A 138,601-nucleotide genomic window follows, 5' to 3' on the forward strand; every position below is an offset into this window, starting at 1 on the left:
GATGGAGAAATGTCCCTGGGTTTGTGATGGATCCCCCAGGATCAGCAGCTCCAGCTCATGGCCAGGATCTTCTCCGGAGCTTCTGAGCACCAGGGACCCTGACTGGGATGGACTGGGATGGACTGGGATGGACTGGGATGGAGAAATGCCCCTGGACCCCTCAGGATCAGCAGCTCTGGTGCATGGCCAGGATCTTCTCAGGAGCTCCTGAGCACCAGGGACCCTGACTGGGACAAACTGGGAGTGACTGGGATGGAGAAATGCCCCTGGATCCCCCAGGATCAGCAGCTCCAGCTCATGGCCAGGATCTTCTCGGGAGCTCCTGAGCACCAGGGACCGTGACTGGGATGGACTGGGACGGACTGGGAGTGACTGGGATGGAGAAATGTCCCTGGGTTTGTGATGGATCCCTCAGGATCAGCAGCTCTGGTGCATGGCCAGGATCTTCTCGGGAGCTCCTGAGCACCAGGGACCCTGACTGGGACAAACTGGGATGGACTGGGATGGACTGGGATGGAGAAATGCCCCTGGGTTTGTGATGGATCCCCCAGGATCAGCAGCTCCAGCTCATGGCCAGGATCTTCTCGGGAGCTTCTGAGCACCAGGGACCGTGACTGGGACAAACTGGGAGTGACTGGGATGGAGAAATGCCCCTGGATCCCTCAGGATCAGCAGCTCTGGAGCTTCTCCAGGATCTTCTCAGGAGTTCCTGAGCACCAGGAGCCTGGTGGACTGACTGGGACAAACTGGGATGGACTGGGATGGACTGGGACGGACTGGGAGTGACTGGGATCCAGAATTTTCCTCCTGGGATGGAGAAACGGGATCTGAGAGCTCTCCTGAAGATCCAGAAGGTTCCAGAAGGGTCCAAGACCTTCCTGATGGGACCGGGAGCTCCAGAGGGACCCAGAACATCCCATGGAGTTCCGGAAGCTTCCATATGGGACCAAGACCTTCATGATGGGACCAAGAACCTTCCATGGAGTTCCAGAAGCTTCCAGAACCTTCTAAGGAGGACCAAGACTCCTCCTGTGGATCCAGAACATTCCAGAAGATCCCAGAACCTTCCATTAGGAACCAAGACCTTCATGATGGCACCGAGAACCTTCCATGGAGTTCCAGAAGCTTCTGGAGAGGAGCAAGGCCACTCCTGAGGGACCCAGAGCCTTCCATGAAGTTCCAGAACCTTCCAGAAGGACCAAAAACCTCCCAAAGGGGACCAAGAACCTTCCATGGAGTTCCAGAACCTTCCAGAAGGACCCAGAACTTTCCAGAAGGATCCAGAACCTTCTAAAGAGGACCAAGACCTTTCCTGGGGATCCCGAACATTCCAGAAGGATCCAAGACCCTCCTGATGAGAACCCAGAAGGTTCCAGAAGCTTCCATCTGGTACCAAATCCCTTCCAGAACGTTCCACAGGGACCCAGAACTTTCCAGAAGGATCAAAGAAGCTTCCATGGAGTTCCAGAACCTTCCATGGAATTCCAGAACCTTCCACAGAGTTCCAGAACTTTCCAAAGGGGACCAAAACCCCTCCTGGTGGCTCCAGAACATTCCATGGAACTCCAGAAGCTTCCAGAAGAACCGAGAACCTCCCAGCCGGGACCAAGAACCTTCCAGAAGGGACCCAGAAGGTCCCAGATGGAAGTGAGACCATCCCAACGGATCCAGAACATTCCATGGGATTCCAGAACCTTCCGCAAGGATCCCGAATGTTCCAAAGAGGTCCAAGGCCATCCCTGTGGATCCAGAACCTTCCATGGGATTCCAGAAGGCCCCAGAACCTTCCATGGACTCCCAGAACCTTCTAGAAGGCACCAAGGGCATTTCTGAGGGACTCAGAAACTTCCATGGGATTCCAGAAGGCCCCAGAACCTTCCATGGGATTCCAGAACCTTCTAGAAGGCACCAAGGACATTTCTGAAGGCCCCAGAACCTTCCATGGACTCCCAGAACCTTCTAGAAGGCACCAAGGGCATTTCTGAGGGACCCAGAACCTTCCATGGGATTCCAGAAGGTCCCAGAACCTTCCATGGAGTCCCAGAACTCTCCAGGTGCTTCCAGAGGGATCCAGAACTTTCCATGGAATTCCAGAACTTTCCATGGAGATTCTGAACTTTGCACGGGGATCCAAAAATTCCAGAATTTTCTATGGAATTCCAGAATTTTCGATGAGATTCCAGAACTTTCCATGAGGGTCCGGAATTTTCTATGGAATTCCAGAACTTTCCATGGAGATCCTGAACTTCCAGAACTTTCCACAGGGATCCAAAATTTCCAGAATTTTCCATGAGATTCCAGAACTTTCCATGAGATTCCAGAACTTTCCATGAGGGTCCAGAACTTTCCAGGTGCTTCTACTGGGATCCAGAAATTCCAGAACTTTCCATGGAATTCCAGAACTTCCAGAATGTTCCAGAATTTTCCGTGGGATTCCAGAATTTTCCAGGTGCTTCCACAGGGATCCAGAAATTCCAGAACTTTCTATGGAATCCCAAAACTTCCAGAACTTTCCACGGAGATCCTGAACTTCCAGAACTTTCCACAGGGATCCAAAAATTCCAGAATTTTCTATGGAATTCCAGAATTTTCCATGAGATTCCAGAACTTTCCATGAGGGTCCATAACTTTCCAGGTGCTTCCACTGGGATCCAAAAAATCCAGAACTTTCTATGGAATCCCAAAAATTCCAGGACTTTCCATGGAGATCCTGAACTTCCAGAACTTTCCGTGGAATTCCAGAACCTCCAGAATTTTTCACGGAGATCCAAAAATTCCGGAATTTTCAATGGAATTCCAGAACTTTCCACGGAGATCCTGAACTTCCAGAACTTTCCACAGGGATCCAAAAATTCTGGAATTTTTGATGGAATTCCAGAACTTTCCATGAGGGTCCAGAACTTTCTAGGTGCTTCCACTGGGATCCAAAAATTCCAGAACTTTCCATGGAATTCCAGAACCTCCAGAATTTTTCACGGAGATCCAAAAATTCCAGAATTTTTGATGGACTTCCAAAAACTCCAGAACTTTCCATGGAGATCCTGAACTTCCAGAACTTTCCGTGGAATTCCAGAACCTCCAGAATTTTTCACGGAGATCCAAAAATTCCAGAATTTTCGATGGAATTCCAGAACTTTCCATGGGATTCCAGAACTTTCCAGATGTTTCCAGGTGCTTCCACTGGGATCCAGAACTTCCAGAACTTTCCATGGAGTTCCAGAAGCTTCCAGGCCCCTCCCCCCCCCAGAGTTCCCAGAATTCCCTGGGCAAGGGGGGAGGGGCCCCCCAAGGCAATAAGAGCCCCTCCCCCCTCATTAGGGGAGGGCTCCAATCTTTAATTAATAATAATTAATTATTAATGAGGAATAATTAATAATAATTAAGGCGCTTCCAGGCACTTTGATCCCAAAAAATTTCCTTTAAAATTCCCTAAAAATTCCCCCCCCAAAATTCTGAAAATTCCCCCCAAAAATTCCCTTTAAAATTCCGAAATTAAAAAAAAAAATCCCCTAAAAATTTTTTACAAAATTCGTAAAATTTCCCAAAAATTCCCTAAAGATTTCCTTAAAATTTCCAAAAAATTTCTCACAAAAATTCTGCAAAATCACCTAAAAAATTCCTAAAATATCCTTAAAATTTTGCTTAAAAATTCCAAAAAAATTTGGTTAAAATTCCTAAAAATCCCTTTAAAAATTCCTTTTAAATTCCCCAAATATTCTGAAAATTTGCTGAAAAATTCGTAAAATTCCCTTTAAAAATTGGTTAAAAATTCCTAAAAGTTTCCTTTAAATTCACTAAAAATTCCTAAAAAAATCCCCCCAAATTAATTTAAAATTCTCAAACATTCCATAAAAATTCCTTTAAAATTTCCTAAAAATTTCCAAAAAAATCTAGAGTATTCTCTTAAAATTTGACTAAAAATTCCCTAAAAATTCCTTTTAAAATTCCCTAAAAATTCCTTTTAAATTCTATAAAAATTCTTTAAAAATCCCTTAAAATTCCCTAAAAAAATACTAAAAAATTTTTTACAATCCCAAAATTTTCTAAAAAATTCCCTAAAAAAATCACTAGAAAATTGTAAAAAATTCCCTTAAAATCCCTTAAAAATTCCTTTTAAATTATGTAAAAATTCCCTAAAAATTCCCTTCACAAATCCCTAAAATTCCCTAAAAAATTCCCTTAAAAATCCTAAACAATTCCCTAGAAAACTGTAAAAAATCCCTAAAAATTCCCTTAAAATTCCTTTAAAATTTTATAAAAATTTCTAAAAAATTCCTAAAAATTCCCTAGAAAATCCCTTAAAAATTCCTTTAAAATTCCCTTAAAAATCCTAAAAAAAATCCCTAAAATTTCCTTTAAAATTCCTTTAAAATTCCCTAAAAATTCCTAAAAAAATCCTAAAAATTCCCATAAAATTCCCTAAATTATTTCCTGGAGCGGCTCAGGGTTCGAACCCCTCCCCCCTCATTCCCAAAAACCCCAAAATTCCCAAAAATTCCCCAAAATTCCCGTTTATAAAACACTATATTTGTATAAATGGCACCGCTTTTATCCCAAATCCCGATTTTTTTTCCCGTTTTTTTTGCTGATTTTGGGACGAGGAGAAAATTCCCAAAAATTCCCAAAATTCCCGCGAAAATTCCCCCAAAACTTTGGGATTTTTCCTCTTTTTTTCCTCCTTTTTTGTCTTATTTAATCCCCTCCCGTTGCCCGGTCCCGGATTTTGGTGGATTGGAATAAAAATTCCCGAAACGTTTTTGGGGTTCGGTTTGGATTTGGGGGATTTTGGGGGAAAAGGGGAAATTTGGGGTGCGGGGTCACTCCTGGGGCCACTTTTGGGGTCACTTTTGGGGTGCTGGGCCACTTTGGGGGGCAAATTTGGGGTCCTGGGGTCACTTTTGGGGTCCTGGGGTCACTTTTGGGGTCACTTTTGGGGGCATTTTTGGGGTGCTGGGGTCATTTTTGGGGTCATTTTTGGGGTCATTTTTGGGGTCATTTTTGGGGTCCTGGAGTCCCTTTTGGGGTCATTTTTGGGGTGCTGGGGCCACTTTGGGGGTCCTGAGGTCCCTTTTGGGGTCCCTTTCAGTCATTTTTGGGTCCTGGGATCCCTTTTAGGGCCACTTCCGGGGTCATTTTTGGGGTCCTGGGGTCACTTTTGGGGTCCTTTCTGAGGTCACTCCTGGGGTCATTTTTGGGGTCCTGGAGTCCCTTTCGGGGTCACTTTTGGGGTCATTTTTGGCATCCTGGGGTCACTTTTGGGGTCCTGGGGCCACTTTTGGGGTCCCTTCTGAGGTCACTCCTGGGGTCACTTTTGGGGTCACTTTTGGCATCCTGGGGCCACTTTGGGGGTCCTGGACCCCCTTTCGGGGTCACTTTCGGGGTCATTTTTGGGTCCTGGGGTCACTTTTGGGGTCCTGGAGTCCCTTTTGGGGTCACTTTTGGGGTCACTTTTGGGGTCCTTTCTGAGGTCACTCCTGGGGTCATTTCTGGGGTCCTGGGGTCACTTTTGGGGTCATTTTTGGGGTGCTGGGGCCACTTTGGGGGTCCTGGACCCTTTTGGGGTCCTGGGGTCACTTTTGGGGTCCCTTTCAGTCATTTTTGGGTCCTGGGGTCACTTTTGGGGTGCTGGGTCACTTTTGGGGTCACTTTTGGGGTCCCTTCTGAGGTCACTCCTGGGGTCACTTTTGGGGTCCTGGAGTCACTTTTGGGGTCACTTTCGGGGTCATTTTTGGGGTCCTGGGGTAACTTTTGGGGTCCCTTTTGAGGTCACTCCTGGGGTCACTTTTGGCGTCCTGGGGTCATTTTTGGGGTCCTGGGGTCACTCCTGGGGTCATTTTTGGCGTCCTGGGGTCATTTTGGGGTCCTGGAGTCCCTTTTGGGGTCATTTTTGGGGTGCTGGGGCCACTTTGGGGATCCTGGACCCTTTTGGGGTCCTGGGGTCCCTTTTGGGGTCCCTTTCAGTCATTTTTGGGTCCTGGGGTCACTTTTGGCGTCCTGGGGTCACTTTTGGGGTCATTTTTGGGGTGCTGGGGTCTCTTTTGGGGTCATTTTTGGGGTCTTGGGATCCCTTTTGGGGTCACTTTTGGGGCCACTTTCGGGGTAATTTTTGGGGTCCTGGGGTCACTTTTGGGGTCCTGGAGTCACTTTTGGGGTCATTTTTGGGGTGCTGGAGCCACTTTCGGGGTCCCTTTCAGTCATTTTTGGGTCCTGGGGTCATTTTTGGGGTCTTGGGGTCACTTTTGGGGTCCCTTTTGAGGTCAATCCTGGGGTCACTTTTGGGGTCCTGAGTCCCTTTTGGGGTCACTTTTGGGGTAATTTTTGGGGTGCTGGGGTCCCTTTTGGGGTCCCCTTTTGAGGTCACTCCTGGAGTCATTTTTGGGGTGCTTGGGTCACTTTTGAGGCCACTTTTGGGGTCGTTTTTGGGGTCCAAGGTCACTTTTGGGGTCACTTTTGGGGTCCTGGGGTCACTCCTGGGGTCATTTTTGGGGTCACTTTTAGGGTCCTGGGTGAGTTTTGGGCTCCTGCGTCACTTTTGGGGTCCAGGGTCAGTTTTGGGGTCACTCCTGGAGCCATTTTTGGGGTCATTTTAGGCCATTCCTGGGGTCACTCCTGGGGTCACTTTCACTTTAGGGGACGTTTCTGGGGTCACTCTTGGGGTCCCTTTCAGAGTCACTTTTGGGGTGCTGGGGTCACTTTTGGGGTCCAAGATCACTTTGGGGTCCCCTTGGGGTCACTTTTAGGGTCCAGGGGTCACTCCTGGGGTCACAGAGTTGGGGGATACTTCTGGGATCATTTTCGGGGTCACTGCTGGGGTCACTTTGAGGTCCAGGGTCACTTTTGGGGTCATTTTTGGGATCCTTTTGGGGTCACTTGTGAGGTCGTTCCTGGGGTCACTTATGGGGTCCAGAATCACTTTTGGGGTGTTGGGGTCATTTTGGGGGTCTCAGGGATCCACCCAGGGTCACTTTTGGGGTCACTCCTTGGGTCACTTTTGGGGTCCCTTTCAGGGTCACTTTTGGGGTCCTGGGGTCACTCCTGGGGTCCCTTTTGGGGTCACTTTTGGGGTCCCTGTGGGGTCACTTTCGGGGTGCTGGGGTCACTCCTGGAGCCAATTTTGGAGTCACTCCTTGGATCACTCTGGGGTCACTTTTGGGGTCTGTTTAGGGTCACTTTTGGGGTCCTGGGTCACTCTGGGGTCATTTTGGGGGTCACTCAGCCCTGGGGTCATTTTTGGGGTCACTTTTGGGGTGCTGGAACCACTCCTGGGGACACTTTTGGGGTCACTTTTAGGATCACTCTCAAGGCCACTTTTGGGGTCACTCCTGGGGACATTTTTGGGGTCATTTTTGGGGACGTTTTTGGGGTCATTTCTGGGGACATTTTCAGAGTCACTTTCGAGGTCGTTCCTGGGGTCACTCCAGGCTCCAGGGTCAGTTTTGGGGTCACTGTGGGGTCACTCCAGGGTCACTTTTGGGGTCCCTCTGGGGTCCCTCTGGGGTCACTCCCGGGGTCCAGGGTCACTTTTAGGATCACTCCCAAGGCCATTTTTGGGGTCACTCCTGGGGATATTTTTGAGGACATTTTTGGGGTCATTTTTGGGGTCTCTTTGGGGACATTTTCAGAGTCACTTTTGAGGTCGTTCCTGGGGTCACTCCAGGGTCCAGGGTCAGTTTTGGGGTCCCTCTGGAGTCACTTTTAGGGTCACTCCTGGGGACACTTTTGGGGTCACTTTTAGGGTCACTCCCAAGGCCACTTTTGGGGTCATTTTTGGGGTCACTCCTGGGGACATTTTTGGGGTCATTTTTGGGGACATTTTTGGGGTCATTTTCAGAGTCACTTTCGAAGTCGTTCCTGGGGTCACTCCAGGGTCCAGGGTCACTTTTGGGGTCCCTCTGGGGTCACTTTTGGGGTCCCCGTGGCTCACTCGGTCCAGCGGTGGCCGCAGTGCGGGGCCGTGCACACGTAGTACAGCCGCATGGCGTCCTGGAAAATGGGGAAAATTTGGGGCAAATTCCTGCAGAAATCCCCCCAAAAAACCTCCTGGGATCCTCCTCCCACCCCAAAATCTCCTCCCAAAGCAGCCCCAGATGTTCCCCAAAACCCATCCCAAAAATGCCCAAATCTTAGGGAAGATTTTGGGGTTTTTTTAGGGAGGATTTTGGTGTTTTTTGAGGAGAATTTTGGGTTTTTTTAGGGAGGATTCTGGGGAGGTCCTGGGGGGGCGTTTGGGAAGGGATTTTTGGGGTTTATTTCTGGTTTATTTGGGGTTTTTTTGGGGGTTTTTTTGGGGTTTATTTGGGGATTTTGGGATTTATTTGGGGTTTATTTGGTTTTTTTGAGGTTTATTTGGGGTTTTTTAGGGAAGATTTTGGAGTGTTTTAGGGAAAATTTTGGGGATTTTTGGGAAGGATTTCAGTTTTTTTAGGGAGGATTTTGGGGCTTTTTAGGGAGGTCCCAGGGGGGTTTTGGGAAGGGATTTTTGGGGTTTCTTTGGGATTTTTGGGGTTTCTTTGGGGTTTTTAGGATTTATTTGGGTTTTTTGGGTTTTGCTGTTTCTGCTCTCACCTCAGCCCGGGCGCTGTGGGACTGGAAGAACACGGCCTCCTTGTGCCCGCACCTGCACAGCGTCCCCAGGTGTCCCCAAAGTGTCCCCAAGGCTCCCTGATGTCCCCAAAGTGTCCCCAAAGTCCCCAAGGCTTCCTGATGTCCCCAATGCCCCCAAGTGTCCCCAATGCCCCCAATCTCCCCAATCCCCCCAATGCCCCCAGTGTCCCCTCAGTGTCCCCAATCCCCCCAAATGTCCCCAATGTCCCCAATGTCCCCTCAGTGTCCCAAATGTCCCCAGGTCCCCAATCCCCCCAATGTCCCCAATGTCCCAAATCCCCCCAATCCTCCCAATGTCCCCTCAGTGTCCCAAATGTCCCCAATCCCCCCAATGTCCCCTCAATGTCCCCAATCCCCCCAGTGTCCCCAGTGTCCCCAATGTCCCCCTCAGTGTCCCCATGTCCCCAATCCCCCCAATGTCCCCTCAGTGTCCCAAATGTCCCCAATCCCCCCCAGTGTCCCCAATGTCCCCCCAGTGTCCCCCTGTCCCCCTCTCACTTCTGGCAGGGGTGATCCTCGGTGCGGGGCAGGGTGGGGTCCTGGGACACGTCGGCGATGATCTGGGTGAGCTCGCTGCGAAGGGAGAGCCCGACATGGACCCCAAACCGACCCCAAACTGACCCTAAAACTGACCCCAAACCGACCCCAAACCGACCCCAAACTGACCCCAAACTGACCCCAAACCGACCCCAAACTGACCCCAAACTGACCCCAAACCTGACCCCAAACTGACCCCAAACTGACCCCAAACCTGACCCCAAACTGACCCCAAACTGACCCCAAACTGACCCCAAACCTGACCCCAAACTGACCCCAAACTGACCCCAAAACTGACCCTAAAACTGACCCCAACATGGACCCAAACTGACCCCAAACTGACCCCAATGACCCCAAACCGACCCCAATGACCCCAAACTGACCCCAACATGGACCCCAACATGGACCCCAAACCTGACCCCAATGACCCCAAACCTGACCCCAAAACCGACCCCAAACTGACCCCAAAACCGACCCCAAAACTGACCCCCAAACTGACCCCAAACCTGACCCCAAAACTGACCGCAAACTGACCCCAAACCTGACCCCAAACCTGACCCCAAACTGACCCCAAACTGACCCCAAATCCGACCCCAAACTGACCCCAAAACTGACCCCAAACTGACCCCAAACTGACCCCAAAACCGACCCCAAACTGACCCCAAACTGACCCCAAACTGACCCCAAACTGACCCCAATGACCCCAAACTGACCCCAAAACCGACCCCAAACTGACCCCAAACTGACCCCAAAACTGACCCCAAACTGACCCCAAAACCGACCCCAAACCTGACCCCAAAACTGACCCCAAACTGACCCCAAACTGACCCCAAACTGACCCCAAACTGACCCCAAACTGACCCCAAACCCGACCCCAAACCCGACCCCAAACCCGACCCCAAACCTGACCCCAAACTGACCCCAAAACTTCAGGGAATATTTAGGGATATTTTAGGGATATTTTAGGGAATATTTAGGGATATTTCAGGGATACTTCAGGGAATATTTAAGGATATTTCAGGGATACTTTGGGAATATTTTAGGGATATTTCAAGGATACTTTGGGAATATTTAGGGATATTTTGGGAATATTTAGGGATATTTTAGGGATATTTCAAGGAATATTTAGGGATATTTTAGGGAATATTTAGGGATATTTCAGGGATACTTTAGAGAGTATTTTAGGAATAGTTTAAGGCTATTTTAGGAATACTTTATTTTAGGGAATATTTAGGGATATTTTAGGGATACTTCAGGGAATATTTAGGGATATTTTAGAAATACTTTAAGGATATTTTAGGGATACTTTAGGGATATTTCAGGAATATGTGGGAGTATTCAGGAATATCTGAGGACATTTGGGCACTCACTCCACTTCGTGCGTGATCTTGTTGACGTAGATGCAGCTGTTGTCGGCCTCCTGCTGGTAATCACAGTTCCTGCACTGGGATAAACTGGGGTCAACTGGGAGGGACTGGGACAGACTGGGGGGGACTGGGATGGACTGGGAGGGACTGGGACAAACTGGGAGGGACTGGGAGAGACTGGGAGGGACTGGGAGGGACTGGGACAAACTGGGAGGGACTGGGATGGACTGGGAGGGGATTGGGGCAATCACAGTTCCTGCACTGGGACACACTGTGCTCAACTGGGAGGGACTGGGACAGACTGGGACAAACTGGGAGGGACTGGGATGGACTGGGAGGGACTGGGACAAACTGGGATGGACTGGGGCAATCACAGCTGCTGCACTGGGACAGACTGGGATGAACTGGGACGGACTGGGATGGACTGGGATGGACTGGGAGGGACTGGGATGCACTGGGATGGACTGGGATGGACTGGGAGGGAACTGGGACAAACTGGGACGGACTGGGAGGGACTGGGATAAACTGGGAGAGACTGGGATGGACTGGGATGAACTGGGAGGGACTGGGAGGGACTGGGAGGGAACTGGGACAAACTGGGATGGACTGGGATGAACTGGGAGGGACTGGGATGAACTGGGATGGACTAGGATGGACTGGGAGGGAACTGGGATGGACTGGGACAAACTGGAACAAACTGGGATGGACTGGGATGGACTGGGATGAACTGGGATGGACTGGGACAGACTGGGATGGACTGGGATGGACTGGGAGGGGATTGGGGCAATCACAGTTCCTGCACTGGGACAGACTGGGATGGACTGGGATGGACTGGGATGAACCGGGAGGGCCCAGTCCCAGTCCCAGTCCCAGTGCCAGTCCCAAACTGGTCCCAGTTTGAGCACTCACGGCGTAGAGCAGGATCCGGTTCTCCTTGTCCTCCTTGGGGTACAGCATGTTGTTACTGGGCAAACTGGGATTTACTGGGAGGCTCCGGGGGGAAATTCCCGCCCTTTTCCCCCACAAAATTCCCAATTTTCCCCCTCACAATTCCCAATTTTCCCCCTCAAAACTCCCGATACTTTTCCCTCACAATTTCTGATGTTTCCCCCCCCTCACAATTCCCAGTTTCTCCTTCGCAATTCCCGATATTTTACCCCTCACAATTCCCTCTATTTTTCCCTCAAAATTCCCAAATTTTCCCCTTCACAACTCCCGATGTTTCCCCCTCACCATTCCCGCCGTTTTCCCCCCAAAACCCCCAAGTTTCTCCCTCACAACTCCCGATATGTTTCCCCCTCACAATTCCCAATTTTCTCTTCGCGATTTCCGATATTTCCCCCTCACAATTCTCCGTTTTCCCCTCACGGCTCCCGGCGCTCCCCTCACGATTCCCGCCATTCCCCGCTGCACCCCGCCTGTCCCCCCCACCTCTCCCGGGGCATCCCCGGCGCATTCCCGCTGTTTTCCCCCGGCATTCCCGGTCTTTTCCCTCCCCCATTCCCGCTGTTTTCCCCCCGGCATTCCCGCTGTTTTCCCCCCGGCATTCCCGGTCTTTTCCCTCCCCCATTCCCGCTCTTTCCCCCCGGCATTCCCGGTCTTTTCCCTCCCCCATTCCCGCTGTTTTCCCGGTGTCCTCCCGCTGTTTTCCCTCACCATTCCTGGCAGAAGCGGATCCCCACGAAGCCCGGCTCGTACGCGCCGTCCCCGTCCATGGCTGCGCGGACACGCCCCTTTCCACTTCCTCCCTCATACCATTGGTCAAACCACCTGTCAATCACTCACTTTCCAGTTTCTCATTGGTCATCACTCCCTTAGACCCTCATATGCCTTATTTCTATTGGCCAATCCTGTGTGCCCCCCATTCTTTATTTTATTGGTCCTTCCACTGTTAGACACGCCCTACCCACCTTCTTATTGGCTAAGCTTCTATTTCCCGCACCCTTTCTCTCTTCCTACTGGTCAGCCCTCATTTATCCCGCCCTTTATGCGTATATTGGGTAATTTTCTATTAGTCCCTCCTTTTCTCGATCGCTATTGGTCGGCTTCTATCACGTGATCGCACCCGCAAGCTCTGATTGGCCGCTCCCTCACCGGTCCCGGCCGTGGCGGCCCGTGAAGGTTCCAGAAGCGGCTCCGGTTCGGGCGGGCCCGGAACCTTTCGGGGCTCCCGGTCCGGGAGAACCGGAGGCTCCCGGAGGCTCCCGGAGGGGCTCGGGGAGCTGCCGGAGGAGCCTGGGCGTGTCCGGGGCTCCCGGTTCGGTTCCGGTGGGGCGGTACCGGCAGGGCCCGGTCGGTACCGGAGCCATGAACGGCGGCGGGACCGCGCCGGGCCCGGTGTGGCTGGCGGTGAGCAGCTCCCTGAACGCGTTCCGTGCCTGTAAACGCTTCTCGCCTACGCTCACCATCGCCGAGCTGAAGGTACCGGAGCGGGATAAGGGAGAATGGGACCGGGAGAATGGGAACTGGACCGGGATAACGGGACCGGGATAACGGGAACGGGACCGCGATAATGGGAATGGGATTGGGAGAACGGGGATGGGATCGGGATAATGGGAATGGGACTGAGAGAATGGGAACCAGATCGGGATAATGGGAACGGGACAGTGGGAATGGGACAGGGGCTGGGATAACGGGAGTGGGACCGGGTTAATGGGAATTGGGCCGGGATAACGGGAACGGGACTGGGATAACGGGAACGAGACTGGGATAATGGGAATGGGACCGGGAGAATGGGGATGGGACCGGGATAATGAGAATTGGACCGGGATAACGGGAGCAGGACCAGGATAACGGGAGTGGGACCGGGTTAATGGGAACGGGATAATGGGAATTGGACCGGGATAATGGGAATGGGACCGGGATAACGGGAATGGGATTGGGATAATGGGAACGGGGAGAACGGGAGCAGGACTGGGATAATGGAACCAGACCGGGATAACGGGAACTGGGCTGGGATGACGGGAATGGGATCAGGGTAACGGGAATGGGATCATGGGAACGGTTTGAGGACGATGGGAGTGGGGTAACGGGAATGGGATTGGGATAACGGGAGCGGGAGAATGGGAGAACGGGAACTGGGACCAGGAGGGTGGGAGTGGGACCGGGGTAATGGGGATGGGGCTGGGATAAAGGAACTCGGCCGGGATAACGGGAACTGGGCCAGGATAACGGGAACTGGGAGAACGGGAACCAGGGCAGTGGGAACGGGACTGGGATAATGGGAATGGGACTGGGATAACGGGAACTGGGCAGGGATGATGGGACTGGGAGAGTGGGAATGGGACTGGGATACGGAGATAACGGGAACGGGGCCAGGAGAGCGGGAACGGGACAATGGGAGCAGAAGCGGGGAATGGGAACCAGGAGGGAGGGAATGGGAGGCAGGAACCCCCAAAGCAGGACTGGAAACCCCAAACCCCAAACTGGGACCCAGCCCCAAACTGGGAACCACAAACCCCAAACAGAGACCCAAACCCCAAACCGGAAACCCCCAAATCCCAAACCGGGACCCCAGCCCCAAACTGGGAACCCCAAACCCCAAACCAGAAACCCCCAAATCCCAAACTGGGAACCCCAAACTCCAAACTGGGAACCCCAAACCCCAAACGAGAAACCCCCAAATCCCAAACCGGGACCACTGGGATTCCGCTGTGTCCCCTCCGGTGCAAACCGGGAGTTACTGGGGCACTCCCGATGCCACTCCCAGTGTCCCCAGTGCCACCCTCAGTGTCCCCAGTGCCACCCTCAGTGTCCCCAGTGTCCCCAATGTCCCCAGTGTCCCCAATGTCCCCGGCAGTGCAAGCTGGAGCTGGTGGTGGTGTCCCCATGTCCTGCCTGGAGCTGGAGCCAGTGACAAACCCTTGGGGACACCAAACTGTGACACTCCCAGTGCCACCCCCAGTGTCCCCAGTGTCCCCAGTGCCATCTCCAGTGTCCCCAATGTCCCCAGTGCCACTCCCAGTGTACCCAGTGTCCCCAGTGCCACTCCCAGTGTACCCAGTGTCCCCAGTGCCATCTCCAGTGTCCCCAATGTCCCCAGCGCCATCTCCAGTGTCCCCAGTGTCCCCAGTGCCACCCCCAGTGTCCCCAGTGTCCCCAGTGCCACTCTCAGTGTCCCCACTGTCCCCGGCAGTGCAAGCTGGAGCTGGTGGTGGTGTCCCCATGTCCTGCATGGAGCTGGACCCAGTGACAAACCCTTGGGGACACCAAACTGTGACACTCCCAGTGCCACCCCCAGTGTCCCCAGTGCCATCTCCAGTATCCCCAGTGTCCCCAGTGCCACCCTCAGTGTCCCCAGTGTCCCCAATGCCATCTCCAGTGTCCCCAATGTCCCCAGTGCCACCCTCAGTGTCCCTTTTGTCCCCGCAGTGCAAGCTGGAGCTGGTGGTGGGCTCCCCGGCGTCGTGCATGGAGCTGGAGCTCTTTGGGGCCGAGGACGAGCCCTTGGGGACCCTGGACAGCGACGAGGCCCTGCTGGGCTCCTACCCCGTCACCGACGGCTGCCGCGTGCACGTGCGTGTCACCGGGTCACCTCTGTGTCACCTCTGTGTCACCGTGTCCCCTCTGTGTACCCTCTGTCCCCTCACGGTGTCACCGACGGCTGCCGCGTGCACGTGCGTGTCACCGGGTCACCTCTGTGTCACCGGGTCACCTCCCTGTCCCCTCCCGGTGTCACCGTGTCACCTCTGTGTCCCCTCTGTCCTCTCACGGTGTCACCGACGGCTGCCGCATGCACGTGCGTGTCACCGGGTCACCTCCCTGTCCCCTCCCGGTGTCACCGTGTCACCTCTGTGTCACCGGGTCACCTCCCTGTCTCCTCCCAGTGTCACCGTGTCACTGTGTCACCGTGTCCTCTCCCTGTCCCCTCCCAGTGTCACTGTGTCCCCTCCCTGTCTCCTCCCGGTGTCACCATGTCACTGTGTCACCGTGTCCCTTCCCTGTCCTCTCATGGTGTCACCGACGGCTGCCGCGTGCACGTGTGTGTCACCGTGTCACCTCCCAGTGTCACCATGTCCCATCCCTGTTCCCCCTCATGGTGCCACCGACGGTGCTGCGTGCACGTGCGTGTCACCGGGTCACCTCTGTGTCCCCTCCCGGTGTCACCGTGTCACCTCTGTGTCGCCTCCCGGTGTCCCCGGGGTGGGGGCGGCACCGTTGAGTGACAGTGCCACCCACCGCAGTTGACAGTGCCACCCCCTAAGTGACAATGCCACCCCCGCAGGTGACAGTGCCACCCCCTAAGTGACAATGCCACCCCCTAAGTGACAATGCCACGCCTGCAGGTGACAGTGCCACCCCCTAAGTGACAATGCCACCCCCTAAGTGACAATGCCACCCCCGCAGGTGACAGTGCCACCCCCTAAGTGACAGTGCCACCCCCTAAGTGACAATGCCACCCCCTAAGTGACAATGCCACCCCGCAGGTGACAGTGCCACCCCCTAAGTGACAATGCCACCCCGCAGGTGACAGTGCCACCCCCTAAGTGACAATGCCACCCCGCAGGTGACAGACCGCAGCGGGGCCCGGGCCGGGCAGTTCGAGGACGTGTCCCAGGTGGCCAAGTACGAGATGGCCGAGAGCGACTACGACAAGAGGACAGGTGGCACTGGGGACAGCGGGGACACTGGGGGCGTTGGGGACGTTGGGGGACACTGGGGGCGTTGGGGACATTGGGGACAGTGGGGACTTTGGGGACAATGGGGAAGTTGGGGACAGTGGGGACTTTGGAGGTATTGGGGACATTGGGGACATTGGGGACATTGGAGATGTTTGGGGACATTGAGAGGATGGTGGGGATGTTGGGGACATTGGAGGGGTTGGGGGTGTCGAGGACATTGGTGGCATTTGAGGCGTTGGGGACATTGGGGATGTCGAGGACATTGAGGAGGATGTTGGGGACAATGGAGCCGTTGGGGACAACGGAGCTGTTGGGGACAATGGAGCCGTTGGGGACAATGGAGCTGTTGGGGACATTGGAGCCGTTGGGGACACGATCCAAGTCACCAAGTACGAGACGGCCGAGAGCGACTGTGACAAGAGGATCCCTGTCCCCAAAGTGCCACCCCCAGTGTCCCCTGGGTGTCCCCTGGGTGTCTCCACAGGGTCCCTGTCCCCAAAGTGCCACCCCCGGTGTCCCCTGGGTGTCCCCTGGGTGTCTCCACAGGGTCCCTGTCCCCAGAGTGCCACCCCCGGTGTCCCCTGGGTGTCCCCTGGGTGTCTCCACAGGGTCCCTGTCCCCAGAGTGCCACCCCCGGTGTCCCCTGGGTGTCCCCTGGATTGGGCATGGGAACAGGAAAAAGGTCAGGAACCAAAATGGGAATGGGAACAGGAATGGGAGCTGGAACGGGATCAGTTGTGGCACCAGCGCGTCCCTGTCCCCAAAGTGCCACCCCTGATGTCCCCTGGGTGTCCCCTCAGGGTTCTTGGGGCTGCCGGGACCGGGAACGGGATCAGGATTGGGAATGGGAATGGGATCAGGAACGGGAATGGGAGTGGAATCAGGAGGGACACCGGGGTGTCCCTGTCCCCAAAGTGCCACCCCTGGTGTCCCCTGGGTGTCCCCACGGAGTCCCCGCGCTCCTGGGGCTGCTGGGACCGGGAATGGGGCCAGGAATAGAACCAGGAATGGGATCAGAACCTGGATCGGGATCAGGAACTGGGAATGGGAACGGGAACAAGATCAGGAACGGGAATGGGGACAGGAATGGGATTGGGACCAGCGTGTCACCAAAGTGCCACCCCTGGTGTCCCCTGGATGTCCCCATGGGGTCCTGGGGCTGCTGGGACCGGGAACAGGAACAGAACCGGGACCAGGAGCAGGAACGGGACCGGGAACGGGAACAGAACCGAGGATAGGAACGGGAACAAGACCAGGAACTGGAATTGGAGCAGGAGCGGGATTGGGGACAGGAACGAGACTGGGACCAGCGCGTCCCTGTCCCCAAAGTGCCACCCCTGATGTCCCCTGGGTGTCCCCATGGGGTCCCTGAGCTCCTGGGGCTGCTGGGACCGGGAACAGGACCGGGAATAGGAACAGAACCGGGAGTGGGAGCAGGACCGGGACTGGGTCATGAACGGGACTGGGACCAGCGCGTCCCCAAAGTGCCACCCCTGGTGTCCCCTGGGTGTCCCCACGGGGTCCTCGTGTTCCTGGGGCTGCTGGGACCGGGAACGAGACCGGGACTGGGCCAGGAACAGGACCAGGAATGGGATCAGAACCGGGATCGGGATCAGGAGCGGGACTGGGGACAGGAATGGGACTGGGACCAGCGCGTCCCTGTCCCCAGAGTGCCACCCCTGATGTCCCCTGGGTGTCCCCACGGGGTCCCTGAGATCCTGGGGCTGCTGGGATTGGGAATAGGAATGGGAATGGGACCAGAAATGGGATCAGGACCAAAAATGGGAACAGGAGCAGGTTCAGGAATAGGAACGGGACTGGGACCATGGTGTCCCCAGAGTGCCACCCCTGGTGTCCCCCCGGTGTCCCCGCAGAGTCCCTGCGCTCCTGGGGCTGCTGGGACCGGGAACGGGACCGGGAATGGGAACAGAACCGGGATCGGGATCAGGAACGGGACCGGGAACGGCATCAGGATCAGGAACAGGAACGGAAACAAGACCAGGAACGGGGACGGGACCGGGATCGGGAACAGGAACGGGATCAGGAATCGGAACGGGACCAGCGCGTCCCTGTCCCCAGAGTGCCACCCCTGATGTCCCCTGGGTGTCGCCACGGGGTCCCTGAGCTCCTGGGGCTGCTGGGACCGGGAACGGGACCGGGAATAGGAACAGAACCGGGAGTGGGAGCAGGACCGGGACTGGGACACGAACGGGACTGGGACCAGCGCGTCCCCAAAGTGCCACCGCTGATGTCCCCGCGGTGTCCCCGCAGAGTCCCTGCGCTCCTGGGGCTGCTGGGACCGGGAACGGGACCGGGAATGGGACCGAGAATGGGATCAGGACCGGGAATAGGATCAGAACCGGGAGTGGGAGCAGGACCGGGACTGGGGCACGAACGGGACTGGGACCAGCGCGTCCCCAAAGTGCCACCGCTGATGTCCCCGCGGTGTCCCCGCAGAGTCGGTGCGCTCGTTCCTGCGGCAGCGCTCGTGGGGCCGCTGGGACCGGGAGCGGGAGCAGGAGCGGCAGCGGCAGCGGGAGCAGCGCCGGGACCGGGAGGCGGCGGCGGCGGCCGCGCTCCCGCTCGGGGCGCGCTGCGAGGTGCGGGTGCCGGGCCAGCCCTGCCGCAGGGGCGCCATCGCCTTCGTGGGTGCGTGTCGCCTCTTGGTCGCCTCTTGGTCGCCTCTTTGTCGCCTCTTTGTCACCTTTTTTGTGGGTTTTTTCACGGTTTTTTCACGGTTTTTTTGGTGTTTTTTTTCTCTCTTTCCGCCCAAGGCGAGACGGATTTTAAGCCGGGGGTTTGGGTGGGGGTGCGCTACGATGAACCGCTGGGCAAGCACGATGGAAGGTGAGGGGGGTTTGGGGGGGGTCCTGGGGGGGTTTCAGGAGGATTTTGGGGGGTCCTGAAGGATTTTGCGGGGCATTTTGGGGGCTCCTGAATGGGTTTAGGGGGACGTTGGGGGCTCCTGGAGGGGTTTGGGGGGATTTTGGGGGGTCCTGGAGGGGTTTCAGGAGGATTTTGGGGGGGGGTTTGGGGGCTCCTGAATGGGTTTAGGGGGACGTTGGGGGGTCCTGGGGGGGTTTCAGGAGGATTTTGGGGTGTCCTGAAGGGTTTTGGGGGCATTTTGGGGGCACCTGGAGGGGTTTAGGGGGACGTTGGGGGCTCCTGGAGGGGTTTGGGGGCATTTTGGGGAGGTTTTGGGGGCTCCTGAATGGGTTTAGGGGGATTTTGGGGGGTCCTGGAGGGATTTCAGGAGGATTTTGGGGGGTCCTGGAGGGGTTTGGGGGCATTTTGGGGAGGTTTTGGGGGCTCCTGAATGGGTTTAGGGGGATTTTGGGGGGTCCTGGGGGGGTTTCAGGAGGATTTTGGGGGGTCCTGAAGGGTTTTGCGGGGCATTTTGGGGGCTCCTGGAGGGGTTTAGGGGGGCGTTGGGGGCTCCTGGAGGGGTTTGGGGGGATTTTGGGGGGTCCTGGAGGGGTTTCAGGAGGATTTTGGGGGCTCCTGAAGGGTTTCAGGAGGATTTTGGGGCTCCTGAATGGGTTTAGGGGGACGTTGTTGGGTCCTGGAGGGGTTTGGGGGGATTTTGGGGGTTTTGAGAGGTCCTGGAGGGGTTTCAGGGGGATTTTGGGGGGTCCTGGAGAGATTTTGGGAGTTTTGGGGGGGAGTTTTGATGGGTTCTGGGATTTGGGGGGGATTTTGGGGTGTTTTAGGGGGCTCTGAAGGGGTTTTGGGGGGATTTTAGGGGATTTTGAGAAGTTCTAGAGGAGTTTTGGGGGGATTTTGGGGTCGGTTTGGGGGGTCCTGGAGGGGTTTTGGGGGTCCTCGAGGGCTTTGGGGGGGTTTTAGGGGGTCCTGGAGAGGTTTGGAGGGGTTTTGGGGGTATCCTGGAGGGGTTTGGGGGTCCTTGAGGAGTTTTGAGGGGATTGAGGGAGTTCTGGAAGAGTTTGGGGGGATCTTGGAGGGGTTTTGTGGGGATTTTGAGGCACCTGGAGAAGTTTTGAGAGGTTCTGGAGGGGTTTTGGGGGACTCTGAAGGGATTTGGGGGGATCCTGGAGGGCTTTGGGGGGTTCTGGAGGGGTTTGGGGAGATTTGGGGGCGTTTTTGGGGATTTTAGGGGATCCTGGAGGGGTTTTTGGGGGGTTTTGAGAGGTTCTGGATGGATTTCAGGGGGATTTGGGGGATTTTGGGGGGGAATTTGGGGAGTTTTAGGGGGTCCTGGATGGGTTTTGGGGGGGTTTTGAGAGGTTCTGGATGGATTTCAGGGGGATTTTGGGGTTTTTTGGGGGGGATTTTGGGGAGTTTGGGGGGATTTAGGGCGTTCTGGAGGAGTCCTGGGGAGAATTTGGGGGGGATTTGGGGCATCCCGGAGGGGTTTTGTGGGGATTTTGAGGCTCCTGGAGAAGTTTTGAGAGGTTCTGGAGGGGTTTTGGGGGACTCTGAAGGGATTTGGGGGGATCCTGGAGGGCTTTGGGGGGTTCTGGAGGGGTTTGGGGAGATTTGGGGGCGTTTTGGGGGATTTTAGGGGATCCTGGAGGGGTTTTAAGAGGTTCTGGATGGATTTCAGGGGGATTTTGGGCGTTTTGGGGGGGGATTTTGGAGTTTTTTGGGGAGTTTTAGGGGCTCCTGGAGGGGTTTGGGGGGGATTTAGGGGGTCCTGGGGGGAATTTGGGGGGAATTTGGGGGGTCCTGGAGGGGTTTGTGGGGATTTTGAGGCTCCTGGAGAATTTTGAGAGGTTCTGGAGGGGTTTTGGGGGACTCTGAAGGGATTTGGGGGGATCCTGGAGGGCTTTGGAAGGGTTTTTTTTTTTTTCTCTTCTCTCTTATCTCTCTCCCTTATCTCCCCTTATCTCTTATCACCTCCCCGCAGCGTGGACGGCCGCCGTTATTTCGAGTGTCCCCCCAAATTCGGGGCCTTCGTGCGGCCCCAGCACGTCACGGCCGGCGACTTCCCGCCCGAGGACGACGGCCTGGATGAGCTCTGAGGGGAAATTCCCGGAAAATTCCCGAAATTCCCAAAAATTCCCAAAAATCCTGGAGCTTTTCCCGCATTTTTTGGGAAAAAACTGCAAGAAAATCGCCCAAAAATGGCCCCAAATTTGCCGTTTTCGTGTCTTTTTTGGGGGAAAATGGGAAAAAATTGTGGGGGTGACGGGCTGGACAAGCTCTGAGGGGGAATTCCCAAAAAATTCCCAAATTTCCCGAAAATTCCCAAAAATCCTGGAGCTTTTCCCGCTTTTTTTGGGAAAAAAGGGCAAGAAAATCGCCCAAAAATGGCCCCAAATTCGCCGTTTTCGTGTCTTTTTTGGGGGGGGGAGAAAGGAGAAAAATCCCAAAATTCCCTCCAGGAATTCCCACGTTTATCCCACAATTCCTAAAATTATCCCAAAATTATCCCAGAATTCCACCCAGGATCCCAAAATTCCCAAAATTATTCCAAAGTTTCTGCTGGGATTCCCAAAATTCATCCCAAAATTCACTCTAGGATTCCTAAAATGACCCTAAAATTATCCCCAAATTCCCCAAATTATTCCAAAATTATCCCCAAATTCCCCAAATTATACCAAAATTCCAAAATTATCCCCAAATTCTCACAAGATTCCTAAAATTATCCAAAAATTCCACCTGAGTTTCCCAAAATGATCCCAAAATTCCTCCTGAAATTATCCAAATTTCAAAACCTATCCCCAAATCCCCAAAATTATCCCAAAACTCCTTCCAGGATTCCAAAAATTCCCAAGATGATCCCAAAATTTCTCTCCAAATTATCCCAAAATTAAAATTATCCCCAAATTATCTGAAAATTCCTCACGGAATTCCCAAAATTCTGGCTAAAATTCCCCAAATTCTCCCAAAATTTCCCCCAAATTCTGGCTGGAATTTCCCAAAATTTCCTCCGGGATCCCAAAATTCCCCAAAATTCCCAAATTCCCCCCAGGGGGTGTGGCTTTATTGTGGGCGTGGCTTAACACTCCAGCCAATCAGAGTGCTCCTTGGGTTGGACAAGGAGGTGTGGCCTCCTCTGGCCCCTCCCACAGCCCAAAAAAGGTCAATTTGGAGTTTTGGCGCTGACCAATCAGAGCGCAGGGTTGGGGGATGACTGACAGCTGGCTCAGCCAATGGGAATCAAGAGGGTGTGGGGAAAGGGGCGGGGCCGGGAGCCGCCATTTTGGGTGGGAGGTGTTGTGACAATGGGGCGTGGTCATGAATATTAATGAGGGTTGGGGGCGTGGTCATAAGGAAAGGGGCGTGGTCTGAGTGTGGGGAGGGGGAGGCGTCCCAGAGCAATCCCAATTAAATCCCAATTAATTAAATCCCCATTAGACCCCAATTAAACCCTAATTAAATCCCAATCAAATCGCAAATTAAATCCCAATTAAACCCCAATTTTCAAACCCCAAATTCCCAATCAAATCCCAATTAAAACCTAGTCCAGTCCCAATTAAATCCCAATTAATTAAATCCCAATCAAATCCCAGTTTTTCCAACCCTAATTCCAAATTAAATCCCAATTAAATCCAAATTAATTCCCAAATAAATCCCAATTAAATCCCAAGTTTCCAACCCAGAATTCTCAATTAAAAATCTAAATTAAATCCCAATTAAATATCAGTTTAATCGAAATTAATTCCTAATTAAATCCCAATTAAATCCTAATTAAATCCCAATTAATTCCTAATTAAATCCCAATTAAATCCCAATTTCCCCATCCCAATTTCCAATTAACAATCTCAATTAATTCCCAATTAATTCCCAATTAAATCCCAATTTTCCAACCCCAAATTCCCAATTTAACCCCAATTAAATCCCAAAAAACCCAAATAAAATCCCAATTAAACCTCAATTAAATCCCAATAAAACCCGAATAACATCCCAATTAAATTGCAATTAAATCCAAATTAAACCCCAATTAAATCTAATCAAAAATCCCAATTTCCAACCCCAAAATCCCAATTAAATCCCAATTAATTCCCAATTAAAACCCCCAATTAATTAACCCCCAATTAATCCTCATTTCCCAATAAAAACTCCGCAGCCTCCTCGTTTTATTCTCAATTATTTTCATTTTTTTAATCTTTTTTTTTTCCTTTTTTTTCCTCTTTTTTCCATCTTTTTTTCTGCCATTTCCTGGGGCTTTTCCTCATGCACCAAATCCCGAAAAAATTCCGGGAAAAATCCCAAAAATTCCCAAAAAATCCCCCAAAAATTCCCCAAAAATTTCTGCAAAAATCCCCCCCCCCCCCCAAAAAAAGAAATTCTGCAAAATTTCCGAATTTTTTTAGGATTTTTCACCCCAAAAATCTCCTCAAAATTCCAAATTTTTACAGCAAAATATTCCGGGGATTTTGGGAAAAATTTTGGATATTTAAATTAATTTTTATTAATTTATAAATTTAAATTTAATGTTAATTTAAAATCTAATTTAAATTTTTTATCATTTTTAGGGATTATCCCAAAAATAAAAATGGGGAAAAAAATTGAAAAGCCAGGTTAGAAAAAAAATTGAGGTTTTTTTGGAAAAAATTTTTTTTTTTGTAGAAAATTTGATTTTTATGAGACAAAATTGACTTGTTTTAGGAAAAAACCTGAATTTTTTGGGAGATAATCTGAATTTTGGGGGGGAAAAAAGTTGATTTTTGGGGGCGAAAGAAACTGATTTTTTGGGGGAATTTTTTTTTGTAAAAAATCTGAAATTCTGCAGAAATTTTGGATTTTTGCTGAAAAAATTGAATCATGTTGGAGAAAAAACTGAATTTTTTGTGGAAAAACCCGGATTGTATTGAGAAAAAAACATTGAAATTTTGGGGAAAATTTGATTTTTTGGGGGGGAGAGGGGAAACCTGAATTTTTGGGGGAAAAAATCAAATTTTTTTTGTAAAAAATGTGATTTTTTGTGTGACCAAAATAGCGTTTTTTGGGGGAAAATGTGAATTTTTACAGGAAAAAAAACCCTGAATTTTTGGGGGGAAAATCTGATTTTTTAAAAATAAATTGATTTTTTGGGAGGGGAAAAATTTTGAATTTTTGAGAATAAAGCCTGAAGTTTTTGTGGAAAAAAATCTGATTTTTTTTTTTTTTTTTTGCATTTTCCCATATTTTTCCCTAAATCCCAAAATTTAAAATTTGAAACCAGTTTGAATTTTAAATTTTTAATTTTTTTTATTTTTGGGATTTTTCTGTCCTGGGGGCGTCTTAAAGTGCTCGGAGGAGCCGGGAGCTCCCGGTGGTACCTTTGAATTTCCGGTTCCGCCCCCAAAATCCCCAACATTCGCCCCAAAATTCCAAATTTTCCCAAAAATTCCAAAATTTTCCCCAAATTTTCCCCAAAATTCCCGCATTTTTTTGGCGGGAAAAGCCCAAATGTGGGGGCTGGGAAGGTCCAAGGCCCCTCCCCCACCCCGGAAGTGCTTTCGGGGCAGAATTTGGGGAATTTTGGGGTTTTTGGGGAATTTTTTTGGGAATTTTTTTAGGATTTTTGAGGAATTTTTGGGGTCTGGAGGGGTCTGAGGAGCTTCTGGTGGCCTCAGGTGGTTTCTGGTGGCCTCTGGAGCTCCTGGGGTGGAGCTTGGTGGCCTTGGATGGACCCGGGGCCACCTTGGAGAACCTCGGGTGGACCTTCAACCACCTTGGAGAACCTTGGGTGGACCTGGGGCCACCTTGGATCTCCTGGGATGGACCTTGGAGAACCTTGAATGGACCTTCAACCACCTTGGAGAACCTTGGGTGGACCTGGGGCTACCTTGGATCTCCTGGGATGGACCTTGGAGAACCTTGAATGGACCTTCAACCACCTTGGAGAACCTTGGGTGGACCTTCAACCACCTTGGAGAACCCTGGATGGACCCTGGGGCCACCTTGGAGAACCTTAAATGGACCTTCAACCACCTTGGAGAACCTTGGATGGACCTGGGGCCACCTTGGATCTCCTGGGATGGACCTTGGAGAACCTTGGATGGACCTTCAACCACCTTGGAGAACCTTGGGTGGACCTGGGGCCACCTTGGATCTCCTGGGATGGATCTTGGAGAACCTTGGATGGACCTGGGGCCACCTTGGAGAACCTCGGGTGGACCTGGGGCCACCTTGGAGAACCTTGGATGGACCTTGGAGAACCCTGAATGGACCTTCAACCACCTTGGAGAACCTTGGATGGACCTTCAACCACCTTGGACCATGTTGGATCACCTTGGATGGACCCTGGGCCACCTTGGATGACGTTGGCCGGACTTTCAAGCCCCTTGGATGGACCCTGGGCCACCTTGGATGAAGTTTGGGCAACCTCAGATGGACCTGGGGCCATCTTGGACAACCTTGGATGGAGCTTGGTCCATCTTGGATCTCCTGGGATGGAGCTTGGACAACACTGGATAGACCTTCAACCACCTTGGGCCACCTTGGATGGACCCTTGGCCACCTTGGATGGAGCTTGGGCCACCTTGGATGGACCTTCAACCACCTTGGACCATCTTGGATGAACCTTGGACCACCTTGAATCTCCTCGGGCCACCGTGGACAACCCTTGGAGCACCTCGGATGAACCTTGGGCTGCACTGGACAACGTTGGATGGAGCTCGGTCAGTGCTGGCCAACTCCTGGGCCACCCTGGCCCACCATGAGTGATCCTCAGGCCACCATGAACGACCTTCAGGCCACCCTGGACCACCATGAACGACCCTCAGGCCACCATGAACGACCCTCAGGCCACCATGAATGACCCTCAGGCCACCCTGGCCCACCATGAACGACCCTCAGGCCACCCTGGGCCACCATGAACGACGTTCAGGCCACCCTGGACCACCATGAATGACCTTCAGGCCACCATGAATGACCCTCAGGCCACCCTGGACCACCATGAATGACCCTCAGGCCACCCTGGACAACGCTGGGTGACCCTTGGACAACCTTGGAGCACCCTGAATGACCTTCAGGCCAGCCTGGACCACCGTGGATGACCTTTGGAGCACCCTGAATGACCTTCAGGCCACCCTGGATGACCCTTGGACCATCTCCAATGAACCTTGGACCACCCTGAATGACCTTCAGGCCACCTTGGCCCACCCCTGATGACCTTTGGACCACCTTCGACCACCATGAATGACCCTTGGACCACTCTGGGCCACCTTGGATGACCCTTGGACCACTCTGGACCACCCTGAGTGACCCTCAGACCACCTTGGACCACTCTGGGCCACCATGGATGACTCTTGGAGCACCTGGAATGACCCTCAGGCCACGTTGGACCACCTCGAATGAGCCTTGGACCATCTTGGATGACCTTTAGACCACCTTGGACCATCTTGGATGACCTTCAAGCAACCTTGGACAACTGTTGGCCCACCATGGATGACCCTTGGACCACCCGGAATGACCCTCAGGCCACCTTGGACCACTCTGGCCCACCTTGAATGACCCTTGGACCACCTTGGAGCACCTCAAATGACTCTCAGGCCACTCTTGACCACCTTGGATGACCCTTGGACCACCTTGGATGACCTTCAGGCCAAGTTGGACCACTCTGGCCCACCTTGAATGACCCTTGGACCACCCCAAATGACCCTTGGACCACTCTGGATGACCTTCAGGCCACCTTGGATGACCTTCAGGCCACCCTGGACCACCCTCGACCACCTTGGACCATCTTGAACGACCCTTGGAGCACCTTGGACCACCTTGAATGACCTTCAGGCCACCTTGGACCACCTTGGATCACCCTTGGACCACTGTGGATGACCTTCAGGCCACCTTGGATGACCTTCAGGTCACCTTGGACCACTCTGACCCACCTTGGATGACCCTTGGACCATCTTGGACCATCTTGAATGACCTTCAGGCCACCTTGGAACAGCTTGGACCACCACGGATGACCTTTAGACCACCTTGGACCACCTCAAATGACCTTCAGGCCACCTTGGACCACTCTGGACCACCTTGGATGACCATTGGACCACCTTGGACCATCTTGAATGACCTTCAGGCCACCTTGGACCACCTTGGCCCACCATGAATGACCCTCAGGCCACCTTGAATGACCTTTAGACCACCTTGGACCATCTTGAATGACCTTTAGACCACCTTGGATGACCCCGGACCACCTTGAACCACCTTGGCCCACCATGAATGACCCTCAGGCCACCTTAGGACCACCTTGGACCATCTCAAATGACTCTTGGACCACCATGAATGACCCTTGGGCCACCTTGAACCATCCTCAATGACCTTCAGGCCACCATGGACCACCTTGGCCCACCATGAATGACCCTTGGGCCACCTTGAACCATCCTGAAGGACCTTCAGGCCACCCTGGCCCACCACCAGGACCTTCAGGCCACCACCAGGCCCCCCCTCACCCTCTCGCAGCCCCTCCCAGGCCCCTCCTCGCTCTCCGTCCGTCCGTCCGGCCTGGCCAAAGTCTGGGACAACCATCCCCACCAACACCTGCTGCCCTCCCCCATCGCGTCCGTCCGTCCGTGCGTCCGGAGAGGCCCAACCCCAGCGGGCATCTCCAACGGGGTCACTCCAACGGCTCCGGCGGCGGCGACGGCGTCCGAGGAGGCGACAAGGGCGGCGGGAAGGACCCGGTCGCGGTGGTGGCCGCGCTGGTGGCCGCGGTGGCCGGAGCCGGACCGGGAGAACCCGGAGTGTCCGGCGGCGGCGGCCGGAGCGAGAAGAAGAAGGGGCACTGGTGGATGAAGAGTTCGATGATTGTCTGGTAGGTCCTGGTGGCCGTCAAGGCGTCCATGGTGCTGAAGTCCGGGCGCATCAAGGTGGGCCAGAAGCAGATGGAGAGGTTCTCGCTGGTCATCAGGTTGACGCGGTGCTGTTGGCTGACCCTGGGGTGGACGAGACCAAAACGACCGCTCGGTGGTCAGAAGATCCCAAAACACCTCAAAACTGCAAAAATTCCCATAAAATACCCCCCAAAAATGACCCACAAGTTCCCCCGGAGAAGTTCTTGGTGACCGTCAAGTTCTTGACGTGCCGCTGACTCAAACTGGAGGTGGACAATACCGGAGTGACCGTTTGGTGGGCAGAAGATCCCAAAACACCTCAAATCACCCAAAATTCCCATCAAAATTGGACCAAAAATGCCCCTGGAGAAGTTCTTGGTGAGCACCAGGTTCTCGAGGTGTTGCTGGCTCAAGTTGGAGGCGGACATTGGTGGAGTGACCCCTTGGTGGTCAGAAGATCCCAAAACACCTCAAAATTACCAAAAATTCCCATCAAAATTGGACCAAAAATGCCCCTGGAGAAGTTCTTGGTGACCACCAGGTTCCTGATGACCATCAGGGTCACCTTGGGGTGGACATTGGTGGAGTGACCACTTGGTGGTCAGAAGATTCCATAAAACCTCCAAAATTACAAGAACTCCCATCAAAATTGCCCCAGAAATGACCCAGAAGTTCCTCAGAAGTTCTTGGTGAGCACCAGGTTCCTGCTGACCACCAAGCTCACCCTGGGGTGGACATTGGTGGAGTGACCACTTGGTGGTCAGAAGATCCCAAAACACCTCCAAAATTGGCCAAAAATTAGACAAAAAATTGACCAAAATTGGCCCAAAATTCCATCAAAAATTCCTCCAAAAACGACCCCAAAATTCCTAAAAAAAAATTGCCCAAAAATCGCTAAAAAATTCTAAAAAAATTCCCCTAAAAGTTCCTCAAAATAAAAAAAAAAAAAATCTGAAAACTCTCCCAAATTTAGAAGAAAAATCCTCTCAAAATTGGCAAAAAGTAAAAAGTTTCTTCCTCCAAAAATCCCAGAAAATTTTTTAAAAATTAAAAATTGCCACAAATTCGAAAACAAAACCCCTGAAAAAGCTCTTGAAATTAAAGGAAAAATCCTGGAAAAATAAAAAAAAAATTGCCAAAAAAAGCCAAAATTTCTCAAAACTCTGCAAAAAATCCCCAAAAATTCCCTGAAATTCCTTTAAAAATTCCCCCCAAAAAATCACAAAAATTCCTAAAAAATCCTAAAAAAAAATCCCCAAAAATTCCTGAAAAATTTCCCCAAATTCAAAGAAAGTCCTAAAGAATTCCAAAAATTCTCAGGAAATTCCCCTAAAATCCCCAGAAAAAAATTCCAGAAAACTTCCAGAAAAATTCCAAATCAATTAACAAAAAACTAAAATAAAAATAATAAAAAAATTCAAATAAAAATACTGAAAAATCCACCAAAAACTCACCAAAAACTCTCAAAAAACCACCAAAAATCCACATAAAATCACCAGAAAACCCCCAAAACTCCCAGAAAAAATCCCAAATAAATTCCTCAAATTCCCAATTTCCCTAAAATTCCCCAAAAATTCCCAAATTTCCCCCAAAATTCCCAATTTCCCCGACCTGTTGAGGTGGGCGATGACGTATTTGAACACCTCGTAATTCTCGCGGGGGAATTTCCGCAGCACCTCCCGCAGCGCCAGCAGCTTCTGCTCGCGGTCGTTGATCTCTGGAAATCATCAAAAATACAATTATTTGGGGAAAAATGGGAAAAAATGGGAATTTTGGGTGAAAAAATCAAAAGTTTGGGGTGGAAAATGGGGGAGAAATGGGAATTTTAAGGGGAAAAATGAGAAAAAATCGGAATTTTGGGGAGGAAAATGGGAATTTCCTCAGCAGCTTCTGCTCACGGTCATTGATCTCTGGAAAACATCAAAAATACAATTATTTGGGGAAAAATGGGAAAAAATGGGAATTTTGGTGAAAAAATCAAAAGTTTAGGGTGGAAAATGGGGCAGAAATGAGAAAAAATCGGAATTTTGGGAGGAAAATGGGAATTTGCTCAGCAGCTTCTGCTCACGGTCGTTGATCTCTGGAATTCATAAAAAATTCAATTATTTGGGGAAAAATAGGAAAAAATGGGAATTTTGGGTGAAAAAATCAAAAATTTGGGGTGGAAAATGGGGCAGAAATGAGAAAAAATCAGAATTTTGGGAGGAAAATGGGAATTTGCTCAGCAGCTTCTGCTCACGGTCGTTGATCTCTGGAAATCAAAAAAATTCAATTATTTTGGAAAAAATGGGAATTTTGGGTGAAAAAATCAAAAATTTGGGGTGGAAAATGGGGCAGAAATGGGAATTTTAAGGGGAAAAATGAGAAAAAATCGGAATTTTGGGGAGGAAAATGGGAATTTCCTCAGCAGCTTCTGCTCACGGTCATTGATCTCTGGAATTCAGAAAAAATGAAATTATTTGGGGGAAAATGGGAAAAAATGGGAATTTTGGGGGAAAAAATCAAAAATTTGGGGTGGAAAATGGGGCAGAAATGAGAAAAAATCGGAATTTTGGGAGGAAAATGGGAATTTGCTCAGCAGCTTCTGCTCACGGTCGTTGATCTCTGGAAATCAAAAAAATTCAATTATTTGGGGAAAAAACGGGGAAAATTTTGAATTTCCGGTGGAAAAAATGGGAATTTTGGGTGAAAAAATCAAAAGTTTGGGGTGGAAAATGGGGGAGAAATGGGAATTTTGGGGGGTAAAAATAGAGGGGAAATGGGGATAAAAATGGGAATTTGAGGGGGCAAAATGGGAAAAAATTGGAATATTTTGGGGGAAAATGGGGCAAAAAAGAGAATTTTTTTTGGGGAGAAAAGGGGAAATTTCATGGGGAGGGGAATGGGAAAAAAGGGAATTTTTTGGGGGGCGAAAATGGGAATTTTGGGGTGGAAAATGGGGAAAAAAATAGGAATTTTAAGGGGAAATGGGGGAAAAATTGGAATTTTTAGGGGAAAAATAAAGGGAATTTTAGGAGGAAGGGGGGAAATGGGGGAAAAATAGAAAAAAAATGGGAATTTTGGGGGGGAACATGGGAAAAAATGGAAATTTTTGGGAAAAAAGGGGGAGAAAATGGGAATTTTGCAGGGAAAAATGGGAATTTTCAGGGGGGCGGAAATGGAGGGAAAATGGGGAAAAAAGGGAAAATCTGGAGGGAGGGGAATGGGAATAAAGGGAATTTTTTGGGGGAAAATGGGAATTTTGGGGTGGAAAAATGGGGGAAAAAATAGGAATTTTAAGGGCAGGAAAAGAAGGGGGAAATGGGGAAAAATAGGGAAAAGGTAAAAAAGGAAATTGTGGGAAAAAATGGGAATTTTGGGGGGAATAATGGGGGGAATGGGGATTTAAATGGGGGAAAAAAAGGAATTTGGAGGGGCAGGAAATGGAAAAAAAATCGGAATTTTGGGGGGAAATGGGGGGAAAATGGGGGGAAAATGGGGGGAAAATGGGGATTTTTGGGGTGGAAAGATGGAGAAAATGGGAATTTTGGGGGGAAAAAATGGGAATTTGGGGGGCAAAATGGGGAAAAAATGGGAATTTGGGGGGGAAAAATGGGGAAAAAATGGGAATTTTGGAGGGAAAAAAGGGAATTTTTTGGGTGGAAAGATGGGGGAAAAAATGGGAATTTTGGGGGCCAAAAAAAAGGGGAAAAAATGGGAATTTTGGAGGGGAAAAGGGAATTTTTTGGGGTGGAAAGATGGGGGAAAAATGGGAATTTGGGGGGGAAAAATGGAGAAAAAATGGGACTTTTAAGGGGGGAAATGGGGCAGAAATGGGAAATTTGGGGGGAAAAAGGGGAAATGTCATGGGGAGGGGAATGGGAGAAAAGGGAATTTTTTGAGGGGAAAATGGGAATTTTAAGGGGAAAAAGGGAGGAAAAACTTGGAATTTTAAGGGGAAAAAAAAGGGAATTTTTGGGGGGAAAAATGGTGAAAAAAGGGGAATTTTAGGGGGAAAAGGGGGGGATAAGGAAATGGTGATTTTGGGCTGAAAAATGGAATTTTTGGGGTTTCAGACTCACTGTGGGCCTGGAGCTGCAGGGCTGGGAACGGGCTGGGAATGGCGGGAATGACGGAACCAATTAAGCGTTAATTAAGCCCCAATTAACGAGGAATTAATCAGGATTTCATCAGGATTGAACGAGAAATTCCTGATGAAATCCATGGGGGAATCCAATGGGAATTTGGGGGGGAAATGGAGAAAAAAATTGGAATTTTTGGGGGGGAAAAATGGAAAATTTGGGGGGAATTGGGAATTTTAGGGGATAAAATTGGGGGGAAATGGGGATTTGGGGGGGAAAAATGGGGGAGTTTGGGAATTTTTAGGGGGGAATGGGGAAAAAATGGGAATTTTGGAGGGGAAAAAAGGGAATTTTTGGGGTGGAAGGATGGGGGGAAAATGGGAATTTTTGGGGGGGAAAATGGGGAAAAAATGGGAATTTTGGAGGGAAAAAAGGGAATTTTTGGGGTGGAAGGATGGGGGGAAAATAGGGAATTTTGGGGGGAAAAATGGGGAAAAAATGGGAATTTTGGGGGGAAAAATGGGAAAAAAAGGGAATTTTGGGGGGAAAAATGGGGAAAAAATGGGAATTTTGGAGGGAAAAAAATGGGAATTTTGGGGGGAAAAATGGTGAAAAAATGGGAATTTTGGAGGGAAAAAAATGGGAATTTTGGGGGGAAAAATGGTGAAAAAATGGGAATTTTGGGGGGAAAAGATGGGGGAAAAAATGGGGAAAAATGGGGAAAAAATGGGAATTTTGCTGGGAAAAAAGGGGAATTTTAGGGGAAAAGGGGGGGGCTAAGGAAATGGTGATTTTGGGATAAAAAGTGGAATTTTTGGGGGTTTCAGACTCACTGTGGGCCTCCACCAGCTCGAGCTGCATGCTGTACGGCACCAGCGGCTCCGGCAGCTCCGAGAAGAAACTTTTCATGGCGCCGGCGACGGCGTTCACCGTGAAATCCTTCTCGGCCAGGTCCAGCCCGTGGTCTGGAATGCAAAATCGGTCACAAAAATGGAAATTCCCACCCCAAAATCCCCTGGAATCCCACCCCAAAAGCCTCAGGAAATGGGCTTGGGAAATAATGGAAAAAACATCAAAAATTGGGGTGAAAAATTGGGAATTTTGTGGGTTTTGGAGGGAATTTCAGGTCAAAAATTCTGAATTTTAACCCAAAATTTGGAATTTTCACCGTGAAATCGTCTCGGCCAGGTGCAGCCCGTGGTCTGGAATGCAAAATTGGTCAGAAAAAGGAAAATCTGAGCCCAAAATCCCCTGGAATCCGACCCCAAAAGCCTCAGGAAATTGGGTTGGGAAATAATGGAAAAACCATCAAAAATTGGGGTGAAAAATTGGGAACTTTGTGGGTTTTGGAGGGAATTTTAGACCTAAAATTCTGAATTTTCGGCCTAAAATTCCTGAAATTCAGGGTCAGGAAAAGAGGAATGTGAGCCTAAAATTCCCAGAAAAATGGCAGTGGAAAATGGGAATTTTAGCCCCAAAATTTTGAATTTTAACCCAAAATTTGGAATTTTCACCGTGAAATTCTTCTGGGCCAGGTCCAGCCCGTGGTCTGAAATGCAGAAATTGGGTCAGAAAAAGGAAAATTTGAGCCCAAAAATTCCTTTGGGAATTGGGGAAAATTCCCAGAAAAAATTGGGTGAAAAAATCCGGGAATTTTGTGGGTTTTGGAAGGAATTTTGGCCTCAAAAATCCTGAATTTTTGCCCTAAAAATTCAAAATTTTTGCCCTAAAAATCCGGGGAATTTGTGGCATTTTGAAGTCAGGAAAAGAGAGAATCTGACCCCAAAATTCCCAGAAAATTTTGGGGTGAAAAAATGGGAATTTGGGGGGATTTTGGAGCTAAAATTCAGAATTTTGGCCCAAAATTTGCCTGGAATTCTCTGGGATTTGGGGCTGGGAAAAGGGGAGTCCAATCCCAAAATTCCCAGAAAAATGGGAGTGAAAAAATGGGAATTTGGGGGGATTTCCGCCCTAAAATTCTGGATTTTTTTGGCCTAAAAATCCTGGGGATTTGGGGGATTTTGAGGTCAGCAAAAGGAAATTCCAACCCCAAAATTCCAATAAAAATGGGGGTGAAAAATGGAAATTTTGGGGGATTTCGGTCTTAAAATTCAGAATTTTTGCCCTTAAAACCCCTGGAATTTGGGGATTTTTGGGGATTTTGGGGGCAGGAAAAAGGAAAATCTGAGCCCAAAATTCCCTGGGATTGAGGATGGGATTGGGGGAAATTCCCAGAAAAAAACTGGGGTGAAAAAATGGGAATTTGGGGAGATTTTGGCCCTAAAATTCGGAATTTTTGTCCTAAAAATTCTGAATTTTAGCCCTAAAATTCCCTGGAATTCTCTGGGATTTGGGGTCAGGAAAAGGAGGAATGTGAGCCTAAAATTCCCAGAAAAATGGGAGGGGAAAATGGGAATTTTAGCCCCAAAATTCTGAATTTTAACCCAAAATTTGGAATTTTCACCGTGAAATCTTCTGGGCCAGGTCCAGCCCGGAGTCTGGAAATTCAAAATTGGTCAGAAAAAGGAAAATCTGACCCAAAATTGCCGGGAATTTTTGGGAATTTTTTATTTTATTTTTTCCAGGATTTTTTCTAAATTTTTCTGACATTTTTGGGGGGATTTTTTTTTTATTTTTCCAGGATTTTTAGGGGATTTTTCGGATCTTTTTTTCAAGGATTTTTTGGGGGGATATTTTTAGATTTTTGGGGGATTTTTCTGGGACTTTTTTTGGATTTTTGGAGATTTTTTTTTTTTTCTCCTGGGAATTTTTGGGATTTTTCTTTTTCTGGGAATTTTTGGGGGATTTTTCCAGGATATTTTTTTCAGAATTTTTCTGGGATTTTTTTTTTCCTTTTTTTTTTAATTTTTGGGTTTTTTGGGGATTTTTCTGTCATCTTTTCAGAATTTTTCTGGTATTTTAAAAGAAATCTCCTGGAATTTGGCAAGGGGGATTTTTTTGGGGAAATTTGTCGGATTTTTTTTTTTAATTTCGGGGTTTTTTTTATTTTTCTGAGATTTTTTGGGGAATTTTTAAAAAGTTTTTTTCTGGAATTTTCTGCCTTTTTTCTACTTTCTGGATTTTTTTTAATTTTTAATTTTTTCTTTTCTTTTTAATGATTTTTTTCGGATTTTGGGGGATATTTTGGGGTTTTTTGGGGTTTTTGGGGTTACCCTGGTCGAACTGGCGCTGCAGACTCTCCATCTCCGATTTGTTGCCGCTGACTCGATAAATCCCCTCCGTGCTCAGCCCTGCGAAAAAACAAAAAAAATCCCAATTTTGGCTTTTTTAAACCCATTTCTGGCATTTTCTGGGGGTCCCTGATGAATCCGAAGAAGATCCCTAAAAAATCCTCAAAAAACCCCCAAAAAATCCCCCAAAAATCCCTTAAAAATTCCCAAAAATCTCCTAAAAACTGAAAAAAAAACCCCAAAAAACGCCCTAAAAATATCTTCAAAAAAATCTCAAAAAAACCCCTGAAAAATCACTAAAAAAACCACGAAAGATTCCCGAAAAAATTCCAAAAAAATCACGAAAAATTCCCCAAAAATTATCAAATTTTCTGACTGATCAACAGCCATGAGGAACCCAAAAAAAATTCCAAAAAATTGGAAAACATTCAGAAAAAAATCCCCAAAAATTCCTAAAAAATTTTAAAAATCCCAAAAATTCTCAAAAAAGTCCTAAATGTTCTGAGTGATCAACAACTTCACTTAACCCAACAAAACACCTAAAAATTCGAAAAAAAACCAGAAAAAATTTTAAAAAATTCCCAAAAAATTCCTGAATTTCCCAGAGTGATCAGTGACCTCAATGGACCCAAAGAAAAACCCAAGATCCCATTCAAAAATCCTGAAAAAAATCCCTAAAAATCGTGGAAAATTCCTCAAAAAATCCCTTAAAGTTCCCATAAAAAATCCCCCCAAAATTCCAAAAAATTCCTGAAAAAATTCCAAAAAATTCCCAAAAAATTATCAAATGTTTCGATTGACCAACAGCCACAATTAACCCATAAAACTCCGAAAAAATCCCAAAAATTCCCAAAAAAATCCCCCGCAAATTCACGAAAAATTCACGAAAAATTCAAAAAACATTGCAAAAAATTCCCAAATGTTCTGACTGACCAACAACCTCAATTAACACCAAAAAACCCCTAAAAACCCCAAATTATTTCTTAAAAGAATCTAAAAAAGTTCTAAAACATTCATAAAAAATCCAAAAAAAATCCCAAAAAATTCCTAAAAATTCCCAAATGTTCTGACTGACCAACAACCTCTATTAACCCAAAAAAACCCCTAAAAATTAAAAAAAAAAACAGAAAAAAATCTGAGAAAAACCTGAAAGAAATCCTGAGAAAATCCCCAAAATTCACTAAAAATTCGCAAAAATTTCCAAAAACATCACAAAAATTTCCAAAAAAAATTCCCAAATGTTCTGGCTCACCAGCAACCTCACTTAACCCAAAAACCCCTAAAAAATTTTTTAAAAATCGCAAAAATTCCCCGAAAATTTGCGAAAATTCGCCAAAAATTCGCGAAAATTCCCTGAAAAATTTGCGGAAATTCCCAGAAAATCACCGAAATTTTTCCAAAAATTTCCCAAATTTTTACTGACTAACAACCTCACTTAACCCAAAAAAACCATGTAAAAATTTTAAAAAATCCGAAAAAAAATCCGAAAAAAATCCGAAAAGAATCCGAAAAAAATCCGAAAAAAATCCGAAAAAAATCCGAAAAAAAATCCGAAAAAATTCTGAAAAATTCCCAAAAATTTTCCAAAAATTTTCCAAATAATTCCCCCAAAATGGGCAAGTTTTGGAGCTGACCTGTGGCCTCGCTGCCCTGGATGCAGCGCTCGATGAACACCGGGATCGGCCGCTCGGGGTGACCACGCCGGCCACAAAAATTCCCCAAAATTCCCAAATTTCCCAGACTCATCCATGGCCTTGATGAACCCAAAGAAAAAACCCCAAATCCCCGAAAAAATCCTGAAAAAATCCCCAAAATTCACTAAAAATTCCTGAAAATTCCCAAAAGCATCACAAAAATTTCCAAAAATATTCTCAAATGTTCTGACTCACCAACAACCTCACTTAACCCAAAAACACCTAAAAAAATTTTTTAAAATCGCGAAAATTCCCAGAAAAATTCGTGGAAATTCCCCAAAAATTCGCGAAAATTCCCCGAAAAATTTGCGAAAATTCGCCAAAAATTCGTGAAAATTCCCTGAAAAATTTGCGGAAATTCCCAGAAAATCACCGAAAATTTTCCAAAAAATTCTCACATTTTTAAACTGACCAACAACCTCACTTCACCCCAAAAAAAGATGTAAAAATTTTAAAAAAATTGAAAAAAAATCCGAAAAAATCCGAAAAAAATCCAAAAAAAATCCGAAAAAAATCCGAAAAAAATCCGAAAAAAATCCAAAAAAATTCTGAAAAATTCCCAAAAATTTTCCAAAAATTTTCCAAATAATTCCCCAGAAATTGCCAAGTTTTGGAGCTGACCTGTGGCCTCGATGTACTGGATGCAGCGCTCGATGAACACCGGGATCGGCCGTTCCGGGGTGACCACGCTGGCCAGGGGCACCCCGAAGTAGCTGCTCTCCCACGGCGCCTTGGACAGCGACGGGCGCGCCTTGGCCTTCGGCTTCTGCGGGAAAATGCGGAAAATTGGGGGAAAATCCGGGAAAATGACACGGAAATACGGGGAAAATATCGGGAAAATCGGGGGGAGATTATAGGGAAATACGGGGAAAATATGGGGAAAATCAGTGGGAAATTACAGGGAAATCTGGGGAAATGATGGGGAAAATCGGGGGGAAATGACAGGGAAATCTGGGGAAATTCTGGGGAAAATCAGGGGGAGATTACAGGGAAATCTGGGGAAAATTGGGGGAAAATTACAGGGAAATCTGGGGAAATTCTGGGGAAAATCTGGGGAAATTACAGGGAAATCTGGGGAAATTCTGGGGAAAATCTGGGGAAATTACAGGGAAATCTGGGGAAATTCTGGGGAAAATTGGGGGGAATTACAGGGAAATCTGGGGAAAATTGGGGGGAAATCTGGGGAAATTACAGGGAAATCTGGGGAAATTCTGGGGAAATTACAGGGAAATCTGGGGAAATTCTGGGGAAATTACAGGGAAATCTGGGGAAATTCTGGGGAAATTACAGGGAAATCTGGGGAAATTCTGGGGAAAATTGGGGGGAAATGACAGGGAAATCTGGGGAAATTCTGGGGAATTATGGGGAAAATCAGCGGGAAATCTGGGGGGATTATGGGGGAAATTATGGGGGAATTATTGAGAAATAGTGGGGAAATTATGGGGAAACAGTGGAAAATATTGGGGAAATTATGGGGAAAATCATGGGGAAATAATGGGGAAAATTGGGGGAATTCTGGGGAAATTATGGGGAAAATGAGGGGGAAATTATGGGGAAACAGTGGGGAAATATTGGGGAAATTATAAGGGAAATTATGGGGGAATTATTGGGAAATAGTGGGGAAAATTGGGGGAATTCTGGGGAAATTATGGGGAAACAGTGGGGAAATATTGGGGAAATTATGGGGGAAAATCAGGGGGAAATCATAGGAAAATGTGGGGGAAATCCGGGGAAATTATGGGGAAAATTACGGGGAAAATCATGGGAAAATCATGGGAAAATCACGGGAAAATCATGGGACAATCACAGGGAAAATAATGGGAAAATTACGGGAAAATCACGGGAAAATCATGGGAAAATCACAGGGAAAATCATGGGAAAATCACAGGGAAAATCATGGGAAAATCATGGGACAATCACAGGGAAAATGCCAAGCAAACAGCGGGAAAACCTCTGGCACCACCTTGGTTGGTTCTCCTGAGGTTCCTGAGATGTTCCTCCTGCTGAGATCCTCCAGTGACCAACGCCTGACCACTGAGATCACCACTGAGCACTGAGAAGACCACAAGGACATCCCACCACCCCATAACTCCTCCAAAACCCACCTTGGTTGCTCCTCCTGATGTTCTTGAGATGTTCCTCCTGCTGAGATCCTCCATTGACCATTGAGATGACCACAAGGACATCCCACCACCCCCAAACTCCCACCTTGGTGGTTCTCCTGAAGTTCCCGAGATGTTCCTCCTGCTGAGATCCTTCACTGACCAACATCTGGCCAAACTCTGACCACCAGCATGACCACTGATCACTGAGATGTTCCAGCCCATCTTGAGCTTGACCATCACCCCATAACCTCTCCAAACCCCACCTTGGTTGCTCCTCCTGATGTTCTTGAGATGTTCCTCCTGCTGAGATCCTCCAGTGACCAACACCTGACCACTGAGATCACCACTGAGCACTGAGACGACCACAAGGACATCCCACCACCCCATAACTCCTCCAAACCCCACCTTGGTTGCTCCTCCTGATGTTCTTGAGATGTTCCTCCTGCTGAGATCCTCCAGTGACCAACACCTGACCACACACTGAGCACCGAGATGTTCCACCGTTCCCACCGCCACCCCGTAAGAACCTCTCCAAACCCCACCTTGGTGGTCCTCCTGAGGCTCCTCAAGATGTTCCTCCTGCGCGGGTCCTCTCCGTCTCCCGCCTCGTAGGCCATCGCCGCGTTGTCCCCTTTGTAGCCGCCTTGGCCGCCCGGTTCCTCGTCCTTCTTCCTGCCGGGTCCCACCTCGTCGTCGCTGCCGGCGCCCAGCCCCGGCCGGCAGCCGGCGAAGCGGCCGAGCCGCGCGCACCGCGCCCGGTACAGCGCCGGCTTGGCGACGGCGGGCGGCCGGCGGGCGCGCTCCAAGGAGCTCGTGTCCATCTCGCTGTCGGAGCCGTTGCCGCTGCCGTTGGAGGCGGCCTTGTTGATGTTCCTCACGGTGATGATCTTGCCCTGGGTGCTGTCGTGAGGAACCGAGTAGATGTTCTCCTCGTCGCCGCGCGGCTTGGCCACGGCGTCCGCGGGCTCGGCGTAGTCGGAGGGGTCGAAGCAATCGGGCGGCGGCCACGCCGAGGAGGACGCCGAGCGCCGGCGGAGGTCGCGGTGGCTCTGCTCCGGGTAGCCCGGGTCGCCCTTGACGTCGAAGTGAACCGGCGGCTTCGGCTTCACCGGCGGCGGGACCTTGGCGGGCCTCCCGTCGTACGCCCCCAGCGCCGAGAGGAAGCTGGGACCGTCGCTGCCTTCGAGCTCCACGGACAGCTTGGAGAGGTCCTTGGGCAGGGCGGCCGCCGCGGGAGGTTCCTCGCGGAAGGGGCTGTAGCCGGGCAGAGGCTCGGGGTCCTCCTCGGAGTCGGGCGGGTTGGAGTTGCAGAGCGGCGACCCGGCGCGCGGCGAGCCGAAGACGTCCTCGCCGGCGCCGCACGCCTCGGCGGCGTTGTCGTACATGTGCGCGGCCTCCACGATGTTCTTCTTGTCCAACGCGTCCTTGAAGAAGGCTTGGAAGACCTCCAGCTTGCTCTGGGCTCCCCCCGCCCCGCACGGCCAAGCGGCGAACCTGGCCTCGATCTCCTGCGCGATCTCCTCGCCCTCGGCCAGCTGCTCGCGGCTCACGTCGTCGTCCGGGAGATCCGCGGAGCCTTCGGCCAGAGCCACCAGCTGGACGGGGACGATGTCCTGAACGTCGGCCAGGAACGCCCTCAAGGTGGCCAAGGACGCTCTGCGCTTGGCGGCGTAGAAGACGACGTAACCGTGCACCAAGCGGTTCTTCCTCGAGCCGAACGACGCGTGGTAGGACAGCAAGGACAGCTCCACCTTCCTCCGCTGGGATCCCACCGGCGTCTCCAGCAGCACCGCGGCGCCGCCGCCCGGCGCCGGCCGGCACGCTTGGCTCTGGAGGATCGGCGCCAGAACGTCGTCGGCGCTCGCCGCGTCGCCGCACATCAAGCACATCGCCACGCGCAGGTCGGCGCCGTCCGACGCCTCCTTGGAGGCCGCCGCCGGGTTGAGGTTGCGTTTGGCGTCCAGCAAGCCCTTGAGGACTTGGCCGATCTGCTTCTCGTTGATGTTGCGGCCGTAGCCGATGCCGGCCGACGCCGGGTCCAGGAAGACGCACTGGAGCTTGCCGGCGATCTGCTGGCCCTGCTGGATCAAGCTCTGCAAGGTCTCCCCGCCCGCGTCGCCGCCGCCGCGTTTGTTGACCAAGACGAGCGTCAAGGGCAGCTGGGCCGAGTGGCCGTCGCGGCGACCGACGGCGGACTCGCGGCTCTTCTCGATGCTCTCCACCACGTAGGACAAGGACTCCTTGGAGTTGTAGAGGCAGAGGCAACCGTGGGGCTGGAAGGTCGGCGTTTGGAAGGCGTTGACCGGCAGGCGCACGTTGCCCTCGATGGGCCTCAAGGCCAGCTCGTACATCTTGCCCTCGATGACGTACTTGTCGTCGTTGGTGCAGAGCGCGCGGATCTCGTTGGCCAGCTCTCGCGCCAGGCCGTCCTTGCCCAAGATGACCAAGTTGATGCGGTCGACGTTGGCGTCCGTCGCGGCGGCGGAGGGGTTGTTGCGGTGGTGGCGGAGGAAGCGCGAGCTCAGCAGCTGCTCCACGCGCGCGTCCACGCAGGCGGCGCAGCTGGGACACGTCTCCTTGGTGGGGTGGTAGACGAAGTGGATGTGCTTGAGGATGAGGGCGTCGCGTTCCGCCTGGAGCTTCTGGAGAGCCTTGAACCTCTGCTCCTCTCCCAGCACCTCCTGGATGACGCCCATCTTCTCCTTGCTGGGTTTGGCGTCCAACTCCAGCTCGTAGAAGAGCTCCGAGTACTCCAGGAGAAGCTCCTGGAAGTCCTCCTTGGCTCTGTCGATCAGCTGCTTCTGGTGCCTGCCGTAGATGTCCACGTAGACCGACTCGTCCAACCACAGGTAGAAGTCCTCGTTCATGATGAAGCTCCTGGCCTCCTCCCAAGGCTTGCCGGGCGTGACGAAGGGAGAGCTCTCCAGGTTCTCGCGGAACGCCCTCCTCATCTCGGCGCGCTTCCGCTCGTTGCGCAGCTTCTCCAGGTGGGCCTCGTAGAGCTGCTCGGCCGCCGGCGTCTCCAGAAGATCGAAGGGGATGCGCTCGTTGTCCACGTCGTCCACGTGGCTGGTGGCGTCCCAAGGCGTCTCCTCCAACACCACGAACCACTTGAGAAAATCCGGCTTGGCCTCCAGGAGCTTCTCGACCTTGGCGCGGCTCAAGCGGTCGATCTCGTCGAGGTCCGGCACGAGGGCGTCCAAGGCTTGGGGCAGCAGGGCCAGGTAGACCTTGCGGCGCCGCTCGATGTGCTCCTGCTTGAGCCGCTGGACGTGCTGCAGGAAGAGCTTCTTGGCCTTCTGGGTGCCCTCCAAGTAGACGTAGTCTTGGTACTCGGGCGCCGCCGTCATCTTGCGGCTGACGTTGGGCCACAGCTCGTGGTGGCTCTTGACGATGCGGCCGACGAGCCACTCGTACCTGTCCTTGGCGGCGGCGATCTGCTGGCTCTGCTGCTTGAGGGCCTCGAAGTAGGGGACGATCTTGGCCTTGCCTCTGCTCTTGTCCACCAGCTGCACCAAAGTGCCGAAAGCCAGCTCGACGTTGACGTTGGAACGCGCCGAGGTCTCCACCACCTGCAGGTTCTTCTTGCCCAGCGCGAAGGCGTGGGCGTCGCGGATGTAACGCTCGACGCCCTCGTCGCATTTGGTCAGCACCACCACCGCCGGCTTCTTGGTCTTGGCCAGCTGGTTGTAGAGGTTGGAGACGAACTTGAGCTGCTCGTCGAAGTTGCGGTTCATGCCGCGGCTGACGTCGACGCACAGCAGGAAGCCGTCCACCGGCAGTTTGCCGTCGGGCATCTGCTTCTGCTCGAAGTCCTGCTCCAGGCCCAGCTGGTCGGTGCAGAAGTACATGAGCTTCTCGGCCGACGCCAGCTTGGTGGCCGCCGCCCGTTTGACGTACGGCTGCAGGGCCGTGCTGCGGTGCGGCTGGAAGGTCTGGTCGTCGATGAACTCCGTCTGCTCCACCACGTGGATCCTGCACTCCACGCACTCCTCCAAGGCTCGGGCCACCTCGCCCCAGTAGAGGAAGTGGTCATTGTTGACCACGCGCCCCCCGAAGTCACTGGTGCTGAGCACCGAGGTGTGCTCCAAGTGGAAGTCGTCGGCGCCGGGCCGGACGAAGCGGTTGCACAGGCAGGATTTGCCGACGCCGCACTGGCCCTTCTCCTTCTCGGTGCCGGACAGCCCCACCACGCTGACGGTGTACGTGGGCGGGCGGCCATCTTGCTTGCGGGCCATCATCATGGCGGCAGCATGGCGACGGGCGCGGCGACGGGGTCAGCACAGGGGTGGTGGCACCATGGCGGTGGCGGCGGTGGCGGCGCTGGGGAGGATTCAGGAGCTGGAGGGCGTCGGAGCGCGGCGGCCGAGGACGGGTCCTGCAGACAAAGAGAGAGGAGATGGTGGGACTCGGTGGTGGTGGGTTGGAAGGGTGGGAAGGGGTTGTCCACCCAACTGAGGGGCACCAAGATGGACACGAGTTCTCCACCCAACCATGGTGGACACGAGTTCTCCACACCAAGATGGACACAAGTTCTCCACCCAACCATGGTGGACACGAGTTCTCCACACCAAGATGGACACGAGTTCTCCACCCAACCATGGTGGACACGAGTTCTCCACACCAAGATGGACACAAGTTCTCCACCCAACCATGGTGGACACGAGTTCTCCACACCAAGATGGACACAAGTTCTCTACTCCAAGATGGACACAAGTTCTCTACCCAACCATGATGGACACAAGTTCTCCACTATGACAGACACAAGTTCTCCACACCAAGATGGACATAACTTCTCCACCCAACCATGATGGACACAAATTTTCCACCCAACCATGATGGACACGAGTTCTCCACTATGATGGACAGAACTTCTTCACCCAACCATGATGGACACAACTCCTCTATTCAACCGTCACCATGATGGACACAACTTCCCCACCATGACGGACACAACTCTTCTGCCCAAACAAAGGTCACCATGGTGGAAATGGCTTCTCCACCCAACTGAGGGGCACCAAGACGGACACAAGTTCTCCACCCAACCAAAGACCCACCATGGTGGACACAAGCCCTACACCATGATGGACACAAGTTCTCCACCCAACCATGATGGACACAAGTTCTCCACCCAACCATGATGGACACAAGTTCTCCACCCAACTTAGGGGCACCAAGATGGACACAACTCCTCCACCCAACCAAGAGTCACCATGGTGGGCATGGCTTCTCCACCCAACCAAAGACCCACCGTGATGGACACAAGTTCTCCACCATGATGGACACAACTTCCCCACCGTGATGGACACAAGTTCTTCACCCTGATGGACAAAAGTTCTCCACCCAATCAAAGACCTCCATGATGGACACAAGTTCTCCACCATGATGGACACAAGTTCTCCATCCAACCAAAGACCTCCATGATGGACATAAGTTCTCCATCCAACCAAGGGCCTCCATGGTGGACACAAGTTCTCCACCATGGTGGACACAACATCTCCATCCAACCAAGGGCCTCCATGATGGACTCAAGTTCTCCACCCAACCATGATGGACACAAGTTCTCCACCATGATGGACACAGGTTCTCCACCCAACCATGATGGACACAAGTTCTCCATCCAACCAAAGACCTCCATGGTGGACACAGGTTCTCCACCCAACCATGATGGACACAAGTTCTCCATCCAACCAAAGACCTCCATGATGGACACAGGTTCTCCACCCAACCATGATGGACACAGGTTCTCCTCCATGGTGGACACGAGTTCATTTCCCCTGGAATTCGCTGACTCAGCACTTCCTGATTAATCCTAAAAATCCCAAAAACCCCAAAAAAATTCCCCCAAAATTCCCCAAAAATCCAAAAATCCCTTTGGAATCCTCGCCCAGATCCGTCCCAGAGCTGGAAATTCCAACTCTAAACACCCAAAAATTCCCAATTTTCCCCAGAATTCCTGAAATTTTTTTTCCCCCCCCCGGAATTCGCTGACTCAGCACTTCCTGATTAATCCCAAAAAAAATCACCAAAACCATCCCAGAAAATCCCCAAAACTTAGGTTCAACATTCCCCAGAAACGCCAAAAAATTGGGAAAAACAATCAGGAAAATCCCCCGAAAAATGCCAAAAAACTGGAAAAAATATTGAGGAAAATCCCAAAAAATCCCCAAAATCGGGAAAATACTCCAAAAACCACCAAAATTTGGGAAAAACCTCCCAGAAAATCCCAAAATTCGGGGGGAAAAAAACCCCCAAATTTCCCCTTGGAATTCCCGGAGCAGGGAAAAAAAGAAATTCCATCAAAAAAATTCCATCCAAAAAATTCCATCAGAAAAAATCCATCCAAAAAATTCCATCCAAAAAATTCCATCCAAAAAATTCCATCCAAAAAATTCCATCCAAAAAATTCCATCCAAATCCCGGCACAGCCTCGACCTCGAGGTCGTTCCCCTCCAACAAATCCAAATTTTGGGGATTTTAGGGCCAAAAAATTCCTCTTTTTTTTTGGAATTTTGGGATTTTTAGGAATTTTGGGGGGTTTTTAACTTTGATTTTTGGGCAAAAAAAAGGAAAATTCCCGATTTTTTTTTTCTGCCTTTTTTGTGGATTTTATTGGAATGAAAGGAGCGGCTCCGGCGGCCGCTTGGACTTTGGAGTTTGGCAGGAAAGTGCTGAGTCAGCGAATTCCAGGGGGAAAATCGGGAATTCTGCGGAAAATCGGGAATTTGGGGGGAATTTGCAGCTCCTGGGTGAGGATTCCACCGAAATTTTGGGATTTTTGGGGGGATTTTGGGGAATTTTTTTGGATTTTTAGAGAATTTTGGGATTAATCAGGAAGTGCTGAGTCAGCGAATTCCAGGGGAAGAAAAATCGGGAATTCTGGGGAAAATCAGGAATTTTGGGGAAAATCGAGAATTTTGGGGGAATTTGCAGCTCCTGGGCGAGGATTCCACCGAAATTTTGGGATTTTTGGGAGATTTTTGGGAATTTTTGGGGGAACTTTTTGGGATTTTTAGAGAATTTTAGGATTATTCAGGAAATGCTGAGTCAGCGAAATCCAGGGGGAAAAATCGGGAATTCTGGGGAAAATCGGGAATTTGGGGGGAATTTGAAGCTCCCGGGTGAGGATTCCACCGAAATTTTGGGATTTTTGGGGGATTTTTTGAGGAATTTTTTGGGATTTTTAGAGAATTTTGGGATTAATCAGGAAGTGCTGAGTCAGTGAATTCCAAGGGAAAAATAATCAGGAATTCTGGGGAAAATCAGGAATTTTGGGGGAATTTGCAGCTCCTGGGCGAGGATTCCACCGAAATTTTGGGAATTTTTTCTGCAATTTTTGGGTTTTTTGGGGAATTTTTGTGATTAATCAGGAAGTGCTGAGTCAGCAAATTCCGGGGGGGAATAAAAATTCCTTTTCCCAATTTTTGGGATTTTCTGGGATTTTCCTCGATGTTTTTGACACATTTGGGGCTTTTGGGAATGTTGAGCCCAAATTTGGCGGCTTTTGGGGATGTTTTTCCCAAATTTTGGGGGTTTTTGGGTATTTTTCCCAATTTTGGGGATTTTTGGGGGGATTTTCCTGAATATCTTTCCCAATTTTGGGGATTTTCTGGGACATTTTTCCCAATTTTTGAGATTTTTTTGGGATCCTTTTCCCAATTTGGGGGATTTTGGGGGGATTTTCCTCGAGGTTTTCCCAAATATTGGGTTTTTGGGGATCCTTCTCCCAATTTTGGGGATTTCTGGGAGGGTTTTCCCAATTTTGGGGGGTTTTGCCCGAATTTTGGGAATTTTTGGGATTTTTTCCCAATTTTGGGTTTTTTTGGGGGATGTTGATCCCAATTTTGGGGCGTCCTGGAGTTGCAATTCCCAAGTTTTGGGGTTTTTTGGGATTTTCTGGGAGGTTTTTCCCATTTTTGGGGTGTCCCAAACTCCAAATTCCCAAATTTTGGGATTGTTTGGGATCCTTTTCCCAAATTTGGGGGGGTTTTGGGAATGTTTATCCCCAGTTTTGGGATTTTCTGAGATGTTTTTCCCACATTCCTGGAGGAGAAAAGCCCAAATTTGGGATGGAAGAGACAAATCTGGGTGGGAAAAGTGAAATTCTGGCCCAAAAAAAAAAAAAAAAAACCCACAAAAATTCCAAGAAAATCCAAAACCAAAACTCCCCAAAAAAGTTCCCCAAAATCCGAAAAAAATCCCAAGAAAATTCCAAGAAAAATTCTCAAAAAAAATCCCCAAAAGTCCCAAGAAATCCCTAAAAAATCCCTGAAAATCCCAATATTCTCCCCCAAAATCCCAAATAAATCCCAAAAAAGTCCCCAAAATCCCAAGAAAAAGAAAAAATAGATTTTTAAAAATCCCCCCCAAAAATTAAAAATCCTAAAAAAAAACAAATTCAAAAAATATCCAAAAATCACCCCAAAAAATCCAAAAATATTCCAAAAAAATTCCCCCCAAAAAATGCCCCAAAAACCCAAGAAAAAGTAAAAAATCCCCTAAGAACAAAAAACCCCAAAAATCAAAAATTGTCCCAAAAAATCCCAAACGAAATCCCCCCAAAAAAACCCAAAACTCCCCACAAAGTCCCAAGAAAATCCCCAAAAAACAAAAAAAAAAAAAATCCCAAAATATCCCAAGAAAATCTCAAATACATCCAAAACAAACCCCAAAACCTTCCCCAAAATTCCCAAGAAAACCCTAAAAAAATCCCAAATAAATCCCAAGAAAATCCTAAAAAAAAATCCCAAAAAGTCCTAAAAAAAATCCACCAAAAATCGCAAGAAAATCCCCAAAAAAATCCCCAAATAAATCCCCAAAACTCCCTCAAAAATCCTGAAAAAAATCCCAAATAAATCCCCCCCCAAAAAAACCAAAAATCCCAAGAAAATCCTAAAAAAAATCCCAAATAAATCCCCCAAAAATGCCCCTAAAAATACCAAGAAAATTTTTTTAAAAATCCCTAAAAAACCCTCAAAAAATCCCAAATAAATCCCAAAAAAATCTCCAGAAAATCCTCCCAAAAATCCCAAGAAAATCCTAAAAAAAAGTTCCCATATAAATCCCAAAAAATGCCCCAAAAATCCCCAAAAAATCCTAAAAAAATCCTGAAAAAATCCTGAAAAAAATCCCAAATAAATCCCCAAAAACCCCAAAATTCCCAAATTTCCAGGGAATTCCGACTGCGGATAAAAAGGGGAATTTTGGGGGGGTCTTGGGGGGTCTCAAATCAGCCCCAAAATCCCAAAAGATCCAAAAAATTTGGGGAAAACTCCAAGGAAAATCGGGAATTTTGGGGAGGGGGGACCCCCAAATTTGGGGAAAGGGGAACCCCAATTTGAGGAGGGGTCTCCCCCTAAATTTGGGGGTGGTCTGCCCTTCCACCCCCACAAATTTCAGTTGGATTCGCCCCCAAATTGGGGGTGGTCTCCCCTCGGAATCCCCCCCCCCGAATTGGGGATGGTCTCTCCCTTTAATCCCCCCCAATTTTGGGGGTGGTCTCCCCTAAATCCCCCCCAAATTGGGGATGGTCTCTCCGTTGAGACTCCTCTCAATTGGGAGTGGTATCACCCCAAAACTGGGGGGGTCTCCCCTCTAAGTTCCCCCCCAAATTGGGGATGGTCTCTCCCTTTAATCCCCCCCCCCAAAATTGGGGATGGTCTCTCCTCAGAATCCCCCCCAAAACTGGGGATGGTCTCTCCCCTAAACCTCCCCGAATTGGGGATGGTCTCTCCCAAGTCCCCCCAAATTTGGGATGATCTCCCCTCAGAATCCCCCCCAAATTGGGGGTGGTCTCCCCTCACAATCCCCCCCAAATTGGGGGTGGTCTCTCCTGAGTCCCCCCAAACTGGGAGTGGTATCACCCCTAAATTGGGGGTGGTCTCCCCCTCCAAGCCCCCCAATTTTAGGGGTGGTCTCTCCTCTAAGCCCCCCTCAAATCTGCGATGGTCTCTGCTGAGTTCCCCCAAATTGGGGGTGGTATCGCCCCAAAATTGGGGGTGGTCTCCCCTCAGAATCCCCCCCAAATTGGGGGTGGTATCCCCTTTAAGCCCCTCAAATTTGGGGTGGTATCACCCCTAAATTGGGGGTGGTGTCCCCTCAGAATCCCCCCCAAATTGGGGATGGTCTCACCCCAAATTGGGGGTGGTCTCCCCTCAGAATCCCCCCCAAACTGGGAATGGTATCACCCCTAAATTGGGGGTGGTCTCCCCTCAGAATCCCCCTCAAATTGGGGGTGGTCTCCCCCAAGTCCTCACAATTTTGGGAGCAGTCTCCCCTCTATGTCCCCCGAAATTGGGGATGTCTCCCCTCAGAATCCCCTCCAAATTGGGGATGGTCTCCCCCCAGTCCTCGCAATTTTGGGGGTGGTCTCCCCTCAGAATCCCCCCCAAATTGGGGGTGGTATCGCCCCAAATAGGGGGTGGTCTCCCCTAAATCCCCCCTAAATTGGAGGTAGTTTCCCCTCAGAATCCCCCAAATTTGGGATGGTCTCTCCAAGTCCTCACAATTTTGGGGGTGGTCTCCCCTCAGAATGCCCCCCAAACTGGGGATGGTCTCGTCCCAAATTGGGGAGGCTCTGCCCTCAGAGTCCCCTCCAAATTGGGGGTGGTCTCCCCTCCAAGCCCCCCCCCCAATTTTGGGGTCCCCCCCCCCTCCCCTCCCGGTGGTCTCTCCCCTCACAGCCCCCCATGAATGGGCGGCGGAACTATTGAGAACGATCGGATGGGGGGGTCTCATCCCCCCCCCCTTCCCCCACGGGGGGTGGTCTCTCCCGGGCCCCCCTCACGGGGCCGTCCCCCCCCCCCCCCCCCCCCCCGCGGGGGCCATGGGCCGGCCCGGCGGGCGCGCGGCGGGCGGGGGTGGGGCGGCCCATTGTTCTTCTGGGGGGGGGGGAAGGTGGTGGTGGGGGGGGTTTTCCAAAGAGAAAAAAGGCGGCGATGGTGGCGCTGAGAGTGAGGGAGGAGGAAAAGATTTTCCTTCTTACCGGAGAAACAGACGCGGCGGCGGCGGCATCGGGCCGGGCCGGGGGCGGCGGGAGGCGGCGGCAGCGCCATGTCCGCGCTCTCGGGGCGGCGGCGGCGGGCGGGGCGAGGGCGGCGGGGGCCGCCGGGGCGGGCTCGGCCTGTAATGGCGGCGGCGCCTTCCTCCTCCTCTAACCCCCCCCCCCCCCACCCCTCAGCCCTCAGCCGCCTCCTCCTCCTCCTCCTCCTCCTCCTCTCTCCGCCTCCGCCTTCACGATCACGGAGCGGGGGGGGGGGAAACTGGCGGGAGCGCGTGCGCGGCGGGAGGGGAGGGGCGGCACCGTGAGGGGAGCGGCGGGAGCGGCGGGAGGGGCGGGGCTAAAGAAAGGGGCGGGGTTAAAGGGCGGGGCTTGGAGGAGAGCACCGGGAATTGGCGGGGGGGGGGAACCGGGAGTTTTTATGGGGAAAAGCGGGAATTTTATAGGAATAAATGGGAATAAATGGGAATTTCATACGAAAAAATGGGAATTTTAACGGGGAAAAATGGGAATTGTGAGGGGGAAAAACGGGAATTGTGAGGAGGGAAGGAAGTAAAGACCGAAGGGAATTTTGGGTTGGGGGATGCAATGGGAGGGGCCAAGAGAGGGTTGATTGGGGAAGTGGGCGTGGTTTGGGGCGTGGCCTGGAGGGGCGGGGGGCGCGGAATTTGGGGAGGGGGAGAAAACCGGGATGGGGGGGGGAGGGAGGGGAGAGAGAGGGAATTCGGGGAGGGGGCGTGGCTGGACCTCGGTGGAGGGGGGAATTTGGGGAGGGGGCTACAAATCTCCTTCTGATCCCTTTTCTTCATTCCGGGATAGAAATTTGGGGAAGCGGCGCTGAGAAATTTGGGGAGGGGGCGCTGGGAATTTTGGGGAGGGGGGCGGGAATTTGAGGGAGGGGCGGGAAACGTGAGGGGGAAAGGGCGGGAACGGGAGGTGCCGCGCATGCGCAGTGCGGGCGGCTCCGAGGCGCCCCCTTTTGGAAGCGGGAAGCGCCGGGGCCTGGCTCTGAGTGGGGGGGGCGGAACCGGGAACGGAACCGGGAACGGGATCGGAACCGGGATCAGAACCGGGATCGGAACCGGGGGGGGCCTCGGGCCGGTACCGACATGGTGAGAAGCCCTGAGGGCAGCGGTAACCGAGGGGGACACGGAGAGAGCGGGAATGGGAAATGGGGAAGGAACCGGGGGGGCCTCGGGCCTGGAGCGCTGTGAGGGGAGGGGGGGGGGACGGGGGTTCTGAGGGGGCGTTTAATTATCTTTGGGTTTTTATGAAGAGATTTTGGGATTTTTCACAATTTAGGGTCATTTTGAAGAGGAGTTTGAGGAGTTCTGAGGGGAATTTAAATTATATTTAGGGTTTTTATGAGAAGATTTTGGGGTGTTTTGGGTTTATTTCCAATTTGGGGTCTCTTTGAGGGGGACTTTGAGGAGTTCTGAGGGGATGGGGTTATTTTTTTTTTTTATGAGGGAATTTTGGAAAGTTTTGGGTTTTTTCCCAATTTAGGGTCATATTGAGGAGGATTTTGAGGGGGTTCTGAGGGGGAGTTTAATTATTTTTGAGATGTTATGAGGAGATTTTGGGGTGGTTTAGTTTTTTTTCCCAATTTAGGGTAATTCTGAGGGGGATTTTGAGGAGTTCTGAGGCGGAGTTTAATTATTTTTGAGATTTTATGACGAGATTTTGGGCTTTTTCCACAATTCAGGGTCATTTTGAGAGGTTCTGAGGGGAAGTTTAATTATTTTGGAATTTTATGAGGAGATTTTGGGGTGTTTGTGGTTTATTTCCAATTTAGGGTCATTTTCGAGGGGGATCTTGAGAATTTCTGTGGGGATTTTAATTATTTTTGGCATTTAATGAGGAGATTTTGGGGTGTTGTGGGATTTTTCCCAATTTAGTGACATTTTGAGGGGGATTTTGAGGAGTTCTGAGGGGAAGTTTAATTATTTTGGAATTTTATGAGGAGATTTTGGGGTTTTTCCACAATTTGGGGTCGTTTTAAGGAGGATTTTGAGGAGTTCTGAGGGGGAGTTTCCTTATTTTTGTGTTTTTATGAGGAGATTTTGGGGTTTTTCCCAATTTAGGGTCGTTTTAAGGAGGATCTTGAGAATTTCTGAGGGGAATTTAATTATTTTTGGAATTTTATGAGGAGATTTTGGGCTGTTTTGCGTTTTTTTGCAATTTAGGGTCATTTAGAGGGGGATTTTGAGGAGTTCTGAGGGTTTTTTAAATTATTTTTAGGATTTTATGAGGAGATTTGGGGTTTGTTGCAATTTGGGGCCAGTTTTTAGGAGTTCTGAGGGGAGTTTATTTATTTTTGCGACTTTATGAGGAAATTCTGGGGTGTTTTGGGTTTACTTCCAATTTAGGGTCATTTTTGAGGAGGATTTTGAGGAGTTCTGAGGGGGAATTTAATTATTTTTGTGTTTTTATGAGGAGATTTTGGGCTGTTTTGCGGTTTTTTGCAATTTAGGGTCATTTAGAGGGGGATTTTGAGGAGTTCTGAGGGGTTTTTAAAATTATTTTTGGGATTTTATGAGGAGATTTGGGGTTTTTTCCCAATTCAGGGTCATTTGGAGGGGGGGTCTGAGGGGGAGTTTTATTATCTTGGGGATTTTATGAGGAGAATTTGGGCTGTTTTGGGGTTTTCCCAATTTAGGATCATTTTAAGGAGGATTTTGAGGAATTCTGAGGGGGATTTTAATTATTTTTGGAATTTTATGAGGAGATATTGGGCTGTTTGGGGATGTTTCCCAATTTAGTGACATTTTGAGGGGGATTTTGAAGAGTTCTGAGGAGAAGTTTAATTATTTTGGGATTTTATGAGGAGATTTTGGGGTTTTTCCACAATTTGAGGGAGATTTTGAGGGGGATTTTAATTATTTTAGGAATTTTATGAGGAGAATTTGGGGTCTTTTGGGGTTTTCTGCAATTTCAAGAACAGAATTTCCCCAATTTTCCCCAAATTTTAATCCTCTAAAAATTCAATTTTCTCATGGAATTTTGGGGCAGAATTAATGAAAAAAATTGGAATTTTAATGACGAAAAATGGGAATTTTAATTACAAAAAAATTCAAATTTTGGGGAAATAATTTTCCCTATTTCCCCCAAATTTTAACCCTTTATAAATCCAATTATTTCTGGAATTTCTGTTGCCGAATTAATGAAAAAAATTGAATTTTAATGACGGAAAATTCAATTTTAAATACCAAAAAATGGAAATTTTAGGGAAATAATTTTCCCGATTTTTCCCAAACTTTAACACTTTATAAATTGAATTTTTTCTGGAATTTCTGAGGCAGATCCAGGCTGGGAACCATCCCAGAATTAATGAAAAAATCAGAATTTTGACAACGAAAAATTGGAATTTTAATTCCAAAAAAAATCAAACTTTGGAGGAAGAATTTTCCTGATTTCCCCCAAAATTTAACCCTTTATAAATTAAATTATTTATGAATTTCTGTTGCAAAATTAATGAAAAAGTTGGAATTTTAACAACGAAAAATGGGAATTTTAATTCCAAAAAAAATCAAATATTGGGGGAACAATTTTCCTGATTTCCCCCAAACTTTAACCCCCTTATAAACTGAATTTTTTTATTAATTTCTGGTGCAAAATTAATGAAAAAATTGGAATTTTAACGACGAAAAATGGGAATTTTAATTCCGAAAAAAATCAAATTTTGGGGGAATAATTTTCCTGATTTCCCCCAAACTTTAACCATTTATAAATTGAATTTTTTCTGCAATTTCTGTTGCAAAATTAATGAAAAATTTTGAATTTTGATGACAAAAATTGGAATTTTAATTCCAAAAAAAATCAAATTTAGGGAATAATTTTCCCGATTTCCCCCAAAATTTAACCCTTTATAAATTGAATTATTTATGAATTTCTGTTGCAAAGTTAATGAAAAAATTGGAATTTTAACGACGAAAAATGGGAATTTTAACTCCGAAAAAAATCGAATTTTGGGGGAATAATTTTCCCGATTTCCCCCAAATTTTAACCCTTTACAAACTGAATTTTTGGATGAATTTCTGGGGCAGATTCGCTTCATCCTGATCCAGAACCGGGCTGGCAAGACCCGCCTGGCCAAGTGGTACATGCAGTTCGACGACGACGAGAAGCAGAAACTCATCGAGGAGGTTCACGCCGTGGTCACCGTCAGGGACGCCAAGCACACCAATTTTGTCGAGGTAAAACCACCAAAATTCAGATTTTTTTACCCCAAAATCAACGTTTTTTACCTCGAAATGAAAATTTAACGCGTCAAAATTGACTTTTTTTGTCCTAAAATCAAAATTTTTTTATTGCGAAATCCCAAAGTTGCCGATTTTTAGGGAGGAAAGTGGGGGGGGGTTTGGGCTCCCTCCCAGTTCATCCCAGTCCCTCCCAGTTCCTCCCAGTTCATCCCAGTTCATCCCAGTCCCTCCCAGTCCCTCCCAGTTCATCCCAGTCCCTCCCAGTTTGTCCCAGTTCATTCCAGTCCCCTCCCAGTCCATCCCAGTTCATCCCAGTCCCTCCCAGTTCATCCCAGTCCCTCCCAGTTCATCCCAGTCCCTCCCAGTTCATCCCAGTCCCTCCCAGTCCCTCCCAGTCCCCTCCCAGTTCATTCCAGTCCATCCCACTTCATTCCAGTCCATCCCAGTCCATCCCAGTTCATCTCAGTCCCTCCCAGTCCATCCCAGTCCCTCCCAGTTCATTCCAGTCCATCCCAGTCCCTCCCAGTCCATCTCAGTCCCTCCCAGTTCATCCCAGTTCCTCCCAGTCCATCCCAGTCCATCCCAATCCCTCCCAGTTTGTCCCAGTTCCTCCCAGTCCCTCCCAGTTTGTCCCCAGTTCTTCCCAGTCCCTCCAGTCCATCCAGTCCATCCCAGTTTGTCCCAGTCCATCCCAGTTCCCCTTCATCCACTCCCAGTGGTTCCCAGTCCCTCCCAGTCCCTCCAGTGCTCCCAGTTCCGCAATTCCCAGATCATTTACCGTCGCTACACCAGACTCGGTTTCCTGCAGTCCCATTTTCCTCCATCCCAGTCCCTCCCAGTTTGAACCAGTCCCTCCCAGTTTGAACCAGTCCCTCCCAGTTACCCCCACACCCCTCCCAGTGGTTCCCAGTTTATCCCAGTCCCTCCCAGTCCCTCCCAGTTGCTCCCAGTGCTCCCAGTAACCGGCCGTGTTCCCAGTTCCACAATTTCAAGATCATTTACTGTCGCTACACCGGCCTGCAGTGCCCTCCCAGTCCTCCCAGTCCCTCCAGTCCCTCCCAGTCCACTCCAGTGGCTCCAGTCCCTCCCAGTCCCTCCAGTGCTCCCAGTAACTCCGAGTCCATTCCCAGTTCCGCAATTTCCAGATCATTTACCGTCGCTACGCCGGCCTGCAGTGCCCTCCCAGTCCCTCCCAGTCCATTCCCAGTTGCTCCCAGTTGCTCCCAGTTGCTCCCAGTCCCTCCCAGTCCCTCCCAGTGGCTCCCAGTAACTCCCAGTCCCTCCCAGTCCATTCCCAGTTGCTCCCAGTCCCTCCAGTCCCTCCCAGTGGTTCCCAGTCCCTCCCAGTGGCTCCCAGTAACTCCCAGTGTTCCCAGTTCCGCAATTTCCAGATCATTTACCGTCACTACGCCGGCCTGCAGTGCCCTCCCAGTCCCTCCCAGTCCATTCCCAGTTGCTCCCAGTCCCTCCCAGTCCCTCCCAGTCCATTCCCAGTGGCTCCCAGTTGCTCCCAGTCCCTCCCAGTGCTCCCAGTAACTCCCAGTCCGTTCCAGTTCCGCAATTTCAAGATCATTTACCGTCGCTACGCCGGCCTGCAGTGCCCTCCCAGTCCCTCCCAGTCCCTCCCAGTCCATCCCAGTCCCTCCCAGTCCCTCCCAGTCCATCCCAGTCCCTCCCAGTCCATCCCAGTCCCTCCCAGTCCCTCCCAGTGGCTCCCAGTCCATCCCAGTCCCTCCCAGTCCCTCCCAGTCCATTCCCAGTGGCTCCCAGTGCTCCCAGTAACTCCCAGTTTGTCCCAGTTCCCGCAATTTCAAGATCATTTACCGTCGCTACGCCGGCCTCTATTTCTGCATCTGCGTCGACGTCACCGACAACAACCTGGCCTACTGGAGGCCATCCACAACTTCGTGGAGGTGAATTAATGAACTCGCTAATTACCCCCTTAATTAACCCCCCCGGGCCTTAATGAGCCCCCCCGGGCCTTAATGAGCCCCCCCGAGGGCGTTAATTAATGGCGTTAATGAACGAATTCAGGTGCTCAATGAGTATTTCCACAACGTCTGCGAGCTCGACCTCGTCTTCAACTTCTACAAGGTGGGGAAGGGGTTAATTAATTGAATTAGTTAATTAATTGGGGGGGGTTGTTTAGTTTGGGGAGGGGTTTAATTAGTTTGGGGAGGGGTTTAATTAGTTTGGGGAGGGGTTCAGTTAATTTGGGAAGGGTCTTGAGTGGTTCTGGGGCAGTTTCATTAATTTGGAGAGAGGTTAATTAATTAATTTGGGGCATTAATTAGTTTGGGGAGGGGTTTAATTAATTTCAGGAAGGGTTTAGTTAATTTGGGGAAGGGTTTTAATTAATTTGGGGAGGGGTTTTGAGTAGTTTTGGGGGAGTTAATTAATTAGGGGTGGGTCAATTAATTTGGGTAGAGGTTAATTAATTTGGGGAGGGGTTTAGATAATTTGGGGAGGGGTTTTAATTAATTTGGGGGGTTTTTAATTAATTTGGGAGGGGTTTTGAGTGGTTTTGGGGGAGTTAATTAATTAGGGGTGGGTTAATTAATTAGGGGAGGGGTTTAATTCATTAGGAGAGGGGTTTAATTAATTTGGGGAGGGGTCTTGAAGGGATTAATTAATTTGGGGAGGGATTTAATTAATTTGGGGAGGGGTCTTGAAGGGATTAATTAATTTGGGGAGGGTTAATTAATTTGGGGAGGGTTAATCAATTTGGGGAGGGTTAATTAATTTGGGGAGGGATTTAATTAATTTGGGGAGGGTTAATTAATTTGGGGAGGGTTAATCAATTTGGGGAGGGTTCATTAATTTGGGGAGGGTTAATTAATTTGGGGAGGGTTCATTAATTTGGGGAGGGTTAATCAATTTGGGGAGGGTTCATTAATTTGGGGAGGGTTAATTAATTTGCGGAGGGTTAATCAATTTGGGGGGGTTAATCATTTTGGGGAGGGTTCATTAATTGGGAAGGGTTCATTAATTGGGGAGGGTTCATTAATTTGGGGAGGGTTAATCAATTTGGGGAGGGTTCATTAATTTGGGGAGGGTTAATTAATTTGCGGAGGGTTAATCAATTTGGGGGGGTTAATCAATTTGGGGAGGGTTCATTAATTTGGGGAGGGTTCATTAATTTGCGGAGGGTTAATCATTTTGGGGAGGGTTCATTAATTGGGAAGGGTTCATTAATTGGGGAGGGTTCATTAATTTGGGGAGGGTTAATCAATTTGGGGAGGGTTAATTAATTTAGGGAGGGTTAATTAATTTGGGGAGGGTTCATTAATTTGGGGAGGGTTAATCAATTTGGGGGGGTTAATCAATTTGGGGAGGGTTCATTAATTTGGGGAGGGTTCATTAATTTGGGGGTTCCTGAGTGGTTCCCGGGGTGATTTGGGGCGGTTTTGGTCCATTCTGGGATCAATTTTTGCTGATTTTTGAGTCACTTGGGATTTTGGGGCCATTTTTAGTCATTTTTGGGCCATTTTTGTCCAATTTTTTCCAGATTTTTCCCCAATTTTCCCTAAATTTCCCTTTTTTTCCCCTTTTTAGTTGTTCACAGTGCTGGGTGAGATGTTCCAGCCTGGCTTTGGGGCTGATTTGGGTCATTTTTAGTCATTTTTGGGCCAATTTTTGCCATTTTTTTCCAATTTTTGCCAATTTTTTTCCAATTTTTTGCAGATTTTTCCCCAATTTTCCCAAAATTTCCCTTTTTTCCCCATTTTCAGTTGTTCTCAGTGCTGGGTGAGATGTTCCAGCCTGGCTTTGGGTTGATTTGAGCTGATTTTGGGTTATTTTGGGGTTATTTTGGGCCATTTTTGTCCATTTTTTTCCGATTTTTTGCAGATTTTTGCAGATTTTTCCCCAATTTTCCCAAAATTTCCCTTTTCCCCCCAATTCCAGGTGCACACGGTGGTGGGTGAGATGTTCCAGCCTGGCTTTGGGGCTGATTTTGGTTCACTTTTAGTCTTTTTGGGCCAATTTTGGGTTATTTTGGGCCATTTTTGTCCATTTTTTTCCGAATTTTTTGCTGATTTTTGCAGGTTTTTCCCCAATTTTCCCAAAATTTCCCTTTTTCCCCATTTTTAGGTGCACACGGTGGTGGGTGAGATGTTCCAGCCTGGCTTTGGGGCTGATTTGAGCTCATTTTGGGTCATTTTTGGGCCATTTTTGTCCATTTTTTTCCGATTTTTTGCAGATTTTTGCAGATTTTTCCCCAATTTTCCCAAAATTTCCCTTTTTGCCCCAATTCCAGGTGTACACGGTGGTGGACGAGATGTTCCTGGCCGGGGAGATCCGCGAGACGAGCCAGACCAAGGTGCTGAAGCAGCTCCTGATGCTGCAGTCCCTGGAATGACCCAAAATCCCCAAAATTCCCCAAAAATCCCCAAAATTCCTCCCCCAGCCATCAGTGTTATCGTGCTGTGCAAAAAATGTGAATTTCTGTGCGTTAAAAGTGACCAAAAATGGGAATAAATGGGTTAAAAGTGAGGAAAAGTGGAATTTTATGGGTTAAAAATGGGTTCAAAATGACCAAAACCGGGAAAAAGTGGATTTAAAATGATCAAAAATGGGAAAAAGTGAATTAAAAGTGACCACAAATGGGAATAAGTGGGTTAAAAATTACTAAAAATGGGGAAAAGTGAATTAAAAGTGACCAAAAATGGGAATAAATGGGTTAAAAGTGAGGAAAAGTGGAACTTTATGGGTTAAAAATGGGTTCAAAATGACCAAAAACGGGAAAAAGTGGATTAAAAGTGACCAAAAATGGGAATAAATGGGGTAAAATGACAAAAAATGGGAATAAATGGGTTAAAAATGAGCAAAAATGGAATTTTATGGGTTAAAAATGACCAAAAATGGGGAAAACTGGATTTAAAATGGCCAAAAATGGGAAAAAGTCGATTAAAAGTGACCAAAAATGGGAATAAATGGGATAAAAATGAGGAAAAGTGGAATTATATGGGTTAAAAATGGGAAATAAATGGGAATAAATGAGCAAAAAGTGGAATGACGTGGGTTAAAAATGGGAATAAATGGGTTAAAAGTGACCAGAAATGGGAATAAATGAGATAAAATGGGTTCAAAATGAGCAAAAATGGGAATAAATGGGTTAAAAATGAGCAAAAATGGGAATAAATGGGTTAAAAGTGAGCAAAAATGGGAAAATTGAATTAAAAGTGACCAAAAATTGAGACAAAATTAATTAAAAGTGACCAAAACCAGAACAAAGTGGCACTGGGGGCACCCAGGGTGGCACTGGGGGCACCCAGGGTGGCACTGGGGGCACCCAGGGTGGCACTGGGGACACCCAGGGTGGCACAGGGACAACAAGGATGGCACTGGGGACACCCAGGGTGGCATTGGGGACACCAAAAGTGGCATTGGAACCACAAAGGTGACACTGGGGACACCCAGGGTGGCACTGGGGACACCCAGGGTGGCACAGGGACAAGAGTGGCACAGGGACCCAAAGGTGGTACCAGGGACCCCAGGGGTGGCACAGGGACACCAAGGGTGGCATAAGGACTCCAATGGTGGCACAGGGACCCCAAAGTGACACTGGGACACCAAGGGTGGCACAGGGACCCAAATGGGGACACTGGGGACACCCAGGGTGGCATTGGAGACATCCAGGGTGGCACAGGGACCCCAAAGGTGACAGAAGGACCCCAAGGGTGGCACAGGGACCCCAAAGTGACACTGGGGACACCCGGGGTGGCACCACGGCCAGGTACAGTGGCACAGGGACCCCAGAGGTGACACAGGGACCCCGAGGGTGGCACACAGAGTGGCACAGGTGTCACTGCTCAGTTTTATTGCCCAGGTCCTGTGCCAGCCTCCTGAGCGCGGGGTTGACGTTCTCGGTGGCACAGGGACCCCGAGGGTGGCACAGGGACCCCAGAGGTGACATTGGGACCCCTATGGTGGCACAGGGACCCCGAGGATGGCACCGTGACCCCGAGGGTGGCACAGGGACCCCGAGGGTGGCACAGGGACCCCAAAGGTGGCACAGGGACCCCGAGGGTGGCACACAGAGTGGCACAGGTGTCACTGCTCAGTTTTATTGCCCAGGTCCTGCGCCAGCCTCCTGAGCGCGGCGTTGGGGTACTCGGTGGCACAGTGACCCCAGGGGTGGCACAGGGACCTGGAGGGTGGCACAGTGACCCCAGGGGTGGCACAGGGACCCGGAGGGTGGCACAGGGACCCCAAGGGTGGCACAGGGACCCCGAGGGTGGCACAGGGCACACTGCCAGGTGTCACTGCTCGGTTTTATTGCCCAGGTCCTGCGCCAGCCTCCTGAGCGCGGGGTTGGGGTACTCGGGGTTCTCGATGGCGCCGGGCCCGAATTTGAGCTCCAGGAAGGCGCGGGGCTCGTTGGGCGCCCGTGCCAGCACGCCGGCGAAGGGCACCGTGCCCAGGGGCACCAGGAAGCGCTCGGGGAACTCCACGTCCTGCGGGTGGCCCAGCCACGCGTCCTTGGTCATGGTGCCCGTGCCGGGCCGCGCGTAGAACGGCCACAGGTCCACGTGCAGGCGGTTGGCGCGGCTGAAGTGCACCCGGAAGAATTCGCCCTCGGCCGCCTTCTCCCACACGAAGCCCTCGGGGTCCTCCACGGGCGCCCCCGAGGCCGCCACCCGCGCCAGCCAGCGGCACTTGGGCACGTCCTCGCGGTACAGCCCCACGTCCACGTCGTAGTCCCAGGGGATGAGGTCCCCGAGGCGCACGGCGCCCAGCAGCGAGCCGCCCTCCAGCCAGTGCCGCACGCCCGCCGCCTCCAGCTGCGCCAGCACGTGGCGGGCGGTGGCGCGCAGGGCCCGCAGGCAGCACGGCGGCGTCCAGCGCCCCGCCACGAGGTACTCGGGGGTCTGCCCGCGCACGGTGCCGAAGCAGCGCGGCGTGTCCTTGGCGCAGCCGTGCCAGCGCCGCGAGCCGTCGGGCAGCACCTCCAGCTTCACCCCCAGCTCCTCCAGCAGCGCCCGGCGCCGCGCGTCCGAAGCGCTGCGGGCTCGCCAGAGGGCGTGAGGGGACGGCGGCGGCCGCGGGGCCGAGGGGAAGGCGGCGGGGAGGAGGAGGAGGCGCCACCCCCGCGCGGCGGCCTGGAGGGACAGGGAGGTGACGACGGGGCGGGACAGAGGGAAGGACAGCGAGAAGAGGTCGCGGGTGCGGAGGAGGAGAACGACCGGGGCGCCGTCCAGAGCGCCGCAGAGGTCACCGTGCTGGTCACCGTGCCGGTCACCGTGCCGGTCACTCTTCTGGTCGCCCTTCTGGTCGCCCTGGCGCTCAGCGTGGCCGTAGCGCGCCGTCCACGCTTTGACGTCCACCTCCAAGCTCAAACACCGCGGCCGCCGCGTCCCCACGGCCGCCGCCACCGCCCTGACGGTGCCATCCGAGGCGGCTTCCAGGGCGTCCCTCATGCGCCTCAGCAAGCCGGGCACGGCGCGGGCGCCGTCGGGCACCAAAGCCACGTGGCGCGTCCGCACGGCCAGCTCGGGCCGCGGGGGCGGCCGGTGCGGCTGCGGCCGCAGGGACAGCACGGCCGCGCCGGCCGGGAGCGGCACCGGCGGGTACGGCGACACCTCGGCCGCCACCAGCACGGGGACGCCGGGCAGGGCGGCGAAGGAGCGGGCGGTGGCCGCCACGTCGTGGTCGGGGCCGTCGAAGTCGCGGAGGATGACGGTGACACCGGGGACGCCGTCGGGGACGGCGCCGCGCCGGGGGTGGTGGCACCGGGGGGACGCGCCGGGCGCCAGGCGGGAGCAGAGGAGCAGCAGGAGGTTGAGGGCGATGGCGGCGGCCAGGGCGGCCTGGCAGGGGGTGATTCTCATGGTGGGGGTTAACAACTCAGTGGTTAGGTTGTTAATTAGTTAATTGGGCTGTTCGTTAGTTACTTGGGTGATCGGTTTGTTAATAATTCGTTAATTTGGAGGCGTTGTTGCGGTCGGTTCTTTGGTGGCTGCAATACCAGCGGTGACCACGCGGTGGCGCTGTGAACACAGGAATGTTAATAAGGGGTTCTTAATTAATTTATTAATTAATTCTCCATAATTAAACTCCGCCCCAAAACTTCCAAAAATAGTCTCTGATCTCCTAAACACACCCCGAAAAATCCTAAACACTCCAAAATCCCTTCTAATATCCCAAAGAACCCTAAAATCCCCAAAATTCTCTGTAAATCCCCAATGACCACCCCGAAAAATGTCCTAAACTGCCCAAAATCCCCTCTAGCCTTAAAAAGACGCCTCAAATAAACCCAAAAATCCTCAATAAGCCCCCAAAATTCTCTATAGGCTCCTAAAACCCTCAGAATCCCCCAAAATCCCCTCTAACCTTTCAAAGATCCCCCAAAAAACCCAAAAATCGTCCAAAAATTCTCTATAAACCCCCAAAAAGTCTCCTATAACCCCCCCAAAGGTCCCCCCAAAAAATGCAAACCCCCCAAAAACCTCCTCTAACCCCCCAAAAACCCCCGGAAAAACCCTAAAACCCCCCAAAATCCCCTCTGACCCCACAAAAAAACCCAAAGATTCCCCAAAAAATCCCAAAATTCCCTCACAGCCACCCCGTTGCCACGGCAACAAGGCCTCCTTTGGCCACGCCCCTTCACCATGACCACGCCCCTTGCAATGGAGGCCACGCCCGTTTCCCCGCCCCCTTTCGGCTCCCTTTGTGGCAGGAAGCCGCTGCCACCCGTGGCTCCCTTTGTGGCAGCCGCCATGGCGGCCGAGCGGCCTCCGCCGGTCCGGGCCCAACCTCCGCCCCCCGGTCCCGTTCCCGGCCCCGCTCCCGGCCCCGCTCCGGGTCCCGAGCCCGCGGCACGAACCGGCCTCAGCCTGCCGGGCATCCTGCACTTCATCCAGCACGAGTGGGCGCGGTTCGAGGCGGAGAAAGGGCGCTGGGAAGCGGAGAGGGCCGAGCTGCAGGTAATGGCGGCGGCGCTGCCCTCATGAGGGGAGGGACGCGGAGGGGACACCGAGGGGACACCGGGGGATACCGGGGGATACCGGGGGTCACCGGGGTGGGGCGGCCGCTGCTGGCGCCATCTTGGGAGGAAATGGCGGCCGGGGCGGCGGGGAGGGGGTGGGGACACCGGGAGGGGGCGGGGGAGGCACCGGGAGCGGTGCTGGGGATACTGGGGGGGTACTGGGAGGGTACCGGGGGCATTGGGATGGGCACCGGGGATACTGGGGGGGTACTGGGGACACTGGGATGGGCACCGGGGATACTGGGATGGGCACCGGGGATACTGGGGGGGTACTGGGGACACTGGGATGGGCACCGGGGATACTGGGATGGGCACCGGGGATACTGGGGGGGTACTGGGGACACTGGGATGGGCACCGGGGATACTGGGATGGGCACCGGGGATACTGGGGGGGTACTGGGAACACTGGGATGGGCACCGGGGATACTGGGATGGGCACCGGGGATACTGGGGGGGTACTGGGAGGGTACCGGGGGCATTGGGATGGGTACCGGGGATACTGGGGGGGTACTGGGGACACTGGGATGGGCACTGGCGATACTGGGAGGGTACCGGGGGGATTGGGATGGGTACTGGGAATACTGGGATGGTACCGGGGATACTGGGATGGTACCGGGGATACTGGGATGGCACTGGGGACACTGGGATGGGCACCGGGGATACTGGGATGGGCACTGGGGACACTGGGATGGGCACCGAGGATACTGGGATGGGCACCGGGGATACTGGGATGGCACTGTGAGTGGGGCTGGGGACACCGGGGATACTGGGATGGGCACCGGGGATACTGGGGGGTACTGGGGATACTGGGGGGTACTGGGAGTGGGGCTGGGGACACCGGGGACACTGGGACGGGCACCGGGGATACTGGGACGGGCACCGGGGATACTGGGATGGCACTGGGGATACTGGGATGGTACTGGAAGTGGGGCTGGGGACACCGGCGATACTGGGATGGGCACCGGGGATACTGGGATGGGCACCGGGGATACTGGGATGGCACTGTGAGTGGGGCTGGGGACACCAGGGATACTGGGATGGGCACCGGCAATACTGGGATGGTACTGGGGATACTGGGATGGGCACTGGGGATACTGGGATGGCACTGGGAACACTGGGATGGGCACTGGGAACGCTGGGATGGGCACTGGGAGTGGGGCTGGGGACACCGGGGATACTGGGATGGGCACCGGGGATACTGGGATGGCACTGGGAACACTGGGATGGGCACCGGGGATACTGGGATGGCACTGGGAACACTGGGATGGGCACTGGGGACACTGGGATGGGCACTGGGGATACTGGGATGGGCACCAGGGATACTGGGATGGGTGTTGGAGATGGCGCCGGGGATACCGGGATTACACTGAGAGAGCGCTGGGGATGGGCACTGGGATGGGTACTGAGATGGCACTGGGGATATTGGGATGGTACTGGGAACACTGGGGATACTGGGATGGTACTGGGGATATTGGGATGGGCGCTGGGGATATTGGGATGGCACTGGGAACACTGGGGTGGGCACTGGGAACACTGGGCTGGCACTGGGATGGATACTGGGAGGGTACTGGGATGGGCACTGGGGACACTGGGATGGCACTGGGGACACTGGGATGGGCACTGGGGACACTGGGATGGCACTGGGGACACTGGGATGGGCACTGGGGACACTGGGATGGCACTGGGGACACTGGGATGGGCACTGGGGACACTGGGATGGCACTGGGATGGATACTGGGAGGGTACTGGGATGGGCACTGGGTGACCTCCCTGTCACCCCTTGGGTGTCCCCAATGTCCCCAATGTCCCTGTCACCCCCTGATGTCCCCAGTGTCCCCAATGTCCCCAATGTCCCCCATGTCCCTGTCACCCCCTGATGTCCCCAATGTCCCCCATGTCCCCCTGATGTCCCCAATGTCCCCAAGGCGCAGGTGCTGTTCCTGCAGGGCGAGCGCCAGGGCCAGGAGAGCCCCAGGGACCTGAGTGTCCCCAATGTCCCCAATGTCCCCAATGTCCCCAATGTCCCCCTGATGTCCCCAATGTCCCCAAGGCGCAGGTGGCGTTCCTGCAGGGCGAGCGCCAGGGCCAGGAGAGCCTCAAGCTGGACCTGGTGCGGAGGATCCGAATGTTGGAGTTCGCCCTCAAGCAGGAGAGGTGAGGCAAAAAAAACTCTAAAAAAAACCCCCAGAAATCCTAAAAAAATCTTTAAAATCACCCAGAAATCCTAAAAAACCCCAAACTCACCCAAAATCACCCCAAAACTCCCCCGAACCCCAAATCCCCCAGGTCCAAGTACCACAAGCTGAAGTTTGGGACGGAGGCGGCGCCGGGGGAGAAGCGCCCGGAGGAGCCGGGTGAGAGCCACAGTTGGGGTTTGGGGAGAATTTGAGGTTTTTTGGGGTTTTTGGGGGGAAATTTGGGGGTTGGGGATTTTTGGGGTTTTTTTAGGGGGGGTTTGGGGGATTTTGGGCTGTTCTGGGGTTTTTTTGGGAGGATTTTTGGGTTTTTTTAGGGGGGTTTTGTGGGGATCTTTGGATTTTTTGGGCATTTTTTTGGGGGCTTTTGGGGTTTTTTGGGGTTTTTTAGGGGGGGTTTGGGGGATTTTGGGCTGTTCTGGGTTTTTTTTGGGAGGATTTTTGGGTTTTTTTATGGGGGTTTTGGGGGAATCTTTGGATTTTTTTGGGTGATTTTTGGGGGTTTTGGGGTTTTGGGGGGGTTTTGGGGTTTTTTGGGGGGGAATTTTGGGCTGTTCTGGTGATTTTTGGGGAGGATTTTTGGTTTTTTTAGGGGGGTTTTGGGGGGATTTTTGGATTTTTTTCAGTGATCTTTTGGGGGGGATTTGGGGTTTTTGGGGGGTTTTGGGGTTTTTTTGGGGGGATTTTGGGCTGTTCTGGGGTTTTTTTGGGAGGATTTTTGGGTTTTTTAGGGGGGTTTTGCGGGGATTTTTGGAATTTTTGGGTGTTCTTTTGGGGGGTTTTTGGGGGTTTTTTTGGGTTTTTTGGGAGTGTTTCTGGGCTGGTTTTGGGGTGGATTTTGGGGTTTTTCTCGGCTGGTTTTTGATTAATTTAGGGTGATTTTGTGGGATATTTCTGGGGGGCTTTTCAGGAAGTTTTGGGATATTTTTGAGTCGGTTTTGGGTTATTTTTGGGCTGGTTTTGGGGGATTTTGGGGTGTATTTGGGGGATTTTGGGGTTGAATTTTTGGGGTATTTTTGGGCTGGTTCGGGGTTATTTTGGGGCGGATTTTGGGGTATTTTTGGGCTGGTTTGGGGGGATTTTGGGGGATTTTGGGGTTGAATTTTTGGGGTAATTTTGGGGTTATTTTGGGTTTTTTTGGGGTATTTTTGGGGTTTCTGGGTTGGCTTTTGGGGTGGTTTTGGGGTTGATTTGTGGGGTTTTTGGGGCTGGTTTTGGATTATTTTGGGGTTATTTTTGGGGTGGTTTTGGGATGTTTTTGGGGTTATTTTTGGGCTGGTTTTGGGGTATTTTTGGGGTTTTAGGTTATTTTTGGGGGTATTTTTCTGTTATTTCTGGGGTATCTTTGGGGTTATTTTGGGGTTATTTTTGGGGTGTTTTTGGGGTGGTTTTGGGAATTTTTTGGGGTTATTTTTGGGGTTTTTTGGGCTGGCTTTGGGTTATTTTTGGGGATGTTTTGGGGATATTTTGGGGATATTTTTAGGATGTTTTGGGGATGTTTTGGGGATATTTTGGGGCTATTTTGGGGTTTCTCTCCCCCATTTCCCCCCAGTGTCCAACGGCCCCGTGGAGCTGCAGGGAGCCTGCAAGGAGGGGCGGCAGCTCCTGCGCCAGTGAGTGACCGAAATTTGGGGATTTTTGGGCTTTTTTGGGGTTTTTGGGGATTTTTGGGGCAGATTTGGGGTCAGGGAGGGTTTGGGGTTTTTGGGGCAATTTTTGAGATTTTTGGGAGCAATTTTGGGGGATTTTTGTGAGATTTTTGCAGGATTTTTCCAGGATTTTTGTGGAAAATTTTCAGGATTTTTGGAGGGATTTTTGTGGAATTTTTGCAGGATTTTTCCAGGATTTTTGTGGGAAATTTTCAGGATTTTGGGGATTTTTGTGGGATTTTTCCAAGATTATTGGAGGGATTTTTATGCGAATGTTTGCAGGATTTTCCCAGGATTTTTGTGGAATTTTTTCCCAGGATTTTTGAAAGGATTTTCTCCAGGAATTTTGTGGGATTTTTTTCCAGGATTTTTGTGGGGATTTTTCCAGGGTTTTTCTGGGAAATTTTCCAAGATTTTTGTGGGATTTTTCCAGAATTTTAACGGCGACTTTTGTGGGAATATTTTTAGGATTTCCCCAGGATTTTTTCCGATATTTTGTAGGATTTTTATGGGATTTTTGCAGGATTTTCCAGGACTTTTTCCACGATTTTTTCCACAATTTTGTGGGAATTTTCCCAGCATTTTTGAGGGGATTTTCCCCAGGATTTTGGTGGGGATTTTTTCTGGGATTTTTCCCAGGATTTTTCCAGGGATTTTTGTGGGAACCTTTGCAGGATTTTTCCAGGATTTTTGTAGGGATTTTTCCAGGATTTTTGGTGGAATTTTTTCCCGGATGTTTGTGGGATTTTTCCAGGATTTTCAGGGATTTTTCCAGGATTTTTTCCACGATTTCTGTAGGGATTTTTGTGGAATTTTTTCCCAGGATTTTTGTGGAAATTTTCCCACATTTTCCCCTCACAAAAATCCCATTTTTTCTGGATTTCCCCCGCAGGTACCTGGAGGAGCTGGGCTACAGCGACGCCGTCCTGGCCACGAGGTCCTGGCCGCTCCCAAAATCCCAAATTTGGGGATTTTTTAGGGGATTTTTCTGGGATTTTCTGTGGGATTTTTCCAGGATTTTCCCAGCATTTTTGTGGGATTTTTCCAGAATTTTAACGGAGACTTTTGTGGGAATATTTTCAGGATTTCCCCAGGATTTTTTCCGATATTTTTGTAGGATTTTTATGGGATTTTTGCCGGATTTCCCAGGATTTTTTCCACGATTTCTGCAGGGATTTTTGTGGAATTTTTCCCAGGATTTTTGTGGATATTTCCCACATTTTCCCCTCACAAAAATCCCATTTTTTCTGGATTTTCTCCCCGCAGGTACCTGGAGGAGCTGGGCTACAGCGACGCCGTCCTGGCCATGCGCTCGCGGCGGCTGCGGGCGCTGCTGGGCCGGAGCCCCCCCGGGATTCCGGAACTTTCCGCGGGAATTCCGGGAGTTCCGGGAGCCCCCCCCAGCCCCCAGAGCCCCCCCAGCCCCTCCCCCAGCCCCGGCTCGGGGTCGCTGCTGCTGCGCCGGATCCAGGAGCAGATCCAGAGGTGGGGAGGGGGAAAATTGGGAATTTTGGGGTTTTTTAATGGGAATTTTGGGGGTTTTAATGGGAATTTTGGGGTTAATTTGTGGGAATTTTGGGGTCTTTTGGTGGGATTTTTAATGGGAATTTTGGGGTTTTTTATGGGAATTTTGGGGGTTTTTAATGGGAATTTTGGGGTTTTTTATGGGAGTTTTGGGGTCTTTTTAATGGGAATTTTGGGGATTTTTTTGGGAATTTTGGGGTTTTTTAAATGGGATTTTTGGGGTTTCTTTGTGGGATTTTTGGGGTTTTTTGTGGGAATTTTGGGGTTTATTTGGGAGTTCCGGGAGCCCCCCCCCAGCCCCCAGAGCCCCCCCCAGCCCCTCCCCCAGCCCCGGCTCGGGGTCGCTGCTGCTGCGCCGGATCCAGGAGCAGATCCAGAGGTGGGGAGGGGGAAAATTGGGAATTTTGGGGTTTTTTGTGGGAATTTTGGGGGTTTTAATGGGAATTTTGGGGATTTTTTCGGGGATTTTTGGGGTTTTTTGTGGGAATTGTGGGGTTTTTAATGGGATTTTTTGGGGTTTTTTAATGGGAATTTTGAGGTTTTTTTTAATGGGAATTTGGGGTTTTTTTAATGGGAATTTTGGGTTTTTTTGGGGGGATTTTTGGGGTCTTTTGGTGGGATTTTTAATGGGAATTTTGGGGTTAATTTGTGGGGATTTGGGGTTTTTTAATGGGATTTTTGGGGTTTTTAATGGGATTTTTGGGTTTTTAATGGGAATTTTGGGGTTTTTAATGGGAATTTTGGGGATTTTTTCGGGGATTTTTGGGGTTTTTTGTGGGAATTGTGGGGTTTTTAATGGGATTTTTTGGGGTTTTTTAATGGGAATTTTGAGGTTTTTTTTAATGGGAATTTGGGTTTTTTTTAATGGGAATTTTGGGTTTTTTTGGGGGGATTTTTGGGGTCTTTTGGTGGGATTTTTAATGGGAATTTTGGGGTTAATTTGTGGGGATTTTGGGTTTTTTAAATGGGATTTTTGGGGTTTTCAATGGGAATTTTGGGTTTTTTTTGTGGGAATTTTGTTTTTTTTTTTTCTGGGAATTTTGTGGTTGTTAATGGGAATTTTTGGGTTTTTGTGGGAATTTAGTGGGGTTTTTTTGTGGGACTTTGGGGATTTTTGTGGGAATTTTGGGGTTTATGTGTGGGAAAGTTGGGGGTTTTTAATGAGATTTTTGGTTTCTGGGGGGGAATTTTTTTTTTTTTTTTTTTTTTTTTTTTTGGTGGGGTTTTTTCCCTTTTTTTCATTTCATTTTTTCCCTTTTTTTTTCTTTTTTTTCCCTTTTTTTCCCTTTTTCGGGATTCCCCAGGAACGCGGGGCAGGAGCCGCGGGCCGGGCTCAGCCCCTCCCCCCCCGAGGATGACAGCGATGAGGAAGAGGAGCCCGAGAGCCCCTCCCCCACCCCCCGCAGGAGGGGCAAGGTCCCGCCCAAAATCCCAAATTTGGGGAAATTTGGGAATTTTGGGGGATTTGGGGAATTTTGGGGGATTTGGGAGGATTTTGAAGGAATTTTGGGGAATTTTGAAGGAATTTTGGGGGATTTTGATGGGATTTTTGGTGGGGTTTGGGAGGATTTTGAAGGAATTTTGGGGAATTTGGGGAATTTTGGGGGATTTTGGGGGATTTGGGAGGATTTTGAAGGAATTTCGGGGAATTTTGGGGGATTTTGAAGGAATTTTGGGGGATTTTGAAGGGATTTTGGGGGATTTTGATGGGATTTTTGGTGGGGTTTGGGGAGATTTTTAAGGAATTTTGGGGGAGTTGGGAGGATTTTGAAGGAATTTTGGGGAAATTGGGGAATTTTGGTGGATTTTGGGGGATTTGGGGAATTTTGGGGGATTTTGATGGGATTTTTAAGGAATTTTGGGGGATTTTGATAGGATTTTTGGTGGGTTTGGGGGGATTTTTAAGGAATTTTGGAGGATTTGGGAGGATTTTTAAGGAATTTTGGGGGATGTGGGAGGATTTTGAAGGAATTTTGGGGAATTTGGGGAATTTTGGGGGATTTTGGGGGATTTGGGAGGATTTTTAAGAAATTTTGGTGGATTTTTCGAGAATTTTGGGGAATTTGGGGGATTTTTAAGGAATTTTGGGGAATTTTGTTGAGATTTTTGGTGGGGTTTGGGAGGATTTTGAAGGAATTTTGGGGAATTTGGGGAATTTTGGGGGATTTTGGGGAATTTGGGGGATTTTGCAAGAATTTTGGGGGATTTTGATGGGATTTTTGGTGGGATTTGGGGGATTTTTAAGGATTTTTGGGGGATTTTTAAGAAATTTTGGAGGATGTGGGAGGATTTTGAAGGAATTTTGGGGAAATTGGGGAATTTTGGGGGATTTTGGGGGATTTGGGGGATTTTGATGGGATTTTTGGTGGGGTTTGGGAGGATTTTTAAGGAATTTTGGGGGATTTTTAGAGAATTTTGGGGGATTTTTTGTCCTTTTTTGTCCTGGTTTTTGTCCTTTTTTATCCCTTTTTCCCTCTTTTTTTTTGCCCCCTTTTTTCCCTTTTTTCTCCCTTTTTTCTCCACTTTTTCTCCCTTTTTTCTCCCTTTTCCCCTTTATTTATTTAATCCCTTTTTTCTCCTTTTCTCTCCGTTTTTTCCCTTTCCCCGCTGTCCCCGCTGTCCCCAGGGTGTCCCCAAGGTCCCCGAGGAGGAGGAGGAGGACGATGAAGATGAGGAGGACTCGGAGGACGCCCTGGGGGAGTTCGACTTCCTGGGGACACCTGGGGACACCTTGGGGACACCTGGGGACAGCAGCGGTGAGGACACCTGGGGACACCTGGGGACACCTGGGGACACCTTGGGGACACCTGGGGACATTTGGGGACACCTTGGGGACACCCTGGGGACACCCTGGGGACACCTTGGGGACACCTGGGGACACCCTGAGGACACCTTGGGGACACCTGGGGACACCCTGAGGACACCTTGGGGACACCCTGGGGACACCTTGGGGACACCTGGGGACACCCTGGGGACCCTGTGGGGACACCTGGGGACAGCAGCGGTGAGGACACCTGGGGACACCTGGGGACACCTTGGGGACACCCTGGGGACACCTGGGGACAGCAGCGGTGAGGACACCTGGGGACACCTTGGGGACACCTGGGGTGAGGACACCTGGGGACATTTGGGGACACCTTGGGGACATTTGAGGACATCAGAGGTGGGTCTGGGGACACCTTGGGGACACTTTAAGGACACCCTGGGGACACCTGGGTACATTTGGGGACATCAGAGGTGGGTCTGGGGACACTTTGGGGACATCAGGGGTGAGGACAGGGACACCTGGGGTGAGCTTGGGGACATCTTAGGGACACCTTGGGGACACCAGAGGCACCTTAGGGACATCTGGGGACATCAGGGGTGGGGACAGGGACACCTTGGGGACATTTGGGGACATCAGAGACACCTGGGGAACACCTGGGGACAATCAGAAGTGGGTTTGGGGACATTTGGGGACACCTGGGGACATCAGAGATGAGGACAGGGACACCTGGGGACACCTGGGGACACCTTGGGGACACCTGGGGACACCTGGGGACACCTTGGGGACACCTGGGGCACACCTTGGGGACACCTGGGGCACACCTTGGGGACATGTGCTGTCCCCATTGTCACAGAGAGCCCCCGGTGCCACCTGCGGGACGGGGACCTCGGGCCACCGCGGCCACCGCAGCCACCTGAAGGTGAGGGCACGTCTGTCACCTGTGTGTCACTGTCACCTGTGTGTCACTGTCACCTGTGTCACCTGTGTCACCTGTGTCACCTGTGTGTCACTGTCACCTGTGTCACCTGTGTCACCTGTGTCACCTGTGTGTCACTGTCACCTGTGTGTCACTGTCACCTGTGTCACTGTCACCTGTGTCACTGTCACCTGTGTCACCTGTGTCACCTGTGTGTCACTGTCACCTGTGTGTCACTGTCACCTGTGTCACCTGTGTCACTGTCACCTGTGTGTCACTGTCATCTGTGTCACCTGTGTCACCTGTGTCACCTGTGTCACTGTCACCTGTGTGTCACTGTCATCTGTGTGTCACCTCAGTGTCACCTGTGTGTCACTGTCACCTGTGTCACTGTCACCTCTGTGTCACCTGTGTGTCACTGTCACCTGTGTGTCACCTCAGTGTCACCTCAGTGTCACTTGTGTGTCACCTCAGTGTCACCTGGGGGGGTCCCTGTGTCCCCAAGGCCACCCCAGTGTCCCTGTCCCCTCTGTCCCCAAGGCCACCCTGACGTCCCCTCTGTCCCCACTGTCCCCTGGGTGTCCCCAAAGCCACTTTGATGTCATTGTCCCCATTGTCCCCTCTGTCCCCAAGGCCACCCTGATCTCCCCATTGTCCCCACTGTCCCATGGGTGTCCCCAAGGCCACCCCGGTGTCATTGTCCCCACTGTCCCCTGGGTGTCCCCAGGGTGTCACCCTGACGTCCCCTCTGTCCCCAGGGTCCCTGGGTGTCCCCAAAGCCACCCTGGTGTCATTGTCCCCACTGTCCCCACTGTCCCCACTGTCCCCACTGTCCCCAAGGCCACCCTGATGTCCCCACTGTCCCCTGGGTGTCCCCCAGGCCACCCCCGTGTCACTGTCCCCATTGTCCCCACTGTCCCCTGGGTGTCCCCAGGGTGTCACCCTGACGTCCCCTCTGTCCCCAGGGTCCCTGGGTGTCCCCAAAGCCACCCTGGTGTCATTGTCCCCACTGTCCCCACTGTCCCCACTGTCCCCACTGTCCCCAAGGCCACCCTGATGTCCCCACTGTCCCCTGGGTGTCCCCCAGGCCACCCCCGTGTCACTGTCCCCATTGTCCCCACTGTCCCCTGGGTGTCCCCAGGGTGTCACCCTGACGTCCCCTCTGTCCCCAGGGTCCCTGGGTGTCCCCCCGGCCGAGGCGCTGGCCCTGCACGGCCTCGGGGACCTGGCGGAGCTGACGGTGACAAACGACAGCGACGGCGGTGACGTGAGTGACACCCGTGCCCAGTGCCACCTGTGCCACCTGTGCCTGTCCCCAGTGCCACCTGTGCCACCTGTGCCACCTCTGAATGTCCCCAGTGCCACCTCTGAATGTCCCCAGTGTCCCCAGTGCCACCTGAGCCACCTCTGAATGTCCCCAGTGCCACTTCTGCCTGTCCTGAATGTCCCCAAGTGCCACCACAGCCCTGGTGCCCCATCCCTGTGTCCCTAGAGCGTCCCCAAGTGCCACCATATCCCAGTGTCCCCAAGTGCCACCACGTCCCAGTGTCCCCAAATGCTACCACGTCCCAATGTCCCCAAATGCCACCACGTCCCAGTGTCCCCACATGTCCCCAAGTGTCCCCATGTCCCCCAGGTGTCGTCGCTGTCCCCGCGGCGCAGCTGGAGCTGTCCCCAAGTGCCACCACGTCCCAATGTCCCCACATGTCCCCCAGGTGTCGTCGCTGTCCCCGCGGCGCAGCTGGAGCCCGCGCCTGACGCTGCGCAGCCACTACGACGCCGTGCGGGCGCTGGCCTTTGTCCCTTGTCACCCGGCGCTGGTGACGGCGTCCGAGGACGCCACGCTCAAGCTCTGGGACCTGCAGAAGCCGCTCGTCCCCAGGAAGTGCGTGACAGGCGGTGACAGGCGGTGACGGCGGGTGACAGGCGGTGACAGCGGGTGACAGGCGGTGACGGCGGGTGACGGCGGGTGACAGCGGGGGCGGCGGCGCCGATGTCGCCGTTTGTCACCCTTTGTCACCGTCGGTCACCGGCTCTGTCGCCGTTGTCCCCTCAGGAGCGCGGCGCTGGACGTGGAGCCGGTGTACGCCTTCCGCGGGCACAGGTCGGGCACGCTGGCACCGCGCTGGCACCTCATTGTCACCTCGCTGTCACCTCGGTGTATTCTCAGTGTCACCTCAGTGTCACCTCATTGTCACCTCAATGTCACCTCTGTGTATTCTCAGTGTCACCTCATTGTCACTTCATTGTCACCTCGCTGGCACCTCGCTGTCACCTCACTGTCACCTCATTGTCACCTCTGTGTATTCTCAGTGTCACCTCATTGTCACTTCATTGTCACCTCGCTGTCACCTCGCTGTCACCTCACTGTCACCCCATTGTCACCTCTGTGTATTCTCAGTGTCATCTCCTTGTCACCTTCGTTGTCACGTTGGTGGTTGTGGATTTATTCTGGTTTTTTGTCACTTTGTCACCTCAGTGTCACCTCAGTGTCACCTTCATTGTCACGTCTGTGTCACCTCAGTGTCGCCTTGTCACCTTCATTGTCACCTCAGTGTCACCTTCATTGCCACATCTGTGTGTTCTCAGTGTCACCTTCATTGTCACATCTGTGTCACCTCAGTGTCGCCTTTGTTATCACATCTGTGTCACCCCAGTATCGTCTTCATTGTCACCTCAGTGTCACCTTCATTGTCACATCTGCGTCACTTCAGTGTCGCCTTGTCACCTTCATTGTCACCTCAGTGTCACCTTCATTGTCACCTCAGTGTGTTCTCAGTGTCACCTTCATTGTCACATCGGTGGTTGTCCCTTTATTCTGGTTTTTTGTCACTTTGTCACCTCAGTGTCACCTCTGTGTCATCTCAGTGTCAGCTCTTTGTCACCTCGGTGTCACCTCTGTGTATTCTCATTGTCACCTCTGTGTCACCTCATTGTCACCTTGGTGTCACCTCGGTGTCACCTCTGTGTCACCTCATTGCCACCTCATTGTCACCTCCATTGTCACCGCAATGATTGTGGCTTTATTCCTGTGTTTTGTCACTTTGTCACGTCTTTGTCACCTCAGTGTCACACCTGTGTTACCTCATTGTCACCTCAGTGTCACCTCTGTGTCATCTCTTTGTCACTAGGTTGTCACCTCCTTGTCACCTCTGTGTCACCTTCATTGTCACATCGGTGGTTGTGTCTTTATTCCTGTGCTTTGTCACTTTTGTCACCTCATTGTCACCTCAGTGTCACCTCTGTGTATTCTCATTGTCACCTTGGTGTCACCTCGGTGTCACCTCTGTGTCACATCTGGGTCACCTCAGTGTCAGCTCTTTGTCACCTCCTTCTCACCTGGTTTGTCACCTTGTCACCTCTGTGTCACCTCGTTGTCACATCATTGTCGCCTTATTGTCACCTCAGTGTCAGCTCTGTGCCATCTCAGTGTCACCCTCGGTGTCACCTCAATGGTTGTGGCTTTATTCTGGTTCTTTGTCACCTCTTTGTCACCTTGGTGTCACCCTCATCATCACCTGCTTGTCACCCCATTGTCACCTGGCTGTGATTGTATCGGGACTTTTTGTCACTTTGTCACTGTCCCAGGGCCCCGTGCTGGCGGTGACAGTGACACCGGTGACACTGGTGACACTGGTGACCCCGGTGTGATTTCTGTCCCTCAGGGGCCCCGTGCTGGCTGTGACAGTGACACGGGAGGTGACACTGGTGACACCGGTGACACCCGTGTCATTTCTGTCCCTCAGGGGCCCCGTGCTGGCGGTGACGGTGACACAGGAGGTGACACTGGTGACACCGGTGACACTGGTGACCCCGGTGCGATTTCTGTCCCTCAGGGGCCCGGTGCTGGCGGTGGCGGTGGCGCCGGGTGACGCGGGAGGTGACACCGGTGACATCGGTGGCACCGGGCTGTGCTGCAGCGCCGGGGTGGACGCGCGGATTCGCTGCTGGCGCCTCCCGGGGCTGGACAGCGACCCCTACGATGGCTACGGTGGGTGGGGGTGGCACCTGGGGACACCGGGGACACCTGGGGACATCGGGGACACTTGGGGACATCGGGGACATTGGGGACACCTGGGGATATTGGGGTGTGCTGGCACTTGGGGACATTGGAGTGTGGTGGCACTTGGGGACATTGAGGACATTGGGGACATCAGGGACACCCGGGGACATTGGGGTGTGGTGGCACTTGGGGACAGTGGGGACATGGGGGACAGCGGGGCTGGGGTGGCACTTGGGGACATTGGGGACGTCGGGGGTGTGGTGGCACTTGGGGACACTGGGGACACCTGGGGACGTGGGGACATTTGGGGACACTGGGGACACCTGGGGATATTGGGCGTGTGGTGGCACTTGGGGACACTGGGGACGTCTGGGGTGCGGTGGCACTTGGGGACATCAGGGATGTCTGGAGATACTGGGGGGATGGTGGCACTCAGGGACGTTGGGGACACCTGGGGATATTGGGGGATGGTGGCACTCAGGGACATCAAGGACATCGGGGACACCGGGGGTGTGGTGGCACTTGGGGACATCAGGGACATTGGGGGTGTGCTGGCGCCTGGGGACACTTGGGGACATGGGGGCTGGGGTGGCACTCGGGGACATTGGGGACATCAGGGATATTGGGGATATTGGGGTATGGTGGCACTCGGGGACATGGGGACAGTGCTGTCCCCACTGTCCCCAATCCCCCAATGTCCCCTCATTGTCCCCAATGTCCCCTCATTGTCCCCAATGTCCCCAATCCCCCCAATGTCCCCAATGTCCCCTCATTGTCCCCAATGTCCCCTCATTGTCCCCAGTGTCCTCTCGCTGTCCCCAATGTCCCCAATCCCCCCAATGTTCCCGCTGTCCCCAATGTCCCCAACACCCCTGATGTCCCCAGTGTCCCCAAAGTCCCCAATGTCCCCAATGTCCCCTCACTGTCCCCAATGTCCCCAACACCCCTGATGTCCCCGCTGTCCCCTCACTGTCCCCTGGCTGTCCCCAGACCCGCGGGTGCTCCGGGGCTTCCTCGACGGTCACTCTGACGCCGTCTGGGCGCTGGCCTTCGATGTCACCGGGCGTCACCTGGCGTCGTGCTCGGCCGACGGCACCGTGCGCCTCTGGGACCCCCGCGGGGACGGCGGCGGTGACACCGACGGGGACGGCGGCGGTGGCGGTGCCACCGGGGCGGGGACCTGCCTGAGCGTGCTGGACGGGCACAAAGGTGAGCGCTGGGGACACTGGGGACACCGGGGACACACCTGGGGGGACGCACCTGCACGGGTGTCACACCTGTCTCCATTTCAGATCACGGTGTCCCCACGTCGGTGGCGTTTGTCCCCAGTGTCACACACACCTGTCCCCTCACCTGTGTCCATTTCAGATCATGGTGTCCCCACGCCGGTGGCGTTTGTGTCACACCTGTCCCTCAGTGTCACACCTGTCACACCTGTCCCTCACCTGTCCCTGTTTCAGATCACGGTGTCCCCACGCCGGTGGCCTTTGTCCCCTCCCAGCTGTGTCACACCTGTCCCCAGTGTCACACCTGTCCCTCACCTGTCCCTCTCCTGTTTCAGATCACGGTGTCCCCACCTCGGTGGCCTTTGTCCCCAGCTGTGTCACACCTGCACAGGTGTCACACCTGTCCCTCAGTGTCACACCTGTCTCTCGCCTGTTGGTTTCAGATCACGGTGTCCCCACCTCGGTGGCATTTGTCCCCTCCCAGCTGTGTCACACCTGTCCCCAGTGTCACACCTGTCACACCTGTCCCTCACCTGTCCCTGTTTCAGATCATGGTGTCCCCACCTCGGTGGCCTTTGTCCCCAGCTGTGTCACACCTGTCCCCAGTGTCACACCTGTCTCTCACCTGTTGGTTTCAGATCACGGTGTCCCCACGTCGGTGGCATTTGTCCCCTCCCAGCTGTATCACAACTGTCCCCAGTGTCACACCTGTCTCACCTGTTGGTTTCAGATCACGGTGTCCCCACCTCGGTGGCGTTTGTGTCACACCTGTCCCTCACCTGTCCCCTCACCTGTCCCTGTTTCAGATCACGGTGTCCCCACGTCGGTGGCCTTTGTCCCCAGCTGTGTCACACCTGCACAGGTGTCACACCTGTCTCACCTGTCCCTGTTTCAGATCACGGTGTCCCCACCTCGGTGGCCTTTGTCCCCTCCCAGCCCGCCCAGCTCGTGGCCGGGTTCCGCTCCGGTGCCACCGTCCTCTACGACCTCGAGGCCACCAAGGCCACGCTGGTGTCCCCAAACGGCGGTGAGTGACACCCCCCCCAATGTCCCCAAGGGCCACCTGAGATCACCTGAACCCCCCCGATGTCCCCAAGGGCCACCTGAACCCCTTGAATGTCCCCAAGGGTCACCTGAGATCACCTGGAGCCACCTGAACCCTCTCAGATGTCCCCAAGGGCCACCTGGGATCACCTGAACCCCCTGAATGTCCCCAAGGGTCACCTGGCACCACCTGAACCCCCCCCATGTCCCCAAGGGCCACCTGAGATCACCTGAACCCCCTGATGTCCCCAGGGGTCACCTGAACCCACTCAATGTCCCCGCAGGTGGCCGTGCCCAGGTGAACCAGGTGCTCACTCTGAGTGTCCCCAGGTGTCCCCAATGTCCCCAATGTCCCCAATGTCCCGGAGGTGGCCGCCCACCCTCAGGTGTCCCCAATGTCCCCCATGTCCCCGATGTCCCCAGGTGGCCGTGCCCAGGTGAACCAGGTGCTCGCCCACCCTCAGGTGTCCCCAATGTCCCCAATGTCCCCGTGTCCCCAATGTCCCCCCAAGTGGCCGTGCCCAGGTGAACCAGGTGTCCCCAGTGTCCCCAGGTGTCCCCAATGTCCCCAATGTCCCCAGGTGGCCGTGCCCAGGTGAACCAGGTGGTCACTCTGAGTGTCCCCAATGTCCCCAATGTCCCCGTGTCCCCAGGTGGCCGTGCCCAGGTGAACCAGGTGGTCACTCTGAGTGTCCCCAGGTGCCCCCAGGTGTCCCCAATGTCCCCAGTGTGTCCCCAATGATGTCCCCCCAGGTGGCCGTGCCCAGGTGAACCAGGTGGTCACTCTGAGTGTCCCCAGGTGCCCCCAGGTGTCCCCAATGTCCCCAGTGTGTCCCCAATGATGTCCCCCCAGGTGGCCGTGCCCAGGTGAACCAGGTGCTCGCGCACCCTCAGGTGTCCCCGATGTCCCCGATGTCCCCTCAGGTGGCCGTGCCCAGGTGAACCAGGTGGTCACTCTGAGTGTCCCCAGGTGTCCCCACTGTCCCCAATGTCCCCAATGTCCCCACTGTCCCCACTGTCCTCAGGTGGCCGTGCCCAGGTGAACCAGGTGTCCCCAATGTCCCCAATGTCCCCAATGTCCCCAATGATGTCCCCAATGATGTCCTCAGGTGGCCGTGCCCCGGTGAACCAGGTGGTCACTCTGAGTGTCCCCAATGTCCCCAATGTCCCCAATGTCCCCAATGTCCCCGTGTCCCCGCAGGTGGCCGTGCCCAGGTGAACCAGGTGTCCCCACTGTCCCCAATGTCCCCAATGATGTCCCCAATGATGTCCCCCGCAGGTGGCTGTGCCCAGGTGAACCAGGTGCTCGCCCACCCCTCAGGTGACCCCAATGTCCCCCCAGGTGTCCCCAATGTCCCCAATGATGTCCCCACTGATGTCCCCAGGTGGCCGTGCCCAGGTGAACCAGGTGTCCCCAATGTCCCCGATGTCCCCAATGTCCCCACTGATGTCCCCAGGTGGCCGTGCCCAGGTGAACCAGGTGTCCCCAATGTCCCCGATGTCCCCAATGTCCCCGTGTCCCCGCAGGTGGCCGTGCCCAGGTGAACCAGGTGTCCCCAATGTCCCCAATGTCCCCGTGTCCCCGCAGGTGGCCGTGCCCAGGTGAACCAGGTGTCCCCAATGTCCCCGATGTCCCCAATGATGTCCCCAATGATGTCCCCCGCAGGTGGCCGTGCCCAGGTGAACCAGGTGTCCCCAATGTCCCCAATGTCCCCGTGTCCCCGCAGGTGGCCGTGCCCAGGTGAACCAGGTGTCCCCAATGTCCCCGATGTCCCCAATGTCCCCAATGATGTCCCCAGGTGGCCGTGCCCAGGTGAACCAGGTGTCCCCAATGTCCCCACTGTCCCCAATGTCCCCGTGTCCCCGCAGGTGGCCGTGCCCAGGTGAACCAGGTGTCCCCGATGTCCCCAATGTCCCCGTGTCCCCGCAGGTGGCCGTGCCCAGGTGAACCAGGTGTCCCCAATGTCCCCGATGTCCCCAATGATGTCCCCAATGATGTCCCCCGCAGGTGGCCGTGCCCAGGTGAACCAGGTGTCCCCAATGTCCCCAATGTCCCCGTGTCCCCGCAGGTGGCCGTGCCCAGGTGAACCAGGTGCTGGCGCACCCCTGGCAGCCGCTGACCATCACGGCCGGCGACGACGGCGCCATTCGCTACCTGGACAACCGCACGGGTGAGGGGAAACGGGGCTTAATTAGGGTAATTAGCGGCCAGCCGAGGGTCGGTAGGGCACGCTCAGGGCAATTAGTGGGTAATTAGGGTAGTAATTACCCGTTAGGGGGCAGCTATGCGCTCATTAGGGGATAATTAGGGAGTAATTGGGGTAATTGGGTGCCATCGGGTGATAGATTGGAGCTGTTAGGGGTCATTAGGGTAATTAGGGGGGTAATTAGGGTGATGAGGGGAGCCATTAGGGTAATTAGGGGGTAATTTGGGGTAATTAGAGGGTCATTAGGGTAATTGGGGGGGCATAATTTGGGGGTAATTAGGGTGATGAGGGGGCCATTAGGGTAATTAGGTGTAATTGGGGGTCAGGTGGGGTCATTAGGGGGTAATTACGGTGATTAGGTGTAATTGGGGGTCAGGTGGGTCATTAGGGGTAATTAATTAGGGTAATGAGGTGTAATTGGGGTCAGGTGGTCATTAGGGTAATTAATTGGGGTGATTAGGTGTAATTGGGGTCAGGTGGGTCATTAGGGGTAATTAATTAGGGTAATGAGGTGTAATTGGGGGTCAGGTGGTCATTAGGGGTAATTAATTAGGGTAATGAGGTGTAATTGGGGTCAGGTGGTCATTAGGGTAATTGGGGTAATGAGGTGTAATTGGGGTCAGGTGGTCATTAGGGTAATTAATTGGGGTAATGAGGTGTAATTGGGGTCAGGTGGTCATTAGGGTAATTAATTAGGGTGATTGTTCTGTGTCCCCGCCCCCCAGGTGAGGTCGTGCACTCCATGGTCGCTCACCTGGACGCCGTCACCTGCCTGGCCCTGGACCCCAGCGGAGCCTTCCTGCTGTCCGGCAGTGAGTGACCCTGAGTGACCACTGAGTGACCCTGAGTGACCCTGAGTGACCAATGGGGACCGCTGAGTGACCCTGAGTGACCACTGAGTGACCCTGAGTGACCCTGAGTGACCAATGGGGACCGCTGAGTGACCCTGAGTGACCACTGAGTGACCCTGAGTGACCCTGAGTGACCCTGAGTGACCAATGGGGACCCCTGAGTGACCCTGAGTGACCCTGAGTGACCCTGAGTGACCGCTGAGTGACCCTGAGTGACCAATGGGTGACCACTGACCACCGAGTGACCAATGGGGACCGCTGAGTGACCCTGAGTGACCCTGAGTGACCACTGAGTGACCAATGAGTGACCCTGAGTGACCACTGAGTGACCAATGGGTGACCGCTGAGTGACCCTGAGTGACCACCGAGTGACCACTGAGTGACCACTGAGTGACCAATGAGTGACCACCGAGTGACCGCTGACCACTGAGTGACCACTGAGTGACTACTGAGTGACCAATGAGTGACCGCTGACCACTGAGTGACCACCGAATGACCACTGAGTGACCACTGAGTGACCAATGGGTGACCACTGAGTGACCAATGGGTGACCACTGAGTGACCACCGAGTGACCGCTGACCACCGAGTGACCACTGAGTGACCACTGAGTGACCACTGACCACTGACCACTGAGTGACCAATGAGTGACCAATGAGTGACCACCGAGTGACCACTGACCACTGAGTGACCACTGAGTGACCAATGGGGGACTACTGACCACTGAGTGACCACCGAGTGACCCATGGGTGACCACTGAGTGACCAACAAGTGACCACTGAGTGACCACTGAGTGACCAATGGGGGACCACTGAGTGACCACTGAGTGACCACTGAGTGACCAATGGGGGACCCCCGAGTGACCACTGACCAATGGGTGACCAATGGGTGACCGATGGGTGCTGAGTGACCAATGGGTGACCACTGACCAATGAGTGACTGAGTGACCAATGGGTGACCAGTGACCAATGAGTGACCAATGAGTGACCAATGGGTGACCAGTGACCAATGAGTGACCAATGGGTGACCAGTGACCAATGAGTGACCGATGGGTGACAATGAGTGACCACTGAGTGACCAATGAGTACTGAGTGACTAATGGGTGATCAATGAGTGACCAATGAGTGACCAATGGGTGACCACTGACCAATGGGTAACCAATGGGTGACCACTGACCAATGGGTGACCAATGAGTACTGAGTGACTAATGAGTGACCAATGAGTGACCAATGAGTGACCAATGAGTGACTGAGTGACCAATGAGTGACCAGTGAGTGACCAATGAGAAACTGCCGAGTGCTGAGTGACCAATGAGTGACCCTGAGTGACCACTGTCATTGTCACCTGTCCCAGTGTCCCCAGGTGTGTCCCCAGGTGTGTCCCCAGGTGTGTCCCCAGGTGTGTCACCCCTCTGTCCTCTCTGTCCCCAGGTCACGACTGCTCCCTGCGGCTGTGGCACCTGTGTGAGCACACCTGTGTGCAGGATTACCTGTGTCACCTGTGTCCCCTGTGTCACCTGTCCCTCTCTCTGTCCCCCCCAGGTCACGACTGCTCCCTGCGCCTGTGGCACCTGTCCGACCACACCTGTGTGCAGGAGTTACCTGTGTCACCTGTGTCACCTGTGTCACCTGTGTCACCTGTGTCCCCTCTCTGTCCCCAGGTCACGACTGCTCCCTGCGCCTGTGGCACCTGTGTGAGCACACCTGTGTGCAGGATTACCTGTGTCACCTGTGTCACCTGTGTCACCTGTGTCACCTGTCCCCTCTCTGTCCCCAGGTCACGACTGCTCCCTGCGCCTGTGGCACCTGTCGGACCACACCTGTGTGCAGGAGTTACCTGTGTCACCTGTGTCACCTGTGTCACCTGTGTCACCTGTGTCACCTGTGTCCCCTCTCTGTCCCCAGGTCACGACTGCTCGCTGCGCCTGTGGCACCTGTGTGAGCACACCTGTGTGCAGGATTACCTGTGTCACCTGTGTCACCTGTGTCACCTGTCCCTCTCTCTGTCCCCAGGTCACGACTGCTCCCTGCGCCTGTGGCACCTGTCGGAGCACACCTGTGTGCAGGATTACCTGTGTCACCTGTGTCACCTGTCCCTCTCTCTGTCCCCAGGTCACGACTGCTCCCTGCGCCTGTGGCACCTGTCGGAGCACACCTGTGTGCAGGAGTTACCTGTGTCACCTGTGTCACCTGTGTCACCTGTGTCACCTGTCCCTCTCTCTGTCCCCAGGTCACGACTGCTCGCTGCGCCTGTGGCACCTGTGTGAGCACACCTGTGTGCAGGATTACCTGTGTCACCTGTGTCACCTGTGTCACCTGTCCCTCTCTCTGTCCCCAGGTCACGACTGCTCGCTGCGCCTGTGGCACCTGTCCGACCACACCTGTGTGCAGGAGCTCCCCGCCCATCGCCGCAAGCACCACGAGGCCGTGCTGGCCGTGGCCTTCCACCCCCGCCGCGCCCTCAGCGCCAGCGCCGGCGCCGACGCCCTGGCCAAGGTGTTCGTCTGACACACCTGGGCACACCTGGGGGCAGCTGGGAACTCACCTGGGCACACCTAGGGACGCCTGGTGGCACCTGGGCACACCTGGGCACACCTGGAGACAGCCGGGAACTCACCTAGTGGCACCTGGGCACACCTGAGAACAGCTGGACACACCTGGTGGCACCTGGGGACAACGCCAGGACAGGACAGGAGGTTGTGGCAGTGTGTCGGTGACACCTGGTGGCATCTGGGCACACCTGGGCACACCTGGTGGCACCGGGGCACAGCGGCAGGACAAGACAGGAGGTGGCACTGTTTGCTTCTCTCTGTGTTGGTGGCACCTGGTGGCACCTGTGGTGGCACCTGTCACCTCCCCAAGATCAGGATCACACCTGGGCACACCTGGGCACACCTGAGGAACCGATCGGGAGGTGGCGCCGTTGGTTTCTCCGTGTGTTGGTGGCACCTGTGGTGGCACTGTCACCTCCCCCTGCCCACAGGCCAGGTGTGACACACCTGAGGTGACACCTGGGCACCCCTGAGGTGACACCTGGGCACACCTGGGGACCTCATCACGGACCAGGAACAGGACAGGAGGTGGCACCAGGGTGGTGTCACTCGTTCCTCTGTGTCTTGGTGGCACCAGGGACCAGGTGAGGTCACACCTGGGCACACCTGGGCACAGCACAGGAAGGGGACAGGAGGTGGCACTGAGGTGACATCGGTCATTTCTGTGTGCTGGTGGCACCTGCGCACACCTGGTGGCACCTGGGCACAACTGAGCTGGCACTTGGGCACACCTGGTGGCACCTGGACAGGTTTGGTGGCACCTGGGCACACCTGGGGTGGCACCTGCCATTGTCCCTTGTCCCCAGGGGCTGAAGGGCTCTGTCCCCTCCCCCCCCCCCCCCCCCTTAAATTTAGGACAAATTTGGGGAAATTTTTCCCCCAAATTTTTGGGATTTTTTTCCCAATTTTTAGGAATTTTCCCCCCAGTTTTTTTCATATTTTCCTCCATCACAAAAATCCCAAATTTGGGGGATTTTTTTTCCCTCCAGGTAAATCCCAAATTTTAGGGATTTCCCCCAAAAATTTAGAATTTTTTCCCTAAATCCCAAATTTTAGGGATTTTCCCCTAAAATTTTTCCCTGTCTAAATCCCAAGTTTTAGGGATTTTTCCCCCAAATTTTTACAATTTTTTCCCTAAATCCCAAATTTGAGGGATTTTCCCCTCCAATTTTTTATATTTTCCCCCATTAAATAAATCCCAAATTTTGGGGATTTTTTTTCCTTCTAGATAAATCCCAAAATTTAGGATTTTCCCCCAATTTTTAAGATTTTTTTTCCCTGGATAAATCCCAAATTTTGGGGATTCTCCCCTCCATTTCTTAGGATTTTTCCCCCCAATTTTTGAGATTTTTTTTTTTCCCAATTTTTGGGATTTCCCCCTAAATTTTGGGAATTTTTTTCCCCTCCAAATTTTGGGATTTTCCTCCCAATTTTTAGGATTTTCCCCCCATTTTTTGGGATTTTTTTCCCCCTAAATTATGTGGATTTTTTTTCCCTCCAAATTTTGGGATTTTTCCCTCCAAATTTTAGGGTTTCCCCCCACCTCAATTTTTCAGATTTTTCCACCCAATTTTGGGATCTTCTCTCCAATTTTTGGGATTTTTCTCCCCAATGTTTTGGGATTTTTCCCTCCCCAATTTTTGGGATTTTCCCCCCAAATTCTGGGATTTTTCCCCCCCAAGTTTTGGGATTTTTTTTCCCTCCCCAATTTTGGAATTTTTCCCTTCCCAATTTTTGGAATTCTTCCCTCCAAATTTTGGTATTTTCTCCCCTAATTTTTGGGATTTTCCCCCCAAATTTTGGGATCTTTCCCCCCAATTTTTGGGAATTTTTCCCTCCAAATTTTGGGATTTTCTCTCCTAATTTTTGGGATTTTTCCCTCCCCAATTTTTGGGATTTCCCATTTCCTCCCCCCCAAATTTTTGGAATTTTTCCCTCCAAATTTTGGGATCTTCTCCTAACTTTTGGGATTTACCCCTCCAAATTTTGTGATCTTTCCCCCCAATTTTTGGGATTTTTCCTTCCCCAATTTTGGGGACTTTTCCCCCAATTTTTTTTATGTTTTCCCCAATTTTTGGGATTTTTCCCCCTTTGTAAATTTTGTACAGCCGAAAACTCCCCCAAATCCCCTAAAAATTCCCCCAAATTCCTTTTGAAATTCCCCCAAATCCCCTAAAATTGCCCCAGAGCCGCCCCCCGGGGGCTGCCAGCGCTGCCTTATCACCGTGTGATAACCGGGGAGCCCCAAAATTCCCCAAATCCCCCCAAAAATCCCCGGAATCGCCCGAAATTCCCCTTTTTTCACGGAATTTTCTTGGATATTTATTTGGTGGTTTTGGGGTTTTTTGGGGGGGGATTTTGGGGGTGGGGGAGGGGCGGCAATAAAAGATTTTGGCAAAAACTGCGGCGGCCACAAGGGGGGGGAGGGGACAAAAATGGGGCAAAAATGGGAAAAAAAGGGACAAAAATGGAACTAAAAGGGACATTTCCAGTGTCACCATCCCCCCATTGTCCCCAAATCCCCCCAAATTGTCCCTAAATCCCCTCTCAGTGCCCCAAATTCCTTTGAATTGTCCCCAAATCCCCTCTCAGTGTCCCCAAATTCCTCTGAATTGTCCCCACGTTTCCTCAGTGTCCCCAAATCCCCTCGTTGTACCCAAATCCCCCCCACTGTACCCAAATTGTCCCCAAATCCCCTCTCAGTGTCCCCAAATTGTCCCCAAATCCTCTCTCAGTGTCCCCAAATTCCCCCAAATTGTCCCCAAATTCCTCAGAATTGTCCCCAAATCCCTCCTATTGTCCCCAAAGCCCCTCCGTTGTCCCCAAATTGTCCCCAAATCCCCCCCCATTGTCCCCAAATTGTCCCCAAATCCCTCCCCCATTGTCCCCAAATTGTCCCCAAATCCCTCCCCCATTGTCACTTCCTGTCACTGGTGGGATCCCCCCCCCCATCCGTGTGTTGGGGACACTGGGGACATTGGGGGGGCTGGCACTGGGGGGCATTAAAGGGACACCTGGGGACACTGGGAGGGGCACAGGGATGTGGCACTTGATGACATTGGAGGACACCAGAGACGCCACCCGGGGACACAAACCGGGACAGGGACACCGTGGGGACAGGGACTGGGTTGGGGACACCAATTGGGGACAGGGACACCAATGGGGACAAACTGGGACAGGGCCACCGTGGGGACAGGGACACTGTGGGGACAGGGACTGGGTTGGGGACACCAAAGGCGACAAACTGGGACAGGGACACCGTGGGGACAGGGCCACTGTGGGGCCACCAGGGGGACAGGAACTGGGACAGGGACACCATGGGGACACCAACTTCAATTGTGACAACTGGCATAGGGACACCAATGGGGACAGGGACACCAATGGGGACAGGGACGCTGTGGGGACACCATGGGGACAGGGACTGGGACTGGGACATCGAGGGGACACCAACTTCAATTGTGACAACTGGGATGGGGACAGGGACCAGGATGGGGACACCAATGGGGACAGGGACACTGTGGGGACAGGAACTGGGATGGGGACATGGTGGGGACAGGAACTGGGATGGGGACACCTTGGGGACACCAACTGGGACAGGGACAGGAACTGGGACAGGGACGTGATGGGGACAAAGAACTGGAATGGGGACAGGAACTGGGACAAGAACCAGCATGGGGACAGGGACAGGGACACGATGGGGACTTCAGTGGGGACACGAACCAGGATGGGGACAGGAACTGGGACAGGGACAGGAACCAGAATGGGGACACCGATTTCAGTGGGGACAAGAACCACGATGGGGACAGGGACACAATGGGGACAGGGACTTCAATGGGGACACCAACTGGGACAGGGACACAATGGGGACAGGGACACGATGGGGACACCAACTGGGACAGGGACACGAACCGAGACAGGGACGTGGTGGGGACACGGACTGGGATGGGGACCTGAATTAGGATTGGGGACACAAACTGGGACAGGGACAGGAACTGGGACATGATGGGGACACGATGGGGACACAAAGTGGGACAGGGACTAAAATGGGGACAGAACCAGTGTGGGACAGGGACGTGATGGGGACACGATGGGGACAAGAAATGCAATGGGGACAAGAACCGGGACAGGGACACGATGGGGACACAGAATTCGATGGGGACAAGAACTGGGACAAGGACCTGAACCAGGACTGGGGACACAAACTGGGATGGGGACACGATGGGGACACAAACTGGGACAGGGACATGAAGGTGACATGAACTGGGACGGGGACAAGAACCGGGACAGGGACTGGGGACACAAACTGGCATGGGGACACGATGGGGACGCCAAGGGGGACAAGAACCAGGATGGCGACAACACCGTGGAGGGGACACCACGCTGTCCCCATCCTGTCCCCAACTGTCCCCACACTGTTCCCAGGTGTCCCCAAGGTGTTCCCAGGCTGTCCCCAAGCTGTCCCCAGGCTGTCCCCACACTGTCCACAGCTGTCCCCACACTGTCCCCAAGGTGTCCCCGCTGTCCCCAAGGTATCCCCAGGGTGTCCCCGCACTGTCCCCACGTTGTCCCCAGGCTGTCCCCGCGCTGTCCCCGGGGTGTCACACGCCGGCCGCGGGCCGCGCATGCGCAGCCAGCAGCAGCCGCAGGGGCGTGGCCGCGCTGTCGCTGTCGCCGTCGCCGTCGCTGTCGCTGCCCCGGTCCGGCCGCACCATCCGGTCGTGCTGGAGGCTGAAACGGCGCGCGCGCCGGCTGCGGGGCCGGTACGGACCGGTATGAACCGGTATGGACCGGTACGGACCGGTATGGACTGATAGAAACCAGTACGGACCGGTATGAACCGGTATAAACCGGTATAAACCAGTATGGACTGATACAGACCGGTATGGACTGGTATAAACCAGTATGGACCAGTATGGACTGATAGAAACCAGTATGGACCGGTATAAACCAGTATAGACCAGTATGGACCGGTACAGACCGGTATGGACTGATATAAACCAGTATGGACCAGTACAAACCCGTATAAACCACTATGGAGCAGCATGGACCAGTATAAACCAGTATGGACCGGTACAGACCAGTACATCCGGTTGTGCTGCAGGCCGAAACGGCGCGCGCGCCGCCTGCGGACCAGTACAAACCAGTATGGACCGGTATGGACTGGTATGGACCGGTATAAACGGGTATATACTAGTATAAACCGGTATGAACCGGTATAAACCAGTATAAACCAGTACATCCGGTTGTGCTGCAGGCCGAAACGGCGCGCGCGCCGCCTGCGGACCAGTACAAACCAGTATGGACCGGTATAAACCGGTATAAACCAGTATGGACCAGTACATCTGATCGTGCTGGAGGCTGAAACGGCGCGCCAGCTGTGGACCAGTATAAACCAGTATGGACCGATATAAACCAGTATGGACCAGTACAAACCAGTACATCCAGTCATGCTGGAGGCTGAAACGGCGCGCGCGCCGGCAGCGGAACCGGTATGGACCAGTATGGACCAGTATGGACCAATATGGACTGATATAAACCAGTATGGACCAGTATGGACCAGCATGGACCAGTATGGACCAATATGGACCCGTATGGACTGATATAAACCAGTATGGACCAGTACAAACCAGTATAAACCACTATGGAGCAGTATAAACCAGTACGGACCGGCATGGACCAGTTTATACTGGTATAAACCAGTATGGACCAGTATGGACCAGTATGGACCAGTCCATCCAGTTGTGCTGGAGGCTGAAATGCCGCACGCCGGCTGCGGGACCACTATAAACCAGTATAAACCAGTATAAACCAGTATGGACCAGTACGGACCAGTATGAACCAAGATAAACCGGTACGGACCAGACTGCGAGGGATCCCAGTATAAATCAGTATGGACCAGTACAAACCAGTAAAAACCGGTATAAACCAGCACAAACCACCCCAAACCAGTATGAACCGTTACAAGCCAGTCCAAACCAGTCCAAACCAGTAAAAAACAAGCCAAACCCCTCCAAACCAGTATGAACCATTCTAAACCAGCCCAAACCAGTCCAAACCAGTCTAAACCCATCCAAACCAGTCTAAACCAGTACGAACCAGTCCAGACTAGCACATACCAGTATAAACCAGTCCAAACCAGTATGAACCCCTCCAAACCAGCCCAAACCAGTCCAAACCCATCCAAACCAGTCTAAACCAGTACGAACCAGTCCAGACTAGCACATACCAGTGTGAACCAGCCCAAACCGGTACAAACCAGTACGAACCAGTAGGGGCGGCGCTCCTCGGGGCTGAGGCTGCGCCAGAGCTGGGCCAGGTCCCGCGTGGCCGCCGTGGAGGTGAGGCCGGGGATGGCGCTGTCACCTCAGTGTCACCTCAGTGCCACCAAAGTGCCACCAAAGTGTCACCAAAGTGTCACCACCCCCCCCCCCCCCCGTGTCACCTCCCCAGGGTCCTCAGGTGTCCCCAAGGTGCCCCCCCCCCATCGCCATCGTCCCCGTGTCCCCCTCAGTGTCCCCTCCATTGTCCCCTCCCTGCGCACCTCGCTGTCCCCAATGTCCCCAGTGTCCCCAGATGTCCCCAATGTCCCCAATGTCCCCAGTGTCCCCAGTGTCCCCAATGCCTCCCAATGTCCCCGTTGTCCCCAGTGTCCCCAATGCCTCCAATGACCTCAGTGTCCCCCTGTGTCCCCAAACGTCCCCAGGAGTCCCCATAACCCCAATGTTCCTGTAACCCCCAAGCGTCCCCAATATCCTCCAATGTCCCCAATGTCCCCACATCCCCCCGATGTCCCCAACACCCCCAGTGTCCCCGATGTCCCCAGGTGTCACCTCATGTAGTCGCGCCGGTTCACGCAGCAGAACGCGATGAAGCCACTCCCCAATGTCCCCAATGTCCCCAGTGTCCCCGATGTCCCCACATCCCCTCGATGTCCCCAACACCCCCAGTGTCCCCACATCCCCCCAACACCCCCGATGTCCCCAATGTCCCCGATGTCCCCAGGTGTCACCTCATGTACTCGCGCCGGTTCACGCGGCAGAACATGATGAAGCCGTTGACGCACTTGCGCTTGCGGGGACGTCCCTGTCCCTGTCCCTGTCCCTGTCCCTGTCCCTGTCCTTGTCCCTGTCCCTGTCCCTGTCCCTGTCCCTGTCCCCGGCCGCGGGTCCCCTCAGGGCCACCGGAGGCCACCGGGTCCTGTGGGGACAGAGAGGTGGCACCGGTGTGACACAGGGGTGACATCAGAGGGAGGAGGAAGGCGACAGTGAGGGTGGCATTGAGGACAGGGAAGTGGCACTGGGGTGACAATGAGGGTGACACTGGGGTGACAATGAGGGTGACACTGGCTGGGTAACTCTGAGGGCAGGGAGGTGGCACTGAGGGTGGCATTGAGGTGACGCTGAGGACAGGGAAGTGGCACTGGGGGTGACACTGAGGTGGCACCGGGAGGCGACATTGAGGCGAGGGAGGTGGCGCTGAGGGTGGCATTGAGGTGACACTGACAGATGACACTGGCTGGGTGACACTGAAGGCACCGAGGTGGCGCTGGGGTGGCATCGGAGAGAGGGAGAGGGTGACACTGAGGGTGACACTGGCTGGGGGGCACTGGGGGCGCCGAGGTGGCACTGAGGGTGGCACTGAGGGTGACACTGAGGGTGGCACTGAGGGTGGCACTGGAAGCAGGGATGTGGCACTGGGGGTGACGCCGAGGTGGCACTGAGGGTGGCACTGAGGGTGGCACTGAGGGTGGCACTGAGGGCAGGAAGGTGGCACTGGGAGGTGACACTGCAGGGAGGGAGGTGGCACTGAGAGAGGCATTGAGGGTGACACTGAGGGTGACACTTGAGGGTGGCATTGTGGTGGCATTGAGGGTGACAATGAGGGTGACACCGAGAGCAGCAAAGTGACACTGGGGTTGCATTGAAGGTGACACTGAGGGTGACACCGAGAGCAGGGAGGTGGCACTGGGAGTGACACTGAGGGTGGCATTGAGGTGGCACTGACGGTGACACTGACAGCTGGCACCGAGGGTGGCATTGGGGTGGCACTGAAGGGCAGGTGACAATGGGGGGGGGGTGACAATGAGGGTGACACTGGGGGTGACACTGGGAGGGTGACAATGGGGGAGGTGACAATGGGGGGGGTGACAATGAGGGTGACACTGGGGGGGTGACAATGGGGGGGGTGACAATGAGGGTGACACTGGGGGGGTGACAATGGGGAGGTGACAATGGGGGAGGTGACAATGGGGGAGGTGACAATGGGGAGGTGACAATGGGGGTGGTGACAATGGGGGGGTGACAATGAGGGTGACACTGGGGGGGTGACAATGGGGGGGGTGACAATGAAGGTGACACCGGGGATGGCAATAGGGAGGTGACAATGGGGAGGTGACAATGGGGGTGGCATTGGGGAGGTGACAATGAGAGAGGTGACAATGGGGAGGTGACAATGGGGGTGGCAATAGGAAGGTGACACCAGGGAGGTGACAATGAAGGTGACACTGGGGATGGCAATAGAGAGGTGACAATGGGGAGGTGACAATGAGGGTGGCATTGGGGAGGTGACAATGAGAGAGGTGACAATGGGGAGGTGACAATGGGGGAGGTGACAATGAAGGTGACACCGGGGATGGCAATAGGGAGGTGACAATGGGGGAGGTGACAAGGAGGGTGGCACCGGGGAGGTGACAATGGGGGAGGTGACAATGGGGAGGTGACAATGAGGGTGGCAATAGGAAGGTGACACCAAGGAGGTGACAATGAGAGAGGTGACAATGGGGAGGTGACAATGGGGGTGGCAATAGGAAGGTGACACCAGGGAGGTGACAATCAAGGTGACAATGAGGGTGGCATTGGGGAGGTGACAATGAGAGAGGTGACAATGGGGAGGTGACAATGGGGGAGGTGACAATGGGGGAGGTGACAATGAAAGTGACACCGGGGATGGCAATAGGGAGGTGACAATGGGGGTGGTGACAATGGGGAGGTGACAATGGGGAGGTGACACCGATGGGGGGAGGGGCCAGCACCCACCTGGGGGCTGAGCTGCGCATCCGGGAACAGCTCTGGGAGGGGGGGAGGGGACACAAAGTGACACCGAGCGGGGGGAGGGGACAACCCCAAATCCCCCAAAACCCCCCCGAAAAAACCCGACAAAAATAACCCAAAAAATCTCAAAAATCTCCCCAATTCCCCCCCCCAAAAAAAATCTCAAATTTTCCACCTAAAAATCTCCCAAAAAAACAACCACAAAAACATTAAAAACCCCAAATTTCTCCCAATCCCCACCAAAATCCCTAAAAAAATAGAAAAACAACCCCAAATCCCCCAATCCCGTCGCAAAAACCAAAATTTCACAAAAATTTGCCCCCAAACTTCATAAAAAAACCCATGAAAAATATAAAAAAACCAAATTTCCCCAAAATCCCACCAAAAACATTTCACCAAACCTCCCCCAAAAACCACAGAAATAACCCCAAAAACCCAAATCCCTCCAAAAAAATGACAAAAAAGGAAAAAGGCCCCAAATCCCATCAAACCCCCTCCCCCCCAAAAAAAAAACCCACAAAACAAAAAGTAAAAAAAAATCAAAATTTCCCCAAATATTCCTCCACAAAAACGCCACAAAAAAAATCCCAAAAAATCCCCAAAAATACCCAAAATCCCAAATTTTGCCTTGCCCACCTCTGACGACGCCCTCGGGGGGCTCGGGGGGCTCGGGGGGGGTGAAGAGGGAGGGGCTGAGCCCCAGGACCCCCCCCCGGGGCTGGGGGGGGCTCAGGGGGGGCTCCCAGTCCGGCCCAGTTGGGCAGAGCCAGGGACTGGGGTCCCCCTCCCCCTCCTCCTCCTCCTCCTCCTCTTCCTCCTCTTCTTCCTCCCTGCAGATTGGGGGGGAAATACCCCAAAATTTTGCATCAAAAAGCAAAAAAATTAAAAAATTTGCAACTCAAAAAGACCAAAAAAAAAAAAAAAAAAATCAAAATTCTGATCAAAAAAGCCCGAAAAAATAACTCCGAAATTTCTTCTCAAAAACCCCAAAATTTCGCCTCCAAGCCACCAAAAATCTCGCCTCGAAAACACAAAAAAAAAAAAAAAAAATTTTACAAAAGTAAGCCCCAAAATAATTGTAAAATTTCTCCATAAAATCCCCCCTAAAATCCCCAACGTTTCACCCCAAAGATCCCAAAATTTCCCCTCAAAACCATCAAAATTTCACCACAAAAACCCCAAACTTTCACCTTGAAAATACAAGAAAATAAATCGAAATTTTGATTTTAAAGGCAAAAAAATGACTGCAAAATTTCTCCTCAAAATTCCCCAAAATTTCCCCTCAAAACCATCAAAATTTCACCTTAAAAACAAATAAATAAACCAAAATTTCACAAAAATAACCCCAAAAATAATTGCAAAATTTCTCCCCAAAACCTCCACAAAATCCCCCCATAAAATCCCCAACATTTTGCCCCAAAGATCCCAAAATTTCACCTCGAAAACACAAAAAAATAAATCAAAATTTCACAAAAATAGCTCAAAAAAAAAAACCTCGAATTTTTTTCCCCCAAATTCTCCACAAAATCCCCAAAAATTTCCCCTCAAAATTTTCCCCCAAAACCCCCAAAAATTTTCCCCCCAAAACCTCCCCAAATTTCCCCTGAAAACCCCAAAATCTTTCCCCAGAACCCCCCAAATTTCAGCCCCAAAAAAACCCCAAAATTTCCCCTCAAAAATTTAACCCCTAAATCCCCAAATTTCCCCCAAATCCCCCCCCAAAAAAACCCAAAATCTTTCCCCAGAACCCCCCAAATTTCAGCCCCCAAAAACCCCCAAAATTCCCCCTCAAAAATTTAACCCCTAAATCCCCAAATTTCCCCCAAAAACCCCAAAATCTTTCCCCAGAACCCCCCCAAATTTCAGCCCCAAAAAACCCCAAAATTCCCCCTCAAAATTTAACCCCTAAATCCCCAAATTTACCCCAAATCCCCCCAAAATTTCCTCCCAAAACCTCCCCAAATTTACCCCGAAAACCCCAAAATCTTTCCCCAGGACCCCCCAAATTTCAGCCCCAAAAAAACCCCAAAATTCCCCCTCAAAATTTAACCCCTAAATCCCCAAATTTCTCCCAAATCCCCCCACGAAAAAAGTCCCAAAATGTCCCCAAAATGTCCCCAAATGTCCCAAAATGTCCCCAAATGTCCCCAAGTGTCCCCAAGTGTCCCCACCTGGGCTCGGTGTCCCCAAGGCTGGGGGGGGGCGGCTCCGAGGTGTCCCCGCAGGGGGAGAGGCCTGGGGGGGATTTTGGGGGGATTTTAGGGGATTTTGGGGTTTTTTTGGGGGGTCAGGATAATTTGGGGAGGGGTCTGGGGGGATCTAAAGGGGATTTTGGGGGGGATTTTGGGGGAATTTTGGGGTTTTTGGGTTTTTTGGGGGTCAGGATTATTTGGGGAGGGGTCTGGGGGGGGTCTAAAGGGGATTTTGGGGGGGATTTTGGGGGGATTTTAGGGGTTTTGGGGTTTTTTTTGGGGGGTCAGGATTATTTGGGGAGGGGTCTGGGGGGGGTCTAAAGGGGATTTTGGGGGGGATTTTGGGGGGATTTTAGGGGTTTTGGGGTTTTTTTTGGGGGGTCAGGATTATTTGGGGAGGGGTCTGGGGGGGGTCTAAAGGGGATTTTGGGGGGGATTTTGGGGGGATTTTTGGGGTTTTGGGGGTTTTTTTGGGGGGTCAGGATAATTTGGGGAGGGGTCTGGGGGGGTCTAAAGGGGATTTTGAGGGGGATTTTGGGGGTTTAAAGAGGGTTTTTTTGGGGGGGTCGGGATAATTTGGGGAGGGGTCTGGAGGGGCTGAAGGGGTCCCAAAATTTGGGGAGGGATCCCTAAACTGGGGAGGGTCCCGAATTTGGGGAGGGGTCCCTGATTTGGGTTGGGGTCCCCATTTGGGTTGGGGTCCCCATTTGGGTTGGGGTCCCCATTTGGGTGGGGTCTCGGTTTGGGTGGGGGTCCCGATTAAGGGAGGGGTCCCCGATTTGAGGAGGGGTCCCGGTTTGGGTGGGGTCCCGGTTTGGGTGGGGGTCCCCAATTTGGGTGGGGGTCCCGGTTTGGGTGGGGGTTCCCAATTTGGGTGGGGGTTCCCATTTGGGTGGGGGTCCCGGTTTGGGTGGGGGTCCCCATTTGGGTTGGGGTCCCCATTTGGGTTGGGGTCCCCATTTGGGTGGGGGTCCCGGTTTGGGTGGGGGTCCCCAATTTGGGTGGGGGTCCCCAATTTGGGTGGGGTCCCCATTTGGGTGGGGTCCCGATTTGGGGAGGGGTCCCCGATTTGAGGAGGGGTCCCTGATTTGGGTTGGGGTCCCGGTTTGGGTGGGGGTCCCCATTTGGGTGGGGGTCTCTGTCACCCGCTGCCGCCCGCGCCGCCCGCACGCGCTGCTGCAGGAACTGCAGGTAGCCCAGAACGTTCTGCAGCACCTGCACCTGCGGGGACAGCGCTGCCACTCGCAGCGTCACTCGCAGCGTCACCTGGCCCCGTGTCACCTGTCCCAGTGTCACCTCAGCGTCACCTGGCCCCGTGTCACCTGTCCCCGTGTCACCTCACAGCGTCACCTGGTCCAGTGTCACCTGGCCCCGTGTCACCTCACAGTGTCACCTCACAGCGTCACCTGGCCCACCGTCACCTGGCCCCAGTGTCACCTGTCCCCAATGTCACCTCACAGTGTCACCTGTCCTCAGTGTCACCTGTCCCTGGTGTCACCTCACAGTGTCACCTACCTTGGTGTCACCTGTCCCCAGTGTCACCTGTCCCTGGTGTCACCTGTCCTTGGTGTCACCTCACAGTGTCACCTGTCCCCAGTGTCACCTGGCCCCGCATCACCTGGCCCCGGTGTCACCTCCCTGTGTCACCTGTCCCCAGTGTCACCTCCCCCTGGTGTCACCTCACAGTGTCACCTCTGTCCTTGCTGTCACCTCCCCTCGGGCTTCCATGTCCCCCCCAGTGTCACCTCCCCCCATTGTCACCTCTGCCCATGGTGTCACCTCCCCTCGATGTCCCTGAGGTGTCCCCATGTCCCCACCAGGTGTCCCCTCGGTGTTCCCTCCAGGTGTGTCCCCTCGATGTCCCCTCGATGTCCCCTCAATGTCCATCCCCAGGTGTCCCCTCAATGTCCCCTCGATGTCCCCTCGATGTCCCCTCGATGTCCCTTTGATGGCCCCCATGTCCCCCCCCCATGTCCCCCCCAGTGTCCCCTCGATGTCCCTTTGATGTCCCCCCACGTCTCCTCCATGTCCCCTCAATGTCCCCCCCAGTTGTGTCCCAGTGTCCCCTCAATGTCCCCTCGATGTCCCCTCAATGTCCCCCAGGTGTCCCCTCAATGTCCCTCCCCAGGTGTCCCCCAGTGTCCCCTCGATGTCCCCCTGGTGTCCCCTCAATGTCCCCCCCATTTCCCCCCAGTGTCCCCTCGATGTCCCCTCGATGTCCCCTCGATGTCCCCCCCATTTCCCCCCAGTGTCCCCTCGATGTCCCTTTGATGCCCCCCCTGTCCCCCCCCCATGTCCCCCCCCCCGTGTCCCCTCGGTGTCCCCCAGTGTCCCCCCCGTACCTCGGAGCGCGCCCCTCCCCCGCCGCGGGGCCAGGGCACCATCTGGGCCAACTCGGGGAGCAGCGAGCGCCAGTCCCGGGGGGACCTGGGGACAGCGGGGACACTGGGGACACTGGGGACACTGGGGACACTGGGGACACTGGGGACACTGGGGGGATTGGGGGGATTGGGGACACTGGGGACACTGGGGGGATTGGGGACAGTGGGGGCATCGGGGACACTGGGGACAGTGGGGACATTGAGGGGGTGATAGGGACATTGTGGGGTGTTGGGGACATTGGGGACATTGGGGACATCGGGCACATTGAAGGGACATTGGGGACATTGGGGGGACATTGGGGACATTGGGGGGATATTGGGGACATTGGGGGTCATTGAGGCATTGGGGACATTGGGGACATTGGGGGGACAGCGGGGACATTGGGGACATCAGGGGTGATAGGGACATCAGGGTATTGGGGACAGTGGGGACATTGGGGACATTGGGGGACATTGGGGGGACATTGGGGACATTGGGGACATTGGGGGACATTGGGGGACATTGGGGGGAGAGCAGGAACATTGGGGGACATTGGGGGACATTGGGGGGACATTGGGGGACACCGGGGTCCCCGGTGACATCGGGGTGTCCCAGGCTGTCCCCCCCTCACCGGTGCCACTCTCCGGGGCTGCCGCAGGTCGGGGGCTCCATCCTGGGGGGGGTCCCGACCCCTTTTTGGGGGGTCCCGACCCCTTTTTGGGGAGGGGTCCCGAAGCTGCGGTGAGATCCGAGGCCCCGCAGGTCCCAACCCCACTTTTGGGGAGGGGTCCCAATTTAAGGGTGGGGGGCCCAAATTTTGCGTGTGGGGGGGGGGTCCAATATTGAGATGGGGCCCCAGTTTTGGGGAGGGGTCCCAATTTTAGGATGGGGGTCCCAATTTTGGGGTGGGGTCTCAATTTTGGGGAGGGCATCCGAGTTTTGGGGGTGGGTCCAATATTGGGGAGGGGTCCCAATTTTGGGGTGGGGTCCCAGTTTAAGGGAGGGGCCTCAATTCTGGGGAGGCGTCCCAGGTTTGGGGCGGGGGTCCCAGTTTTGGGGCGGGGGTCCCAGCTTAGGGGAGGGGTTCCAGTATTGGGTAGGGGGTCCAATATTGGGGAGGGGTCCCAGTTTTAGGATGGGGGTCTCACATTTGGGGTGGGGTCTCACTTTTGGGGAGGGATCCAATTTTGGGGTGGGGTCTCAATTTTGGGGTGGGGTCTCACTTTTGGGGTGGGATCCAATTTTGGGGTGGGGTCTCAATTTTGGGGAGGGGTCCCAGTTTAGGGACAGGGTCCAATTTTGGGAAGGGGTCCCCATTTTGGGGTGGGGTCCAATATTGAGGTGGGGTCCCAATTTAGGGACAGGGTCCAATATTGGGGAGGGGTCCCAGTTTTAGGATGGGGGTCTCAATTTTGGGGAGGGGTCCCAATTTTTGGGTGGGGTCCCCATTTTGGGGTGGGGTCCAATATTGGGGTGGGGTCCCAATTTTGGGGGGGGGGGTCGCCATTTTGGGGAGGGGTCCCCATTTTGGGGAGGGGTCCCCATTTTGGGGTGGGCTCTCAATTTTGGGGTGGGGTCCCCATTTTGGGGAGGGGTCCCCATTTTGGGGTGGGGTCGCAATTTTGGGGTGGGGTCGCCATTTTGGGGAGGGGTCCCCATTTTGGAACCATTCCCAGGCCCTGGAATTGGGGCAATCCCAGGCCTTGGGGGCATTTTGGGGGGGCAAATTTTGGGGTGGGGGTCCCAATTTTGGGGTGCGCACCCAATTTAGGGTGGGGGTCCCAATTTTGGGGTGAGGGTCCCAAATTGTGGGGAGGGGTCTCAATTTTGGGGGGTCCCGGATTTCCCCCCCCCCCCCGCGCCTTCGCACCTCGCTGCCGGCGGCTCGCGCGGGGGGGCGTGGCCAGCGGGAGAGGCTGCGCTGATTGGACGAGGCTTCAAACGGGGCGCGGCTTGGGCCGTACCATGTTCGGAGGGGGGGATAGAGGGGATCTCGGTATTGTGTGGGGGGTCTCAGGGTCTATGGGGAGGGGTTTGGGGGGTGGTCCCGATACTTTTGGGGGATCTCGGTATTTTGGGGGGGGTCTCAGTGTTTGGGGGGGGTTCTCAGAGATATGGGGAGCTTTTTGGGGGTGTGGTCCCGGTGTTTTGGGGGGGGTCTCAGGGAATATGGTTTTTTTTTAGGGGGGTGGTCCCGGTGTTTTGGGAGGTCTCAGCGTCTATGTGGAGTTTTTTAGGGGGGTGGTCCCGACATCTGGGGGGGGGTCTCAGGGTCTATGAGAGGGTTTTTGGGGGGGGTCCCGGTATTTTTTGGGGGGGGTCTCAGGGGATATAGGAGTGTTTTTGGGGGGGGGGGTGTCTCAGGGTCTCTGGGGAGATTTTTGGGGGCGGTCCCGATACTTTTGGGGGATCTCGGTATTTTGGGGAGGGGTCCCGCTAATTTGGGGGGGGGGTCTGGTGGATACAGGAAAGATTTTTTGGGGGGGGGGGGGATTGTTCCCCAAATTTCGGGCGCTCCCCCTCCCCACGTCGATCTCGCCTTCTCTCCCTCCCCGTGACGTACGGGAGGGGCGGGGCCAAGCGATGAAACCACGCCCCCTTCTCGCGTCGCGCGCCGGTGACGTCAGCGGCGCGCGGGAGCGGCGCGCGGGGAGACGCGGAGAGCGCGGGAGCGGTGAGGGGGGATGGGAATCGATAACGATCGATAACGATCGATAAGGGGGCTATAGGGGATCGATAAGGGGGTATAGCGCGTGGGGAGGGGGCTCGGGGCCCGCAGGGGCCGGGGGGAGACGCGGAGAGCGCGGGAGCGGTGAGGGGGATGGGAATCGATAACGATCGATAAGGGGGAAATAGGGGATCGATAAGGGGGCTATAGGGGATCGATAAGGGGGTATAGCGGGTGGGGAGGGGGCTCGGGGCCCGCAGGGGCCGGGGGGAGACGCGGAGAGCGCGGGAGCGGTGGGGGGGGATGGGAATCGATAAGGGATCGATAAGGGGGCTATAGGGGATCGATAAGGGGGCTATAGGGGATCGATAAGGGGGCTATAGGGGATCGATAGGGATCTGTGGGATATCTGAAGGGTCTGGGGTCTCTCCCTATGGCGTCTCTATAGCGCCCCTTTTGGGTCTGGGGTCTCTACAGGGTCTCTCTGGGGTCGCTACAGGATCCCTGCAGGGTCTCTGTTGGGTCTGGGGTCTCCATGGGGTTATTTTGGGTCTGGGGTCTCCATGGGGTCTCTTTAGGGTTATTTTGGGTCTGGGGTCTCCATGGGGTCTCTTTAGGGTTATTTTGGGTCTGGGGTCTCCATGGGGTCTCTGTAGGGTCCCTGCAGGGTCTCTATTGGGTCTGGGGTCTCCATGGAGTCTCCATAGGGTTATTTTGGGTCTGGGGTCTCAATGGGGTCTCTGTAGGATCCCTGCAGGGTCTCTGTTGGGTCTGGGGTCTCCATGGGGTGTCTGTAGGATCTCTATTGGGTCTGGGGTCTCTATGGGGTCTCTGTGGGGTCTCCATGGGGTTATTTTGGGTCTGGGGTCTCCATAGGGTTTCTCTGGGTTTATTTTGGGTCTGGGGTCTCCCAGGTCCCATTTGGGTCTGGGGTCTCCGTAGGGTTTCTCTGGGGTTATTTTGGGTCTGGGGTCTCCATGGGGTCTCCATGGGTTTATTTTGGGTCTGGGGTCTCCCAGGTTCCCATTTGGGTCTGGGGTCTCCGTAGGGTTTCTCTGGGTTTATTTTGGGTCTGGGGTCTCTCCCAGGTCCCATTTGGGTCTGGGGTCTCCATGGGGTTTCTCTGGGGTTATTTTGGGTCTGGGGTCTCTCCATAGGTTCCCATTTGGGTCTGGGGTCTCCGTAGGGTTTCTCTGGGTTTATTTTGGGTCTGGGGTCTCTCCCAGGTCCCATTTGGGTCTGGGGTCTCTATGGGGTCTCTGTGGGGTCTCCATGGGGTTATTTTGGGTCTGGGGTCTCCATAGGGTTTCTCTGGGTTTATTTTGGGTCTGGGGTCTCCCAGGTTCCCATTTGGGTCTGGGGTCTCCCAGGTTCCCATTTGGGTCTGGGGTCTCCCAGGTCCCATTTGGGTCTGGGGTCTCCGTAGGGTTTCTCTGGGGTTATTTTGGGTCTGGGGTCTCCATGGGGTTTCTCTGGGGTTATTTTGGGTCTGGGGTCTCTGTAGGGTTTCTCTGGGGTTATTTTGGGTCTGGGGTCTCCCAGGTCCCATTTGGGTCTGGGGTCTCTGTAGGGTTTCTCTGGGGTTATTTTGGGTCTGGGGTCTCCATGGGGTTTCTCTGGGTTTATTTTGGGTCTGGGGTCTCTCCCAGGTCCCATTTGGGTCTGGGGTCTCTGTAGGGTTTCTCTGGGTTTATTTTGGGTCTGGGGTCTCTCCCAGGTTCCCATTTGGGTCTGGGGTCTCCATGGGGTCTCCATGGGGTTTCTCTGGGGTTATTTTGGGTCTGGGGTCTCTCCCAGGTTCCCATTTGGGTCTGGGGTCTCCATGGGGTTTCTCTGGGGTTATTTTGGGTCTGGGGTCTCCCAGGTCCCATTTGGGTCTGGGGTCTCTGTAGGGTTTCTCTGGGTTTATTTTGGGTCTGGGGTCTCTCCCAGGTTCCCATTTGGGTCTGGGGTCTCCATGGGGTTTCTCTGGGGTTATTTTGGGTCTGGGGTCTCTCCATAGGGTCCCATTTGGGTCTGGGGTCTCCATGGGGTCTCCATGGGGTCTCCATGGGGTTATTTTGGGTCTGGGGTCTCTCCCAGGTCCCATTTGGGTCTGGGGTCCGCGCGGGGCCATGGCCGGGGCTCAGGAGGGGCCGAGCCCCCGGCCCGGGCAGGAGGAGCCCGGGAGCGACGGCCGGAGCACCTCGGAACGGGTGAGAGACACCGGGGAACGGGGGAAAATGGGGAAAATGGGTGAAAAATGGGGAAAATGGGTTAAAAATGGGGAAAATGGGAAAAATGGGGTTAAAAACGGGAAAAATGGGGTTAAAAACGGGAAAAATGGGGAAAAAACTGAACAAAAACAAGGAAAAAATGGGGAAAAATAGGGAGGGGAGGAGCACCTCGGAACGGGTGAGAGACACGGGGGAATGGGGTGAAAAATGGGGAAAATGGGGTGAAAAATGGGAAAAACGGGAAAAATGGGGTTAAAAATGGGAAAAATGGGGTTAAAAATGGGAAAAATGGGGAAAAAACTGAACAAAAACAAGGAAAAAATGGGGAAAAATAGGGAGGGGAGGAGCACCTCGGAACGGGTGAGAAATGGGGAAAACGGGGGAAAAATAGGAAAATGGGAAAAATGGGGTTAAAAATGGGGTTAGACATGGGGAAAATGGGAAAAATGGGGAAAAAACTAAAGAAAAACAAGAGAAAATGGGAAAAATAGGGATGGGAGGAGCACCTCGGAACGGGTGAGAGACAGTGGGGAAAATGGGGGGAAATGGGAAAAATGGGAAAAAATCTGAAAAAAACCAGGAAAAAATGGGGAAAAAACTAAAAAAAACCAAGAGAAAATGGGAAAAATAGGGACGGGAGGAGCACCTGGGAACGGGTGAGAACACGGGAAAATGGGGGAAAAATGGGGTTAAAAATGGGGAAAATGGGAAAAACGGGGAAAATGGGGAAAAAAATGAAAAAACCCAGGAAAAAATGGGGAAAAAACTAAAAAAAAACCAAGAGAAAATGGGAAAAATAGGGATGGGAGGAGCACCTGGGAACGGGTGAGAGATGGGGAAAAATGAGGTTAAAAAATGGGAAAAATGGGGTGAAAAAGGGGGAAAATGGGGAAAAAATGGGAAAATGGGGTAAAAAATGGGAAAAAAAGCAGAGGAAAAATGGGGAAAAATCCTGAAAAAGGAATGGGAAAAATGGGGAAAAAAATGGGAAAAAAGGTGAAAAATCCTGGAAAAGAAACGGGGAAAATGGGAAAAATGGGGTAAAAAATGGGGGAAAATCCTGAAAAAGAAACTGAAAAAATGGGGAAAATGGGGATAAAAATGAGGTAAAAACTGGAAAAAATGGGGAAAAAACTGAAAAAAAAACAGGAAAAAATCTGGAAAAATGGGGATGGGAGGAGCCCCTCGGAATGGGGAAAAAATGGAAAATAAAAAGGGAAAATGGGATAAAAATGAGGTAAAAACTGGAAAAAACTCAGGAAAAAACTGGAAAAAACTCAGGAAAAAACCAGGAAAAAATGAGGATGGGAGGAGCCCCTCGGAATGGGGAAAAAATGGAAAAAAAAAGGGAAAAATGGTGAAAAAATTGGATTTGTAGGTGGTGGATCTGCTGAACCAGGCGGCGCTGATTGGGAACGAGGGGAAAATCTCCATCCTGAGACAGGTGAGAGGGGAAATGGGGAAAAAATTGAATTTTTTGGGGATAAATGGGATTTTGGGGGGAATAAATGGGATTTTTGGGTGAGGAAATTGGGATTTTGAGGGGAAAATGGGATTTTGGGGAGGGGAAATTGGGATTTTTTGGGGAATAAATGGGATTTTGAGGGAATAAATGGGATTTTGGGGGGAGGAAATTGGGATTTTTGGGGGAATAAATGGGATTTTGGGGGTTTAAATGGGATTTTGGGGGGAGGAAAAGGGATTTTGAGGGGGAAATGGGATTTTGGGAGGGGAAATTGGAATTTTGGGGGAATAAATGGGATTTTGGGGGGAATAAATGGGATTTTTTGGGGAATAAATGGGAATTTTGGGGGGATAAATGGGATTTTGGGGGGAATAAATGGGATTTTGGGGGGAATAAATGGGATTTTGGGGGAATAAATGGGATTTGGGGGAAAAAAAAGGGATTTTTGGGTGGGGAAATGGGATTTTGAGGGGGATAAATGGGATTTTGGGGGGAAAATTTTGGATTTGGGGGGAATGGGTGGGATTTGGGGGAAAGAATGGGACTTTTTGGAGGGGAAATTGGGATTTTGGGAGGGGAAATTGGGATTTGGGTGGAAAAAATGAGGATTTGGGTGGGAAAAGCTGGGATTGGGTGGGAAATTTGGGATTGGGGTGGAATAAATGAGGATTTGAGGTGGGAATTTGGGATTTGAGGTGGGAAATTTGGGATTTGGGGTGGGAAATTCGGGATTTGGGGTGGGAAATTCGGGATTTGGGTGGAATAAATGAGGATTTGGGGTGGGAAATTTGGGATTGGGGTGGGAATTTGGGATTTTGGAGGGGGTGGCTCTGTCCCCACGGTGTCCCCACGGTGTCCCCGCGTGTCCCCACGATGTCCCCACGATGTCCCCACGATGTCCCCACGATGTCCCCACGTGTGCCCACGATATCCCCTTGGTGTCCCCGCGTGTCCCCACGATGTCCCCACGATGTCCCCGCGATGTCCCCGCGATGTCCCCTCGGTGTCCCCACGATGTCCCCACGGTGTCCCCGCGTGTCCCCACGATGTCCCCACGTGTCCCCACGGTGTCCCCACAATGTCCCCACGTGTCCCCACGTGTCCCCACGGTGTCACCACGATGTCCCCACGATGTCCCCACGATGTCCCCACAGTGTCCCCACGTGTTCCCACGTGTCCCCACGATGTCCCCGCGATGTCCCCACGTGTCCCCACGATGTCCCCACGGTGTCACCACGATGTCCCCGCGATGTCCCCGCGATGTCCCCGCGATGTCCCCTCGGTGTCCCCACGATGTCCCCACGGTGTCCCCACGTGTCCCCACGATGTCCCCACGATGTCCCCACGGTGTCCCCGCGTGTCCCCACGATGTCCCCACGTGTCCCCACGATGTCCCCACAATGTCCCCACGTGTCCCCACGTGTCCCCACGGTGTCACCACGATGTCCCCACGTGTCCCCACGGTGTCCCCGCGTGTCCCCATGTGTCCCCATGTGTCCCCACATGTCCCCACAATGTCCCCACGTGTCCCCACGGTGTCCCCACGGTGTCCCCACGATGTCCCCACGGTGTCCCCACGATGTCCCCGCGTGTCCCCAGGTGCAGGAGCTGATCATCAACAAGGACCCCACGCTGCTGGACAACTTCCTGGATGTGAGTGAGCTTTGGGGGGATTTGGGGCATTTGGGAATTTGGGAATTTGGGAATTTGGGATGGGTTTGGGAATTTGGGATGGGTTTGGGGAATTGGGGCATTTGGGAATTTGGGAATTTGGGAGTTTGGGGGAGTTTGGGAATTTGGGAGTTTGGGGGAATTTGGGAATTTGGGATGGGTTTGGGGGGAATTTGGAGCAGGTTTGGGGTGAATTTGGGGCTGAATTTGGGGCTGGATTTGGGGCTGGATTTGGGTGAATTTGGGGCAGATTTGTGGTGAATTTGGGGGAATTTCAGGCAGATTTGGAGCTGGATTTGGGGCTGGATTTGGATAAACTTGGGGCAGATTTGAGGTGAATTTGGGGGAATTTCAGGCAGGTTTGGGGTGAATTTGGGGGAATTTGGGACTGGATTTGGGGGGAATTTGGGTGAATTTGGGGCAGGTTTGGGGTGAATATGGAGGCATTTCAGGCAGGTTTGGGGGGAATTTGGGGCTGGATTTGGGGGTGGATTTGGGGGAATTTGGGGGAATTTGGGGCAGGTTTGGGGTGAATTTGGGGGAATTTGGGGCAGATTTGGGGGAATTTCAGGCAGGTTTGGGGTGAATTTGGAGCAGGTTTGGGGTGAATTTGGGGGAATTTGGGACTGGATTTGGGTGAATTTGGGTGAATTTGGGGCAGGTTTGGGGGCAATTTGGGGGAATTTCAGGCAGGTTTGGGGTGAATTTAGGGCTGGATTTGGGGCTGGATTTGGGTGAATTTGGGGGAATTTGGGGGGAATTTGGGGCTGGATTTGGGGATGGATTTGGGTGAATTTGGGGCAGGTTTGGGGGGAATTTGGGGCGCCCCCACCCCTCTCTGACCCCCCATTTCCCCCCAGGAAATCATCGCCTTCCAGGCCGACAAATCCATCGAGGTGCGGAAATTCGTGGTGGGGTTCATCGAGGAGGCCTGGTGAGATTTGGGGCAAAAAATGGGGATTTTGGGGCCATTTTGGGGGGAATTTTGAGGCTTTTTGGGGGGAGATTTTGGGACTTTTTGGGGCTTTTTTGGGGGAATTTTGGGGCTTTTTGGGGCCATTTTGGGGGGAAATTTGGGGCTTTTTTGGGGCCATTTTTCGGGGAATTTTTTGGCTGTTTTGGGGCCATTTTGAGGCCATTTTGGTGGGAATTTTGGAGCTGCTTTGGTGGAATTTTGGGATTTCTTTGGGGGCATTTTTGGGGTTCTTTTGGGGGAAATTTTGAGGCTCCTTTAGTGGGAATTTTGGGCAGTTTCCCTGGGAATTTTGGCCCATTTTGGTGGGAATTCTGACCAGCTGTAGTAGGAATTTCTGGGCCGTTTTGAGGCCATTTCCATGGGAATTTTTGGGCCATTTCCCTGGGAATTTTGAGCCATTTTATTGCAAATTTTTGTGTCCTTTTGGTGGGAATTTTGGGCAATTTCCATGGGAATTTTTGGGCCATTTCCATGGGAATTTTGAGCCATTTTGGTGGGAATTTTTGGCCATTTCTGTGGGAATTTTGAGCCATTTTGTTGCAAATTTTTGGGCCATTTTGGTGGGAATTTTGGGCAGTTTTCCTGGGAATTTTTGGGCCAATTTGTTGAGAATTTGGGACCAGTTTTATTGGGAATTTTAGGCCCTTTTGGTGGGAATTTTTGGGGCCTCTTGTTGTGAATTTTGGGCCATTTTGGTGGGAATTTTTGGACCATTTTGGTGGGAATCTTTTGGCTGTTTTGGTGGCAATTTTGGGCTATTTTGAGGCCATTTTAGCCGTTTCTGTGGGAATTTTTGAACCATTTTGGTGGGAATTTTTTTTGTCATTTTGATGGGAATTTTTTGGGCCATTTTGGTGGCAATTTTGGACCATTTTTGTGGGAATTTTTCACCCGTTTCCATGGGAATTTTGGGCCCTTTCTGTGTCTTTGTGGGCGACCCAGATATAAAAATAATAAATTCGCTTTTTGCCGTGCCCATTTTGGTAGGAATTTATTTGACCATTTTGCTGGCAATTTTGGGTTATTTTGGTGAGAACTTTTGGGCTATTTTGAGGCCCTTTTAGCAGTTTCTGTGGGAATTTTTGGCCCATTTTGGTGGGAATTTTTGGACCATTTTGGTGGGAATCTTTTGGCTGTTTTGGTGGCAATTTTGGGCCGTTTTGGTGGCAATTTTTTTTGTCATTTTGGTGGCAATTTTTTGGCCGTTTCCATGGCAATTTTGCACCATTTTGGTTGGAATTTTTCACCCGTTTCCATGGGAATTTTGGGCCCTTTCTGTGTCTTTGGAGAAACCCAGATATAAAAATAATAAAGTTCACTTTTTGCCGTGACCATTTTGCTGGAAATTTTGGGTTATTTTGGTGAGAACTTTTGGGCTATTTTGAGGCCATTTTAGCAGTTTCTGTGGGAATTTTGGGACCATTTTGGTGGGAATTTTTGGACCATCTTGGTGGGAATTTTTGGACCATTTCGGTGGGAACTTTTGGACCATCTTGGTAGGAATTTTTGGACCATTTTGGTGGGAATCTTTTGGCCGTTTTGGTGGCAATTTTGGGCCGTTTTGGTGGCAATTTTTGACCCATTTCCATGGGAATTTTGGGCCGTTTCTGTGTCTTTGGGGTGACCCCGATATAAAAACAATAAATTCACTTTTTGCCGTGCCCAGCAAGAGGGACATCGAGCTGCTGCTGAAGCTGGTGGCCAACCTGAACATGCTGCTCAAGGACGAGAACGTCAACGTGGTCAAGAAGGCCATCCTGACCATGACCCAGCTCTACAAGGTGGCCCTGCAGGTGAGGCCACCTGGGGACACCTGGGGACACCCGGGGACACCACGGGGACACCACGGGGGCTCGGGCGGGGCCACAACGCAAAAAACCGCGAGTTCCTGCTCCAAACCAGAGGGAAAATTCGGATTTTTGGGGTTTTTTTTGTTAAATTGGGTGGTTTTGGGGAAGGGGGATGCTGAGCTAATTAATGTTTGCTTGTTAATTGCTTATTGGTAGCGCTGACCTTAAATGTTAATATTTCATTCCGTTTAGTTAGTATTGAGTTATTTATCTGTGTGTTGTTATTAAGTTATATGGAATTATGCTTTTATGTTATAAGTTAAAATGGTTATTTAGTAGACTATGATTTTGAGTATATTATTTTTTTTTATATATTAACAATTGGGCATTAAGTATTAATACCCATAATTGCACAAAAAACAGCTGTAATATTTGATAAAAATTACCAGAATTGTACATAAAATTTGCCTTAATATTCAATACCAATTACTGTAATTGGAGATAGAACTGGCCTTAATATTTGATACCAATTACCATAATTAAACATTAAAAAGTCTTTAATATCCAATACAACTACCGTAATTACCTGTAAGAATGCCCTTACAATTTCCATTACAATAGTTGGTACCAATTACTGTAATTACAGATTAAAATTGTTTTAATGTTAGATCCCAATTACACATTAAAAGCGTCTTTAATACTTATAATATTTAAGACTAATTGCCGTAATTACACATAAAAGTGGCCTTTTATTCTTTGCCAATTACCGTAATTCACATAAAAGCAGGCTTAATATTTGATCCCAATTACCATAATTACACATAAAAAGAAGTCTTTAATACCCCATACAATTACCATAATTACCCATAAAAATTACCTTACAATTACCATGACAATAATTGATACCAATTACTGTAATTAGAGTTAAAAACTGATTTGGTATTTAATAGCAATTACCCCAGTTGCACATAAAAATAGTCTTAATATTTGATCCCAATTATCATAATTGCACGTAAAACGTGTCTTAATATTTGATCAATTTAATTAAAATTTATTGCACATAAGAAAGCCTTTAATAGCCAAGACGGTTACCGTAATTACTAGTAGAAACCACCTTCAATTTTTATGACAATAGTTGATACCGATTACTGTAATTACAAATAAAAATTGCTTAAATGTTTGATACTAATCACCATAATTCCACATAAAAGTGTCCTTAACGTTCAATATCAATTTCCATAATTACGTATTTAAAAAGGCTTTAATAGCCAATTCAGTTACCATAATTCCACACAAATGTGGCCTTAATTTTCAATACCAATTACCGTAATTGCGCGTAAAGAAGCCTTTAATATCCAATATAATTACTGTAATTGCACGTAAAAGTGGCCTTAATATTTCACACCAATTACCATAATTGCATGTAAAAATAGTCTTAATATTTGGTACCAATTACCATAATTACGCATAAAAAGAATCTTTAACACCCAATACAATTACCGTAATTACCCATAAAACCCCCTTAAAATTTCCACGGCGCCCGCCGCGGTTACCGTAATGACCCATAAAAAAACGGGTAACCCTTTTAATTCCTGGGTTGGTTTTTTTGGGGGGTTTTTTTGCGGGGTTTTTCTGGCATCCCCCAGTGGATGGTGAAGTCCAAGGTGATCGGCGAGCTGCAGGAGGCCTGCTGGGAGATGATGTCCTCCATGGCCAGCGACATCATCCTGCTGCTGGACTCGGACAACGACGGCGTCCGCACGCACGCCATCAAGTTCGTGGAGGGGCTGATCGTGACGCTGTCGCCGCGCACGGCCGACTCCGACGTGCCCAAGCGGCACGAGAACGACGTCAGCCTGGAGCGCATCCCGCGCGACCACCCCGTCATCAAGTACAGTGAGTGAGGGGGCTTGGGGTTGGGGATTGGGGATTGGGGTTTGGGGTTTGGGATTGGGGTTTGGGGTTTGGGGTTTGGGGTTTGGGGATTGGGATTGGGGATTGGGGTTTGGGACCACCCCGTCATCAAGTACAGTGAGTGAGGGGGTTGGGGTTGGGGTTTGGGGATTGGGGTTTGGGGTTTGGGATTGGGGTTTGGGGTTTGGGGATTGGGGTTTGGGGTTTGGGGTTTGGGGTTTGGGATTGGGGATTGGGGTTTGGGACCACCCCGTCATCAAGTACAGTGAGTGAGGGGGCTTGGGATTGGGGATTGGGGATTGGGGTTTGGGGTTTGGGGTTGGGGTTTGGGGTTTGGGGTTTGGGATTGGGGATTGGGGTTTGGGACCACCCCGTCATCAAGTACAGTGAGTGAGGGGGCTTGGGGTTGGGGATTGGGGATTGGGGTTTGGGGTTTGGGATTGGGGTTTGGGGTTTGGGACCACCCCGTCATCAAGTACAGTGAGTGAGGGGGTTTGGGATTGGGGATTGGGGATTGGGGATTGGGATTGGGGATTGGGGTTTGGGGTTTGGGGTTGGGGTTTGGGGTTTGGGACCACCCCGTCATCAAGTACAGTGACTGAGGGGAGATTAGGTTTGGGGATTGGGGTTTGGGGTTTGGGTTTGGGGTTTGGGGATTGGGGTTTGGGTTTGGGGTTTGGGGTTTGGGGTCACCCCATCATCAAGTACAGTGAGTGAGGGGGCTTGGGGATTGGGGTTTGGGGATGGGGGTTTGGGGATTGGGGTTTGGGATCACCCCGTCATCAAGTACAGTGAGTGAGGGGGTTTGGGTTTGGGGTTTGGGGTTTGGGACCCCCCCATCATCAAATACAGTGAGTGAGGGGGATTGGGGATTGGGGGTTTGGGATTGGGGATTGGGGTTTGGGGTTTGGGGTTTGGGATTGGGTTTGGGGTTTGGGGATTGGGGATTGGGGTTTGGGATCACCCCATCATCAAGGACAGCGAGTGAGGGGGTTTGGGGTTTGGGGATTGGGGATTGAGTTTGGGGATTGGGGATTGAGTTTGGGGATTGGGGATTGGGGTTTGGGGTTTGGGACCACGCCGTCATCAAGGACAGTGAGTGAGGGGGTTTGGGGTTTGGGGTTTGGGGTTTGGGGTTTGGGATCACCCCGTCATCAAATACAGTGAGTGAGGGGGATTGGGGATTGGGGTTTGGGGTTTGGGGTTGGAATTTGGGGTTTGGGATTTGGGGTTTGGGGTTTGGGACCATCCCGTCATCAAGCACAGTGAGTGAGGGGAGATTGGGGTTTGGGGTTGGAATTTGGGGTTTGGGACTGGGACCACCCCATCATCAAGTACAGTGAGTGTGGGGTGGAATTTGGGGTTTGGAGCTTGGGGTTAGGGGTTGGGATTTGGGATTTGGGGTTTGGAATTGGGGATTTGGGATTTGGGGTTTGGAATTGGGGATTTGGGGTTTGGGGTTTGGAATTGGGGATTTGGGGTTTAGAATTGGGGATTTGGGGTTTGGGGTTTGGAGTTTGGGGATTGGGGTTTGGAATTTGGGATTGAGACCACCCCGTCATCAAGTACGGTGAGTGAGGGGGATTGGGGTGGGATGACCCCACTGACCCCTCGAGTTGGGGCCTCAGTGACCTCCCCGTGGGTCGGTGACATCCCCCGGTGTCCCCAGACGTGCTGTGGGAGGAGGGCAAGGCGGCGCTGGAGCAGCTGCTCAAGTTCATGGTGCACCCGGCCATCTCCAGCATCAACCTGACGGCGGCGCTGGGCTCGCTGGCCACCATCGCCCGCCAGCGGCCCATGTTCATGGCCGAGGTCATCCAGGCCTACGAGACCCTCCACGGTAACGTCCCCAGTGTCCCCTGGTGTCCCTCAGTGTCCCCAATGTCCCCCAGTGTCCCTCAGTGTCCCCCAGTGTCCCCCAGTGTCCCTCAGTGTCCCCATGTTCATGGCCGAGGTCATCCAGGCCTACGAGACCCTCCACGGTAATGTCCCTTGGTGTCCCCTGGTGTTCCCTGGTGTCCCCATGTTCATGGCCGAGATCACCCAGACCTCCATGGTAATGTCCCCAGTGTCCCCTTGGTGTCCCCTTGGTGTCCCTTGGTGTCCTCTGGTGTCCCCTGGTCACCCCATGTTCATGGCCGAGGTCATCCAGGTCTGCGAGACCCTCCATGGTAATGCCATCTGCTGTCCCCTGGTGTCCCTCAGTGTCCCCTGGTGTCCCCTTGTTGTCCTTTGGTGTCTCTTGGTGTCCCTGGTCACCCCGTGTCCATGGCTGAGGTCATCCACGTCTCCATGGTAATGTTCCTGAGGTGTCCCCTGGTGTCCCCTGGCCACCCCGTGTCCATGGCTGAGGTCATCCAGGCCTACGAGACCCTCCATGGGAACATCCCTGCTGTCCCCTGGTGTCCCCAGGTGTCCCTAACCTGTCCCCAACCTGTCCCCTCTCCCCATAGCCAACCTGCCGCCCACACTGGCCAGGTCCCAGCTGTCCCCAGGTGTCCCCAACCTGTCCCCTCTCCCCGTAGCCATCCTGCCTTTGACATTGGCCATGTCCCAGCTGTCCCCAGGTGTCCCCGTGTGTCCCCAACCTGTCCCCTCTCCCCTCGTAGCCAACTTGCCGCCCACACTGGCCAAGTCGCAGGTGTCCCCAGCTGTCCCCAGGTGTCCCCAAGTGTCCCCAACCTGTCCCCTGTCCCCTCCCAGCCAACCTGCCGCCCACGCTGGCCAAGTCCCAGCTGTCCCCAGGTGTTCCCAGGTGTTCTGAGGTGTCCCCAACCTGTCCCCTCTCCCCTCGTAGCCAACCTGCCTCGCACGCTGGCCAAGTCTCAGGTGTCCCTGAATGTCCCCAACCTGTCCACAACCTGTCCCCAAATGTCTCCAACCTGTCCCCGACCTGTTCCCAAATGTCCCCAACCTGTCCCCAACCTGTCCCCTGTCCCCTCCCAGCCAACCTGCTGCCCACGCTGGCCAAGTCCCAGCTGTCCCCAGGTGTCCCCAACCTGTCCCCAACCTGTCCCCTCCCAGCCAACCTGCCGCCCACGCTGGCCAAGTCGCAGGTGTCCCCAGCCTGTCCCTAGCTTGTCCCCAAGTGTCCCCAACCTGTCCCTAACCCCATCCCTGTCCCCTCGTAGCCAACCTGCCGCCCACGCTGGCCAAGTCCCAGCTGTCCCCAGGTGTCCCCAGGTGTCCCCAGGTGTCCCTAACCTGTCCCTGTCCCCTCCCAGCCAACCTGCTGCCCATGCTGGCCAAGTCGCAGGTGTCCCTGAATGTCCCCAACCTGTCCCTAACCTGTTCCCAAATGTCCCCAACCTGTCCACAACCTGTCCCTGTCCCCTCCCAGCCAACCTGCCGCCCACGCTGGCCAAGTCGCAGGTGAGCAGCGTGCGCAAGAACCTGAAGCTGCACCTGCTGAGCGTGCTGCGCCACCCGTCCTCGGGCGACTTCCAGCCGCAGATCACCACGCTGCTGGTGGACCTGGGCACGCCGCAGGCCGAGATCGCCCGCAGCATGCCCAGCCCGCGCGAGGCGCGCAAGCGGCCCCGCGACGAGCCCGACGCCGCCCTCAAGAAGATGAAGATCGGTGAGAACCCCTGGTGGCATCAGGGTCACCTTCCCTGTGGTGGTGGCATCAGGGTCACCTTCCCTGTGGTGGTGGTTTTCCATGAGGGATGGGTGGCGGTGGCCGTGGTGGCCATCAGGGTTCAGGGTTGGGTGGTGGCCGTGGGACGAGCCCGACGCCGCCCTCAAGATGAAGAAGATCGGTGAGAACCCCTGGTGGCATCAGGGTCACCTTCCCTGTGGTGGTGGTGGCCATCAGGGTTGAGTGGGTGGTGGTGGCCATCAGGGTTCAGGATGGCCATGGTGGCCATCGGGGTTCAGGGTTGGGTGGTGGCCATGGGACAAGCCCGACGCCGCCCTCAGGAAGATGAAGATCGGTGAGAGCCCCTGGTGGCATCAGGGTCACCTTCCCTGTGGTGGTGGTGGCCATCAGGGTTCAGGGTGGGTGGTGGTGGCCATCAGAAATGGCCCCGCGACGAGCCCAGTGCCACTCTCAATCTGAGGTGGCATCGTTGTCACCTCCCCATGGCGGTGGTGGCCATCAGAAGGTCCTGGTGGCCTCATGGGGACGCTGGGGACAGGTGGTGGCATTAAACCCCCGCAGTGTCCTCCCGGTGTCACCCAGTGTCATCCCAGTCCCTTCTGGGGACACGTGGTGGCATTAAACCCCCCCAGGTCCCCTGAGTCCCACCTGGTGACACCTGAGGGGAGGTGACATTAAATGTCCCTCAAGTCCTCCAGGAGCCACCACCAGTGACCTTGTGGTGTCCCCAACCCTGCTGGTGGCCCCTGGGGACACTCAGTGACCCTGTGGTGTCCCCAACCCTGCTGGCGGCCCCTGGGGACACTCAGTGACCCTGTGGTGTCCCCTCAGAGCCACCGCTGGGCGAGGACGACGAGGACAAGGACCTGGAGGCGCCGGCGGTGGCCGTGGCCAAGGTGGCCGGAGCGGTCACTGTCCCCTCGGACACCGACATCACGGCCGAGTTCCTGCAGCCGCTGCTGACCCCCGAGAACGTGGCCAACCTGGTCAGGAGGGGACAGTGGCCTTGGGGACACTTTGGGGGGGCTTTAAGGGGTGTTGGGGACACTCGGGGGTCCTGAGGTGGTTTTGGGGTCCCTGAGGTGATTTTGGGTTCCCTGAGATGATTTTGGGTTCCCTGAGATGGTTTCAGGTTCCCTGAGGTGGCTTTGGGGTTCTCCAAGGCAGTTTTGGGTTCTCCAAGGTAGTTTTGGGTTCCCTGAGATGGTTTCAGTGTCCCTGAGCTGGTTTTGGGTTCCCTGAGGTGTTTTTGGGTTCCCTAAGGCCATTTCGGGTTCCCTGAGGTGATTTTGGGTTCCCTGAGCTGATTTCAGTGTCCCTGAGCTGTTTTTGGGTTCCCTGAGGTGGCTTTGGGTTCCCCAATGTGGTTTTGGGGTCCCTGAGCTGATTTCAGGGTTCCTGAGCTGTTTTTAGGTTCCCTGAGGTGATTTTGGGGTTCTCCAAGGCAGTTCTTGGTTCTCCAAGGCAGTTTTGGGTTCCCTGAGCTGATTTCAGCGTCCCTGAGGTGTTTTTGGGTTCCCTGAGGCAATTTTTTGGTTCCCTGAGTTGATTTCAGGGTCCCCGAGCTGTTTTTAGGTACCCGAGGTGATTTTGGGTTCCCTGAGATGATTTCAGGGCCCCTGAGCTGGTTTTGGGTTCCCTGAGGTGTTTTTGGGGTTCTTGAGGTGTTTTGAGGTCTCTAATGACAGTTTTTAGATCCTTGAAGTGATTTTGGGTTCCCTGAGCTGATTTCAGTGTCCCTGAGCTGTTTTTGGGTTCCCTGAGCTGATTTCTGTGTCCCTGAGGTGATTTTGGGGTTCTCCAAGGTAGTTTTGGGTTCCCTGAGCTGTTTTTGGGTTCCCTGAGGTGGCTTTGGGTTCCCCAATGTGGTTTTGGGGTCCCTGAGCTGATTTCAGGGTTCCTGAGCTGTTTTTAGGTTCCCTGAGGTGATTTTGGGGTTCTCCAAGGCAGTTTTGGGTTCTCCGAGGCAGTTTTGGGTTCTCCAAGGTAGTTTTGGGGTCCCTGAGCTGATTTCAGCGTCCCTGAGCATTTCTTGGGGTCTCCAAAGGCAGTTTTGGTTTCCCTGAGGTGCTTTTGAGTTCCCTAAGGCCATTTCAGGTTCCTCGAGGTGTTTTTGGGTTCCCCGAGGAGATTTCATGGTCCCTGAGGTGTTTTTGGGTTCCTCGAGGAGATTTCAGTGTCTCTGAGGTGATTTTAGGGTTCTCCAGGGCAGTTTTGGGTTCTCCAAGATAGTTTTGGGTTCCCTGAGCTGATTTCAGGCTCCCTGAGGTGTTTTTGGGGTTCTCCAAGGTAGTTTTGGGTTCCCCGAGGTGATTTTGGGGTTCCCCGAGGTGATTTTGGGTTCCCTGGGCTGATTTCAGGCTCCCTGAGGTGATTTTGGGGTCCCGTCTCCCCGCAGGTGCTGATCAGCATGGTGTACCTGCCCGAGGCCATGCCCGCCTCCTTCCAGGCCACCTACACGCCCGTGGAGTCGGCCGGCACCGAGGCGCAGATCAAGCACCTGGCCCGGCTCATGGCCACGCAGATGACCGCAGCCGGCCTGGGGCCAGGTCAGGGGGACACCAGAAATTGGGGTGGATTTGGGGGAAATCGGGATCGGGGTGGGATTCGTGGAAGGTTGGGTGTGGTTGGGTGGGTTTTGGGGGAATTTGGGGTTTTGGCTCCAGGGAGGGGCAGAAATTGTGGTGGGAATGAGGATATCCGAGGTTCTGGGTGGGATCCGAGGTTGGAACGTGGATTTGGGGAGATTCGGGTGGAATTCGCCCGGGTTGGAGAAATCTCCTTGGGTTTCACCTGCCCCTCATGAGTTTGTGAGTGGCCAAAGAATTGACCCGATGGCCACCCACAATCCCTGGACTCCCAACCTGTCCCCACCCCAGTTTGACCATTCCTGCCCCATTTTCACCATCTCCACCCCAATCTGACCATGCCCACCCCAATTTACCCATCCCCGCCCAATTTTCACCGTTCCCATCCCATTCTGACCATCCCCACCCCGTTTTCCCCATCCCCACCCCAATTCTGACCATCCCCACCCCATTCTGACCATCCCCACACCATTTTCATCATCCCCACCCTGTTTTCACCATTCCCTCCCCAATTTCCCCATCCCCACCCCAATTTCCCCATTTCCAACCCCAATTCTGACCATTGCCACCTCATTCCCACCCCATTTTGCCCATCCCCACCCCAATTTCCCCATCCCCACCCCAATTTCCCCATTTCCCATCCCATTCTTCCCATTCCCACCCCAATTTCCCCATTCCCACCCCAATTCTGACCATTGCCACCTCATTCCCACCCCAGTTTCCCCATCCCCACCCCGTTTTCCCCATCCCCACCCCAATTTCACCACCCCCACCCCAATTTTCCCATCCCCACCCCATTTTTCCCATCCCCACCCCAATTTCCCCATTCCCCACCTCAATTTCCCCGTTCCCACCCCAATTTCCCCATTTCCCACCCCCATTCTGGCAATTGCCACCTCATTCCCACCCCAATTTCCCCATCCCCACCCCAGTTTCACCACCCCCACCCCAATTTTACCGTTCCCCACCCCATTCTTCCCATTCCCACCCCAATTTCCCCATTCCCACCCCAATTCTGACCATTGCCACCTCATTCCCACCCCAATTTCCCCATTCCCCACCCCATTTTTCCCATTCCCACCCCAATTTCCCCATCCCCACCCCAATTTCCCCATTTCCCACCCCAATTCTGACCATTGCCACCTCATTCCCACCCCAATTTCCCCATTCCCACCCCAATTTCACCATTCCCCACCCCAATTTCCCCATTCCCACCCCATTTTGGCCATCCCCACCCCATTTTCCCCGTCCCCACCCCAATTCTGACCATTGCCACCTCATTCCCACCCCAATTTCCCCATTCCCCACCCCATTTTTCCCATTCCCACCCCAATTTCCCCATCCCCACCCCAATTTCTCCATTTCCCACCCCAATTCTGACCATTGCCACCTCATTCCCACCCCAATTTCCCCATTCCCACCCCAATTTCACCATTCCCCACCCCAATTTCCCCATTCCCACCCCATTTTGGCCATCCCCACCCCATTTTCCCCGTCCCCACCCCAATTCTGACCATTGCCACCTCATTCCCACCCCAATTTCCCCATCCCCACCCCAATTTCCCCATTCCCCACCCCGTTTTCCCCATCCCCACCCCAATTTCCCCATCCCCACCCCAATTCTGACCATCCCCACCCCATTTTGACCATTCCCACCCCAATTTCCCCATCCCCACCCCAATTTCCCCGTCCCCACCCCAACTCTGAGCGTCCCCGTGCCGTCCCAGGCGTGGAGCAGACGAAGCTGCTGCGGGAGGAGCCCAAGGAGGAGAAGGTGGCCAAGCCGGACGCGGTGGTGATCAAGCGGCGCCTGTCGGCGCTGGGCCAGGGCCAGGCCATCGCCGTGCTGGGCGCGCACGGCTCCGCGCCCGGGCTGCCCGACGAGACGCCGCAGGCCAAGCGCCGGCCCGAGCCCATCATGCCGGCCACGCAGCCGCGGTCAGTGCCACCGTGACCACCGTGACACCCGTGTTCCCCCGGATGACCCCGATCCCCGTGACCCCGTTGCCCCAGATGACCACAATGACCCCAATGTTCCCCTGGATGACCCCAATGACACCAGTGTTGCCCCGGATGACCCCGATATCCGTGACCCCGTTGCCCTAGATGACCACAATGACCCCCAGTGTTCCCCTGGATGACCCCAGTGTTCCCCTGGATGACCCCAATGACCCCAGTGTTCCCCTGGATGACCCCAATGATCCCCTGGATGACCCCAATGTTCCCCTGGATGACCCCAGTGTTCCCCTGGATGACCCCAATGACCCCATTCCCGTGGATGGTCCTGATGACCCCAATGACCCCATTCCCCCTGATGACCCCACTGACCCCATTCCCCTGGGTGACTCCAATGACCCCTAATGACCCCATTCCCCTGGGTGACCCCAGTGATCTCATTCCCCTGGATGACCCTGATGACCCCAATGGCCCCATTCCCCTGGGTGACCCCACTGACCCCATTCCCCCAGATGACCCCACTGACCCCAATGACTCCATTGCCCTGGACGACCCCATTCGCCTCTATGACCCCAATGACCCCAATGACCCCGTTCCCCTGCATGACCCCATTCGCCTGTATGACCCCAATGACCCCATTCCCCTGCATGACCCCATTCCCCTGGATGACCCCGCTGACCCCATTCCCCTGGATGACCCCGCTGACCCCATTCCCCTGGATGACCCCGCTGACCCCTGGCTGACCCTGGTGCTGTCCCGCTCAGGCTGGCGGGCGCCGGGGGCCGTAAGAAGGTGTTCCGCCTCAGCGACGTGCTGAAGCCGCTCAGCGAGGTGCAGGTGGAGAAGCTGAAGCTCGGCGCCGTGCGCCGCATCCTGCGCTCCGAGAGGGCCGTGGCCGCCAGCGGCGCCGCGCAGGTAGGTGCTGCACACCTGGGCACACCTGGCATGCACCTGGGTACAGCTGGGCACACCTGGGATAACCCTGGCCACAGCTGGGCACACCTGGGATAACCCTGGGCACAGCTAGGTGCACCTGGGCACACCTGGCATACACCTGGGTACAGCTGGGCACACCTGGGATAACCCTGGGCACACTTGGGCACAGCTAGGTGCACCTGGGCACACCTGGCATACACCTGGGTACAGCTGGGCACACCTGGGATAACCCTGGGCACACTTGGGCACAGCTAGGTGCACCTGGGCACACCTGGCATACACCTGGGTACAGCTGGGCACACCTGGGATAACCCTGGGCACACTTGGGCACAGCTAGGTGCACCTGGGCACACCTGGCATACACCTGGGTACAGCTGGGCACACCTGGGATAACCCTGGGCACACTTGGGCACAGCTAGGTGCACCTGGGCACACCTGGCATACACCTGGGTACAGCTGGGCAGAGCTGGGATAACCCTGGCCACACCTGGGATAACCCTGGGCACAGCTGGGCACAGCTGGGATAACCCAAGGATACACCTGGGCACACCTGGGATACAGCTGGGCACACCTCCGTACAGCTGGGTACAGCTGGGCATAGCTGGGGACACCTGGGCACACCTGGGCACATTTGGGACATACCTGGGCACACCTGGAACACACCAGTGGGCATTGAGTGACCCTTGAGTGACCATTGACTAAATCCTTGATTAACCCTTGATTAACCATGGAATGACCATGGAATGACCACTGAATGACCATGGAGTGACCACTGAGTGTCCTCCCAGGCCCGAGTGAAGATCCTGGCCTCGCTGGTGATGCGATTCCAGTGGGCATTGAGTGACCCTTGAGTGACCATTGACTAAACCCTTGATTAACCCTTGAGTAACCATTGAGTGACCACTGAGTGACCGTGGAATGACTGCTGGGTGTCCGGAGTGAAGATCCTGGCCTCGCTGGTGACACAGTTCAGTGACCATTGACTAATCCCTTGAGTGACCATTCAAACGAGCATTAAATGACCATGGAGTGACCACTGAGTGACCCCCCAGGCCCGAGTGAAGATCCTGGCCTCGCTGGTGATGAAGTTCCAGTGACCATTGACTAATCCGTTGAGTAACCCTTGATTAACCATTGATTGACCATGGAATGACCACTGAGTGACCATGGAATGACCACTGGGTGTCCGGAGTGAAGATCCTGGCCTCGCTGGTGACGCAGTTTGGTGACCATTGACTGATCCCTTGATTAACCCTTGAGTAACCATGGAATGACCACTGACTGACCATGGAATGACCACTGAGTGACCCCCCAGGCCCGAGTAAAGATCCTGGCCTCGCTGGTGACGCAGTTCCAGTGGCCCTTGAGTGACCATTGACTAAACCCTTGAGTAACTATTGAGTATCCCTTGAGTGACCATTGACTAAACCCTTGATTAACCCTTGATTAACCACGGAATGACCACCGAGCGACCCCCGTGTGCCCCCCCAGGCCCGAGTGAAGATCCTGGCCTCGCTGGTGACGCAGTTCGAGGTGCCCCTCAAGGGCGAGGTGCTCTCCTTCATCCTGGACGACGTGCGGGGCCGCCTGGACCTGGCCTTCGCCTGGCTCTTCCAGGAGTACAACGCGCACCTGGCGCGCGGCGGCGGCCTGGAGCGCTACGACGAGTGCCTGATAGGGCTGCTGGCCGGGCTGCAGGAGAAACCCGACCAGAAGGATGGGTATGGACACCACGGTTGGGCTGGGGACACCACGGTTGGGCTGGGGACACCACGGTTGGGTTGGGTTGGATTGGGGACATGCGGCGCTGGCGGCCTGGAGCGCTACGACGGGTGCCTGATGGGGCTGCTGGCCGGGCTGCAGGAGAAACCCGACCAGAAGGATGGGTATGGACACTGGGGACACTGTGGGGACACCAAGGATGGGATGGGGACACCACGGTTGGGTTTGGTTGGGTTGGGGACACGCGGCGCTGGTGGCCTGGAGCGCTACGACGGGTGCCTGATGGGGCTGCTGGCCGGGCTGCAGGAGAAACCCGACCAGAAGGATGGGTATGGACACTGGGGACACTGTGGGGACACCAAGGATGGGATGGGGACACCACGGTTGGGTTGGGTTGGGTTGGGGACACGCGGCGCTGGTGGCCTGGAGCGCTACGATGAGTGCCTGATGGGGCTGCTGGCCGGGCTGCAGGAGAAACCCGACCAGAAGGATGGGTATGGACACCACGGTTGGGTTTGGTACACCACGGTTGGGTTGGGGTCACCAGGGTTGGGTTGGGGACACCAGGGTTGGTGGCCTGGAGTGCTACGACGGGTGCCTGATGGGGCTGCTGGCCGGGCTGCAGGAGAAACCCGACCAGAAGGATGGGTATGGACACTGGGGACACTGTGGGGACACCACGGTTGGGTTGGGGACACCAGGGTTGGGTTGGGGACACGCGGCGCTGGTGGCCTGGAGCGCCACGACGAGTGCCTGATAGGGCTGCTGGCCGGGCTGCAGGAGAAACCCGACCAGAAGGATGGGTATGGACACTGGGGATACAGCCGTGGTGGGACACGGGGTTGGGGACACCACGGTTGGGTTGGAGACACCAGGGTTGGGATTGGGACACCATGGTTGGGTTGGTGACATTGGGATGGGGGTGGGGACACCAGATTGGGACGGGGACACCAGGGCTGGGTTGGTACCACCAGGACCAGGTTGGTGCCACCATGTCTAGGACAGTTGCCACCAGGTGTGGGACAGTTGCCACCAGGTATAGGACAGTGCCACCAGGTGTGGGACAGGGCCACCAGGACGGTGTCCCCAGGGATGGCACAGACCCCTTAAGGCCGAGCTGGTGCCACCTCAGGGGACAGAGCAGAGCCACCAGGCCCAGGCCAGCCCCAGGGCCACCCCCCCGGCGTGTCCGTGTCCCCAGCGCGGTGACACCGGCGCTGTCCCTGTCCCCACCCAGGATCTTCACCAAGGTGGTGCTGGAGGCGCCGCTCATCACCGAGAGCGCCCTGGAGGTGATCCGGAAATACTGCGAGGACGAGGTGGGGACACCTGGGGACGACACCTGAGGGGACATCGGGGGACACCTGGGGGGACACTGGGGACGACACCTGAGGACATCAGGGGGACATGGGAAGGGGACACTGGAGGGGACATTTGGAGGGGACATCAGGGGGACATCAGAGGCGGGGACACCAGGAGGGGACACCTGGGGACATTGGGATGGGACACCTGGGGACATTGGGATGGGACACGGGGAGGGGTCACTGGGAGGAGTCACCTGGGGACATCGGGGGAGACATCAGATGGGGACGCTGGCGGGGACATTGAGAGGGACATCGGGGGGGACACTGGGGGACATTGGAGGGGACACTGGAGGGGACATCAGGGGGACATGGAGGGGACACTGGCGGGGACATCGGTGGGGACATCGGGGGACATTGAGGGACATATGGGGAGGGACACCAGGGGGGACACAGGGAGGTGACACCTGGAGATGACACATGGAGATGACCAGAGGGAAGCACCTGGAGGTGACACAGGGCAGGTGCCACCCCGAGGTGCCACCCAGTGGTGCCACCTGTGTCCCCTCAGAGCCGCACCTACCTGGGGATGTCCACCCTGAGGGACCTGATCTTCAAACGGCCCTCGCGGCAGTTCCAGTACCTGCACGTGCTGCTGGACCTCAGCTCCCACGAGAAGGACAAGGTGGGCACACCTGGGGAGGTTTGGGGACATCAGGGACACCTGGGGACATCAGGGACACCTGGGGACATTGGGGCAGTTCCAGTACCTGCACGTGCTGCTGGACCTCAGCTCCCACGAGAAGGACAAGGTGGGCACACCTGGGGACACCTGGGGACATTGGGGACACCTGGAGGGGGTTTCGGGGGGATTTTGGGGAGGTTTGGGGGTTCTAAGGGATTTTTTTGGAGGTGCCCAGGGGATTTTGGAGGGTTTGGGTGACTCAGGTGACACACAGAGGTGGCACAGGTAGCACACACGCGTGGCACACAGGGGTGTCCCAGGTGGCACAGACTGGTGACACACACAGGTGACACAGGTGTCGCACAGGTGCGGCAGCAGGCGCTGCAGTTCGTCAAGCGCATGTACGAGAAGGAGCAGGTGACACAGGTGACACAGACAGGTGGCACAGGTGGCACACACAGGTGACACAGGTGGCACACAGGGGTGGCACAGGTGGCACACAGAGGTGACACAGGTGGCGCAGGTGGCACACACAGGTGACACAGGTGTCGCACAGGTGCGGCAGCAGGCACTGCAGTTCATCAAGTGCATGTACGAGAAGGAGCAGGTGACACGGGTGGCACACAGGGGTGGCACAGGTGGCACACAGAGGTACCCAGGTGGCGCAGGTGGCACACACAGGTGACACAGGTGTCGCACAGGTGCGGCAGCAGGCGCTGCAGTTCATCAAGCGCATGTACGAGAAGGAGCAGGTGGCACACAGGGGTGACACACAGAGGTACCCAGGTGACACAGGTGACACAGGTGGCACACAGAGGTACCCAGGTGTCACACAGGTGGCACACACAGGTGACACAGGTGTCGCACAGGTGCGGCAGCAGGCGCTGCAGTTCATCAAGCGCATGTACGAGAAGGAGCAGCTCCGCGAGTACGTGGAGAAGTTCGCCCTCAATTACCTGCAGCTCCTGGTGCACCCCAACCCCCCCTCCGTGCTCTTCGGCGCCGACAAGGACACAGGTGAGCGCCCGGGATTCCCAAATTTCCGTGGGAAATCCAGAACGTTCCGTGGAGATCCCAGTTGTTCCGTGGGAAATCCCAAAATATTCCATGGGAAATTCAAAATGTTCCGTGGGAGTGGGAAATATTTCATGGGGAATCCCAGATTTTCCCATGGAAATACCAAATATTTTGTGGGAAATTCCAAATATTCCGTGGATGTGTCAAATATTCAATGGGAAATGGGAAATATTCCATGGGAAACTCCAAATGTTCCATGGGAAATTCCAAATATTCCATGGAAATATCAAATATTACATAGGAAATATCAAATATTCCGTGGGAATCCTAAATGTTCCATGGGAAAGGGGAAATATTCCATGGGAAATATTCCATGGGAAATGTTCCATGGGAAATTCCAAATATTCCATGGAAATATCAAATATTCCATGGGAAATATCAAATATTCCGTGGGAATCCCAAATTTTCCATGGGAAATGGGAAATATTCCATGGGAAATGGGAAATATTCCGTGGGAATCCCAAATGTTCCATGGGAAACGGGAAATATTCCACGGGAAATGGGAAATATTCCATGGGAAATATTCCATGGGAAATTCCAAATGTTCCATGGGAAATTCCAAATGTTCCATGGGAAATTCCAAATATTCCATGGAAATATCAAACATTCCGTGGGAATCCCAAATGTTCCATAGGAAATGGGAAATATTCCATGGGAAATATTCCATGGGAAATCCCAAATGTTCCGTGGGAAATTCAAAGTGTTCAGTGGAGATGGGAAATGTTCCATGGGAAATCCCAAATGTTCCGTGGGAAATCCCAAATGTTTTATGGGAAATACCTGATATTTTATAGGAAATCCCAAATATTTCATTGGAAATATCACTAACGTAAATTTGGCCAATACCAACTTGTTTTTTGTCATTTTCACCCCATTTTTGGTCGCTCTTACGCCATTTTTCCTCACTCTAACCCCGTTTTTTGTCACAATAACCCCATTTTTTTTTCTTAAAACACCATTTTTTGTCACTCTCACCCCATTTTGGTGTCCCCAGAGGTGGCGGCGCCCTGGACCAAGGACACCATCAAGCAGTGCCTGTACCTGTACCTGTACCTGTACCTGGCCCATTTTTACTCACAAAAAACTCATTTTTTCTCACAAAAACCCCGTTTTTGCTCACTTTCACCCCATTTTTGTGTCACTCTGTGTCCCCAGAGGTGGCAGCGCCCTGGACCGAGGAGACCATCAAGCAGTGCCTCTACCTGTACCTGTACCTGGCCCATTTTTACTCACAAAAACCTCATTTTTTCTCACAAAAACCCTGTTTTTGCTCACATTAATCCCATTTTTTCTCATTATAACCCCATTTTTTGTCATTCTCACCCCATTTTGATGTCCCATTTTGGTGTCCCCAGAAGTGGCAGCACCCTGGACCGAGGAGACCATCAAGCAGTGCCTGTACCTGTACCTGTACCTGTACCTGGCCCATTTTTACTCACAAAAACCTCATTTTTGCTCACATTAATCCCATTTTTTCTCACAAAAACCCCGTTTTTGCTCACTTTCACCCCATTTTTGTGTCCCATTTTGGTGTCCCTAGAGGTGGCGGCGCCCTGGACCATCAAGCAGTGCCTGTACCTGTACCTGTATCTGGCCCTGTACCTGTACCTGCACCTGTACCTGGCCCATTTTTACTCACAAAAACCTCATTTTTTCTCACTATAATCCCCTTTTTTGTCACTCTAACCCCATTTTTTCTCATTTTCACCCCATTTTGGTGTCACTCTGTGTCCCCAGAGGTGGCGGCGCCCTGGACCAAGGAGACCATCAAGCAGTGCCTGTACCTGTACCTGGCCTGTTTTGGGTCACAAATCCCGTTTTCCCTCACTATAACCCCATTTTCCCTCACTCTAACTCCATTTTTGCTCACAGAAACCCCGTTTTTGCTCATTCTAACCCTGTTTTGGTGTCCCCAGAGGTGGCGGCGCCCTGGACCGAGGAGACCATCAAGCAGTGCCTGTACCTGTACCTGGCCCTGCTGCCCCACAACCACAAGCTGATCCACGAGCTCGCCTCCGTCTACACCGAGGCCATCGCCGACATCAAGCGCACGGTGCTGCGCGTCATCGAGCAGCCGGTGAGGGACGTTTGGGGACATTTGGGGACACTGGGGACATCCATTGGCATCGTGGGGACATCCATTGGCACCATTGGAAATCGCCTTCCCTGTCCCTGTTATCAATTAATGGCATCAGTTAATTGGGGCAGTTGGGTGTCACCATTGTGGAGGTCATCGAGCAGCCGGTGAGGGGACACTGGGGACATTTGGGGACACTGGGGACATTTGGGGACATCCATTGGCATCGTGGGGACATCCATTGGCACCATTGGAAATCGCCTTTCCTGTCCCTGTTATCAATTAATGGCATCAGTTAATTGGGGCAGTTGGGTGTCACCATAGTGGGGTCATCGAGCAGCCGGTGAGGGGACACTTGGGGACATTGGGGACATTGGGGACACTGGGGACATCCATTGGCATCGTGGGGACATCCATTGGCACCATTGGAAATCACCTTTCCTGTCCTTGTCATCAATTAATGGCATCAGTTAATTGGGGCAGTTGGGTGTCACCATTGTGGAGGTCATCGAGCAGCCGGTGAGGGACATTTGGGGACACTTGGGGACATTTGGGGACATTGGGGACACTTGGGGACATCCATTGGTACCATTAGAAATCGCCTTTCCTGTCCCTGTTATCAGTTAATGGCATCAGTTAATTGGGTGTTACCATCATGGAGGTCATCGAGCAGCTGGGTGGGGGGACATTGGGGACATTTGGGGACATTGGGGACACTGGGGACATCCACTGGCATCGTGGGGACATCCATTGGCACCACTGGAAATCGCCTTTCCTGTCCCTGTTATCAATTAGTGGGTTTGGTTAATTGGGGCAGTTGGGTGTCACCATTGTGGAGGTCATCGAGCAGCCGGTGAGGGGACACTTGGGGACATTTGGGGACATTTGGGGACACTGGGGACATTTGGGGACATCCATTGGCACTGTGGGAAAGCACATATTTATATAAGTTAGTTTATATATATATATGTATTAAATATATATATATATATATATAGGATATGTGTGTATGTATATATATATGTATGTATATAATCTAAATAATTATTTATAAGTATGTTATATATAATTATATTATGCTATAGTATATGTAAACAATACATATATAATATAATAAGATTATTTCAATAAGATTATTGAAGTTATTGGGCATAAATTATTCCATTACGTTATTTAAATGAAATTATTTCAATTGTTGGCTGTAAATTATTCAATAAACTTACTTCAGTAAAATTATTTAAATAAAATTATTTCAATTATTGGCTATAAATTATTCAATAAACTTACTTCAGTAAAGTTGTTTAAATAAAATTATTTCAATTATTAGCTATAAATTATTCAAAAAATTATTTAAATAAAATTATTTCAATAAAAATTATTTAAATTGCTTGGTATAAATTATTAAATAAAATTATTTAAATAAAATTATTTCAATTATTGGCTATAAATTATTCAATTAATTTATTTAAATAAAATTATTCAAATTATTTGGTATAAATTATTTAATTAAATTATTTAAATAAAATTATCTCAATAGAATATGAAAAACAAAATTATTCCAGTTACGGAGCATAAAATATTAAATAAAATTATTCGCTTTAATTGAACGATTTGCACTCAATAATTAGAACAACTTTATTCAAATCAAAAACAAAAACAATTTGTGCTCAATAACATTATTTAAAATTACCTAAATCATTTGTGCTTTAAAAAAAAACCCTGATTTTTGTGACCAAAACTGTGAATTTTTTTGGGGGGCAGATCCGCGGGATGGGGATGAACTCCCCGGAGCTGCTGCTGCTGGTGGAGAATTGCCCCAAGGGCGCCGAGACGCTCGTGACGCGCTGCCTGCACAGCCTGACGGACAAAGGTGGGCTGGGGACACCTGGCGGCGGCACAGGTGGCACCAGAGGTGGCACACACAGGTGGCGCAGGTGGCACACACAGGTGACACAGGTGTGTCCCCAGGTGCGGCAGCAGGCGCTGCAGTTCGTCAAGCGCATGCACGAGAAGGAGCAGGTGACACAGGTGACACAGGTGACACAGACAGGTGGCACAGGTGGCACACACAGGTGACACAGGTGTCGCACAGGGGTGGCACAGGTGGCACACAGAGGTACCCAGGTGACACAGGTGGCACAGGTGACACAGGTGACACACACAGGTGACACAGGTGTGTCCCCAGGTGCGGCAGCAGGCGCTGCAGTTCATCAAGCGCATGTACAAGAAGGAGCAGGTGACACAGGTGGCACACACAGGTGGCGCAGGTGGCACACACAGGTGACACAGGTGTCGCACAGGTGCGGCAGCAGGCGCTGCAGTTCATCAAACGCATGCACGAGAAGGAGCAGGTGACACAGGTGGCACAGGTGGCACAGACAGGTGGCACGGGTGGCACAGGTGGCACACACAGGTGACACAGGTGTCGCACAGGTGCGGCAGCAGGTGCTGCAGTTCATCAAGCTCATGCACGAGAAGGAGCAGGTGGCACAGGTGGCGCAGACAGGTGACACAGGTGACACCACAGGTGGCACCACAGGTGACATTGCTGTCCCCTCCCGCAGTGCCGCCCTCGCCCGAGCTGGTCAAGCGCGTGCGCGATCTCTACCACAAGCGGCTGCCGGACGTGCGCTTCCTCATCCCCGTCCTCAACGGGCTCGAGAAGGTGGGGTTGGCTTTGGTGGCCTTTGTCCCCCGCCCCGGTGTCACCCGGGTGTCACCCGGCTGTCACCTGGCTGTCACCTGGGTGTCACCCGGGCTGACCGGGCGGTTTTGGTGCAGAAAGAGGTGATTCAGGCGCTGCCCAAGCTCATCAAACTCAACCCCATCGTGGTCAAGGAGGTGTTCAACCGCCTGCTGGGGACGCAGCACGGTGAGGGGACAGTGGGGACAGTTTGGGGACGGCTGGGGACGGCTGGGGACAGCCTTGGGAACAGCCTGGGGACAGCTGGGGACAGTTTGGGGACATGGGACAGCTGGGCTGGGACATGGGACAGCCCTGGGGACAGGCCTGCTGGGGACGCAGCACGGTGAGGGGACAGTGGGGACAGTTTGGGGACGGCTGGGGACAGCCTTGGGAACAGCCTGGGGACAGTTTGGGACAGCCTGGGGACAGCTGGGGTGGGATGGGGACAGGCCTGCTGGGGACGCAGCACGGTGAGGGGACAGTTTGGGGACATGGGACAGCTGGGCTGGGACATGGGACAGCCCTGGGGACAGGCCTGCTGGGGACGCAGCACGGTGAGGGGACAATGGGGACAGCTGGGGACAGTTTGGGGACAGCTGGGGACAGTTTGGGACAGCCTTGGGGACAGTTTGGGACAGCCTGGGGACAGCTGGGGTGGGATGGGGACAGGCCTGCTGGGGACGCAGCGCAGTGAGGGGACAGTTTGGGTGGGACAGGGGACAGCCTGGGGACAGTTTGGGGACATGGGACGGCCCTGGGGACATGGGACAGCCTGGGGACAGGCATGCTGGGGACGCAGCACGGCGAGGGCACAGTGGGGACAGCCTTGAGGACAGTTTGGGGACAGTCTGGGGACAGTTGGGGTGGGATGGGGACAGGCGTGCTGGGGACGCAGCACGGCGAGGGCACAGTGGGGACAGCTTGGGACAGTTTGGGGACAGTCTGGGGACATGGGACAGCTTGGGGACAGGCTCGGAATGGGACACAGCCCCTGTCCCTTGTCCCTGACCGTGTCCTTATCCCTGTCCCTGTCACCCCGATGTCCCCACAGGTGACGGCACCTCGGCCGTGTCCCCCCTGAACCCCGGGGAGCTGCTGATCGCCCTGCACAACATCGACTCCTCCAAGTGCGACATGAAATCCATCATCAAAGGTGGGGACGTGGGGACACCCACGGGGACATGGGGACACCCACAGGGACATGGGGACACCCAGGGGGACATGGGGACATTCAGGGAGACAGAGGGACACAGGACCCCTGCACAACATCGACTCCTCCAAGTGCGACATGAAATCCATCATCAAAGGTGGGGACGTGGGGACACCCACGGGGACATGGGGACATCCAGGGGGTGACAGGGACATCCCTGGGGCTGACAGGGACATGGGACCCCTGTCCATGGACTCCAGTTCCTTCCCAGTCCCTCCCATTGCTCTCCCAGTCCCCTCCCAGTTCCCCCCAGTCCCTCCCAGTGCCCTTTTAATGCCCCCCAGTCCCTCCCAGTCCCTCCCAGTGCCCTCCCAGTGCCCCCCACCATGCCCCGGTGTCCCCACAGCCACCAACCTGTGCTTTGCGGAGCGCAACGTTTGCCCTCCCAGTGCCCTTTCAATGTTCCCCAGTTCCCCCCAGTCCCTCCCAGTTCCCTTTTAATGTGCCCCAGTTCCCCCCAGTCCCTCCCAGTGCCCTCCCAGTGCCCCCCACCATGCCCCGGTGTCCCCACAGCCACCAACCTGTGCTTTGCGGAGCGCAACGTTTACACCTCGGAGGTGCTGGCGGTGGTGATGCAGCAGCTGATGGAGCAGAGCCCGCTGCCCATGCTGCTGATGCGCACGGTGATCCAGGCCCTGACCATGTACCCCCGCCTGGGCGGCTTCGTCATGAACATCCTGTCCCGGCTCATCATGAAACAGGTCTGGGGACCCCGAAATCCACTGAAATCACCCCAAAAATCCCGCAGAAATCACCCCAAAAATGGCCGCAAAATCCCCAATGCTCACGGTGATCCAGGCCCTGACCATGTGCCCCAGCCTGGGCGGCTCCGTCATGAACATCCTGTCCCGGCTCATCATGAAACAGGTCTGGAGACCCCAAAATCCACTGAAGTTACCCCAAAATTCCCCCTGAAATTATCCCAAAAATCCCGCAAAAATCACCCCAAAAATGGCCGCAAAATCCCCGGTGCGCACGGTGATCCAGGCCCTGACCATGTACCCCCGCCTGGGCGGCTTCGTCATGAACACCCCGTCCTGGCTCATCATGAAACAGGTCTGGGGACCCCAAAATCCACTGAAGTTACCCCAAAATTCCCCCTGAAATTATCCCAAAAATCCCGCAAAAATCACCCCAAAAATGGCCGCAAAATCCCCGGTGCGCACGGTGATCCAGGCCCTGACCATGTACCCCCGCCTGGGCGGCTTCGTCATGAACACCCCGTCCTGGCTCATCATGAAACAGGTCTGGGGACCCCAAAATCCACTGAAATCACCCCAAAACTCCTGCAAAAATTACCCAAAAAATCGCCCTGAAGTTACCCCCAAATTCACCCCAAAACTGGCCCCGAAATCCCCAATGCACTCGGCGATCCACGCCCTGACCACGTACCCCCATCGTGAGCATCCTGTCCAGGTTCATCATGAAACAGCTCCGGGGACCCCAAAAATCCCCTGAAATTACCCTAAAAATCCTGCAAGAAAAATCACCCGAAATTGACCCAAAATTCCTGCAAAAATTACCCCAAAAATCCCCTGAAATCACCCCAAAATTCACCCCAAAATCCCCGATGCTCACGGTGATCCGGGCTCCACCATGAACACCCTGTCCAGGCTCACCATGGAACAGGTCTGGGGACCCCAAAATCCACTGAAATCACCCCAAAACTCCTGCAGACATTCCCCCTGAAGTTGACCCAAAATCCACTGAAATCACCCCAAAATTCACCCCAAAATCCCCGATGCTAACGGTGATCCAGGCCTGGGCGGCTTCGTCATGAACATCCTGTCTTGGCTCATCATGAAACAGCTCTGGGGACCCCAAAATCCCCTGAAATTACCCCAAAAATCCTGCAAGAAAAATCACCCGAAATTGACCCGAAATTCCTGCAAAAATTACCCCAAAAATCCCCTGAAATCACCCCAAAATTCCTGCAGACATTCCCCCTGAAGTTGACCCAAAATCCATTGAATCACCCCAAAATTCCTGAAAAAATCCTGACACGCTCCCAGGTGTGTCAGTACCCCAAGGTGTAGGAAGGGTCCATCAAGTGCTGACTCCAGGTGAGCCCCAGGTGTGTCCCAGGTGTCTCAGGTGACCCCCAGGTGTCTCAGGTGTGTCCCAGGTGTGTCCCAGGTGACACTGCTGACCCCAGGTGTGTCTCAGGTGTGACCCCAGGTGTGTCTCCCCAGGTGTGGAAGCACCCCAAGGTGTGGGAGGGCTTCATCAAGTGCTGCCAGCGCACCGAGCCCCAGGGGGGTCCCAGGTGACCCCCAGGTGACACCGCTCACTCCCAGGTGACACCGTTCACTCTCAGGTGACACTGCTCACTCTCAGGTGTCCTTGCTGACCCCAGGTGACCCCCAGGTGACCCCCAGGTGACCCTGCTCACTCTCAGGTGTCCCTGCTGACCCCAGGTGACCCCCAGGTGACACCGCTCACTCTCAGGTGTCTCAGGTGTGTCCCAGGTGTCCCTGCTCACTCCCAGGTGTGTTTGCCCAGGTGTGGAAGTACCCCAAGGTGTGGGAGAGCTTCATCAAGTGCTGCCAGCGCACCGAGCCCCAGGGGGGTCCCAGGTGACCCCCAGGTGACACCGCTCACTCTCAGGTGACACCGCTCACTCTCAGGTGTGTCCCAGGTGTCCCTGCTCACTCCCAGGTGTGTTTGCCCAGGTGTGGAAGTACCCCAAGGTGTGGGAGGGCTTCATCAAGTGCTGCCAGCGCACCAAGCCGCAGTCCTTCCAGGTGGTTCTGCAGCTGCCCCCGCCCCAGCTCGCCGCCGTCTTCGAGAAATGCCCGGAGCTGCGAGAGCCCCTGCTGAGCCACGTGCGCGCCCTCACCCCGCACCAGGTGAGGGACAGGTGACATTACCTGGGACAGGTGGGATCAGAGACAATCCCTGGGGACAGGTGACATCCCATGGGGATGGGGGTGACAATGCCCCGAGCCCCTGCTGAGCCACGTGCGCGCCCTCACCCCGCACCAGGTGACATTACCTGGGACAGGTGACACCTCTGGGGACAGGTGACACACCTGGGCATGGGTGACAGCCCTGGGGACAGGTGACATCCCATGGGGATGGGGGTGACAATGCCCAGAGCCCCTGCTGAGCCACGTGCGCGCCCTCACCCCGCACCAGGTGACATTACCTGGGGACATCACCTGGGGACAGGTGACATCCCCCAGGGGACAGGGGATATGCCCAGGGGACAGGTGACAACCTTTGGGAGCAGGTGACAACCTCGGGGACAGGTGACAGTCCCGGATGCAGGGAATATGTCCAGGGGACAGGTGACATCCCCCAGGGGACAGGTGCCATTCCCAGGGATGCCACACCCCTGGGGACAGGTGACACTCTCGGGGACAGGTGACATCCCCCAGGGGACAGGTGACACTCTGGGGACAGGCGACATCCCCCAGGGGACAGGTGACATCCCCCGGGGGACAGATGCCATTCCCAGGGATGCCACACCCCTGGGAACAGGTGACACTCTCGGGGACAGGCGACATCCCCCAGGGGACAGGTGACATCCCCCAGGGGACAGGTGACATCCCCCAGGGGACAGGTGGCAACCTCGGGGATAGATGACAGTCTTGGGGACAGGTGGCACTCTGGGGACAGTTGCCGCTCCAGGGGACAGGTGGCACTCTGGGGACAGGTGCCGCTCCCGGGGACAGGTGCCACCCCCAGGATGTCACACCTGTCCCCCCCCCGTGTGTCCCCTCTCGGTGACAGCAAGCGCACATCCCCCTGTCCACCATGGCCATCCTGGAGGCCACCACGCGCCACGAGCCCGAGGGGACACCTGGAGAGGTGGGGACACCTGGGGGGGACATGGGGACACCTGGAGAAGTGGGGACACCTGGGGGGGGACAGGGGACACCTGGAGAGGTGGGGACATGGGAGGGGACAAGGGACACCTGGGGGGGACAGGGGACACCTGGGGGGGACATGGGGACACCTGGAAAGGTGGGGACACCTGGGGGGGACATGGGGACAAGGGGCCACGGGAGGGGACAAGGGACACCTGGAGAGGTGGGGACACCTGGGGGGGACATGGGAGGGGTGGGAACACCTGGTGAGGTGAGGACAGGGACATGGTGCCACCTGCACAGGTGGGCACAGAGGTACCAGGGGACACCTGGGGAGGTGGGGACACCTGGAGGGGACATGGGGACACCTGGAGAGGTGGGGACGGGGACAAGGGACATGGAAGGGGACATGGGGACACCTGGACAGGTGGGCACAGAGGTGTCTCCAGGTGGGCGGGCACAGGTGGGCACAAAGGACCGGGAGTGGGACATGGGGTCACCTGCACAGGTGGGCGCAGGGGTGGGCACAGAGGGACCGGGAGGGACATGGGGAACACCTGGAGAGGTGGGGACAGGGGACACCTGCCCAGGTGGGCACAGAGGGATGGGAGGGGACATGGGGACACCTGCCCAGGTGGGCACAGAGGTGTCCCCAGGTGGGCACAGAGGTGCCAGGTGCCCCCACATGGGCACAGAGGGACGTGGGGACACCCGGAGAGGTGTGGACAGAGGGACATGAGGACACAGGAACACGGGCACACCTGGACAGGTGGGCACAGAGGTGTCCCCGGGTGGGCACAGAGGGACATGGGGACACCCGGAGAGGTGGGGACAGAGGGACATGGAAGGGGACACGGGCACACCTGGACAGGTGGGCACAGAGGTGTGCCCAGGTGGGCACAGAGGGACATGGGGACACCTGGACAGGTGGGGATTGGGACAAGGGACATGGAAGGGGACATGGGCACACCTGGACAGGTGGGCACAGAGGTGTCCCCAGGTGGGCACAGAGGTGTCCCCGGGTGCCACCACGCCCTCGCCGCCCCCAGGAGAAGCCCCCCAAGCGCCCCCCGGGCTCCGAGGAGGACCCCAAGGCCAAGGGGGGGGGTCCCGGCTCCCCTCCCCCCCCCGAGGGAGCCCCCCCGGAGCTGCTGGAGCCCCCCCCGATCTTCATCAGCGCCGCCGAGGATGAGGAGAGCTCAGGGGGGGGAGGGGACGCGTCCCCCCCGGACCCCGCCCTGGACACGCCCAAGGTGGGGGAGGGGCAATTTCCGACCCCTCCATTTTGGGGAGGGGGAGGGGCAATTTCGGACTTTAATTTTGGGGAGGGGGAGGGGCATTTTGGGGAGGGGGGAGGGGCAATTTCCGACCCCTCCATTTTGGGGAGGGGGAGGGGCAATTTCGGACCTTAATTTTGGGGAGGGGGAGGGGCAATTTCCAACCTTAATTTGGGGAGGGGGAGAGGCATTTTGGGGAGTGGGGAGGGGCAATTTCTGACCCCCCATTTTGGGGAGGGGGGCGGGGCTTTTCCGACCTTAATTTGGGGAGGGGGAGGGGCATTTGGGACCCCCATTTTGGGGAGGGGGGAGGGGCAATTTCTGACCCCCCATTTTGGGGAGGTGGGGGCAATTTGGGGAGGGGGGGGGCATTTCTTACCCCCCCATTTTGGGGAGGGGGGAGGGGCTCTGTATCTCATTTTAAGGAGGGGGAGGGGCATTTCTGACCTCAATTTTGGGGAGGGGGGCGGTTTCATTCCTAACCCCCCCCCCCCCCATCCTTTCCCAGGACCCCCCCGCGGGCACGGAGCCCCCCCAGCCCCTCCCCCCTCCCGGCGAGGCCCCGCCCCCCAGCCCCCCCTCGTCGGAGCCGCCCCCCCCCGGCACCCAGAGCCCCCCCCCGGGCGGGGTCCCCGAGGGTCCCTCCGAGGGCTGAGGGGGGGGCGGGGCCACCCCCGAGACCCCCGCCCCAAAATGTGGGGGAGGGGCTCAATAAAGGTGTGGGTGGAGCTTCGGGGTCCTGAGTTGTTTTTGGGGGGGGGGTCCTGGGTGGTTGTTGGGGATTTGGGGGGCGGTGGTCCTGGATGGTTTTCTGGGGGTCCTGGATGATTTTGGATGGTTTTTGGGGTCCTGGGTGGTTTCTGGGGGGTCCTGAGTCGTTTTTGGGGGGTCCTGGATGATTTTGGAGGGGGGCTGGATGGTTTGGGGGGGGGGGCTGGATGGGTTTGGGTGGTTTTGGGGGTCCTGGATGGATTTTGGGGGGGTCCTGAGTCGTTTTTGGGGAGTCCTGGGTAGTTTTGGGGGGTCCTGGGTGGGTTTGTGTGGTTTTGGGGGTCCTGGATGGGTTTTGGGTGGTTTTTGGGGGGTCCTGGGTGGGTTTGGGGTGTCCTGGGTGGTTTTGGGGGGATCCTGGCTGGTTTTTGGGGGGTCTGGGATGGATTTTGGGGGGTCCTGGGTGGGTTTTGGGGACAGTGCCAAAAGGAAAAGGGGCGTGGCTTCGTGGTGGGTGTGGCCGGGTGGGGTTTTGCCCCAAAGGGGGTGGGATTTGGGGATGCAAATTAGGGGCTGGAGATGTTTTGGATGGGCGTGGCTTCAGCTGTGCCTGACTTTGGGGTGGGGTTTTGATTTTGGGGTGGGGTTTCCCCAATTTTGGCGTGGGCTTAATGTTAACTGGGGGCGTGGTTTCATTTTGGAGGCGTGGTCTCTATGGTTTGGGGCGTGGCTTCTTCCACTAATTGGTGGGGTCTCGTTTGGAGGGGTGTGGTCTCATTTTCAGGGTGTGGCCTTCATATTTGGGGGTGGGATCTGTGTCAATCAGGGGCGTGGTTTCAGTTTGGGGGCGTGGTTCCTATTTTGGGGGTGGGATTCTATTTTGGGGGCGTGGCTTCTGCCACTCACAGATGTGGCTTCATTTGGGGGCGTGGTTGCCATGGTTTGGGGGTGTGGTTTCCATCATAGGTGTGGCTTCATTTGGGGCGTGGTCTCTGCCTTAGGGCGTGGTTTCATTTTGGAGGCGTGGTCTCCTTGTTTTGGGGCGTGGTTTCCACCACTCACGGGCTCGGTCTCAATTAGAGGCGCGGCTCCCATACTTTGGGGCGTGGCCACCACTCAGGGGCGTGGCCATCCCTTATATGGACTCTCCCTCCCCTCTCAATGGGCGTGTCCCCTCCCTCCTCACGCCTTGATTGGTCAGTCCCACCTCCATGGGCGTGGCTTCCCCTCTCCAGTGGGCGTGGCCTCGCTGACTCAGCGCCGCCATGGCGGCCATGGCCGCTCCCGCCCGCTCCTGAGGCGGCTTCCGGCGGCCATGGCGGCGGCGGCGGCGGCGGCGGCGGCGGGCGCGGGCCCGGGCCCGGCCGAGCCTCCCGCGGCCGCTCCGGAGCTCAAGAGCCGCTTCCGCACCCGCGAGGGCTCCTACCGCCTGCTGGGCCCCGCCGCCGCCGCCGCCTCCTCCGCCTCAGCCCCGGCCGGGCCTGCCCCGCCGGGCCCCGGGGCGCTGCCGCCGGTTCGGCTCTCGGTGGTGAGGCTGGCCCGGAGCCGGAGCCCGCCCGGGGGAGCCGCGGAGCGGAGCCGAGTGTGCTGTAACCTCGGCAGGGAGCTGCATTTCTACGGAGGGAGCGGCAGCGGGGGACGCGGCAGCCGGAGGGTAACGGGGGAGAACGGGGGAGAGAACCGGGGAGAGAGCCGGGGGAATATCGGGGAGAGAAACGGGAGAGAACCAGGGAGAGAGCCGGGGGAATAACCGGGAGAGAAGCGGGAGAGAAGCGGGGAGAGAGCCGGGGAAATAACGGGGAGAGAAACGGGGCAATAACGGGGCAGAACCGGGGGGAGAAAACGAGAGAGAACATGGGGAGAAGCGGGAGAGAATTGGGGGAATAACGGGAGAGAACCGTGGAGAGAACCGGGGGAATGACGGGAGAGATCCGGCGAGGGAACGGGGGAATAACGGGAGAGAACCGGGGGAATAACGAGGGGATTAAGGGTCAAAAGTGACCCCAGGGTTGGTGACAGTGACCCCAGTTTGGTGACAGTGACTCCAGGGACATCCCCTGGCAGTGCTGGTGCCAGTGCCACCCTGCCAGTGCCAATGACCAGGACAGTGCCAGTGCCACTCTGCCGATGCCAGTGTCACTTCAGGGGTGCCAGTGCCACCCCCTGGGTGCCAGTGACAGTGCCAATGACCGGGACAGTGCCAGTGCCACCTCTCTGGTGCCAGTGCCACCATGCAGGTGACAATGACCGGGACAGTGACAGTGTCACCCCTCCGGTGGCAGTGCCACCCCTCTGGAGCCAGTGCCACCACACAGGTGCCAGTGCCACCCCTCTGGTGCCAATGACCAGGACAGTGACAGTGCCATCCTGCCAGTGCCAGTGCCACTTTAGGGGTGCCAGTGACAGTGCCAATGGCCAGGACAGTGCCAGTGCCACCCCTCTGGATCCAGTGCCACCACACAGGTGCCAGTGCCACCCCTCTGGTGCCAATGACCAGGACAGTGACAGTGCCACCCCACCGTGACAGTGCCAATGACCAGGACAGTGACAGTGCCACCCTGCCAGTGCCAGTGTCACTTCAGGGGTGCCAGTGCCACCCTGCCAGCGCCAGTGCCAATGACCAGGACAGTGC

General features: G+C 53.6%; 8 protein-coding genes across 9 annotated transcripts in view; 5 read left to right on the forward strand and 3 right to left on the reverse strand.

The window, feature by feature from the left end:
- Positions 1–5,006: 5,006 nt before the first annotated feature.
- On the reverse strand, positions 5,007–12,229 carry POLR2I (RNA polymerase II subunit I). Of its 2 annotated transcripts, XM_058822866.1 has the most exons (7): positions 12,165–12,223; positions 11,418–11,472; positions 10,512–10,585; positions 9,103–9,177; positions 8,566–8,617; positions 7,894–7,983; positions 5,007–7,471 (listed from the first exon to the last, which is right to left on the reverse strand). In XM_058822866.1, the coding sequence occupies exons 1-6, from the start codon at positions 12,221–12,223 to the stop codon at positions 7,921–7,923; spliced, it is 378 nt and encodes a 125-aa protein (XP_058678849.1). In that variant the 3' UTR covers positions 5,007–7,471; positions 7,894–7,920. The 2 variants fall into 2 exon arrangements, with proteins under 2 accessions (XP_058678849.1, XP_058678850.1); XM_058822867.1 differs by having other exon boundaries at positions 5,007–7,983; positions 12,165–12,229.
- Positions 12,230–12,613: 384 nt separating this feature from the next.
- On the forward strand, positions 12,614–21,236 carry TBCB (tubulin folding cofactor B). Its single transcript, XM_058822880.1, has 6 exons — positions 12,614–12,929; positions 14,880–15,023; positions 16,015–16,111; positions 18,587–18,778; positions 18,904–18,976; positions 20,997–21,236. Exons 1-6 carry the CDS (start codon positions 12,816–12,818, stop codon positions 21,109–21,111), a joined length of 735 nt encoding a protein of 244 aa, XP_058678863.1. The 5' UTR covers positions 12,614–12,815; the 3' UTR covers positions 21,112–21,236.
- Positions 21,237–27,527: 6,291 nt separating this feature from the next.
- Positions 27,528–49,990, reverse strand: ARHGAP35 (Rho GTPase activating protein 35). The gene is made up of 7 exons (XM_058822855.1): positions 49,891–49,990; positions 39,449–43,284; positions 37,423–37,567; positions 35,090–35,167; positions 32,750–32,881; positions 29,467–29,572; positions 27,528–27,957 (listed from the first exon to the last, which is right to left on the reverse strand). The coding sequence occupies exons 2-7, from the start codon at positions 43,148–43,150 to the stop codon at positions 27,639–27,641; spliced, it is 4,482 nt and encodes a 1,493-aa protein (XP_058678838.1). The 5' UTR covers positions 43,151–43,284; positions 49,891–49,990; the 3' UTR covers positions 27,528–27,638.
- Positions 49,991–50,873: 883 nt separating this feature from the next.
- AP2S1 (adaptor related protein complex 2 subunit sigma 1) lies at positions 50,874–58,607 on the forward strand. Its single transcript, XM_058822875.1, is given in 6 exon segments — positions 50,874–51,017; positions 53,952–54,101; positions 55,887–55,992; positions 55,995–56,020; positions 56,142–56,201; positions 58,366–58,607. Coding segments are annotated over 6 exon segments (447 nt in total). The 5' UTR covers positions 50,874–51,014; the 3' UTR covers positions 58,468–58,607.
- A 1,756-nt stretch (positions 58,608–60,363) lies between these two features.
- Positions 60,364–63,171, reverse strand: FKRP (fukutin related protein). Its single transcript, XM_058822813.1, has 2 exons — positions 62,935–63,171; positions 60,364–62,098 (listed from the first exon to the last, which is right to left on the reverse strand). Exon 2 carries the CDS (start codon positions 61,937–61,939, stop codon positions 60,371–60,373), a length of 1,569 nt encoding a protein of 522 aa, XP_058678796.1. The 5' UTR covers positions 61,940–62,098; positions 62,935–63,171; the 3' UTR covers positions 60,364–60,370.
- On the forward strand, positions 62,826–86,354 carry STRN4 (striatin 4). The gene is made up of 18 exons (XM_058822822.1): positions 62,826–63,034; positions 65,147–65,250; positions 65,383–65,450; positions 66,844–66,904; positions 68,207–68,425; positions 68,793–68,843; positions 69,769–69,880; positions 71,007–71,220; positions 72,085–72,150; positions 73,320–73,443; positions 73,889–74,032; positions 74,204–74,251; positions 75,984–76,138; positions 77,141–77,359; positions 78,272–78,403; positions 80,490–80,591; positions 81,353–81,439; positions 83,814–86,354. The coding sequence occupies exons 1-18, from the start codon at positions 62,828–62,830 to the stop codon at positions 83,981–83,983; spliced, it is 2,283 nt and encodes a 760-aa protein (XP_058678805.1). The 5' UTR covers positions 62,826–62,827; the 3' UTR covers positions 83,984–86,354.
- A 13,915-nt stretch (positions 86,355–100,269) lies between these two features.
- Positions 100,270–135,913, forward strand: SYMPK (symplekin scaffold protein). The gene is made up of 27 exons (XM_058822823.1): positions 100,270–100,304; positions 102,381–102,493; positions 103,893–103,958; positions 105,579–105,632; positions 106,511–106,584; positions 108,293–108,419; positions 110,063–110,312; positions 112,000–112,170; positions 113,671–113,910; positions 114,763–114,917; positions 116,330–116,480; positions 118,247–118,457; positions 119,240–119,390; positions 120,903–121,132; positions 122,371–122,452; positions 123,006–123,119; positions 123,989–124,136; positions 126,113–126,273; positions 128,035–128,143; positions 128,838–128,938; positions 129,055–129,145; positions 130,011–130,112; positions 130,683–130,870; positions 132,842–133,018; positions 133,905–133,982; positions 135,031–135,234; positions 135,767–135,913. The coding sequence occupies exons 2-27, from the start codon at positions 102,413–102,415 to the stop codon at positions 135,911–135,913; spliced, it is 3,663 nt and encodes a 1,220-aa protein (XP_058678806.1). The 5' UTR covers positions 100,270–100,304; positions 102,381–102,412.
- Positions 135,914–137,234: 1,321 nt separating this feature from the next.
- DMWD (DM1 locus, WD repeat containing) overlaps positions 137,235–138,601 on the forward strand; it is a 7,260-nt gene continuing 5,893 nt past the window's right edge. Inside the window, exons 1-2 of the mRNA XM_058822824.1 lie at positions 137,235–137,240; positions 137,360–137,623. Of these exons, the coding sequence (XP_058678807.1) occupies positions 137,235–137,240; positions 137,360–137,623 (270 nt within the window). The remainder of the gene's footprint in view (positions 137,241–137,359; positions 137,624–138,601) is intronic.

This window comes from Ammospiza caudacuta, chromosome 35 (genome assembly GCF_027887145.1).
Source record: "Ammospiza caudacuta isolate bAmmCau1 chromosome 35, bAmmCau1.pri, whole genome shotgun sequence".
NCBI classification, from domain to species: domain Eukaryota; kingdom Metazoa; phylum Chordata; class Aves; order Passeriformes; family Passerellidae; genus Ammospiza; species Ammospiza caudacuta.

What these genes read in the sequence shown, in the direction of transcription:
- POLR2I (XM_058822867.1), bottom strand. Translation starts at nt 12,223, where the DNA reads ATGGACGGGGACGGCGCGTACGAGCCGGGCTTCGTGGGGATCCGCTTC. An exon ending in ATCCGCTTCTGCCAGGAATG is followed by an intron (nt 11,473 to 12,164) that starts GTGAGGGAAAAC and finishes CAGTTTGCCCAG; the next exon opens with TAACAACATGCTGTACCCCA. An exon ending in GAGGATCACCCCTGCCAGAA is followed by an intron (nt 8,618 to 9,102) that starts GTGAGAGGGGGA and finishes GACGCTGTGCAG; the next exon opens with GTGCGGGCACAAGGAGGCCG.
- TBCB (XM_058822880.1), top strand. Translation starts at nt 12,816, where the DNA reads ATGAACGGCGGCGGGACCGCGCCGGGCCCGGTGTGGCTGGCGGTGAGC. An exon ending in CCGACGGCTGCCGCGTGCAC is followed by an intron (nt 15,024 to 16,014) that starts GTGCGTGTCACC and finishes GCCACCCCGCAG; the next exon opens with GTGACAGACCGCAGCGGGGC. An exon ending in CGACTACGACAAGAGGACAG is followed by an intron (nt 16,112 to 18,586) that starts GTGGCACTGGGG and finishes GTGTCCCCGCAG; the next exon opens with AGTCGGTGCGCTCGTTCCTG.
- STRN4 (XM_058822822.1), top strand. Translation starts at nt 62,828, where the DNA reads ATGGCGGCCGAGCGGCCTCCGCCGGTCCGGGCCCAACCTCCGCCCCCC. An exon ending in CGGAGAGGGCCGAGCTGCAG is followed by an intron (nt 63,035 to 65,146) that starts GTAATGGCGGCG and finishes AATGTCCCCAAG; the next exon opens with GCGCAGGTGGCGTTCCTGCA. An exon ending in GCTGGTGTCCCCAAACGGCG is followed by an intron (nt 78,404 to 80,489) that starts GTGAGTGACACC and finishes GTGTCCCCGCAG; the next exon opens with GTGGCCGTGCCCAGGTGAAC.
- FKRP (XM_058822813.1), bottom strand. Translation starts at nt 61,939, where the DNA reads ATGAGAATCACCCCCTGCCAGGCCGCCCTGGCCGCCGCCATCGCCCTC.
- ARHGAP35 (XM_058822855.1), bottom strand. Translation starts at nt 43,150, where the DNA reads ATGATGATGGCCCGCAAGCAAGATGGCCGCCCGCCCACGTACACCGTC. An exon ending in CCAGTACATCGAGGCCACAG is followed by an intron (nt 35,168 to 37,422) that starts GTCAGCTCCAAA and finishes GTTTTTTCGCAG; the next exon opens with GGCTGAGCACGGAGGGGATT. An exon ending in GCAGCGCCAGTTCGACCAGG is followed by an intron (nt 32,882 to 35,089) that starts GTAACCCCAAAA and finishes TTTGCATTCCAG; the next exon opens with ACCACGGGCTGGACCTGGCC.
- SYMPK (XM_058822823.1), top strand. Translation starts at nt 102,413, where the DNA reads ATGGCCGGGGCTCAGGAGGGGCCGAGCCCCCGGCCCGGGCAGGAGGAG. An exon ending in CGCAGCCGGCCTGGGGCCAG is followed by an intron (nt 116,481 to 118,246) that starts GTCAGGGGGACA and finishes GTGCCGTCCCAG; the next exon opens with GCGTGGAGCAGACGAAGCTG. An exon ending in CCGAGGGGACACCTGGAGAG is followed by an intron (nt 133,983 to 135,030) that starts GTGGGGACACCT and finishes CGCCGCCCCCAG; the next exon opens with GAGAAGCCCCCCAAGCGCCC.